Source organism: Hydra vulgaris, chromosome 13 (assembly GCF_038396675.1).
Source record: "Hydra vulgaris chromosome 13, alternate assembly HydraT2T_AEP".
In the NCBI taxonomy this organism is placed as follows: domain Eukaryota; kingdom Metazoa; phylum Cnidaria; class Hydrozoa; order Anthoathecata; family Hydridae; genus Hydra; species Hydra vulgaris.
This window is the reverse complement of record NC_088932.1, coordinates 12,497,425-12,610,000: the sequence shown is the minus strand read 5'-3', so window position 1 is coordinate 12,610,000 and position 112,576 is coordinate 12,497,425. Positions and strand designations below refer to the sequence as shown.

At 26.6% G+C, this 112,576-nt stretch overlaps 2 protein-coding genes across 2 annotated transcripts; both read left to right on the top strand.

Annotated features, from left to right (window-relative positions):
- Positions 1 to 18,852: 18,852 nt before the first annotated feature.
- Positions 18,853 to 86,774, top strand: LOC105844059 (galactose-3-O-sulfotransferase 4). Its single transcript, XM_065815224.1, has 3 exons — positions 18,853 to 19,266; positions 43,312 to 43,392; positions 85,685 to 86,774. Exons 1-3 carry the CDS (start codon positions 19,169 to 19,171, stop codon positions 86,685 to 86,687), a joined length of 1,182 nt encoding a protein of 393 aa, XP_065671296.1. The 5' UTR covers positions 18,853 to 19,168; the 3' UTR covers positions 86,688 to 86,774.
- Positions 86,775 to 92,305: 5,531 nt separating this feature from the next.
- On the top strand, positions 92,306 to 93,491 carry LOC136089655 (uncharacterized). The gene is made up of 3 exons (XM_065815707.1): positions 92,306 to 92,743; positions 92,792 to 93,009; positions 93,143 to 93,491. Exons 1-3 carry the CDS (start codon positions 92,306 to 92,308, stop codon positions 93,489 to 93,491), a joined length of 1,005 nt encoding a protein of 334 aa, XP_065671779.1.
- Positions 93,492 to 112,576: the final 19,085 nt, after the last annotated feature.

Sequence of the window (112,576 nt, the reverse complement as noted above, 5' to 3'; positions counted from 1 at the left end):
CGCAATATGTATAAAATATAGCAGCTAAACAGAAAGTGTCATTTGTACATGGTTAACCTATTTATTCATACCAGGTTTTAACCATTATATAAACATACTTTCTTTAAGTTTTAGCTCAAATTTGTTAGATGCCAAATCTAACACAGAAAAACACTCATTTATTTGCGTGAAACATGGAGATCTTTATAGATATGAGACTTTTGTCTCTCTTGTAATGTATATATTCGGGTCTTCAGATGACGAGTAGTTTCGCCCATATAACAATAATTTCACCCTACACTTACAAATTTTTACACCACAAACGATTTAAACTCTAGAGGAATAGGATCTTTAGAAGAAAAGAATTTTGAAATTTTCAGTAAAGTAATTACTAATTTAATATTTGTTGAGCAACAATATCTTTTAGCAATTGAATTAAGTCTTTTTTTAGTTGAATCAGATATTTTTCCCAAAAACTTGAATCAGATATTTTTCCCAAAGATTTTTTGATTTTTGGTTGTGTTGGAGGATTTGAATTAATCTTGTTTAAATAGGAGTTACATACTTTTGAAATGAGTCAAGATGGGTACATGTTTCTTTGAAATACTTTAAAAAGGTCGTTTATGTCAGAGTAAAACCTAAGTATAGTGCTATTAATGTTAAACGTTCTATTGATTAAGCATTTGATTAGACTAACTCTGAACGAAAATGGAGTGAAACTAAAAAATTAGAGTGAAGACCAGAATAGGTTTTTTTATGAAAAACGGTAGTGTTATCTGAAGAATTAGTTTTGCGTTGAGTTACGTCTAAAAAAGATATTTTTGAACTTACTTCTTGTTCCATAGTAAAAGAAATAAAATTGTGTGTATTTACATATCTAAGAAAAAGATGTGCGTCATTTTCTGACTGGAAAGCAGCGCAAATGTCATTAACGTATCTTTTATAGAAAACTGGTTTCACATTATTGAAATTTTTGATCCATTTACTTTCAAAATGACCCATAAACAAGTTCGCAAGAACAGATGATAATGGTGAACCCATTGCTACACCATTGATTTGATCATAAGTTTGTCCTTTAAAAAGAAAATGCGCTTGCGAAGTGGCGAATTGGAATAGTTCTTTTAAATCAGTTTTAGTATTTTTAATGTTTTTATTATGGAGCATTCTAATAAACTTGAGCTAAAACTTAAAGAAAGTATGTTTATATAATGGTTAAAACCTGGTATTAATAAAGAGGTTAATCATGTACAAATGACACTTTCTGCTATTTTTATATATGTTGCGTATTTTTTTAACTTATTCTTTTGTTATTTCCAATTTCTTTTGTATGACATGATTAACTTTTTAACTGATTTTGTTATATTTTTGTAATTATATTATTATTAGTTTGTACAAGAATAATTATATTTCTATTGTTTTTTTTAACACCTTTAAAAGTATTTTGACAAATTTTAAATATTTAATTTTAACTGAAGATGACTAGTGTTAGTCGAAAATTGCATTGTTTTTTTATCAAAAAAATGGTTTTAAAAAATAGAAAATTTGTCTTGTTTATGAAAATATTAACATTTTTGGTCCTTAAAAGAAACTTTGGTCGTATATATATATATATATATATGTATATATATATATATATATACATATATATATATATATATATATATATATATATATATATATATATATATATATATATATATATATATATATATATATATATATGTATATATATATATATATATGTATATATATATATATAAATATATATATATATACACATATGTATATATATACACATATGTATATATATATATATACATATATCTATATACATATATATATATATATATATATACATACATATATATATATAAATATACATATATATATATATATATATATATATATATATATATATATATATATATATATATATATATATATATATATATGTATTAGTAGTAAAAAATCACTTAACAAAAATTTTTTCCATTTAACACTGTGTTTCATCAACAAAGATTCAGCAGAAATCTTTGTTGATGAAACACAGTGTTTCATCAACAAAGATTCATCAGATTTCTGATGAATCTTTGTTGATGAAACACAGTGTTAAATGAAAAAAATTTTTGTTAAGTGATTTTCTACTACTAATATAATTGCTCTGTTCTTTTAAGAACATTGAGCACTCTATTGTGTAGAATACTTTTTAAAGTTGTTTAAATATTTATATATATATATATAGATATATATATGCATATATATATATATATATATATATATATGTATATATATATATATATATATATATATATATATATATATATATATATATATATATATATATATATATATATATATATATATATATATATATATATATATATGAAAAATAAAAAGAGAATATTATTTTTTTTTTTTTAGTTTTGTTTTTGTTATATTCAGAAATATTTTTTGTTTAAAACAGATAATTCTATCTATTTATTATAAGAAATAATAAGAATAAAACTTGATTTGTTTTTATTTCAAATTATTATTGTTTTTGCTTTTGATTATGCTTTTCATTATATATGGAATTCTTTCGTTTGGCCTCCAGAAACGCAAAATGTTAAAAAGAAAGATTTTATTATGGTAATAATGCTGACAATAATAAATTTGATATATTATTATAAAAATATGTCGTGTTGTACAAAATTATTTGTTTTTCCGGTCTGTGTAGTTTTCTTCTTGCATCACAAACATTCTAATTAGTTTAATGAATTCTTACTAATAAAATGGTTCGCTATGGCGCACATAATACCAAACAGTTGTATCGAATGTTTTTACATATTTTCATGTTTTTAATTCATGTTTTTTATAAATAATGTTAATATTATATAATATGTGATATTATTTTTTACGGTATGTCATTTTTTATCTTGGTTTATCTCCATTTAACTTGGTCTTGTCACTTTGTTTACTTTTTTTTACTCAGTCATTCATATTTTGAGATAAGTGCTGACGTATGTGCATAAGACTGCACATACGTCAAATAATTTAGTAAACTTTGACGCTACAAAGTGTACACACATCGATTTATCACAATTGATTCATTGCTAAATAAATTTCATACATTGACTTTGGATTTTATATTAAATTTGAGTTTATACACTTAAATTCATTAACACACTTTAATTTGGAAACTGTTAGACCTATAGAAGTAAAGAAAAATAATAAAAACTTTCCTAATAACTTTATCCCTTCATTACTTTGTTTAGAATAATGTCAAACCTCAAAATATTTTGCTAAGCAAAAATGTATTTTTTTTAATGGCATGTATTCGAACAAATCATCGCATTGTTTTTGCAATTTGCTGATTCAATTGTTATGAATCCTTAATAAATCTTTTTAATATATATCTTTCAATTGTATTCTTAATGAAAAAGATCTGTTATTAATAAATAATAGTTCAATAATACAGTTTAAAAATAACTATTAAAATAACTTATTAATGAGTCATAAGTATTAAGCCATCGCATTGAAAACAATAAACTCATTCCTAGTGTTAAGTATAGGTTTTTGGTGCCTTGGTGGAGGTTTTTGTTTGGGGCTCCCGTAGTCCTGTTACGTTTTTATGACACACTTTTTTTTTTTTTTTTTTTGTATATCACGTGGGGTTTCTGAACACCGTTTAACAGTTACAGTAAAAATGCAGCTTTTTTAAGAAAAATAAATATTAGAAAAGTATTTTTTTAAATTACTGTTTTTACTGTTTCTTCTTATACTTTTAATTAAAATTAAAGCGAAAAAAATGAAAGTGCTTAAACTTTTTTCAAGCGTACGGCGTTACGAATAAATTTTATTTCAATATAACTTTGAGTTTTAACTGCATAAAGTTTCATTCCAATCTAACAATGTCCGAATTTTTTGATTCGAACATTTAGCAGATAATAGACTAATAATAAGTAGTTTCTTATTATTTGTTTTAATATTATTTTTTTATTATTTTAATATTATTTTTTTATTATTTTAATATTATTTTTTTATTATTTTAATATTATTTTTTTATTATTTTAATATTATTTTTTTATTATTTTAATATTATTTTTTTATTATTTTAATATTATTTTTTTATTATTTTAATATTATTTTTTTATTATTTTAATATTATTTTTTTATTATTTTAATATTATTTTTTTATTATTTTAATATTATTTTTTTATTATTTTATTATTATTTTTTTATTATTTTATTATTATATTATTATTATTTTAATATTATTTTTTTATTATTTTAATATTATTTTTTTATTATTTTAATATTATTTTTTTATTATTTTAATATTATTTTTTTATTATTTTAATATTATTTTTTTATTATTTTAATATTATTTTTTTATTATTTTAATATTATTTTTTTATTATTTTAATATTATTTTTTTATTATTTTAATATTATTTTTTTATTATTTTAATATTATTTTTTTATTATTTTAATATTATTTTTTTATTATTTTATTATTATTTGTTTCATTATTTTATTATTATTTTTTTATTATTTTAATATTATTTTTTTATTATTTTAATATTATTTTTTAATTATTTTTAATATTATTTTTTTATTTTTAATATTATTTTTTTATTATTTTAATATTATTTTTTTATTATTTTAATATTATTTTTTTATTATTTTAATATTATTTTTTTATTATTTTAATATTATTTTTTTATTATTTTAATATTATTTTTTTATTATTTTAATATTATTTTTTTATTATTTTATTATTATTTTTTTATTATTTTAATATTATTTTTTTATTATTTTAATATTATTTTTTTATTATTTTAATATTATTTTTTTATTATTTTAATATTATTTTTTTATTATTTTTAATATTATTTTATTATTTTTAATATTATTTTTTTTTATTATTCTAATATTATTTTTTTATTATTTTAATATTATTTTTTTATTATTTTAATATTATTTTTTTGTTATTTTAATATTATTTTTTTGTTATTTTAATATTATTTTTTTATTATTTTAATATTATTTTTTTATTATTTTAATATTATTTTTTTATTATTTTATTATTATTTTTTTATTATTTTAATATTATTTTTTTATTATTTTAATATTATTTTTTTATTATTTTAATATTATTTTTTTATTATTTTAATATTATTTTTTTATTATTTTAATATTATTTTTTTATTATTTTATTATTATTTTTTTATTATTTTAATATTATTTTTTTATTATTTTAATATTATTTTTTTATTATTTTAATATTATTTTATTATTATTTTAATATTATTTTTTTTTTATTTTAATATTATTTTTTTATTATTTTATTATTATTTTTTTATTATTTTGATATTATTTTTTTTTTTATTATTTTAATATTATTTTATTATTATTTTAATATTATTTTTTTATTATTTTAATATTATTTTTTTATTATTTTAATATTATTTTTTTATTATTTTAATATTATTTTTTTATTATTTTAATATTATTTTTTTATTATTTTAATATTATTTTTTTATTATTTTAATATTATTTTTTTATTATTTTAATATTATTTTTTTATTATTTTAATATTATTTTTTTATTATTTTAATATTATTTTTTTATTATTTTATTATTATTTTTTTATTATTTTAATATTATTTTTTTATTATTTTAATATTATTTTTTTATTATTTTAATATTATTTTTTTATTATTTTAATATTATTTTTTTATTATTTTAATATTATTTTTTTATTATTTTAATATTATTTTTTTATTATTTTAATATTATTTTTTTATTATTTTAATATTATTTTTTTATTATTTTAATATTATTTTTTTATTATTTTAATATTATTTTTTTATTATTTTATTATTATTTTTTTATTATTTTAATATTATTTTTTTATTATTTTAATATTATTTTTTTATTATTTTAATATTATTTTTTTATTATTTTAATATTATTTTTTTATTATTTTAATATTATTTTTTTATTATTTTAATATTATTTTTTTATTATTTTAATATTATTTTTTTATTATTTTATTATTATTTTTTTATTATTTTAATATTATTTTTTTATTATTTTAATATTATTTTTTTATTATTTTAATATTATTTTATTATTATTTTAATATTATTTTTTTATTATTTTAATATTATTTTTTTATTATTTTATTATTATTTTTTTATTATTTTGATATTATTTTTTTTTTTATTATTTTAATATTATTTTATTATTATTTTAATATTATGAGTAATGGTTCTATTTTACTAATCTAATACCAAAAGTTTCTTAAGAGTTTTTGTTAAAAATAAGGCTTCTAGCACCAGTTTCTAATGCATTAACTTAAAAATTAATGGCATAGTTCCCAGATATGATTTTTTTTAACGGTGGGTAAAACGGCTACCTTATATCCTTATTTTTCATTAATATTCTTAGGAATGTCTAGGCATATTCAACAAAACGGAAAAATCCAATTACATAAGAGTTTTCAGTGCCAGGGTTATAGCAAATTAATAAAATGCTCAGGAAATTCTGCATTACAACAGAATCCATTACATTAACAGATGAGAGAGCAAGAAAGAAAAGACAAAAAGTTGTTTGCTACTTCTTTGCGCACAAGAAGCTTCAAAATATTATATTTGATATGGCTACAGATGTAATTTCAATTTGAGCCGTAGCCAGAAATAAATACATTCGCCAGTCAATAGCTCGAGATGGATTTAAACTCCCAGATAACGAAAGCGATGAAATGAAACTTCTTTACAAAGAAGACTTAGGTGGTATCTGTGATGATGGTAATAATAAAAATGATTCTTTTGACGAAGACACCAATTTTGAAGTTGTAAATAATGAGTGTAAAGATGATATTTACTAAAATGGTTTACTTAAGAACTCACGCTAGTTAATACATGAAACTGTCAAGTGCTCAAAATCAAATTTTTTAATAAAAAATCAAAGCTCTACTCGGAAAAGAAATTGAACTTCATCTTGATATAAAAACTCGCAGGAACACAATACCAATAATGTTTGAGCCATTGATAAAAACAGAGTTGATAACTTGAAATTTTATAAGAATTTACGGCAGATTGAAATTTAGCCAATAATGTACACTTCGATGCCTTAGAAGGTTTACTAGAGGCAATGAAACCTATTAAACTATGAAGAATCTTAAACTATAGAGAATTTTAAGCTATAGAGAATCTTAGAGAAGAGAAGATGCAACACTGTTGAGCGCTAACACGATGTTAGAATATATAATAGAGCCAACGATGGCGGGGGGTAGGAAGTTTTTTTCTAAAAGACCTTTTTTTTTAATTTTGAGAAAATTCTAGATATAGAAAACTTTTTCTAAAAGTTGACCATTGTGCCCCCTCCCCTCCCCTACTTCAAAACCTGTGTCGTCGGCTCTGTATGTTTGAGAAACTATCTTTAATTAACAGTGAAATTCGCAAAAAATTGATGGATAACTTGAGGATAAGAATCAATGACCTTCTAAATGCAGATGTCATGAATTTATTATGCTATCTAAAGAACTCTACAATTACCCCATTCAGGGATACTATAACATTTGCAGGCTTGTTTAGCATATTGACCTTTTGAAGGCCTGTTGGCGTGTCGGTCTCATGAGCATTTGGCCGCAATTCAGCATAATTTCAATATGATATAATTTGCTTATAAAAGTTTTTTACTATGATAAAAAATAAACGAACACCTTTTGACAAATCAAGATATACAATATATTTTAAAGGTCAACGATTTTGAAAGCTTGATTACACTGAAAGTGTTTATTCTTATAAAAGAATAAAAACTTACTTTACTTTTATCCTTATTAACATATACTCGCTGTCATGACCTGTAAAATACGGGTCTTGGGAATCCATTCCACACCGACCTTTTCTAAACTTAATCCTTACTTCAATATATTTTAGTTAGAGGTAGAAAAATCACTATATAAAAATATAAAAGCTATACTCATTTTTTTCATTTTGAAGCTATAAAAAAAAAATTTCTTTTATAAAAACTTTAAAAAACTTTAACCATTCCGGTATTTGTTGCTATTTATCAAAGGATTGAATATTAGTACCAGTCTAAATAGTATTTAGAACACCTGCTTGAATTTATTAATTACGATCGGTATAAAAAGTTTCAAAAAACATGAGATGACTTAAATATGTGTAACAACGGACTTACCATGACCCGTGAAAAACTGGTCATAATAATTCTATTCCACAGCGACCATTCTAATAACTTTGCTTTATTTCAAATATTTTTAAAAAAAGAGATATGTATATGTATATATAAATCTAATATTTATACTTTATACTTGTCAGCTTAACTTTTTAAAAATAGACATTTTAGCTTAGAATGTTCGGTTTCTGGCTTTTGCATTGTCAAAGTCTGTAGCGATCGAGTTTCTAACAACATCATTATAGCGCTCTATTTATTTCTCAAAATAATCAAGCCACTCAAATATTCCTGTGTCATTTAAAGTTGCAAGTTTACCTTAAGCTCTGAGGAGCTACGTTTATGTCTTTACCATGATCTCAGACACCACTGGAATCTTGGTATGGACATATATATTTATATTTTAACTATATATAAATGTAGATATATGGTGTAGATAAAGGTGATTACGAGAATCTAAGACTATAAATATATAGCATAAACTGGTCACTCGAACTCTGCGATTGTATTCAATTTTGTTACGAATCATTCTCATCGATATACAAAGAAGCTTGTCGGTTATATATTCCTATTAAAACACAAAACAAGCAAAGAATAAACAAACCAAATTGTTTGATTTACATACAAAACAAACTTGTTCAGGACAAATATCGTGCATGGTACAAATTTTAAATAGTATCTAAAATGTCAAACACAACAATAAACACCGTAATTGAAAAAAAGAATATCAAAAAATTATCCAGCAATATGAAAAATAAGAAATTGCGATTTAAATTGTCATTAACAAATAAAATAAAAACGAACCTAAAAACTTCTTTTAGTATGTTAAATTGAAACTAAAATTAAACTCGCGTGTCAATTCAATAAAAGAAAAAAACAGGAATTTAGTCTCCAACGACAATAACTAGTATATTTAACAAACACCTTCAATCCGTCTTCACAAGTAATGCAAATAATGACCCTCCTGAATTTGAGAACCAATCCTTAACTCAAGCAAACGATAACGCATATCTTCTTTTTTGTGAAACCACAATATTAAAGAAACAAGAAAAGTTAAATATTTACAAATCAATCGGAATTGATGGCGTATGTCGATAATTTCTAAAAAACTGCGTAACGTCATTTTGTATTCCACTAAAAATAATTTTCATTAAAAGTTTTAATTAAAGTTTATTACCGAAGCAATGTAGTCAGGTATATCCCACTAAACAAAAGCGGAAGTCAACTTGTCGGAAGTAATTAAAGGCCAATATCGCTCACATTAGTCATAAGCATATTAACTGAAAGTATAATTCGAGACTCTATGATGAAACATCTAATAACAAGTAATCTTATCAAGTCGCAACAACATAGTTTTGTGCAAAAAAGGAGCTGTTTTACAAACTTGCTAGAGTGTCAAGACTTTGTTAGTACAACTTTACATGTCAAACACCCAGACGACGTCCTATTTACTGATTTCGCGAAAGCATTTAACACTGTATTGCATAAATACATTATCCATAAAGTTAAATCGTACGGTTTTAATAATAAATTTGCTGCATGGATAAAATCTTTCTTAAGTAACACAAAATAACGAGTTGTACTTGGTGAAAACCAGTCTGACTGGAGTCCAATCAGAAGTGGTGTAATACAAGAATCAGTACTTGGACCGCTTTTATTCACAATATTCATAAATGACCTTCCTTGTAAACTTTTCCACGTATTAAAAATATACGCTGGCGATGGTAAAACTCTTGCTGAGCTGGACAAATTTGAAATACTTAGAATCGAATTACAAAATGATATAGATAAAATAGCTAAACGGTGTCAGGAATGGAAGATGAAACTTAATAAAAGTAAGTGTAAAAAAATGCATTTGGGTAAGTATAATCAAAAAAGAAATTATACTATCTTTGACTACGATTATAAAATACGAGTTCGAATTGAAGGTTCCGATTCAGAAAAAGATCTAGGCGTAACGATATCAAAATATGGAAAATACAGCCAACATATCAATTACTGTGCCAACAGAGCTAAGAGAATGCTAGGTTTAATTAAACACACATTTGAATTTTAAACCACCTCATTTGCTGAAATATCGTATAAAGCCTTTGTTCGACCACTTCTTAAATGTGCAGCTCAAATCTGAAATCTATCTAAGAAATACAATATAGCAGTTCTTGAAAAAGTTCAAAGAAGAGCGACTCAAACAAGAAGCCTTTCACATCTAAGTTATAAATCAAGATTAAAAAGGTTTAATATTACAACGCTAGAATCTCGAAGGTTAAGAGGAGATTTAATTGAGTGCTTCAAATTTGTCCACGGTTTTATATAAGTTAAGTGGTGTATATCTACGTCAAAAATAATTATAAAACCTGATGAGTTAATGGAACAATCTGCATACAGAAAAAATCCTATTCAATTCAAAAAAAAACTAAAAAACGAATGTTGTCCATTAAAGAAATTTTACTCCTAATAGAATAGCCGCAATATTAAACTGTCTTCCTCCGTCTATTGTGCTATCGCACATCTGTAAAAACATTTAAACAAATATATTGAAAGCGAATATAAAGTTACCGGCTGATATAGAGTGTTAAACGAGAGCGTGCTTATTACACGCTCTCGTTTAACACGCTCTCGTTTAACATTATGAACATTTGAATTACTTTAATTGCTATTTCGTTAAATTTTAGCAATAAATAGTTATTATTATTGGTAATATTATTAATATTGTTATTATTATTATTGCTATTATTATTATTGCTATTATTATTGCTACTATTATTACTATTGTTATTATTATTTTAATTATTATTATTACATCCCAGTGGGCACTGGGCGTAAAAAAGATGTTCTTTGAACGTTCAATTAGCGTCCGTCCGTCCTGTTTAAATTCTAAACGTCTTTTGAACGTCTTTTTTGCGTCCATTAAATTTTTCGTCCAAAAAAAAATCCAGATGCTTTATTAAATCAAAATTAAGTTAGTTAAACACGCAATTATCAAATCTAATTTATTTTTTTTAATTAAAAACGCATTTTTAAATCAAATGTAAAAGCAACTTTCAAATGTAAAAGGAATTTTTTATGGCATCTTGAATTAATAAATGAAAAGCGACTAATAGACAGGTTCTTGCTAATTTTTATATATATATATATATATATATATATATATATATATATATATATAAATATATATATATATATGTATATATATATATATATATATATATATATATATATATATATATATATATATTTTATATATATATATATATATATATATATATATATATATATATATATATATATATATATATATATATATTCAATTACTTAAGTATCGTGTTAATATTGATGCAGATATTGAAAGAAACAGTTCAAAACTGATTATATGATATACTATATATATATTTACTAATTATATACTTGGTTCTTCATATAGTATATCAGGTATAATACTTGATATACCATATCAAGAACCAAGTTCTGACTATTTAAAAGATTTAGACCGCAGAATCTCATGCAGAATCATATTTTTCAAAACGAAAACCAATTAATGATACAGAGAGTTTATCCTAATAATTCAATAGAATTCAATATCTTTAATTGACAACGTTTAGATTGTGCCATTCAAAATAATTCAAACCAGTACTTTAGTTAATAAACTTTTTGAAATATTACAAAATTAAGGTTTGGAACTTTGTGAAGATGCAAGAAAAGTTTTAAAAAACCCCTAGGGGTGTAACTAAGTTATACTTATAGGTGTTTTTAAAATTTTCCATGCATCTTCGAGAAAAAAAGTTGTTAACTGTTCCTTAAATTTGTGGTGGTAGTTACTCTTATTTTGAAATACAGACAAGTATTGAGAATATTTTTTTTTTGAATTTTATTATTGATGGTTTACCTTTATTTAAATTCACTAGTAAACAATTGTGGCCAATATTAGCTTTCTTTGATTATTTTAATATTTGTATTTTAGGCATTTATTTTAATTAAAAGAAGCCTTATTCAGTAACTAATTACTTACTTAATAAAAAAATATGCAACACAGCAAACATTTAAAGAGGAATTTCAGTGGACCTATATAGGCATTTTAGGTGTTGCAGTATTATTACAAACTTTAAATGACTTTTCATAAAGAGTTAATTTGTTTATATTTAAATATGAATTCAAGAGAAAATGTGTACTAATACTAGAATATAGTAATAATAAAATATAATAATAGAAAATAATAGGAAATAGCAGTGCACTGCTATTTTATCTTTCATCAATAGGGCAAATATTAATGTGGTAATAATTTAGATGAATGAATAATAAGATAAATAAAAATTTAATCAAGCAATATATTTAATAATAAAATAAAACAACGACCCAATATTGAATTAAGTTAGAAAGAGAGGGTGGTTTGTCCCTTAAATAAACCATCATCGAATGCAAAAAGTCTCTTCATCTCAACTAATTTTAACCTCGTTTACCAGGAAACAAACACAATTTGTTTTGAAAAAATTGCTTTTTTAAAACGCTAATAAGAATGAATAAATACGCACATAAGAATGAATAAACACGCATATAAAAATGAATAACCCTGTAATCTGTGTATTTACTTTTTTTCTTCTTTGTAATTTGAACTTCTGTGGGTAATGAACGATGGCGTAATATTTAGAATGAGTGCGCATGAAATTATCGGAACTCAGAAGAGGTGAATTGATAATTTTATTGATAACTTAATTAAAAATAATTTATTCCTTGCGATGGTTTTACAAATGAAGGAAAAAGGTACAATAAAAATAGAAAAAAGATTGAATAAAAAAAAAAAAAGAAAATAGAAGTACAGTTGTAAGAAAAAATGTTCTTAGATACGTATAAGAATTTCAAATAACAATGAAACAAAAACTTCAATCTTTAAAGCCAACAGCGTTAAGGAAATATAGTTGCACCTTTCTGTTCATTAAAAATCGTTTTTCTTTTCTGTTCATAAAAAATTTCTGTTCATTAAAAACGTTTTAAAAAGCGTTAATGTTAATTATTTCGAAAGGGTCGTCCTTAAAGTACGAACGCCAAAATTTAGAAGTTTGTACCCCCGCTTTGAAATCCGTTCTGCCTTTTTTTTGTTAATTAAAAAAGTTTAAACTAAACATACTTAAAATATATTTATAAAAAGTTGAAGCTTGAAGATATTGGTGTAAAATCTATTTATTATACATACATATATATATATATATATACAAATATATATATATACATATATATATATATATATATATATATATATATATATATATATATATATATATATATATATATATATATATATATATATATATATATACATATATATATATATACATATATGTATATACATATATATATATACATATATGTATATACATACATATATATATATATATATATATATATATATATATATATATATATATATATATATATATATATATATATATATATATATATATATATATATATGGTTCTTTTAAAGGAAGGAGGGGTAACGAAAAGTTTCGATTTTCATTTATAATGTATATTTAATGATAATCGAACTCCACATCTATGAAACAAATAAAAATGTAATTTGCTTCAAACATTGATTATCTCAACAAAAATGCTTACTGAAATTTCCGAAAATGTTTATTCTTGTTTGACATTTATTAATACTCATTTGCAATCTCGACCAAATCAATTTTTTCCACTGCTTTGACATGAGTATGAAGAACTAGCAAGTTGTTTACATGGGAATCTGTTGTTTTAGATCAAAGGTAGGTTTTAACTCTTTTTAAAGCGGAGAAAATCTTTCACTAAGAGTATTAGTAGCTGTCATGACAAGATCTAGCTTGGCAATCTTTACAACTTCCGTAAGTAAAGCACTTTTAGAGTGATCCAAACTCTAGAAAAACAAGATAATATCATTGATAGTGAATTTTTTGATGTTGTAATCTAATGATGCCGCAATTCTTGGGAAAAGAGTAACTTGTATTTACTAACTAAATACTGGGTAATGTCTTGACAGTAAAAATGACAAACTGATGGGAGAAGATTTCCCAACTTTCCCTATTTATTGACTTAAGAAGAACTTCCCAAAAATCAATACATATCTTTCGACCAGGTTGATCAAACCTCTGTTTTATAAAATTTATAACAAAATTGAAAGCTTCAAAATACAACTGGCGATAAAGTTCTTTTGGTGAATCACGGAAATGATAGGTTTTTTGCGGGTTTAGAGTTATTTTTAAAAAAACCGGCATTTTTTCTCGAAAGTTTAGGGTCAACGACACCAAACTGGGTTTTCCATTTCATAACACGTTCCCAAAACAGTTCGTAAATTTTGCTGCTTCGGGATTTTTCTAGAACATTAACGACTTGAGATGGTAAACTCTGTCCTTCCGTTGCCGAAATACTTTGACCTGGGAGTGCCTTACTTAGATGTCTGTTTGTTTTAGGAGGCATTCCCCTAAGAAGCAACAAAAGATAGAGTTAAATGTTGACATTATAAACTTTACTCCGCGAATTCTTGCTTTTATTTCAGTAATCTTCAACTCTTGAAATCTCCAAAGTTCCATAGCTCGCAATTCTAGAAATGATTCAAAAACATCGCTGCGTACTGTCAACCTAGTTGAATAAAATTTATGGATAGACATTGAATTGTTTTCTGTTAGTTCTCTTTTAGCATTAAGTTTGGAATTTGTTTTAAGTGATTTCAAGCGATAAGTTTACATTGTCGCCTTCAGTTTATGAAACAAATTAAAAATTAAAAGCTAAAAATTTACTGGTTAAAAATTATATAGTAAAATACAATATATTACAAATAGTAAGTTAAAATAGTAAATAACGTATATATAATTTCTTTTAGCTATTCATTTTTCATTTTTGTAAGAAGAAAATAAGAAACAAATCAAAATCAAAATAAGTGAGTAATGATGACTCCTTTCAGTTTAATTATTTTAGGTACTCATTTTATAAAAAATTTTCAAAGATCGAAGTTATTCTATAATAGAAATCGCTTAGATTCTCTTTTGAATTGTTGTGGGGAGAAATTTAAAAGAGTTTTATTTTTAATAAGATTTTTCAAAAAAATTTTCCATATAAATGGTCTACGGTATAGAATTTGAAATGAACTGAGTTTTAAATAAGGTCTTGAAACAACAAAATTATTAGTTGAAAACTTTGTGGAGTATTTATGAGTAATTTTGGTGAAGTAAGAGTGAAATATATTAGGAGATAAATCATGTTTTGACTCAAACATTAGATGCCTAACTTGGTATATGTTGAGTTTATAAACATTGAGTGCATTAAGTTCCATTAAAAAAGATTCGCCATTAACAGTTCTGTTGACACCAAAAATAAATCTACTATAAATCAACATTTACTTAAAATTTGTTATTTGTAATCCAGTCATTTATTTTTAATAATTCTTCGTTAGATATTCTAAACAAGTCTTTTATATTACTGTATGAATAAAAAAAATTCGAATCATCAGCAAAAAAAAAAACATTAAAAATTTTGGATACTAAATTTTGAAATTTGGAAAATAAACTTTATCTCAGTTGCTACTCCAGGTTTAGGACCAGAAATATCTTTTAATCTCAAAATCATCCTGAAGAGAATATCTTTGAGAACACGCACAATTTCTTCGATAGTTGTATTTGGTTACGGATGAATACCAATGAGCTCTTTGTGTGGTTGTAAATCATCATTGACCCATCGAAGATAAACAACCATTTTTGCATATATGAAAATATACATGTTAAAAATATTTTACATTTATGTTTTTCCCTAATAATTAAAATTTAAAAATTTTGGGGGGCCAGGAGGGTCTTAGACTCTGTATATATATGTAAAAATATTATATATATATATACATAGTCGTTACCTAGTGGTAACGACTCTTTTTATCTATATATATGTATACATGAAGTATCTCCTGATGAACTTCGGTTTGCTTTTGATATGTTAAAACCAAACAAAAGCTCAGGTCTTGATGACATTAGCCCTAGGGTGGTTAAAGAAGTTTTCGATATTATTGAAAACCCCTTACAAATTAATTTTAATCTTTCATTTAATAATGGTATTTTCCTGACCTCTTAAAACTAGCAAGAGTAGTTCCAATTTTTAAAGACGGTGATATTTCTAAATTATCTAATTATAGACCTATCTCAATACTTCCATGTTTTTCTAAAATTCTAGAGAGAATAATGCATAATAGGCTATACAACTATTTTATAAAACATAAATTGCTTAATAATAATCAGTACGGATTTATAAAAAGGCACTCGACAGAACATGCAGTAATTAAATTATTTAAATATTTGGCAGCATACGATATTTAAATCTAAACATGAATAAAAGAATACTTTAAAGAAATTTTAAACGAATTTGAAAACAACCAATAAACTCTTAGGGTTTTTATTGACCTCTCAAAGGCCTTCGATACTGTGGACCATACTATTCTTCTTTACAAACTTAGAAATTATGTTATCAAAAATAATAATTATGAATGGTTTTTTTCCTATCTTAATAATCGCAAACGATGTGTATCTTATGACAAAACCTGTACTAAACTAGAAAACATTTCTTGTGGAGTTCCACAGGGATCTATTCTAGGGCCTTTATTATTTATTATCTATATTAAACGATATTTACTTATCTTCTAGTGTATTAAATTTCAATCTTTTTGCTGACGACACTCAGGTTTTTTATACTTGCTCAAACATAGAGTCAATCTTTATCACTATGAATCGTGAGCTTGAATAGATTGAAATGGTTGAAAGCCAACAAACTATCTCTAAATAAAACTAAAAGCAAATATATTCGTTATTCTAAATCCTCCAAATCTAAAACTTTGCCCCTAAAACTCCCAAATATTTCAATAGAAAAAACTAATTTACAACGGACATTCTGCATTAAATTTTTAGGCGTTTTACTTGACGAACAAATAAGTTGGAAAGACCACATTAATTTAATAGAAAATAAAATTTCAAAGAGTATTGCAATTATGTACAAGACAAGACATATGTTGGATAAAAACTGCTTAAAATTTATCTACTTTTCGTTTATCCATAGCTATATCAGTTATTGTAATATTGCGTGGGCCAGCATTTATCCATCAAAATTAAAGCGTGTCTTAAATAAACAAAACAAGCAAGCCGCCTTATATTAAATGCTAATAAACACACCAGTGCCAATCCACTGCTTAGAAAGCTTGGAGTGCTTAATGTTTATTAATTAAATATTTATAGTATTCTTTTATTCATGTTTAGATTTAAATATCGTATGCTGCCAAATATTTTTGACGACCTTTTTGTTATTATTATAAATCATAAATATCAAACAAAGCATTCATTGCATAACTATCAGGTACCAAAAACCTTATTAAAACAGTCTAATTTCTCAATAACATACCAAGGGCCACATTTTTCGAACTCATTCCTTCCAATTGAAAGTAAAACTTTAATTTCACTTCAAACTTTCAAAGTTGTTTTAAAAAAACAGTTACTTGATTATGACATATCTCAAATTCTATTTTATTTTTAATATCTTCTTTTTAAATTCTTAACTTTTTTTTCGTTTGCTTAAAAGCAAAATATATATATTTTTTTCTTATTTATCTAAATTTGTATTTATTTCCTTTTTTTATACATATATATTTTTATGTATGTGAAAATATTTTTTTTTTATGTATAAAAAAAATGTAAAATGTTTATTTAAAAGTATTAATATTATTTTATTGATATTGTAAAAATATATGATAGATTTATGATATTGTAAACGATACAACGGGGCTAGATGATAAGACTTGTGTCTTCTGCCTGCTCCGGTCATATCTTAACTCAAAATATTTTGTAAATAACTTATTATGAAAATGACGAAATAAACTATAATATATATATATATATATATATATATATATATATATATATATATATATATATATATATATATATATATATATATATATATATATATATATATATATATATATATATATATATATATTTCATTATAATCTTTAGTTTAAAGTCCTAAAATTGCAGTGGTTTTAAATGCTTTTTTAAAAACGGAGTACAAATTTTTATTATTTTAACAAAACTTTCTGAAATTTAAGTTCAAAAAATTTGTAATTTTCATTTAAATGTTTCAGTAAATAAAGTTAAAAAATAACCAAACTAATTTTTTTTTTGCGTAAAACGAAATAGTATTATTTCAGTACAAAGTGGCTTAAAATTTGAGTTTTTAATAATGAGTTTTGTTAATAACAAATCGTTAGCATAAATTAGTTATAATTGTCAAGTTGGTACTTTTTTTCTTAATTAATTTTATTCTTTTGAGCTAATTTAAAGTGCTCATATTACCACGTCGTTTGGGTAATTTGAGCACGTTTGCTACTTTTTTAAAGTTTCTGTGTTTTGAAGAGTGTTTTTTGGGTGCCCAAAAGTCTTAGTGAATCATTAATAGTGATCTCTTAAAATTGTTTGTTCTCAAAATATTTGGATCCAGAGTAATTATTTTTGAAAATATTCCAATATTTGCCTAAGGCCTCATAATACCCTAATCTAATTTATCGATAAATAAAAAAACACATAAAATCTTTGTAAGTTTTATTTATTATAAAAAAGCAACATAAATCATACAAAAAGACACAGAGCTGCTTTTGAAGGATTATGACACAAAGCTATTTTTTGCAAATGAATCATTTATTAGCTATGCACAGACTTAACGTAACGTTAAGCATTTTATAAAATATTTGTCGAATTCCACGAGGAAAAAAAATTAATTTAATTTTTTTTAAACTTGATTAAAGGTTTTTTGATGAAAACCTTGATGGTTTCAACTTGCTGAAAATCTTGTTGGTTTTAGCAGTTGATCAGACTAGAAGAAAGTATAAGATAAAAGCATATATTTTTGATAAAAGAATAAAATTCAAAATCGAACTTTTACACACGTAAAAAATTGTTGGAGAAAAAAAAAGAGCAGTATAAAAGGAACTTTTACAAAAATTATTATAAAAGTAAAAAATGAAAAGTGACTATATCGAATTTGAAATCAACCTCCCATCATGTAAACGCAATTGTCGACAATGGACATGGCCATTTTCAAATCGTCGAAAATTTTGGTAATTTTTTTTTTTTTAACTACATTAACAAAAAATAATAATTTACTGTAATGGAATCTCTTAATATGATGGTATCCTGGTATTAAAATGAGAAATAAGAAAAATAAATAATAGTTTAAACTCGACACAAGGATGCTTGTATTACTCAAATCATAAATAAACATTAAATAAAAGGTTTAAAATTCGGCAGCTTAAACAATTTTTTTCTATTGTTTCATTGCATCTCACTTTCTTTACTATTTTCCTTTCTAAGTTTATTGTAAAAAAAAAAAATAACAGCGTACTTAATTTTGATTTATTCTAAAAATAAATACTGTTGACTTTTTTAACTAAACTGCTTTTTATTTTTTTAAAAGTGAAATGAAATTTTGCTAATGCCAGGTGCATACTGAAAAATTTATGGTCTTTTATCTTTCAGAGGGTAAGCTAAAGTGTATAACATAAGAAACAATATACAAATTTAAATTATGCATATAATAAAATTGTAAGATTCATCATAAAGGAGCTCTTAGAATCAAATTCAACATACTTTCAGGATTGTTATTATGTATTTTACCATAAAAAAAAATTTACAAAATTATTTATTATAAAATGCAAATATACGCCAGGGCAATAAGAAAACAGATTTAGTCTTATCGGCAAGTCTTTTTAAAATATAAACATAAATAAAAAATTACGTTACGTTGTTAACTTTCTCGTTACATTACAATGAAATATATGAAAAAAATACATATATAGATATAAATATAGAAAGACTTTTTTGTTATTGTTATTAGTTTTAATTTTTATTCCTTAAGATTTCAAATTTCAAATAAATAAAAAGGAAATAAAACATGAACATCAAAATAAGGGAAGTTTGGAGCTAGTATTATGAACATTATACAAATATTATAATGTATACTTCATACAAAACAAATTTTTGAGAAACTCTATCATACGAAACATATATATTATATTTATATTTTATAAAAATTAATTATAATATACAAGAAATATATTGGGACTCACTTATTTACCCATTTCACAACAGACATTTTATAAAATATAATATTGTTACAATTGTTTATATTTCAGATTTATAACAATACAGGTCAAGCTCAAGAATAAATATGATCAAAAATGTAGCAAAAAAAACAAGTAAAAAACAAGTGATTATTCCTATTTAAAAGTTTCAGAAGAAATCTAGTTTGTTGTTAATTATCAAAAGTTTCTGTTTAAGTTTATTTTGTAATTCATTACAAAATAAGCTTAAACAGAAACTTTTGATAATTAACAATCAATAATTGATCAATAGAAGAAAACGTTTTCAATTCATTGTTCATTAGTGGGACGCAGGAGAAATGGGAGAGCCTAAAATTTCTAATTAGGAGTGGCGCCTAAATACTGTTATTTAATATATATAAATAAATTTTTTCCCCTCTATTTAGCAGAAATTATCTCTCTGCGTGGGCTAGAAGCCCTCATTTTGAAATGTACCTTAAAAATGATCACATTGGGTTAAAGTAGGACAGAAAAAAGAAATATTTATGCCCCACTTCTTCCCGTCGCCATTCGATTATTTCTATTGGTGAAAGCTCTAGAACATTTTTGTGTTGATAAGGTGATATTATGGTTTTATCAGTTTCAATTTAATAGTTTGTGCTTAAATGTTGTTTTAAATTTATTTGTCCCACTTCTACTCATACTTGTCCCACTTTACCCCAATGGCGCGCTTTCTCTAAAAGCAAAAATTCATATACTTAGTTATAATTGGCTGGAAACCTAAGAGGATTGAATTAGCGCCTAAAAAGCAGGTTTATTCGTAAAAATTTATTTGGTTCAGTTTATACATCAAATAAGTAAAAATATGATGAGTCCCACTTCTCCCCACTCTCCCTTACCATAATTTAGGTCTTCTGATTGCGATCAAGAACTTTGTAGCAGAATAATTTCTTTTTGGTTGAATTATTTGCTATTCAAAATGTGTGTTGGGTATAAATGATTCATTTTCAAAGAAATGAGTTAAATAAGATGGGTGCCATTTTATTACCATTTTTGAATATAGATATAAATATTTGATAAAGATAAAGTTGAAATATGTTGAGTATTTTGAATTTATTAGAAAGAAATTTAGTGCGCGAGAAGCTATCCATATTTCTAATAATTCTTACAGCATGTTTTTGCTTAATTAGCAGCTTATTTTTAGATCTATTAGTGGTGCACCAAGCAACTTTAGTACTGCACCAAGCAACGTTAGAGTAATTTAGATAACAATGATTAAATAAAAAGTAAATGAATTCAAAACAAACTTGACTTAAAAATTGTTTGGCTTTGTATAGAAGACCTATATTTTTGGGGTTTTTTTTGGATTATATGTAAGTGCTCCTTAAACGTTAACTTTTCATCTAAAACTACACCTTTCTTGGTGTAGTTTTAGACAAAAAATGCTCTCTCTTGACATAAGAGTTATTTATAAGAGGATTAGGAAGTTTTAAAGGAATATTCTTTTGATGATGTCCTTTTGAAGATGTCATTAAAAATATGAACGTTGCAACTTAAATATTGTGGTATAACATTAAGAAAAAATAATTATGTTAAGAAATTATAATGCGTAAACGAGACTTTGTAGCTTAAAACTTGTGAATGCACAATATAGTCTGGTAAGTTATTAAATAACGACTTCTTAGACATAAACTTTAAAAAGTGAATAATATAAAATTTTACATCGATACCTCAGCAATAATATGAAACCTTGTAATATATTAATATAATATGACACAAAAGTCTGTCATTTTATTAAATCTACGTAATTAGTATATACTTAAATATATAAATTTATTTCACTAAATTTGTCCACTACACTCTGAAAATGAGTCTGTTAAAATCAGCGGAATTTTCAACAGAGTAATCTCTTGTTTTTTAGCTGAGTGAGTTGTCACTAAAATTTGCGGAATAAAAATAGAACAGAGAAAACACAGAGAAGGTCCTTTAAATTATTTTTACAAAACATTACGCAAAGTTTGCGTTAAAAATAATAAGGTTCAGTTTTCTCACGCTTTAATTTTACGCTAAAGTGAGGACTTTTTTGCTACTCATTTTTATTATGTTAGCAACGAAATAATTTTATGAAATAAATTACCATTAGAAAATGTTTCTAATGTTAGTTTTTATAGTTAGTTATAATAATGTAACCTTAATCTTTTAGAATACTTATTTCATTATATATAATCAAATAACTAAATGAATTTTGTATATAAATTCTTTGCAATGGCTAATGTTAGAACCAGTAAACAAACGTCAAATTTTTAATACAGTTATAATATAGTCAAATTTATAATATAGTTATAATGTCGTGTATTACTTTTTGAAAAAAAAAATGCAAGTATATAAAGTTTAAAAAAATACTTTTTATAACACACTCATATATATATTTATATACATATAGGTTTAGTTCTGTTAGCTTTACTTAAAAGACTTATCAGAAATATCATAAAAGATATCTCAAGGTTCACATATTTATAAGCGCTAATTAATTACTATAATCCATAGCACCAACCATAGTCTCTTTGTTGTTTTACTTGTGGTAAACAATTTTAAAATCTACTATACCTTTTAATGGCTCACCATGAAATTTAACAATGTGCTTTTTAATTGCCCCAAAGGATTGGAAAACTCTAGAGCAATTAAAGGTACAACGAACTTCACTTCCATTTGAAGCCGAACCGTGAGTATTTTGGAAACGAGCAAAAAGTTTTTGTACAGCCGCAAAGTCAGTTTTGCAAAGCATTTCATTTATAAATTCTAGAATCAAAATAAAATTTTTTTGTATACATTTGTTTTCAATATCATATAAACTATCAGAATCCTTGATAAGAATTGACGTTTTTTTCTCGAGTCTATAATTACTAGAAGAATCATCTATATTTCCTCGAGTCAAAGAATTTAAGACTTTTCCGAGACTTTTAGCTTCTTGCTTAGAGTAAATAAAACTGCTTCTTGTCAAGAGCGGTTTTTCAAGTTTAAATAAAAACATCTTTCTTAATTAGAGGTGAAAGCAATAATAGTTAAATAATATTTAATTTAAAGAATCAATGGACGTCCCCAATATTATTTTATTAAACGATAAAAAACGTTTTTAAATTTTAACTTTTTTTGTTAAAAAAGCAAGATATTAATTTCTTTACTTATAACCATTTTTGGACCTACCCTAAGTAGTACACCCTGAGTAAAATCTTAGTTAAAATCCTTTGTTTTGCGATAATCAGGAGGTGAAATATGTTTTAACAATTAGTACATAAAAAAATAAAACAATGGACGTACCTAATATTATTTTTTTCTATAACTGATCCTTCTATTTAGTTTAGTTTTCAATATTTAAATTTTAAGTTTTTGTTTTTATTTATAAAAATAAAACAGTCGGACGTATCGTAACGCTTACAACCTGAAATGTATCCGGTTTATTTAAAACATTTAAATTGTTATGATGTTAGAAGTGTAAGCCTAAAATGTCACTTAATGATAAAGTTGAAAACATCATGCTACAAAATGACAAACAAAATTATTCTCTTTGAAAGGTATATTACAGAAAAATATAATTTCTTGTAAAAATACGATTCTTGGCGACTCTTGAAAAGTATTTAGTTTTCTTAAAAAATCAAGCGTTTGCAACATTTCCTTGTTAAAGCTGGGGATAAAATTCTTCAAGGTCAACTTAGATATTATCAAAAAAAATGCTTCTTACATATCTTAGGGTTATTCTACGTTCTCTTTTTCAGTCGGAGAGTTTGCTAAACTACATGACAATCAGTTATAATAGAATTTAATCACAGCAGCAAGAGGCAAATTTTAAAAACTAAATGTAGTTAACAACCAGGAGCAAAAACGTGTTTTAGCGCGCGCTTCTTCGTAAAAAGAGGACATCTGGTAACCCTAACATATCTAAGACACATATTATCAGGTATAAAAGTGTATTGGAGGTGTTATTAATAACAAAATAATAAACCAAATTTAAAATTTTTTTTATATTTTTGCTGATGAAGCTTCTGACAATTAAAGTTAAGAACAGCTATTATTAATTATATGGTTTGTTAATTATTGATTAATTAATAAGCGAATTTATCAGCTTTTTAGATCGCACATATGGGTTACTAGTTAAGAATTATTTTATATTTTGTTAAAAAGTATTTCAGATTCTTCTTCATATATCAAGAATTGCAGAGGGCATTGATATGATAGTGCTGGAGCAATCGATGGTCACACTAAAGACTTATCCTTTTGTATTTTAAATCTGAACGAAAAAGCTGCATATGCTCATTGCAACAATCATAGACTTAATTTAGCTGTTTGTGCCTCAAACAAAATGTCAAGTATCTTTTGGCACACTTTAATGAGGTATTATACTTTTTAATCTTTTACCTACCAGGCAACAAATGTTAGAGGAGCATATTGAAAGTACTGTTCCGTTGGCTGTTAAAAAAGCAGTTAAAATGTTGTTGCAGAACATGTTGGGTGGAAAAAATTTACTTTTGTTTTGGATACTTTTCAAGAACTTTGTGCTAGTTCCGACAATAATGATTTCACAAGTTCAATTTTTTCCTTAGGCTAGAAGGGCTTTATATCTTTTAGCGAATTTTATGAAACAGATTTACTGAATTTCCATGTTTTAATCTTGACAGCTTTATTTATGCGAAGCCTTTTGGTTAAACTTAAATAAGGAGTATCCATTTTATTATTACTGAGTTGTTGAAAGTAATAAATTTTCTTGTTTGTGAAAGCATTAAAAGTTTACTTGCTACTTTTTCACTAACTTTATGTAAATGTGAGTGGATGAAATGAGTGGATGTATAATCCATTTTAACGCCTGAAAATTTGTATGTTAAATACCATCTCCGTTTTGTTGGTACAGTACCAACAAAACGGATATGGTGTTATCATTCCATATCTCACCATATCCGTTTTGTTGGTACAGTACCAACAAAACGGATATGGTGTAATCATTCCTTATACATAAAATGCTATATTGAAATTGTTATATTGGTAAACGCTTTTGTTTCTTCAATTTATTTTTTCAGATTTCTTGTATTTCTCAGCAAGATTTAATAAAATGAAGGTTTTAAAATTGGGCAAATTTTAAAACCAAAATGGGGCATTAAGAATGCGTCTCTATTTACCTCTTTATACAATTTAAAATTGCATATTATAAAATAAAAATACTTTATTACAATTTGTGTTATTTTATAATATATTTGTTACAATATAAATATAAAATTTTGCCATGTGTAATTTATTTTAATAATGGTAATGTGAAAATAAAATTTTTAATAATAGATGTGTAAATAATGTGTAAACATATAGTTTAACAATCTGAAAGTAAAGTTCCCCAGGAATAACCTTGCATATTTTTAAGTGAAATAACTCTCTAAATAGATTAACTAATATATATATATATATAGAGAGAAGCGTGCAAAAGTAATCGGATAAAAGCATAACTGGAATGAATTTTTACTAAATTTAAACTATCTAATCTTAAAAGTTCATTTAATTTAAATATGCGCGTGCAAAAGTATTCGGACAGAAAAAAAAAACTTGAATTAAACTTTTTTTTAAACATTTTTAAATTTGAAAATGCTTTATTTTAAAGTAAATTGCTTTAGTACCGCGTTGGGAAGTCCTTAGCATTGATTACTGCTTGAGAGTGACAAGGCATTGAGTCCACCAGCTTCAAAGTCACAATAATTTTGATTTTTTCCCATTCTTTTTTCAGAGTATTCAATAAATCACGTTTACTTGTTGGTTTTCGACCTGAAATTTATCGATCAATGAGCTTACATAGACATTCAATAGAATTAAGGTCAGGACTTTGCTAAGGCTATTCGATTAATCGAATTTCTTTGGTTTTGAAAACGTTTTTCACAAGGGTTGAAGTGTGCTTTAGGTCATTGTCCTGCTGAAATATCCATTCTTGAGCCCTGAAAAATGTTCCACGAAAAATGCTGTCTTGGTAAAGGAAAAAACTAAAGAACTTTATAATGTATAATCTTGTGTTGACACAATCAAACATCTTTTGAGGTCTGCAAATCTATTTGGAAGACATCCTACAAAGAAACTTTTTATTTATATAAAGCACGCTTAAGATTTGCTAATGAACATATGAATTGGGAAAGAAAAAAGTGAATGAAAGTACTATTTAGTAATGAGATTAAGTTTATGCTATTTGGATCTAATAATATTTGATAAGTCCGTCAACACAAAGGCCATAAAAACGATCCTAAATACCAGCTACCAACAGTAAAGCACAGAGGTCGAAACGTTATGAACTGGGCTAACTTGAATAGAGATTGTATCGGTCCTACCCATTTGATTGATGGCAAAATGGACAAAAATATGTACTTTGTACATATTTTTGTATACTTAAAAATGTTATGCTACCACAAGTTAAAAACAAAATTCATTTATAAACAAACCAACAAGAATTACTCAAACAACAACTTCCTTAATTGATAACATTATAACCAATGATATTTTTAATAATTCGCTTAAAAAAGGCATTATTAAAAGTGACATATCTGATCGTTTCCCTATTTTCTTTTCAATAGATATTTATGCGAAAATTTTATATAATGAAAAAAAATCATTTAAAAAACGACTTTTTCATAATAAAAACCTAGAATCTTTTAAATATCAACTTTCTTTTGTTAATTGGGACATTATTAACTTTTCTGACGACATTAATTTAATATACAAATCTTTTTTTAAATTTTTTATGAAATTTATGACATCAATTTTCCCAAAGTAGAAAATAATTACAAACATAAAAAAATTAAATTGCCATGGATTACTAAAGGTATTCTAAAATCATCTAAATTTAAACAAAAACTTTATATTAAATATTTAAAATTAAAAACAACTGAGAGTAAGACCAATTATAAAAATTACGTAAGACTATTTGAACGCCTTAGGAAAAGTTCAAAATTGATATACTACACTAATTTACTTGAAAAATACAAATTAAAATCTAAACGCACTTGGCAACTAATAAACGAAATTACGGGTAACACTAAAAAAACATCGCAATCTTTGCCCTCAGTTATTAACGTAGATGATAATTTTATTCTTGATCAAAAAACAATTTCTTCCGAATTTAATAAATATTTTGTATCTGTAGGACAAAACCTAGCCAAAATAATTCCAAACCCTAAAAAATCATTTAAGGCAACATATGACCCTCTAAACTCGTATCTAAATTTTTTTGATTTGTCTTTTGAAGAGTTTGAAAGTGCTTATAAATTGTTAAAGTCAAATAAAGCGGTTGGTCCAGATGATGTCAATGGGAATGTTATTATAAACTGTTTTGATGTTTTAAAAGATATACTTTTCCAAATTTTTAAAAGTTCTATTAATCAGGGAGTTTTTCCTGATCATTTAAAAATAGCAAAAATTATTCATATATTCAAAGAAGGAGAAAAAACTAATGTTAAACACTATCGTCCAATTTCTATCCTCTCTGTTTTTTCTAAAATTTTATAAAGAATTTTGCACAACAGAATATACAATCACCTTTTATCAAACAAATCATTATATGGATTTAAAAAAAAAAATTCAACAGAGTATGCAACTATTCAGCTTACAATAAGTATATCAGACTCATTTAATAATTCTAAATTCACATTGGGAGTATTTATTGATTTAGCGAAAGCGTTTGATACCATTAATCATAAAATTCTTGCTAAAAAATTAAAATGTTGTGGTATAACAGGCAATGTTTTAAAATTGTTAAAAAGTTATTTAACTAATCGCAAAACAATTTGTTTACGCCGATGAAACATTATCATCAAATTTGTTAAATATTACATGTGGAGTTCCTCAAGGATCCATATTATGACCTCTTCTTTTCCTTATTTATATCAATGACTTATACAAAGCCTCGGATTTAATAACAATTATGTTTGCTGATGACACCAATTTATTTATGTCACACAAAAGCATTACTACTTTATTTAGTTGCTTGAACATCGAGTTAATCAAAATATCTGACTGGTTTAAGACTAACAAATTATCTCTTAACATTGATAAAACTAAATGGGTTCTTTTCCATTCTCTTATCAAAAAACATAAACTGCCAATTAACATGCCTCATCTTATTATTGACAATATACAAATTAAACAAGTAACATTAACCAACTTTCTAGGTGTTTGGATAGATGAAAATCTTACATGGAAAAGTCACATTAAAAACTTATCAAGCAAAATTTCAAAAAGTATAGGAGTATTGTACAAAGCAAGTAATGTTTTAAATAAACGTACTTTAGTACAATTATATCACTCATTTATTCATTGTCACATAAACTATGCAAACATTGCTTGGGGTAGTGCAAAGAAAATTAAACTTAAACCTCTTTATTGTCAGCAGAAGCATGTAGCACGTCTCATATATTTTACAGACTGTTATACTCATGCCAAGCCTCTATTATTTGAAATAATATTTTATATTAAATATTAAATATTAAATTTTAAATATTAAATTTTTATATTAAATATTTTATATTAAATATTAAATAATATTTTAAATAGTTTTTAATATATATGAGCTTAACATTTTTAATATTCTTTGTTTTATGTTTAAATGTAAAACCAATTCATTCCCTATTTCTTTCCATGATTTGTATTCGTCGAAAAATAAAAATAAATACATTTTGCGGAATGATAATTTTATTAATTTTATTAAGCAGCCCATTTTTCAAACAAATCTTTTTAAATTTTGTATTGATTATCGCGGACCATTCTTATGGAATAAAATAATTTAAAAAAATTTTACTAAGGACTTTATTCATCAAAGTAACTACTTTTCTTTTAAACGAAAGCTTAAAGAACTCATTTTTACAATCGAAGGTGTAACAATATAGTTTTGATATTATTTTTTTTTTAGTGATCTTCCTTTTTACCCCCTATTTAACTATTGATTTATAAAAGTTATATATGCATCATTAACAACTGTAATATATAATAATGTATCTTGTATTTGAAACGGAAAATTTTAAGTTTCTTACTTCGTTAACTTATTTTTTATCTTGTAAATATCTTATAAATTTTAACACGATCATTTCTTAGCGGTACTCGACGACAAGACCGTATGGTCTTCTATGAGTTCCCGCGTTCTTTTATTATTTAATAACGATTATTTTATATATATATACATATATATATATACATATATATATATATATATATATATATATATATATATATATATATATATATATATATATATATATATATATATATATATATATATATATATATATATATATATGTTTTTATTATTATATGTTTGTTTTTTAAATATTGTAACGAAATGCTTATTTATAATGTAATAAAAAGAACAACAACAAAAAAAAAAAAAAATGAAGTAAGGATGTTTCTATTGAATGTCTATGTAAGCTCATTGATCGATAAATTTCAGGTTGAAAACCAACAAGTAAACGTGATTTATTGAATACTCTGAAAAAAGAATGGGGAAATATCAAAATTATTGTGACTATGAAGCTGGTGGACTCAATGCCTTGTCACTCTCAAGCAGTAATCAATGCTAAGGACTTCCCAACGCGGTACTAAAGCAACTTACTTTAAAATAAAGCATTTTCAAATTTAAAAATGTTTAAAAAAAGTCTAATTCAAGTTTTTTTTTCTGTCCGAATACTTTTGCACGCGCATATTTAAATTAAATGAACTTTTAAGATTAGATAGTTTAAATTTAGTAAAAATTCATTTGTTTTTAGATTTGTAATCAATTTTTTGACATTTTATTGAAAATTTGAAAGAAATTGAACTTTTCATTCAAAAGTTATCTCCAGTTAAGCTCTTGTCTTGTCAAAAGTTATCTCCAGATAAGCTCTGGTTACTTTTGCACGCTACTGTATATACATACATACATATATATATAGTTATTTATATAATTGGATAATAGACCTTGGATGTGCAAACCTTGTATTATGCTACATATTTTGTATATGTATATAGACGTGTTATTGATCATCACAATTTCCTTATAAAAAATATAACTGTGTCTTTTTTTTATGCTTAACTGTTCAGACTGTTTGTTAAATCATATAAAGTCTCTATTTTATTGTTTGTGCACAATTAGTAGCATATAAATCAATATAAAAGATATATAACCGATGTTTTCAAAAGTACTCGACGTATACTACTAGCATCTAGTAAAATACTTTGCCATTTTTTACCAGTCTGGAATGAACTTTGATTTTATTATGTAATAATTGTCATTTTTATTAACTGGCCGGATAGTTATGTTAATAATATCATTTTTAAAGCCCGGCCGGACTATATTATAAATAGGCTAATATTAAAGACTAAAAACATTATTAGACTTCTTACAAGATACTAGACTTCTTATAAGTAAGATATAAGTTTTATATTTTATAATTTTCTAATGTATGTATCAATTCTTTTGGCTACAAAATAATAAAGTACGTTGCCTACTTTTTAACGTAGGACAACCACATGTTCATTATATACGTAGACAATTTTAAGGTCTCTAATTACTCTACAGAAGTTCCTTTGCAGTCTCTACTTTAGCACATAGCACAGCGGCTGTGAGAATCTCAGGCAGAAGTGCTGATTTGCTGATGCAGAGTCATTTAAAATATGTAAAAAACTTACACTTAGATTAAAAAAAGAATTTGATGGTGCAACTTGTCAGTTTGTGTATTAGCAGGCAGGTACAGATAAGGCTGACAGGAATTTAGCAATAGAAGTATCTTTATTTAATAAATGTCTTGTTCTATTAGATATATACTTTAACCACAAACCTTCATTGCCTATTTATTACAGACCCGTTTGGTTTAAATATATGAAAGAAACAAAGAAAGTGGTCTTAGCAGAATTGGAGTCAATTAAAAATGACATCGACTCATTCCTAGTTTTTTAAAAGGGATTTCTGGACGGAAAGTAGATCTATATCATATTATAGATATCACTGTGATTAATTGGAAAGTCATCATTTCCTTCGCTGCAACTACCACTCAATGTTGCAGTGATTGTGGCATCTCACCAAAATTCATGAATGATCTATCAATAGTTTAAAAAAAAAGAAGTGAAAAATGAGAATAGCATTTCAACACTTCATGCTGGAATAGGTTGTTTGAGTGTTTACAACATATTGCATACAACATTCCAATTCAGATATGAAAAGCAAGAGGTTTGGATAATAAAGCTTTAGTTGCCACCAGAAAGAAGGAAATACAATTTGCATTCCGAAATGAGATGGGTTTTGTAGAAGACCAGCCACGCTTAGGGGGTGCTGGTACATCAAATGATGAGAACACTGCGCTTCCTGTATTTTAGCAAGCTGAAAGATTTTGAGATTGGAGAGTTGTATACACAGTTATATAAATGGTATCCTTTTTCACAGACTTTACATAAAGTTCTGATTTATGGACATCTAGTAAAAGAACTTTTTGGCTTGCCTTTTGACATGATGTACGAGGAAGCTCAAGAAGCCTTAAATAAGTACTTTTAGAAATACAGGAAGTGCTTTACTAATGTGACAAAAAAAAAACTAATTAAGACGTGTTTCATTGCCATTCAGATTCTTTTTCTTGTTCTATACCTTAAAGCAAGCAGTTCAAAAATAGCTATTCTGCCTGCAAATGCAAATGCTCTGTTGAAAGAGCCCAGCATCCTGGGCTTTTTGTGACTTTTTAGTGACATCATTGTAATAATTTTTTTTGCAAATTAGGGTATGTGTATAGCAATAAATGTTTAATGACCTATTACATTACATTATTTGTCCATACATATAAAAAAAAAAACTTTAAAATATATTTTAAACCTATAATTATAGTTTTTAATCATTTTTTTATTTTATTTTGATTTGTTATGAGGCTCTAGCTAGATATTGCCATACTAAAAAACTTTAAATAATATTCTTGCTGCTAATTTTATTGCTTTTCTTTCAATTTTCTTAAAATCATGCAATAAAAATCAAAGTTTTTTCAAACTAAAATTTTTTTTGTGCATGTTTTGTTGTTAATATAATATAATACAACAAACCTTTTTAAAAAAAAAAATTATGCTAAAATTTTTTGAGGGGTTTTGGCTAGGAATTAATTCTTTTGATCTATTGTGCTGTGGTCAAAATTAGGTTCTTCACTTAAATGGTCATAACTTTGTCTAATCTTATCAAAATGGAAATTTCTTGGTGTCAAAAGATAAGTGTAAGAGTGAGCTGTAAATATATGTTAAACTCTAACCACCGGGCGTATCGGATGGGCAGAGAGGGCACCAAACCACCACCATACTCGTATAAAACTGAACACTTTTTCAGAAAAAGTCTTTTTTAAGACATTAGCAATATAAATATACGATAAAGATGTTAAAAATTTATACAAAACCACCAAAATATATGAGGTGCATGTTAGCAATAGAGGTGGGTGTGGTGGTGATGGTTTGATAAACCCTAGTATCAAAAATGATTTGAATTTATAAATATTTATATTTTTACTGAAATGAGTATACAATATAAAATTATATTAACCAAGATTTTACATAAACAAGTGGTGTTTATATTACTGGAGAGCCGTATGTGTCTCCCCCATCCCCACCCCCTTCCTACCAAACTCAAAAAAAAGCAAAAAAGATATAACAATGCAATTAATGAAATAATTCAAAATTTAAATAATAAAATTTAAAAGAATTTATAAAATTGAAAAAAAGAAATTCGTACCAGAAATCCACCAAATATGGGAGATGAATGTAAAACCCATAGTAGATATGTTGATGATATATTACACAATAATATCAAAAGCACTATAATATCAAAAAATGTTTCAATCTTGAAATATCTTATTAATAATTTAAAGTACAACAACCAAGAAGTATTTATTTTATGCATTTTTTTTACTTGGTGTATAATATTACTTACACTAAGATTTATAATATTATACGACCCGGACTTCAAGAAGATCGTAATAACTTTATCACGGAGCCCTTAACAATACTCTATTTTCTTCTACAATAAAAACATCTATATACTATATAAAACTTTTTTTAAATTAAAAAAAATCAAGAATATTTTTTGTTGAAAAAATGATTTTTTTTAACAGATTGCTTGAAAAAGGAATAGGTCAATTTAGATGAAAAAGCAAAACTTGGCCGTACTATTTCATTCCAGAGAAAAGATCTTCGATAAGATATATAAAATTGGTTTTGCTTATTATTGCAAAATAATTTGCTTTTTATTGTTTTTCTAAAACGCTATTATTACGTAGGTTATATTTTTTTGGGGGTTTAATATTGTAAAGATTTACAAAAACATCGGGGGACAGAAGTTTTTTACATTTGTTCATAAAACCCAAAACAGTAAATACATTTAGTTAATAAACATTTAAGGCATACATTTTTTTAAAAAGCGGTTTAGAGTTTAAACAACAAGTTTTATAATTCATTATTCGAGCTGCGTGTTTCTGATGTAGTTTTATGTGAATTTCCCAATATATTTGCATAATTGATATAAAATGGTGAATAAACGAGTAATATAATTGTGTTAATTGCTTTTTGTTTAAAATATCTCTAGATTTGTATAGAATTCCAATGTTTTTTGCAACTTGATTAGAGATATTATTGATGTGTGATTTCCAAGACAAATTTTTTTCAATAAAAACTCGTAAAAATGTTGTCACTTTTTCCCTTTTTAGGATGACATTGTCTATAAAAGATCAGGCTTATTTACAGGCTGTATCTGTTTTTTACAGTTTAGATGGAAAAGTATCCATTTTGTTTTTTCAATATTTAAAGATAGCCTATTTTTTTTGAACCAAAATGAAATTTTTTTAAGTTCTCTGTTCATATTATAAAAAGTATGTTTATATTTTCATGTGACTGAAACAAGTTTGTGTCGTCTGCAAAAATTAAAGTCTTTAAATTGGATGCTTTGTTAACATCATATATATATATATATATATATATATATATATATATATATATATATATATATATATATATATATATATATATATATATATATATATATATATATATATATATATATATATATATATATATATATATATATATATAATGAAAAGAAGTGGTCTAAGTATTGATCCTTGTGCGACACCATATAATATGTTCATTATACATAACATTCAAGTTTTTATGCAAAATATTATAATCGACCGTGTCAAAAGCTTTTGACAAGTCAATGAAAACACCAAGTGTAAACTTTTGGTTTTTAAAAGATTCGTTAATACAACGTGTAAATTGAAGAATAGCATGTTAGGTTGACTTGTTTTTTTAAAAACTGAACTGATTTTCATAAAGGAGTTTATCGGAAATAAGGTATGTGCACACTCTGTTATACATTATTCTTTCTCATATTTTTGAAAAAACTGGAAGAACAGAAATAGGTGTGTAATTTGTCATATTGGTTAAGTCTCGTGTTTAAAAAAAAAGAATTACTTTTGCAATTTTCAGAGAGTCTGGGAAAAAACCTTGTTTAATTAATGATATAAAGATTTTGTAAAGAATATCTCTCATGACGTCATAAGAGTCTATCACAATATTTACATTTATACCGTCAGGTCCTACTGATTTATTTCTTTTTAACGATTTAAAAGCTATGTCAAAATCTTCAAGCATTAGATTTGTAAAATGTAAGGAGTTTGACGTTTGAAGTTCATCTGTTAATTTATAATTTATCAATTTGATTTTGTTTGATAAATTTGCTCGTATAGTGGGAAAAAATTGTTAGATTCAGTCGCAATTTCATTAGTATCTTTAGTTATTTTATTTCCAACTTTTTTGCAAGTGGAAGAGAGATTGAAATACTTTTTGCTTTCCTGTCATTTCTTTAATTAATTCCCAGACAAGTTTTAAGTTATGTTTGTGCTGAACAAGCAATTTAAAATAATAACTTTTTTTAGCATTTTTGCGGAGATTTTCAGACAGATTTTTGTAGTTTTCGTAATTTTGTTTATGTTTTTCGGATTTTGTTTTTAAGTATTTATTATACAACTTTTGTTTTAGTTTTGACTTTATATTTTGTTTTACTTTTTTTTTTCTCTTGACTAGTTTTTTCTATTAGATAGTATTTCAAAAATTTTCCAAGATTTTCTGCTTGTCCAGTTGGAGGCCTATACCAACAGCTGATTAAAATGTTTTAAGAATTTTTGTTTATTAGTTCAATTATTAAGATTTCTTGATCCGTATCAGAATCACTCATATCGCTTTTAACTTTAAAGAAAATATTTTCTTTCTAATAAAAAGTACTCATCCTTCGCGATTATTATTTTTTCATTCTAAAAAAATTTCTTTAAAACCTGGGAGAAGGAATTATTAGAATTTGATTCAAAACCTATTTAGAACACTAAGTTTTGGTTACACAAATTATGTTAAAACGGGTCCATGTCAATTTAGTACGCGGGCAATTCAGTACGCGGGCAATTCAATACACGGACATTTCAGTAAGTGGGCAATTCAGTACATGGACATTTCAGGACATCCTTTTTTGTAATAGATTTTTCAATTAACAAAAAATTTTAGAGAAACCTATCATTTTTTATGTTGGGATAATTGCTAAAACCCATAAAAGTAGCAGACACATCTAGTGATATAAAAGTAGCAAGAACAAAATGTTTACAGTTATTAGATATCACCAAATTTTCCTAAATTTTTTATTTGCTGACATTGTAAGTCTCCAGATATCTGGTAACTGAAATATAACCTTGATGTCCTACCCATACATTCTGTTACACAGGCGCTCCAACATTTTCTTCCAGGGAGAAATTAGTGTGGGAAATAAAAGAAACTCCTCTCCCACACTTTTTTCCTCCGGAATAAAAGGTTGCCTTCCTTTACTGCGGAATAAAAGGTTGCCTTCCTTTACTGCTGCTCAGACAGAATTAAGCGGGGGAAATAAAAGAAATTTTTATCTCATACTCTTTTCTGTCTGAACAGAAGGATGTCTTCCTTTACTCCTGCTCAGTCAAAATTAAGCGTCGGAAAAGAAAGCATTTCCTCTCCCACACTCTTTTCTGCCTGAATAGCAGTAAGGGAAGGGGGTAAAAAATTTTTCTCCCTCACTACACCCCTCCCAGTTTTACAGGTAAGTGATTTTTTTCGCACATATCTTTCTTCTATACTCTTCCTTTTAGTACAGTGGGGAGATGACTTTGGTGAAACAGCCCACCTTCTGTTATAAAAGGAGGATTAAAATTTTAATCAGTCTCATTCTTCATAGATATTTTGACCTGTCAAGTCTATCTAATTAAGATCCACAGTTTAGAATTTAAATAAAAATGGCATTTTCATTTTCGAATTGAGAGAAGAACAAGGATGTTTTACAGCTTAATGGTCATGACTTCCTGTTCCACAGGTCACATACCACTGGTGACATTAAGGTATGGCGCTGTCAAAAGTACAAAACTTGTCCTTCAAGAATGTCCACATCTGGAAATCAGATTGTAAAGCCTCCAACTGAACACACTCATCCTGGTGACCCAATACAGTCAAAGGCTAGAGCTTTCATAGCAAACCTGAGACAGGAAGCTTCAACATCCCAGTCATCTACAAGGAATATGGTGGGGCAACATCTTCAGGGGCAGTCTAAGGATGTCCTTGCCAGACTACCGAAACGAACAGATATCGAGAGAAACGTTAGGCGGATCAGACAATATGCAAAAACCATTTTGCCTTCTCCAAAATCAATGAACTTTGATATTCTCCCAGAATTTAATGACATTGTTTCATATGATTTTGGAAGGGCAGATCCACAGCGAATTCTTGCTATTGGTAGCAATGATTTGCTTCACTTTCTTGAAGGTGACACTTGGTTTGGGGATGACACTTTTAAAGTGGTTCCAGAACTGTGGAACTTTTATTATCAGTCAGTGGTGGTAAAAAAAAATCAAACAAGGTTTTTACCAACCTTAATAAGTCGTTCAATCTTTCATATAGTGCTTGATAGAAGTTTGGTTTCAAAAGCTGTTTTAAACAAAAAAACGAATAAAATGTTATTAACAAAAAATAATGTTTGATTATTTTACTATTTTATTTTATATAGTTTTGTCTTGGCTTCTATTAAATGATAAATTCCAATAATAAAAATATTTAATTATCATTTTTAACAATAGACACCACGTGAAGGTAAGCCAGAGCCGTCTATCAAAAAGTCACAGCACTTGCAGTGAGTTTTTCCAAGTCACAGCACTTACGATGAGTTTTTGAAATTTTTGGGGAGTCAAATTAACAAAATTGAAACTCTCCAGAAACGTCATCTGCAGCAAATTGCATCTTTTATACAATAGTCAGCAGCCTTAATATCAGTTTCATCATCTTTAAATTAATTCATTTTTTTGTTTATTTACAAAGCAATGTAAACATTTTTATATACAATGTATACTGCTCTCTAATAAAAACTATATAACTATTGTGGTATTGAAGAGATAAAATATCTAACTGATGTTGTTGGCTGTCTCAACCATTGGAATACTTTGTTAGTAGTGGGCTTTAACTACAATTCTATATATTATCACTGAAAGTAAAGTGTGTTGGACATGTGCAGTTTTTTTCTAATTTGATTGAATTCAACGATGAATGTAAATAACTGAAACTTAATAATGGATCTCAACAATGACTTAATTACACAACCTTTTGTTAATATTATAAACTAACATGATTCTGAACATTTTAAGTTATCTAAATTTTTGAGAAATCAATTTTTAAATACACATGTTTCAAAAATATGCTTAAACTGACAAAAAAATGCTTGACTAGCACGTTTAAAATAATAAATGTTACAACTTTTTTCAGAATTGAGTACTATATAAAGTACAGCTTCTATAATTCGAATTTTATAGGTGAAAATAAAAGTTTCAGTAGAAGGATTTTTTAATTATAGAAAGTTGGTTTATTTATTTTTACATATTTTAAATGAGATTGTCTTGAAATGTGTGTAAAAATATTGTTTTTTTTTATAGAAACTATAAATTGTTTTATCCTTATCAGTAAAACTATGCCAAGCATATGTTTTGTCAACGGTTGCTCAAGTCTACTTGAGACCGTGAGGGTGATAAGATGTCTTTCCATAGCTTTCCCGCTATTATTAAGCATTAGGGTAGTAAAACGATTAAGTTGCCATCTAGACGCTGCAATTGGATTGCAGCAGTTAATAGGCAAAAAGATCCAACCAAATCCTCGAAAGTATGCTCTGCTTACTTTAATTCTAATGATGTCATACCTGAACAATGAATGATATATATATATATATATATATATATATATATATATATATATATATATATATATATATATATATATATATATATATATATATATATATATATATATATAATTTTAAACTAATGTAGCAGGACTTTTAAGTACTTTTGGACAGCAACTTTTTTGTACCTTTTTTTTTAGTTCAGTTTATATGGAACATAAGGAACAAAATAAATATCTTTGTGATATTGATATTCCTAATTAATTTTCTTGTATGCTTCAACAATACATATATTTAGGCTCATCCATAAATAAATTATTTGTAGGCATACAATATACAAATAAATTATTTGTAGGCATATAAAATGAAAGCAAAAAAAAAAGTCACAAAAACTCAAATTCTTTTTCGAATGGAAGAATCATCTTCTTCAGCTGACTTTAATCAGCTAACCCTTTCTTGACTGCTTTTAGGATTTTCCGTCATTTTGAGCTTTGAGTAAAAACTTTGCTTGAGCTGTTTTCGTTTACATCAAAAATAGTTTAAGATGCATCACTGGATTCAATGAAATAAGACAAAACTGCACAAGCTCTAACTTCAATATTTTAAATTAATCCATGTAGTAAAATGAAAAACACGGGTAAACATACTGAATTGTTAACATACATGTAAAGTAAACTTTGCTTACTAATCCATGAAGAAAAACAAATTTTTTTAAGTGATAATCAATATTTTTATCTGCATTCCACAATTTTACTCAATTCGCAGTTTTCTGACACCTGAATACTAATTTATTACTGTTTTACAACTCTATTCAAAGATGAATGATGAATGAATGATGAATGGCTTTTTTTTCGAATTTTTTCAATTCTTTAAGCAGCACAAGCCATAAATAATATTGTAACAACTTCATATGCTTTATAGAAGTGTTTATTTGGTGGCATGAGATACATACAACATACCTGTACTAATAACACATAAAAGTCCTTTAAATTTTACAGTTTATTTTGTAAACTTTTCGATTTGGTTCGTATCTTTTACTTCTTACATTTCTTAAAGCCAATAAAGACCTTCATATCAAACTTTCATGAATTGCGTATACTTTTCTTGATCGCAGGGTTCAATGTAAAGAGAAGCTACTTTGAGCATGAGTAAATTTGTTTTTGTTGTATACTAGTCTTGAAGCGTGTTTTTGACGTAAGTAAAGTGGTTGTAATTTAGATTTGCGGGTACTGCCCCATGCTATATTGGCATACATGAGATAGCTATGTATGAATGAGAAGTAGATAAATTTGAGACTTTTTTGTGACAAAAATGGTCTTGCCTTGTAAAGTAAACCTATGTTTTTTGATATTTTTATGTTATGTAGTTTATGTGTGTGGTTTCCAGCAGATGTGTTGATCAATTAGAACTCCTAAAAACTTTGTATTCAGAGCTCTTTTGATGGATATATTTTCTATATTAATTGTTGGTAGGTTCAGGGGTATTTTTTTAATTTATTGATTAGAGTGAAATGGCATATACTTAGTTTTTTCTATATTGAGTGACAGTTTATTTGATTTAATATGTTAACTTTTTTTAGTTTAGCATTTGTTTTTTCATAGAGGTCTTCGATTGTCTTTGACGAGTAAAATAAGTTTGTATCGTCGGCAAACATTATAGTTTTAAAGGTATTAGAAGCGTTTGGAAGATCGCTTATATAAATAAGAAACAAAAGAGGAACAAGAATGGAATCTTGGGGTACACCATATTTTGTTTTAGTAAATTTGAGTTGCTTTTTCTATCTATAATAACACACTGTTGTCTGTTATCAAGGTAGTTTTTAAACCAATTTAAAGCTTGATTTTTTATACCATAACTTTTCATTTTTGTTAGTAAAATCTCATGGTTGACTGTGTCAAATGCCTTTGACAAATCAATAAAGATCCCTAATGTGAATTTTTTTTTTTTAAATGATCTACTTATCCTATTTGAGAGGTCAAGGATTGCATGCTCATTTGAGTGTAGCTTTTGAAAACCATATTGACCTTTATTAATAATTTTGTTGGTTTTTAAATATTCATTTAATTTATTGTAGATTATTCCTTCTAGGAGTTTTGAGAATACCGAAAGGATAGAGATTGGTCTATAATTGTTTAAAGAATTGGTTTCTCCTGATTTATAGATTTGTATAATTTTAGAGATTTTTAGTTTATCAGGTACAATACCTGTTGAAATTGATGAATTAAATATTTGGTAAATTGGATTACGTATCTCCACAAAAACATCTGAGACTACTTTTCAAGAGATCTCATCAATTCCTGGGGACTTAATTTAAAGTGATTTAATAGCTATTTCAAGTTTGTCTTGATTTATTTCATTGAAATTTAAAGAACAGTGTGAGCCTGTTAAGTAATTTTTAAATGTATTATTTGGGCATTGAATTTTCGATGCAAGATCAGCACCAATGTTGGCAAAGTATTTATTAAATTCATTGGAAATGTCTCGCTTGTTGTTTGATTCACTTTCATTAACTATTACTTTAGAAGGCATTTTGTTAACATTAAATTTACTGTTACCAATAATTTCCTTCATAATGTCCCATGTCTTTTTTAGGTCACTATTAAATTTTTTGATTTGATTAGAATAGTATAAAATTTTGTGTTTATTTTTTATTTTTTTAAATAGGTTTTTTTATTGCTTGTAAAGGGAAAGGTTTGCTTCGCTTCTATTTTTTAAGTATTTTAGGTATAGCTTTTGCTTTTGTTTTGAGGATTTTCTTATTTCTTTTGTTATCCATGAACAATTTAAATATTTTGATTTTATTTCTTTTTGTTGAATTGGAAACTTTTATTATATTGTAGGGTAAATAAATTTATAAAGTTAATATACGCAGAGTTTGTGTTCCTTTGATCACATTCTTGGTAGACAGTTTGCCAATTTGTTGCCGATAGCAAGTCCTTAAATTTTTGAGTAGACATTTCGTCGATAATTCTTTTATAAAATAAGATTTTTGAACAATCATATTTTGTGAAGTTTTGTGACAGAGAGAAGTATATTGGAAAGTGATCTGAATTATTTGTTCTAATTTTTGAAATAAAAAAAGTTGTTCGATACAATCTTTAAGGGCTACTGAGCTGAAATAACTCTTTTGTCCTCTTTTATATTATTACCCCGTCTAGTTGGAAGTTCAAATTCCATTTTGAAACTTTCAAAAGGCAAAAATTCTGCAGGTATAGTTTTAATTATACATATTTATCTTAAAATCTTTCAGTTTACTGTTACTAATCCAAAATCTGAATCGCAGGGAATGTAACTGTGACATATAATAGAAAAATTTATTATTAATTCTATCTAGGCCACAAAAAAGCGCGCGTGGCTTTTGTTCTAACCCATAGTTATTACCAAAAACGTTAAATTTTTTCGCTCTTGGATTAACAAAAATCTGTAAATAATCATATATAAAACTGCAAACCTCATTCGGGCTTTTATGCCCATCAAACTTTAAACGGTCTTATTACAGAGCGGTGTTCTGTTATAAGACCGTTAGGACTTCATGGGGCACTTAAAATATAATTAAAAAAAATATAATTAAAAAAAAAAAGAGTCGATAGATATGCCAGCATTTGAATTATCTGTAGAGCAAATCTTTATAACCATTTAAAGAGAGTTATAAAATTTTTTTGCTCGACGTTTGTGCAAAAGTAATTCGGCTAGAGCTGCTCTTTTAGCATTTTAAGAGCTTAGTAAGAGAACTGCTTTTCATTTTTGAAGTAAGTTCTTTACAGTGACCACAGCAGTCTTTTGTTCACAACAGTTCACAATATTTTCACCTGGAGAATTAATTTGTTTAAATATGAGCGAGAAATTTCTTTTTTGGTCTCAGCATGCGCTTTTAAATGAAAATTTTCATTTAAAAAAAAAGTATGACATGTCCCTTTTTTCAAGTTAGCGGTTTATATCGATAACTACATTTTGTAGCTTTGACGTTAGCTACTTCATAACGGCAGTTCTACTGCTACTATAGCCACTTATTGCTATAGCAGTTTGTAATCACATATCGAGAGTTTTTAGTTAGTAATTTCAAGCAATATTTTGTTTGATACATATCGAGGCTTCGTTGCTTATTAAAACACAACTAGCCAGCAAACATTCTATTGCGCAAATTCGGTAAACCTATATTAGCATTTTAGGCAGTGCAGTTTTAGTTCCTGTTTATTTTAGCTCATTAGTTACTTAGTGGACCATTTATAGCAGCAGCCAAAAGTGGCTAGCTGATGACTAGCTACTATATCGCATGTTGGAAAATTATCATTTGACCACTTATGGCGGATGCTACTATTAGTCTGCTAAGTAACTGATATTTAAAACTCTAATGATCCGCTCAAAATCCCGAAACTGGTCCACCGCAAATCCACTTCAAAAATGTTTGCTGGGTATGAATTTATAGGTGTTGATGTTTCTAGCTAAAAAGCTGTGGTGTGTATACACTACAGCTTTTTAGCTATCGCTATTATTGTTATACTATTGTAGCTTCCATATAATAAAGAAAAGTCTGTATTTATTCGATTGCTGCGTACAGAGGCAATTTTAGGGGAAGAGGATTGTGTGTGTGGGAAGGGTTTTCCACCCCTAAAGAAGGTAATTTTCAAGTTTTTTTTTTCTTTCTCTTTTTAAGAAGGAGTGAGTAGGTACCTTTTATGAAATAGGCGCCGCCCCCCTCCTCCGCCTGATTTTATTTGTAGAATTGCCTCTTGATACGTATCGCAACTTTATACCTATCAATTTGGCTACTTATTATTTTATATTTATTTTTTGTTTCTTATATTTGTTATATTTATTTCTTATACTTGTAGGATTTTAGTTTTGATTGTTGTAGTTTTGAGAACTCTCGAAGTTACTATTGATTTTGATACACTTTTCAGTTCAAACCCAAGGTAATTTTTCCTATTTATCTTACTAAATTAGGATTAATTAAAAAGTTTTTAATTTTCCGTCGTTTTTATGGGTTATGTCTCTTTTTTTTTTTTTTTTTTTTTTCGTTCTTTATTACAATATTTAAAAAAATATTTACAAATATATCAATAAGAAAAATTGACATGCAAAGAAATCGTTAAAAAAAAAAAAAAAGAATAAAGATAAAGAACGCGGATACTCAAAGAAGACCATACAGGTCTTGTCACCGAAAACCGCTGTAGAAGAACTTTGAACTTAATTTAGATTTTAGAAAAAACAAAAATAAATAAATACAAATTTTAAACATTTCTTTAGTTATGGTCTTTATGGCTTGAATTAAAATACTAATTCTTCTAAACCGCATGACTCAAGCGAAAACAGTAATATCATAATATTCTTGATAAACAAATACGTCTCGCATCTTACTCGCATCTATACGATCACTGATTCTTGTTACTCAAATGTATCTTACAATTACACTAATCTTAATTGTTAATTAATTAATAAATAAACAAAAATAATAAGAATATGATTGCACTAGGTACATCCAAATGCACTTTAAGGTTGTCCAAAAGATTGTGTAGAAGAATTTATTAAATATTGGTGCGTTTACGTTGATTCTTCTACCGACAAAAATGCTAAACCACTGTCAAAGGATGGTACTTCCAAAAGTATCATACATACAATATTTGCAGATTCATCCATTCACATACATTAATTTATTTTTTTTTTCAATCTTTTGTTTTCTTTGTTTTTATCTTTTTATATATTTTTCTTATTACAAAATTAAGTTCAATATTAAAAGTATATACCGTTTGTAATACAAATTATTTACAAATGTTACGAATTAAAATTAAAAGTAAACAAGTAAATGATAAATGACTACTGTACAAATAATGTCAGTGCAACTTTTAACAAAATTCAAATAATGGTGTTTTAATATAGTTACTCACAAACTTTAAATCAATATTGTATAAAAGTAAAATATAAATGAGTGATGACAAAACTGAGTATAATTAAAAGTATATAAATATATTTTCAATTGACAAAATTACTTTTTTTAGTTTTCTTTTGAACATATAATAATTCCATTCATGAGAAAAATCAAAATTTTTTAAAATTATTTGGTTCCATAAAAAACCTCCACGAAAAGAAATGCAAAACTTACCAAAGTTTGAAATTTTGGTTGTTTAATAAAATTATCATTTCTTAAAGAGTATTTATTTTTTTTCTTTTAAAGAATATAAATCAAAAACGGAAGCTGGAGATGAGTTGGTTTTACATTTAAACATAAAACAAAGAACATTATAAACATTTACTTGATATATATTAAAAACATTCATGTTAAATAAGAGTGGCCTTGAGTGAGTAAACAATTTTTAAAATTTATAAGACGTGCAATATGCTTCTGCTGACAATAAAGTGGCTTTAATTTACTTTTATGGGTACTACCCCATGCAATATTAGCATAATTAATATGACAGTGTATAAAAGAGTAATATAGTTGAGTTAATGAATGTTTGTTTAAAACGCTTCTTGCTTTATATAAAACTCCAATGCTTTTTGCAATTTTGTTGCATAAATGTCCAATGTGATTCTTCCATGATAGATTTTCATTTACAATGATACCTAGAAAATTTGTGAAAATTACTATTTTTATTTGAATATTATCAATATGAAGAAGAGGCTTATTACTTGGAAGTAAATGTTTTTTAAATCGTGGGTGAAAGAAAATCCATTTAGTTTTATCAATGTTGAGTGAAAGTTTATTTGACTTAAACCAGTCAGATATTTTTGTTAGTTCAATGTTCATATCATAAAAAAGTTTATTGATGTTATTATTAGATAGGAATAGGTTTGTATCGTCACCAAACATTATAGTTGTTAATTTTGAGACTTCATGGAGATTGTTAACATAAATTAGAAATAATAAGGGCCCTAGTATAGATCCCTGTGGAACTCCACAGGTTATATTTAGATAATCTATATTTAGATATTCTTGTGAAGAAGATCCGTCAACATAGACAAATTGTTTGCGATGTTTTAAATAGCTTTTTAGTAGTTTTAAAGCATTACCGGTGATACCATAATGTTCAAGTTTTTTAAACAGTATTTCATGGTCAATAGTGTTGAAAGCCTTAGATAGGTCTATAAAGACGCCTAAAGTAAACTCTTACTTTTCGAATGAATCAGTTATACTACGAGTAAGATGAATTATTCCATGTTCAGTAGAGTTATTTCTTTTAAAACCTTATTGATTTATGTAAAGTATATTATTAACAGCAAGATGATTAGATATATGGCTGAACAAAATTCTTTCTAAAATTTTTGAAAAACAGAGAGGATAGATATTTGTCGATAATTACTGATATTTGATGGTTCACCTCCTTTAAATATAGACGTTATTTTAGCTATTTTCAATTGATCGGGGAAAATTCCTTGATTTATAGAACATTTAAAAACTTTAAAAAGAATATGTTTTATGGTATCGTTTGAATCTATGACTATATTACAATTTATATCATCAGAACCAACTGCTTTATTAGTTTTAAGCATTTTTACAGCACTTTCAAATTCTGAAGAAGATATTTTAAATTTATCTAAACTTGAGATTAATGGAAACACGTAATCATTTATTGGATTAATCATATTTGGAATATTTTTAGCTAAATTAGGGCCAACAGACATTAAATATTTATTTAATTCTCTTTCTATTTGTTTGGGTTCATATAAAAACACGCCATCAAGTTTTATAGTGTTAGGCACAGAGCATAATTTTAATTTACTATTTCCAGTAATTTGACTTATAATTTGCCATGTGCATTTTGAATTATGCTTATATTTTTCTAGTAAATCATAGTAATATCTTTTTTTAAATTTTTATCTTTGACTTTCAAACATTTTAGCATAATTTTTATAAATAATTTTATTTTCTGGTGTTGGTTTCTTTAAGTACTTTATATACAGATTTTGCTTTATTTTTGAGGATTTCCTAAGATCTTTATTGACCCATGGTGACTTTAAACTTTTATTGGTTATAATAAATTCACGTTTTGGAAAATTTACATCATATATTTCATAGAAAGTTTGAAAGAATGTATTGTATACTTCATTAGCTTCAAATAAACTGTTTATATGATTCCAATTTATTAAAGATAATTGATCCTTAAACGATGCTAGATTTGCATCGGAGAAAAGCCGTTTGATAATGACTTTTTTAATGTTGTTGTATTAATTTGTTGCCAATAATAATAGAGAAAAAAATGGGGAAGAGGTCGAAAACGTCACTTTTTATTATACCTTTTTTAAGAGTTTCATTAAAGATATCGGTTGTTATAATGTTGTCAATTAAGGTAGCTGAAGTTGAGGTTACTCTAGTAAGTTTGTTAATTAGTGGAACTGCTCCATGTTCGAATAAGTCATCGTAAAACTTTTTAATGCCGTTATTAACGTGATATTCAAAACAATTTAAATTTACGTCACCAATTATATAATTTAGTTTCTTTTCCTTAAAACTATTTTTTTTTAAATATCATTACACAAAAATGCATTAAAACTTTCAATATGGCTAGATGGTGGGCGATAACAGCAGCTTTTAAGTATGTTTTTAGAACTATTGGTTAAAAGTTCAAATGTTAAAATTTCTTTATTGTCATCAGAAATACTCATCTCAGGCCTAATAAAAAACCTCAAATTTTCCGTTATATAAAAAAATACACCACCTCCGCGTTTATTTGTTTTACGCGCTAGTGGGATCAGAGTTGTTACGACATAATATGTCTGGCAGATCTGTCGACATATTTTCAGACATATTTTCTGCCGACATAAAATATGTCCCACATATTTTCGAATTTTATGTCTGAATTATTTTCTGCTGACATAAAATATGTCAGACATATTTTCCATTGACATATTTTGACATATTTTTATGTCTGAATTATTTTCTGCTGACATAAAATATGTCAGACATATTTTCTATTGACATATTTTGACATAATGTTATGTCTGAATTATTTTCTGGTGACATAAATTATGTAAGACATATTTTCTGTCGACATATTTTGACATAATTTAATGTCTGAATTATTCTCTGCTGACATAAAATATGTAAGATATATTTTATACGGACATATTTTGACATAATTTTATATCTGAATTACTTGCTGTTTGATATTCTTGAAGAAAAAATCAATATATCAAATTTATTGCGCATTTCAACTTAGTTAACAGAGTTAAGTAAAAATAGTTTAACAAATTTGTTGCTTTTTTGCAATCAATTATAATTGAAGGTCAACAAAAAAAATTTAACATTTTAATTTCAAATATGCAACTCATTTTTTACCATCACGTCAAGTTGTAAAGATATTTGGGTTCAGATCTTTAATATTTGGGGAAAGTCCCTAATATTGTCAAAAAAAAAGTTGTTCAAAAGTATGTACCCCAAATTCTAAAGATTTGAACCCAAATATCTTTATAACTTGACGTGATGGTAAAAAATGAGTTGCATATTTGAAATCAAAATAAGAAATCCTACATAAAAAACAAATTGTTTTCTTGGCACCAGAAAAAAATTTTGTTTTTGTTGACCTGTGTTATGCTTCATAAAACTTTTATTTTAAATCCTATAAGCAAATATCTTTTGTTTCATAAAGGTCTTTTTCTGCCCTTTTTAGCGATGGATCATTTGATAGTATTGATAAAGTATTTTTAGCGATGTATCATTTGAGAGTATCGACTAGTATTGATGCATCGTTTGATAGTATTTGATAGTATTTGATAGTATTTGATAGTATTTGATAGTATTGATTAGTATTGGCGCTTTCCCTTATTAGAATGTAAAAACCAATCCAAGCTGAGTTTTTATTACTGAAAATGGTTTTTATTAATATGACTAAAAATTAAAATTATTATCTTGATTAAAATAATATTTAAAAAAAAAACATTTTTAGTTATTTTTAACTAATACATTATTACAACTAATTCATTCAACAAATTATTCTCCATTTTTGACTTTAAATCGTAAGGAAAACGAAAAAAATAATTATTCCACTAAATATTTCTCTCAAAACATTTTATGCAAGTTTATGGCAGTTAATTATGCTGTTATAATGCAATTGTCAATTATTTTATTGCTAAATAAATCATAACTATTATAACTAAAAGTATATTATTCGTAATTAGTTATAAATTATTACCGGTTAGTCTTCTTAATATGAATTTAATGAGCTGAATATAACTTTTGTGAAATATTTCAAATTCTTCAGCTTAAATGAATTTATTTTGGCACGAATTTTTGGAAATTCTGTGAACCGTTTTTTTCATAGAATCTTTTGAATTCAATTTTTCATAATGAAATCTTTTTCAGGATCAACTAATAATTAAAAATAACTGAAAAAAAAATTTTTTTTATTATTATTTTAATCAAAGAAATAATTTTAAGTTTAGTCATACTAATAAAAACCACTTTCAGTAATAAAAACTCAGCTTGAGATGGTTTTTACATTCTAATAAGGGAAAGCGCCAATACTAATCAATACTATCAAATACTATCAAATGATGCCTCAATACTGGTCAATATTAGTCAATACTATCAAATGTCAATATTAGTCAATACTATCAATGTCAATATTAGTCATAATCAATAAATAAGTCATAATCAATACATAAGTCAATAAATGCCAATATTAGTCAATACTATCAAATGATACATCGCTAAATAGGGCAGAAAAAGACCTTTATGAAACAACTGATGTTTGCTTATAGGGTTTAAAGTAAAAGTTTTATGAAGCATAATTAATTGCAAAAAAGCAACAAATTTGTTAAACTATTTTCACTTAACTCTGTAAATTAAGTTAAAATACGCAATAAATTTGTTAGATTGATTTTTTCTTCAAGGATATCAAACAGCAAATAATTCAGATATAAAATTATGTCAAAATATGTCCATAGAAAATATATCTTGTATATTTTATGTCAGCAGAAAATAATTCAGACATAAAAATATGTCAAAATATGTCGATAGAAAATATGTCTGACATATTTTATGTCAGCAGAAAATAATTCAGACATAAAGACGCAAAGCTCCTACATCACTAAAATAGTTTAGATCCGGATCTGAATTAGTGTCAAGTACCAAGTCGTTAGATCGACAAAAGTTAAATGATAGCAATTCAAAATTGTTTTGATAATTAGAATCCATTTTTAAAATTTAAATAACTAGAAATAAAAGAATTCATTTAAAAATTGCGCGTAATAAGTTTGTTGTAAATAACTTTAGCAAATTTACCTTTGGCTCTTACTTCCTTTGCTTCTTTAAATAACTTTTTCCTAATTTCCAAAGTTTTAGTTTGATAAATTTTTCAAAAACTGCGTTTCTTTCTTTGTAATTAAGAAAATTTACTATTATAGTTCTGTTCTTTTTAACTCCTTTTTCATTTCTTCCTGTTCGATACGCCCTTTCAATCTCTAAATCATAAACCAAACTTAGATATTAAGACTTCTTGAATTTTTCTCTCGCTGTCTTCCCATGATTCGTTCTCATTTCTTCAACTCCATTAAACCTAAGATTATTCCTACAGTTTCGATCTTCAAGTTCGGCAAGCTTGTCTTTCACATCATTGTTTTTGTCATAAAATTTTATGTTATCTGTTAGTTCGACATTTGGAATTGCGTTTTTTTTCAGTCAGTTTTTTTTTCATGTCTGATTTTTTAATAAGACAAGTTTGTGCTCTACCACTTTATCTCATCATTTAGTTGAAAATACTTAAGTGCGTTTGGTGAATGTTTAGACCAACTCGGTGTAGTTAAGGCGATATACAAATCATTCGAATTCTTTTATTTGAAATATGCATGATTTTATAAGTATGTTATGTCCAAACAAAATCTTAAGACGTTATAATTTTTTTTTTCTTCAGGTTTTTTTAATATTTGAAGAAATTTTTATTTTTTTTATATAATTTTCAAAACCTTTTACTACCCCTAAAAATGAATCTAAAGAACACCATTTTGGAGTCTCTAGACCAATTCCGCTCATCGGCGTTAACATGGATTTAGTTAAAATCTTTTGAAGAGGTTCCCGATTTTAATATTGATTCTAGTTCTAATCGGTTCTGACGTATATTAACTATTATAGTTGACGTATATTAACTATATATAGTATATTTTTTGTGAAAATTGATTTCTATCAATTTTCACAAAAAATACTAGAATTCCGACCAAGAAAGAGCTAAAAATTGAGAAAACGCGCTAATAAACGATCAGAACAGATCATATTATTAAACTATGATGTTCATTTTACTTGAAAAACGTATTTATATAAAATCTTATTCAAATTTGGACAAGCAATTGGGACTTTAAGAAGATTTTTTTTAAAAAAAAGAATCTTCGGTCTGGGTTTTTTTGCTATTGCATTGGTATTTTATGATACCGCAAAATTTATCATTTAAATTTTTTTTCGTCTTTTCATAATTCACAAACTTGATCATTTAAAGGAAATATGTCATAGTTAACAAAATATCATACAGACACTATAATATTATAAAACCGCCATAACTTCACCGAGTATTTGCATTGCTGACTAAAGTACTTTTTCGAATAAACTTCTTTTAACAAATTTTATTGCTTTTTTTAGAAAATGTTGGGATTTGTTCGTAGTAGCAATGAAATTGTTATTTTGAATTATAAGTGGTAAGTTACAACGCGAGGAAATTCGTAGCGCAGTAGTTCTGTAGTTTAAACTTCCTGCTCCCTTAAATACTTCAGGCTTCTTTGTAGAAATGATTTCCAGATATTGTCATATTTCTTAAAAATTTTAGCAATTGTAAGCTTTTTAGAAATACTTTCGGTTTTAAATATTTTTCCATGCTTTATATAATGTTACTTTCTATATATATATGTTTGTGTGCCACAAAATTTGAAATCAATTTTTGAAAGCTTTTTTCTCAACCAATTTTGCTCAAATTTTGCACACTTAATCATTTTTGATGACAATACAAGGAAATGGAAAAATTTGACTAAAAGAAGTTAATTAAGTTAACAAAAATTTAATTTGTATTTCCCCATAAGAACACTGAATTAATAAAAAAAAAATTTAAAAACGTAACAGTAATTTTTCCTTCTACAAAAGATAACAAAAAAAGAATTTCTAGGCCCAATAGAATTCTGATTGCATAAAGCATGGATTTGAAAAAAGAATTTTTTTTTGATTTACTAGTTAACTTGCTAAAAAGGTCTTCTTCTTTCTTTAGCTGCTAATTTTTGATAAGCATGTATGTATTGTAAATAATTTATAAAGGTAACATTAACTAAAAGATGAGCTGGGAATTAGTAAAATAATAAATAAATTTTTGATGAAACTTAAGGTTACTCCTTTTAATTACAATTGAATTATTCAGTTTTTTTTTTTTTTTAATTGGAGGGTTTTGAAAACATCCACTCAAGAAATATATAAATTACGTAAATATTTCCTAAAACTCTAACAATTAGGGATGGCTCTTTTACTCACTTTTTTTTTACTTACACGAGTTAATTTTTATCAAAAAGTAAATTATATAAGTAATTTTAAACGTTTTATGTAAGTTTGCATTTCCGTACAAATAATTAATTTTTTTGAAACGCCTTTTACTTTTAAATAATAGGTTTTTTACTTTCAAAAGTAAGTTATGTAAAAGAAGATTACATTAAAAAGTAATTTACTTTTACATGTAAAAGTCACATAAAAAAGCTGTTTACTTTTACATTTAAAAGTTAATTTTGAAAATTTAATTTTAAAAGTTAATTTAAAAAATTTGAAAATTTAATTTTAAAAGTTTGAAAATTTAATTTTAAAAGTTAATTTTGAAAATTACATTACATAATATAAAAGTTCATCAAACTGTAATTTACATTTACCTATAAAAGCAACTAATTAAAAAAAAAATTATATTAAAAAATAACTTGCATATGAAAGTAAATTACATAAAAGCAATATGCTACCAAATGTAAACTAAATTTACAAATAAAATAATATTTTTTAAGTAGGAATTTTTTATTTTAAAAGTAATAACAAATCTTTATTGAAAAAAAATTATAAAAAATAAAATTTAAATTACTTAAGCTTACATTTTATATAATTTGTAAAGTAAATTAAAAGTAATTTATATAAAGTAAGTAAATAAATTTATATAAATTAATTTATATTTTACAAAAACTTTGACAGGATCTTGTACAAAAGTTATTCAAAAAAGTAAAACTTCAAGTCACTAACATTTAGTTTGCCGCAACATTTGATCTGCGCTGTTTTAGGTATTTCTTCTCTGTAAAGTTTGAAAATATCAATAATAGGTTTATGCCAATGATTAAAACTGTCTCTAGTTCCGGTCCATGATAGTTTTAGCTATAATAACCATTCTCTCAATCAAACCGTCTCAAAAATATTCACTCTCAGGTCAACCATTCGAAAGGTCTGGAATTTTGACAAAGCTGAAACAAGGCAGTCAGCAGAAGGCGCATATACCCATGGGAGGCTCAGAAAGGGTAGTTTATTTGAAAGAAAAATAATTCGCATAATTGTTAGTTCTTTTTTACAAGTTTTTTGCGTAAATGTACTTATTATTTAAAAACTGAGGAGAGAAAGTTTAAACCTGTCCAGAATTATGGGGGCAATAACACCATGCCCTAAAGATTAAGGAGCCCCAAACTTTATAAGAGGTCGCTTTATTTTTGTAAAGATTTTTTGCCACTTTAACACGAAAAAAATCCATCTGCTCAAGAATATCCTTTGATTCTAAAAGTCTTGGTTTAAACAACTACGGTACTTTTATATGGGCATAAAAAATGTAGAACTTTTTACGTAAATATCTTTATCTGCGTGTAGTATTAGTGGCCTACTTGCCTCAAGGCCAGTATAAGCAAAACTTATGGTCCCACAAGCAACTGAACCTAGAACCGCAAGGTTTAGGAGCCCTAAGATATATTTAAAGAGTTTTTTTCCCAAGAAACAGAAATTGGGCACCTTGGCCACGTATGTCTACAGACCAAAAATACTTTGCTACGTCACTGTGTAATATACGTATAACCCAAGCTGTAGTGTACTATACGTGTGTAATATACGTATAACCCAAGCAATGATTTATACGTAGATTATCAAATAAAACTTGTGGTGATTGGAGCCTGGAAAAAAAAATACCTCAAAATATTACCATTCCTACCCCACATGTGAGGGCAGCAAATTAGTAACTTTGATTTTCGATTTTCTTACACTAAATTTAAGTCAATAGGTTTTAAAATTCAAAACTCAAAGATTATGATTATGCAAAGTTTACACCCAAACCGAATAAGGTGGTTGTTTCAACATTTTTCTAAATATTCTAATATGATATAAACAAGAACATACTTAAGTTTGGCACTTAAGTATGTGTTATTTACCAAAAGAATATTTAATTAATCAAAATCATTGGTTTTTCATAATTATATTAATAATAGGCCGGGTATATAAAAAAAAAGCAACTGCTTTTACACTACGCGACATAATTAGAAACATTTCGTCATAACATTTATTTCGTCATAACATTTATTTCGTCATAACATTTATTTCGTCATAACATTTATTTCGTCATAACATTTATTTCGGCATAACATTTATTTCGTCATAACATTTATTTCGTCATAACATTTATTTCGTCATAACATTTATTTCGTCATAACATTTATTTCGTCATAACATTTATTTCGTCATAACATTTATTTCCTCATTTATAAACATTTTACAACGATCTTGTTGTACAATTTTTATCAATAAATATTAAATAAATAAATAAATAATAACGACAGGAGCAAGTAGAAGACAGAAGTCTTGTCATCAAGCCCCTATAGAAAGCGTAAAATATTTTTTACAAAGTTCTCATTATATAAATTTACAAATATGAAAAAACAGACGAGGCCCTCTACATGAAATTGAGTAATCAGATGTTTTAAGAGATGACTTAAGTAAATTAAAATTATGGATAGAGCACCTCGTTAAGTATTTTTGATTTATTTTTAAAAATCGATTATTAAAGAATTTTGGAAGCATGTCATTTTGATATTTAAACATGAATAACAAGTTTTGGAACACGTTTAACTCATAGATATTAAGAGCTTTTATTTCCCGGAGTAACGGCTTGGAGTGGGCATATTTACAGACATTACATATAATTCTACTGGCTTGTTTTTGCCTAATATATATTTTTTTAAATGCTGAACGGCAAGTACTTGCCCAAATAATATTAAAATAGCTTATGTAGCTATGGATAAAAGAGTAATATAAATCTATCAAACATTTTTTACTTAGTAGGTGTTTTGTTTTATGCACAATGCCTATTGTTTTAGAAATTTTGTTTTCAATTAGCGTAATAAGATTTTTCTAATTGAGATGTTCATCAAAAATTATTCCTAAAATTTTAAGTGATGAAACTCTGTTTACTATATTGTTATTCATTATTAGCTGAGGACGTTGCAGAGGCAAGTTGTCGTATTTAGATTGATGATGAAATTAAATGTACTTAGTTTTACTGATATTCAAAGAGAGTTTGTTTGATTTAAACCAGTCATTTAGGTTTTCCAGCTCGCAATTTACTGTAAAGAAAATTGTTTTTATATTGGAATGGGTATAAAAAAAATTAGTGTCATCAGTAAAAAGAACAAAGTTAAGCATGTTTGAAGATAGGTAAATATCATTTACGTAAACCAGAAATAGAAAGGGTCCAAGAATAGAGCCATGAGGAACTCCGCAGCTTATTGTTTCTAACTTTGTACACGTTGAATCATAAGATATTCCTTGTTTTCTATTTTTAAGGTAACTTTGCAGCCATTTTAAGTTGCTATTTATTACTCCACATGTTTCTAGTTTGTACAAGAGAATTTTATGATCAACAGTGTCAAAGGCTTTTGACAAGTCAATGAACAACCCGAGAGTATAACTCTTTTTAGCAAACCCATCCAGAATTTGACTGGCTAAATCAGTTACTGCATGGTGTGTTGAATGCCCTTTTCGAAAACCAAACTGTTTGCTGTATATGATATTATGTTTTTCAAGATAACTATACAGCCTGTTATACATAATACACTTAAGCTGCTTTGAAAAACAAGGAAGGATAGATATAGGTTTGTAGTTAGATGGTATAGAATCGTCGCCATTTTTGTTTACAGGGACTAGTCTTGCTATTTTTAATTGACAAGGAAAAATACCAGTTGTTATTGAAAGATTGAAAATAAATAAAAGAGGTAATTTATTAACATCAAAAACAGCTTTTAGAACATTAACATTAATATCATCAAAACTGGCACTTTTATTTTAAGTGCATTAAAGGATGCCTGAAGTTCATTTAGAGACAGTTCCAACTCATCCATTACATAGTGTATTATTTTTAAATAGGATTGGAATGTTTTATTTCCAGGAGTTGTACCTGCTGCTAATTTTTTTCCTATGTTTATAAAAAGTTTGTTGAAGTTTTCAGCTATTTCTTTCTTATCAAATATTTGTTTGTTCAAGGTTAGCTTTAATCTATTTGGAATAGTGGTGTTTTTTTGTAATTGTTTTTTCCCTGTAACTTCTTTAATTACTTACCATGTCCTTTTACTATTTCCAATTGAATGTTCTAAGAGGTTAAAATAATAATTTTTTTTAAATTTGCTTTTTTATTCTTTCAAAACAATTTTTATACTTTTTGTATTTAATTTCATTGTTATAAGTTTTATTTTTTTAAAAGTTTTCATGCAACCTTTGTTTTTTTCTGGATGATTTTTTAAGACCATTTTTCATCCTCGGATTGTTAAAGTTTTTGGAATTAATTGTTTTTTTAATTTTTGGAAAGGATCTTTCGTATTGTTTAAAAAACAACCGTAAAAATACGTTGTATGCATCATTGTACTCAGTTAAAAGATTCTAAACAATTGCTATTAATAATTCTCAAAATTTTATAATACATTGGTTGTTTATTTGTCTTAGATATGTTGCGAATAAATTTTTAGATTCAGGAATTAAAGAGTAATTTATAAGAAAATTTGGAAAATGATCTCGCATTTTATTAAAAAAATAACCGTTTTTTTAGTGCGACAAAAAGACATTTTTGGAAAAAATTCATATAAATTGTCATTTATATAAAAAGACATCTCAATTTTAAACAGTCAATATTGGATACTTTTACCAATTTTTTGAATCACTTCAATCATTCTAGAAGGTAAAGAATCATGCAACTTTTTTATGTACAAAATTTCAATTGCGTCCCATGAAGATGTGATGGATGATTTCAGCTAGTGAACTATGCTGTTTACCACCTTAAAACACTATATGTGATAGCTGTGCCCAAACATTCTCAAAAATGTTCAGGTTTGGAGATCTATCTGGCCACTTTAATGTTTCAATTTTACTGCTGTTGAAATATTCCTTTAGTAACTTTGCTGTATAAACGCTAGCATTATCTTGCTGAAAAACAAAATTTTCACCATCTATTACAGATGCTTCTCACGTTTTAGAAATTCTTGAACAATTAAAAGATAACGACCTCAAATTTTCTTATTTATAAAAAGAATTTTTGATTAACCATGATACCCAATCATACACCAAATCGTCGTTGACGTCGTTACTGGTTCTTTTCGCAAATTGTGAAAATAATAATTCCATCTATCCGGCCCATCAAGACAAATTGGTTTTTCATCAGCAAATACAACTTTTTGTCACTCTTCTTTCCATGTTATGTGGTCCTTTGCAAAAGTTATTCGATTGTTTATGTGATTTCTTGTCAAAAGTGGTTTTCGCTGAAGTTTTTTGCGCAAAAGGTGAAAAGCATTAAGAATAACTCGCTGAACTGTACGTAAATTAGCAATTTGACGTGCAGTTAATGAAGAATTTAAATCTTGTCTCAAAAACCTTCGCCTATCACGGTCACTTATTATTGATGGATGTCCGGGAATTTTTTTTATTCCATACATATGAGGACTATTAACGTAACTAACAGAGTGACCCATTTTCGATAAGTTAGAGAGCACTTTTTTCCTATCTGGACACAACAGTACCGCACGACCCATTATTAATTAATTTGCTATTTTATACTTAATAAAAAAAACCTAAACTAAATTTTTGACAGTTCACAAAAGTTTACAGTTAAATAATCGTCTTTGGTATTTATATCAAATAAATATTCTTAATTGCCCACAATTGCGGTTTGCAAATAAAACGATTTTTGTAAATTTGTCTTATATTTTTGTTGCACTGAAAAAACATTGTTTTTTTTAATAAATTGCGAATTAAGTTAAAAATAAATTTGTTAAAATGCTGTTTGGTGTTGTAAACCCTTTCATTTACAATGAAAATTAGTTTTTAAATATAAATGTATAGTAGAGTTTTATAAATCTTTTTAGGGTTTCTTATCATTATGTTGCGCAGTGTACTCAGTAATTACTCAGCTTTACGTAAATAATAACTTAAGCAAAATTGCTGAAATTTGTATTCACGTAAAGCTGACTAATAACTGAGCAAAAGCAATTGCTTTGTCTTTATTCACCCAGCCTATTATTCTTAAAATTTACGCAAGTAGACATCATTATATTATTGGTTACCATTAAGTCTTTAAATGAGTTTAATATGGTTTTTAACAACACATTAAAAGACCTCATTTTTACGTAACTATTAGTAATACTATTACTTAAAAATGCTGTTGATTAAGTAATTCTAATCGGTTTGGTGATAAAAGGAATCGCCGCATTTTCAAATTATGAAACCTTTTTACATAGCTTTTGACGAGTTATAGTACCACGCAATGCTTGTATTTAAATCAATTTAAAATTAAATCTTGTATTTTGTTTAATTTATATTTTCATGGATAAAATTTTTTTAAACCATTTTATTTATATGTGAAAGAAATAAAATTGAACAATTTCTGTTAGTTATGCAATATTTCTTCTGCTTTAGTATGTTTTTTTAGAAAAAGATTTCTCTTTCTTTTTTAAACATCATACTAAAACAAGAGAATTTGTTATTTCAGCTACATATATATTAATTTTTTAGATATATTCCCAAAAAATACAAAAGTATAATTGTCAACTAAAATAAACTTGTTAAACTCAAACTTCAGAAAAACACATGATCATCAATTTTTAATGACAAGTTTTTAATGACTTTATTATACACGGATACTTGCCAATAAGACTATTTTTGTCTTCTTCTTCCCCCGTCATTCGCATATTTTACAAAAGAAAAGTAATAATTTGTAACGGCAAATTTAGAAAAATATAAAATTATAAAAATTAAAAATCAACCACTGCATTAAAGAATGTCTTTATTTAATAAAAAAAAAATCAATGCCCAAATTAAAATAAAAAAACATAATTTGATAATTATCAAATTAATAATAATAAAAATAAGAATAATTTGAACAATATTATAATGTTGTTTGAAAAATACAAATGATCTTGTAGACTAGAGAGTAATTCCACATCAAAACAACCAATTTTTTTTTAAAATGCAACCCTATGTCCTGGGATTTTTTTTATATTTTTACCATAGTTAGTACATTATAAAATAAGATAAATCCAAAAATTTCAGGGTCTAGCTCCCAACGGTTCGTGACTAATGGTTGTTTTAATTTTGGTTACTATTATTGTTTTGGTGATTTTCCGCCATTTTTAAATTTACATTTCTCCTTATAAAACCAAGTCTATAAACATGTGAGTTCTAAAAATAAGTTAATTTCTAGGTGAGAAATTTGAATATATAAATAAAAAACTCATTTTATAACTAAAAAGTACCTAAATATCAATTATAAATGTTAAAATAATGGACACCTGCCCCAGTAAAATTTTTAGGTGAGCAATAAATATTTTAAGCTTAAAATTTCAAATTAGATCATTGTATGTTTGAAGGATATTGTGTGGAAAAATCATTTCTGCCAAATACATAGTTTAAAAATTAAATGAAAAATATTACAAAAAAAGCAAATATAGCATATTTCACTTATCGTAGTATTCAAATAAAATTAAAATGATGCACACTTGAATTGATATACAATTTTAATAATGATATATCCATTAAAAATTGTTGATTTACGAATATATACTTATTAATTTTGTTAAATTTTTTTTTGAAAGTTTATATTTATCTGATATTATTGTTGGTGCACTTATTAATGTTTATTAATATTATTTTATTATGTATTTATCTTATTATTTATTTTGTTACATTGGTATCCAACAATAATCATCCCTTTTCGGCCAGAAAAACTGTTCAGATGGACCGTGTGGATGCATAAACTTTATTTTTATATCATTATATTCTTTATCTTTTTCTTCAGCTACTGCAATTCACCGAAACGAGTCATATGTACATGCACAATATTTGTATTTCTGCATTAGCTCAAAATTTATTTAAGTTTTGGTAACTTTTGGTTTAAATTTTGGTAACTTGATTTTTTAGTTATATTAATAGATTTTGGATTTATATCGTTACTATTTTTTTTAAATAACATAGATGTTTTCGAAACTGGTATGCAATGGTGAAATCCTCGACTTCTTGGTATTGTTTTTCCCTTCTCAAATCGTTTATTTTATGTAGCTCTAACATTAACCATAGTTCCTTTATCAATTTTAAAGAACTTTATTGTGAACATTTTTTGAGTGCAAAATTCAAACATTGCATTGATTCTTAGTATTTTTTTTTTTTGGACGTTCTCTTGCTGTTGTTTGTTTTACTGTACCACCTATTGAATCACAAGAAGATTTGTCATAACTGGTTGCAAAAAATGTCCATTCAGCTTCCAATAATAAATCTTCTGAGTGATGGCATAGATTAAGAAAATTTTTATAATTTTTACACTGTCCTCCACATCCATCAGAAAAGTAGAACAATTTGAAAATTAAAGAAGGATTTCTTTGATGTAGTTACATAAAATATATTTGAAATTAAATTAGCTTTTATTTATTTTTTTTATGCACTTTATAAACATTACAAAAATTGCCATTTTTCTTTTCAAATCTTTTCCAAAGTAGTGAAAACAAATGCTGAATTGTTCTTCATAAGCACGCAACTTAGATCTCCATAAAATGTTTTAACGAATATCAGAGTCTAGGTCATGTGGTAAAAAATCTCCTATTTCTAGAATATGTGGTTTTGTGGCATTCTGACTTCAAAACTTTACCAATGTCACATGAAATCATTTTAATGAATTTAAAAAATGTTATACTTGCAAATTTAAAAATGCACAAGTATTAATTACATTATTTATGTAGAATTAATTGCAATTAGATGAATATGTCTGAATTCAGCAATTAAACTTTGATAATTGGAAAAGACAAGGAAACAAAAAGGAAATAAAAGAATACACGATTTTTCGGTGTTTGAGTAAAATAACTTCCAGGTAAGTTCTATACTTCGAACCTTTGAATGTTCATACTTATGTCATTTAAAGATGTTTTGCAAAAAATTGCGCTGCAAAGAACCTGGGAACAATAATACCCTAATATTTAAAAATCTAAAACGTAGGGGGAATTAATTTTTTGAAATATGAATTCTAATATCCTAAACTAGGTAGAAATTTCTTTAAGGTAATATAATTTCATTGAAAAATAATGATTTGTTTAGAAATTATACCTAATTGAACAAGGGGGTTGTAAACTTTACATGGTTATACCTTTTGAATGCCAAATGATTTTTTGACAAAATTTTAAAAATATGTACAATTTTTAGTCTTATTAAAGCAAGTAATTTTTCTGTTTGGAAAAATCAATTCCCCCACTATTGGGTGGATGATTTCTACTTTTTAGGGTATTTTTGTTCCCATGCTCTTTGCAGCGCATTTTTTCGCAAAACATCCTTAAATGACATATGTATGAACATTCAAAGGTTTGGAGTATAGAACTTACCTGGAAGTTATTTAACTCAAACTCCAAAAAATCGTGGTCCGCCCCTGCAATTATATATATACATTCTTAGTACAAAAGTAAAATATTTACAAAACTATGTATTTGGCATAAATGATTTTTTCACACAATGTTCTTCAAATATACAATGATCTAATTTGAAATGTTAAGCATAAAAAATTTACCGCACACCTAAAAATTTTACAGTGGCAGGTGTCCATTATTTTAACATTTATAAATGATATTTTGGTACTTTTTAATTATAAATGAGTTTTTTATTTATATATTTAAATTCCTCACCTAGAAATTAACTAAGTCACTTATTTTTAGAATTCACACGTTTAAAAACTTGGTTTTATAAGGAGAAATGTAAATTTAAAAATGGCGGAAAATGACTAAATCAATAATAGTAGCTAAAACTAAAACAACCATTACTCACAAACCGTTGGGAGTTAGACCTTGACATTTTTGGATTTATCTTATTTTATAATGTACTAACTATGGTAAAAATATAAAGAAAATTCAAGGACATAGGGTTGCATGGCCTGGTTGTTTTGACATGGAATTACTATAGAGGCACTTATAAAAACTTAATTTTCTTCGTTATTCTTTGACAAATTTTAAGTCCGCGTCGTTTGATTAAATTAACTTTCTCACCGAACTTTTGAAAGAGGAACAGAATTTGATTGTCTGACGAACTTTTAACTTAATAAAAGATAATGTTTTAAATCCCCTTAATAATTGGGAAGGTTACTCAAATGTTAAATGGTCATAATTTCTGAACACTAAGAGGTTATTACGTGACAATGGAGAGTTGTTAATGAACTTAAATTTAGTATAAAATGTTAAAAAACATGTATATATAAATGTTATAAACTCATCGCTCTCACGCTAATGGCATGAAAGGGAAGTAATCATTTTAGGGGTTTATTGTTAACAGGCTCCGATTATCGCAATACTTTTGAAAAGCTAAAGCATAAACCTAAATATATAAATGTTCGGAGTTTACTTTATGTTGTTACATTAAGTTAAATTCTCAAAAAAAAATAAAAAGCTTGCCACGAGCTTGGTTTTAAGCATGTGATTGGAATCTGGTTGATTAAATATTGTGATTTGCATGATTTTTACTTTTAATTTTTGAAAATTTAAAGTAAAAAAAGTAACGAAAATTTACTGAAAAAAAAAAACTTGATGTTATTTCATCTGATTGATAAATAACATCAAGATACTTTTCTTCACAATCGACCATATAATTTTAGAATTGAAAGTGCGCTTTTTTGAACCATCTTACTAAATACGCTATATTAAATAAATTAAAATAAGCGGTTGTTGTGATTATGAAAAGTTATAATTTTTTTTTTGTTAATTACTTTAATTTTTTTTTTTTTTTTTTATTAATGAATTTTAATAATTAATTTTATTAACTAATCTTGATGCTATTTACATCAGTTATTTAAAAGTTTTTTTTTAAGACTGTCTGGTTTATTGTTCTTTGGAAATGACTTTGCATTTTGCAATCTTATTCTAAGTTTTGCATTTTGGCATCTTTTATTCAGCGTGGTTGTTAAAAACCAATCTAACCAAAATGAAAGTTTTTTCTGGAAATGACTTACTAGAATAATTGTTAGATAATAGAATAATAAAGGAATAATTGTTGTCTGGAATAGACTAATTGAAATGAGTTCATTCCAGACAACAGTTTTATGAATAGCTAATAATAAATAAACAAATAAAAAAAAAATTAATTTTCATTTTTGTTAGAGTGTTGTGACGACCCCAAGCTGTTATATATGCATTTGAGTAAATTGAGCCCATTTGTACATTTAGCATTTCAGTTGGTTTTGAAGTATAGTTGGTAAATGTCAAATATCGAGGACCTTTTTTTTATGAGTGTGTGTCTCTAATTGGCAAAAAACATATACGACCCTTCTCCCTACCCTCCCTCATCAATGAGAGACCTCTTCGGGACGACCCTGACAACAACCACGCTTAATAAGTGAAGCGAAAGCTAAAATATGCCCGGCTCCTTTACAGTAAATTTTTATCAGGGCCGCTAACCTATTTCGTCCCAACAAAAAAATTAATACTCTAACAAATAAATCACAAAAATGCTTTTTCAAAGCTTTTTAGCAAAAAATGTTTTTTCCTAAAATGTTATAGACCCCAACTTAAAAAAAAAACAAAATATTAGAGAAAAAAATAAGAGTGCGACCTCCCTTGCCCAGGAAACAAGTTTAACATGTAGGTTCATCAGGACTTCACAAATGCTGTCAAGATAAAGTAAAATCAAAGTAAAGCCTAAAAGATAAAGTTAAATCAAAAAAAAAAAAAAAAAAATTCAAAAAAGCTCCAGTTAGCTCTGAAAACAATTTTAAGATGTACTTTTATTAAATTTCAGGGACAACTGATAGCCGATAAACATCTTGTGAAGTCAAACTAACGTTTGAAAAAAAAATTACAAGATTATTCTAAAGCACTATTTTGATTAAATAAGATTTTATTTTTCTAATCATCCTTGTGTAAGTTGGATACCAACGTAATAAATAGAGGTTATTAGGGTGCCTACAACTTATAATAGAAGATTGAACAGCTTTCCTTACCAATTTTTTTCAAATAAATTATATATGATAAAACGTAATAAAAAACTATATCTGGCAAAAATTAGAAGATTTCTTTCAAAACTAAATAAAAAACAGCGTTTTTCTAAAGAGGAATACGAAAAAATATATCCAAGTGATCCTATCCCACCTCGAATGTATGGAGTAATAAAAGCTCATAAACCGGAAAAATCGTACCCTATGAGAATAATTATCTCTACCATTGGCACACCAAACCACGGAATATCAGAATTCTTAGTTAAGATAATACAACCAGTCTTAAATGAAAATCCGACACGATTAAAAAACTCTTTTGACTTTATAAAAAAAGCTGAAAATTGGAATGTCGCCAACAATGATATTCAAGTATCTTATGATGTTGTAAATTTGTACCCGTCAATTCCGTTAAAAGAAGCCACCGTTATACTTTTAGAACAATTAAGTAACAATTTATCATATAAAAACTTAACAAAACTAAGTATACCTGAAATAAAGCAACTCATAGAACTTTGCTTATATCAATGTTATTTTCATTGGAACAATGAGATTCACGTAATGGAAAACTCAGGACCAATCGGACTTTCTTTCATGGTTGTTCTCGCGGAATCTTTTCTACAATTCCATGAAAATAATGCAATTAAAATGGCTTTGACACAAAATCCGGCACTTAATCTAAAATCATTTTTAAGATACGTTGACGATAGTCATGCAAGATTTCCTAACATCAAACAAGCAAAACAGTTCCAAGATATTTTAAATCAACAACATCCTGCAATACAATACACAATTGAAGTTGAAAACGAAACAAAAACGCTTAACTTTCTTGACATAACCATTACAAATAACACACTAGGAAAATATGAGTACAAAGTATATCGAAAAGAGGCAATCACTAACATTCAAATTAAACCGCATTCAAATCACGATCCAAATATTTTAACAGCTATATTTAAAGGTTTTCTCCACAGAGCTTACTCCATCTGTAGTAAACATCATTTGCAAAACGAAATAAATTTTTTAATTGACATGTTTATTGAAAATGGGTACGATGAAAAGCTATTGAGGAATATTACACACCAATTCCATCAAAAAAGACAAAATAAAAACAAAATTCCATCAGAATGCAACAATCTTCCTGTAGTGTCTTTACCTTGGGTACCAGGCCTTTCACCAAAACTTCGAAAAATATTCCGAAAAGCAGGGTACAGAGCAGTATTTAAATCAAACCCAAATTTAAGATCTTTATTAACATCAAAAAACAAAACAAAACTACCAAGTAACAGCCAACCTGGAACGTATATAATAAAATGCAACTGCTCCAAAGTCTACATAGGTGAAACAAAAATGCAGGTAAGTACGCGGATGCATCAACATCAGAAGAGCATTAATGAAAACAAGCCTAATCAATCTGCATTAGCATATCATAAAACCTTTTGCAAAGAAAATATTATTTGGGAAAAAACAAGAACGTTAAAAGTAGAAAATAAAAAGTTTGAAAGAAAAATTAGAGAGGCGTTAGAAATACAAAACAACATGTGCTCTGCGCGAAACGGCGGAATTAACCTTGATGAAGGCCAATATGTAAAAACTATGTTTTGGACGCCATTTTTAAAATTTAAAAATCAAAAGAAGCCATTCAACCGCTGACGTCAATAGTAACAATTTTATATAAACTATAACGATTAAAAATTATTGTAACATTTTACAAGCTGATGATGCTGGTATCTATAACCCAGCGAAAATTTCTTATAAAATAATATTATTTGTATTGAGAGAAACTGTATTTCTTGATGTTTTAAAATAATATATAATATACTCTCATACAAGATGTCATCTTTCAAAAAACTATATCTGATAAACACTCCTTTAATCATATAAATAATATAAGATAGTTTAAAGACTTATAAATTTTTGAATACTGTTGTAGCAGTCGATGTTCATCTGGATACCAAAAATGTTATATTGCGTCGTATTACCATAATAAAATACTTGATTGAAAAGGCAAAGACAAAGAAAAAAAACTGGAGAAAAAGCGCGCTTTAATGAACAATGATTCAAGGTTTACCCATACCTTAGAAATTATGCCCCTTAACCCCCCCCCCCTCCCACTTTGTCAAAGTTTCATTATGGCCACTAACCTATTTCTGCTCAACAAAAAAAAAGAAATAAAAAATCAATGATTATTTAGCAGTCCCTATTAGCACTCATGCAGCAGGGAGCCCGTCTCTACACTACTGGTATACCCGCATGTTGACTATATTTGCCCATAATTATAATAGAACTACCCTTTAAGATATACGTGGAAAAAAGATCCTTTCCCGATGCCCCATTACAAACACTGCCCACATACATCTAAGTATTACCTGAAGTATTACCCAGAAGTGCCCTCAAACAGGCGATAGATTTGAATACGCTACCTGTCTCAAAATTTATGTTAAATCAATATGAAATGACTGTTCTTTGAGAAAGTAAATAACATAACTTACATATTACTTACTTACAAAGTAAAGTATAAAATATCAAAGAAAAATTTATTTTTATTTGTAAAAGTAAATAACAATTTTTTTCAAATTACTTTTATGTAAGCTGTTAATGTTTATTAGTTACTTTTACACCGAAAAAGAATTGGTTGTTATGATGTAGTTTTATTTTACTTCGTAAAGTAATTGATATGTTTGTTATATGAAAGTACGTGTTATGTTTTTTGGTATTATAATTACTTAAGTTTACCTCATAAATAACTTTTTTTACATATAAAAAGTAAATTACATTTCGATGTAAATTTTTTACATAAATATAACCAAAATTACTTTTCAAAGTATATTAATTTACATGGCTTACCCTTAAAAGAAAGTTACATTTACATGTAAAAGTAAAAATGCAAATAAATTTTACTTGTTAAAGTAAACTACTTTTTCAAAAAACAGTTACTCATAGAAAAAACTTAACTTCAGTGATTAAGTTTTACACGTTATTTAATTAATGTAAAAAAAAAAATTACTTTTAAATGTAAGTAAATTATATGTTTTTATATGAGTTATTTAAGGTAATTTATGCGTAAAAGTAATTCGCGTTTTTACATCAATATAAGTAAAAGTACCATCCCAACTTATAATAAATTTAACTGATCATACTATTCTTAAACTTGTTCATGATATTTTTCGAACCTTTGATAAAAAAGAGTATACATTAGGCATTTTTATAGACCTAAGCAAAGCCTTCGACACAGTTGACCACCATATCTTAGTAAAAAAACTATTAAATTACGGAGTTAAGAATGCAAATGTAGTTTGGTTTAAAAGCTACTTGTCTAATAGAAAGCAGTATGTTTCTTATGATGGTGGTAAAACTGATAATAGGACAATCACTTGTGGAGTTCCTCAAGGATCCATTTTAGGACCGCTTTTGTTTTTAATTTACATTAACGACTTAAGCAGAGCTTCGAATATTTTAGACTCTGTTTTGTTTGCTGACGATACCAATTTATTTTATTCCCATAGTAATATAAAAACTCTATTTAAAAAAGTCAACCAAGAACTGTTAAAAGTAACTGAATGGTTTAATACAAATAAATTGTCATTAAACTTAACCAAAACTAAGTATATTTTTTTTCATCGCTTTTATCAAAGAGACGAAATTCCTCTAAAGCTCCCAAATATTCGCATCGGAAATCAATTTATAAAAAGAGAACACTCAATGAAGTTTCTAGGTGTTCTTCTTGACGAAAATATAACATGGATAAACCACTTAAAATTAATCGAAAATAAAATTTCTAAAAATATTGGCATACTTTATAAGGTAAAATCTTATCTGAATCAAACTTGCTTAAAATACATCTACTTCTCTTTTATTCATTGTTATCTCAATTATACTAACATTGCTTAATGCAGCACCAATAAAAAAAAACTGAACAAACTATTTAACAAACAAAAACATGCCATAAGAATAAAATCCAATTTATTAATCTAAAAATCTTAAATGTTTACCAAATAAATATATATCATCATTTAATTTTTATGTATAAAATCATATTTTTAAAACGCTATTTAAAAAAATACAGCACAAATACCTTACTAGACAAGCAAACAATAATTATGTTCAAGCTAAAAATCACTTTGAAGCCACTAAGTTTTCTATCACACCTAGAGGCCCACAACTATGGAGTAAAGTAATTAGAAATGACATCAAAACGCTTGCAAACATAAATATTTTTAAATCAAAACTAAAAGATATAATTTTAACTAATTAAAACATGAAGGACTTCTTCTAGAGCTATATTTATTGTTGGCCTTAAAAATATTATATAGTATATTTTTATTTTATTTGCAAAGGTTTAAAAACTTAGTTCACTAAAAAACTTATTTTTTATTTTTTATTTTCTCTTTATGAAAAACTTAAGGTTTAGCTAAAGTTTAAATTCTTTTCATTATATTTCCTAATTAAGAATTCTTAATCGCAATAATTAAAAACATTTATATATAGTTTCGAATATCTTTATTGTTTATTTGTTTCTTTTTTATTTTTGCTTTGTGTTCAATTATATTTGAAAATAAGTTTTAGAATTTATTATCTTTATTTTTTTGTCCTTTTTTTTGTTTGTTTGTTTGTTTGTTTTTGTTTTTTTTTTTGTTTTTTTTTTAATTTTCTTTCTTTTTTTTCTCTTTATATTTGATAACGTTTTTAATGATTTGATAGCTATATTATTTACGGATTATTGGGAGCTTGGCGATAAGACTATTTTGTCTTCTTCTTATCCCCGCCATGTGTATATTTTACCAATACGAGAGTTGTGATTATTTTAAACGGCAAACTAAAAACAAACAAACAAACAAACAAACAAAAAAAAAATATATATATATATATATATATATATATATATATATATATATATATATATATATATATATATATATATATATATATATATATATATATATATATATATATATATATTCTTATAGCAGGGACAAGAAGAAGACTTAAAATGTCTTATTGCCAAGTCCATTGATAAATTCCGTAAATATAATAATAAGAAATAAAACAAACAAAAAAGTCAAACATACAAAGTTTAGAATGTGAGGTTAAAATAAAGAAATGTTTTCAATTCATGATTGAAAACTGATAATATTACTTATTAAAGGAGGTTTTAAGCAAGAAAAAAATCAAACAAAATAAAGCAAATCAAAAAAAAACAAATATGAAAAACAAGAACAAAGCAAAAAAAACAAAGATAAATGTTGCAATAAAGTAACTAATAACTTTAACCTTTTCTTATAAAACAAAAAATTCACTGAAATGTTTTTAATATATAATGTATATACTAAAATATATGAAATATGAATATATTGAATAATATTAAGGTTATTTAATACCTCAAAAATACCTTTTCAGTGCATCGTTCATTGGTAATTGGTTCATAATAAACTATAATAGTAATATCGTCAATATCTTAACAATTTTACTGGTTACCATTTTTGCTAGCCAAAATGAAACAACAAAATAAAATAAATTAACAAAAATTGAAATAAATTAAATAAATTTAAAAAATGTTAAAATAAGAGAACTGAAAAGAAATTTAACATAAATGTACTCATAAACGCTTTTGCAACTCAAAGGTTCAAATTAAATTATTGCTCATACGAAAGAGAAATATAAGCATAGCTTTGAAGAATTCCTTGAAGAAAACCAAATTCTGTCAAAAGAATATTGGAAATCACAAATTAATTTACTTTTTAAAATTCTTAAACTACTTCTAAAACTTAGACTTCCGCAATATGTTTTTTTTTAAAAAAAAAGCTCATTAGCTGATTAAGGATCGTTTGCATGGAAAGTACGCTTTTTTTCGACCCTCCAGCTCCTCCTTCGCATTTTGGTATACGCTTTTTTGAGTACTCTTCATCTCCATAAAAGTTCGTATGATTTTAACCTACCTAACATTTTATGATATTTTTTTGATTTAGTGTCCATTTACTTTTGTAATTCACCCTCCATCCCCCACCGCCATCTCATAAACACTATTTCCAAACTCTTCTCCCCCATCCGAGCGTTTGTATCTAATGGATGATCCCTTACGAAAGTAACGCTTTTAAAGTTGTTGCGAAACGAGCAAATTTGTTAAACTACGTGTTACAGTCTATAAAGAGAGTTTGTTAAGCACAGGCAAGTTATATTTTTTATTGAATACATTAATTATCATTAAATCTTTGTTTCTAATGCAAGTTTTCAATAAAGTTAATCACATAAAAATTACAGTTTTTTTGTTATAGTGTTCACTCGCCTCATAATTAAAGAAGAAAACGATTTAGATTAAAGAAAAAATCATTACAACAGCCTTACTCATGAAATAAAAAATAAAATATGTGATCACATTTCTTTTTTTAGAGGTCGAGAGCCCAACTGTTCTCAAAAAAAAGTAAGGCGACTTTATTTTCCTGAAGAACTAAATTTTGCTAAGATGTTCCACCTGTTTAAAACCAAGTATGGAAACGATAAATTGTTGTATGAATCTTATCGAAACATATTTAACATTAATTTTAACATTTCTTTTGAATACCATAAGACGGACACCAGTTCTACATGTGATGAGTTTAAAATGAAAATCGAAGCTATTTTAATTGAACTATTTTTTTATTCAGAATGTAAGACTCTTAAACAACAACTAGATGATTTAGAATAGCGAAAAGTACAACACAACAAAGATGCAGAAACATTTTTATGTTAGAAAACGAAATGCACGGTTCAGACCTCAAAGGAAACTAAAATTTCAGTCAATTGTTTTTGATTTCCAAAAAAACCCTAATTTACCAAATCAATCTATTAATGACATTTACAACAAAAGAAAACTAACATTTTATTCATTTAATATTCATTTGGTTTCATGTAAATAAGTTTTGTTGTATTGCTATGATGAAACTATAGATTTTGTTGTATTGCTATGATGAAACTATAGATTTTGTTGTATTGCTATGATTAAAGTATAGATAAAAAAAGGAGCTGATGTGGTAACTTCAATGCTTTATGATTTTTTATGAAACATTTAATCAAAGATATTCAATCCGTAGAGAAACTTTGCAATTCATGTGCTGACCAAAATAAAAACTATACATTAGTTCGTTTTATGGATTATCTTATTCATGAAAAAAAAGGTTTGACCTCATTAAAATTACATTTCCAGAACGCGGACTTTTTTAAATGAAGTTTGATAAACTTTCTTAAATGAAATGTGATATAGATATCGGGTTAAATAGTTGCAAAACACCTGCATGTGTTCCATCAGACTCGGTTAAAACATTCAGAAGTGATCCTTAAGGACCCTCTCCATTTCATGTTGTAGATTTGACACAAGATATGGTAAAAAGTATAACTAATTTTATAATACTGTTTTTTAAGAACAAATGTCCGAATCCAACTTGTCCCTCTTTGTGAAATTTGATTTAGAGGAGATTCAAGTGGAATTATATTTCACCGTCTTTAATGGAATGGATTATAATTAACAACAAACTAAAAAAAGTAATCGGAAGAATGTTATAAAAAGTGACATCTATATTCTATAAAATTCAAAACTTTGCACCTCCATGGCGAAGTACGGAGACCAATAAGTATTAAAATATTTTACATCCAATACTGAAATTTATGATTCTTTGCCTTAAAGTCAAAGGTTTGCTGACACATTTCATGAAGGTATTGATTTTGAAGATGAAGAATAAATATACGACCTTTTTTATTTAAAGTTTGTCTTTCTTGTTTTTTAAGTTTTTCATTTTTTTTATAAATGTCCTCTAAAATCCACTATCATCCTCTGAAAAGTTAAAAATTTGATCAACTCTCCTTTTAACTCCTCTTTTTTATTTTTTTCAATTCTTCATGGTTGTATAATGTTAAAAAATCTTGTTCTACAAAACTGGTTAACGTCTATTAAGGTATTGGGTTGTAAAAAGTTGCTTTAACACATCCATATCATTTAGCATAAATATGGCATTTTTATTTGATTTTATTTAATATTGAACCCTGTTCAAACCCCACTAGTGTGGAAACATGGGCATTAACTAAGCATGCGCAAACCCCACTAGTGTGGAAACATGGGCATTAAATCTATAAAAAAATTCCTCTAAAGTCCTCTAAAAATGAAAATATATTTTGCCATTTTGAGAAAAATGTTCTCTAGATTAGGTGCAAAATCTCTTCTAAATTCTTCTAATATCCTTCTTTTTTTTTTATGATTATTTTATGTGGTCCCCCTATATAAGAAAAAACTCCTGGCAAGGAGGCTGCTCTGTAGAAGGAGAGAAACAGAATGATTTTCCCTAATTATTGCATGCAATTTTGAAATATAAATTTAATTGCAAAAAATAAGGTTATTTATGCAAAATACGTTTAAAACTTTTTTTTTTCTTTAAAAGGTTACATAAAACTAAAAGTTTAATATTATGTTTTTTCAAAATAATAAAATGTGACACTGCAGTTTCTTCCCGGGGAATCTTAAGTTGTTTTTTTTCATGTAATTTTACAACTACATAGTTTTATCAATATATACTTTTATTACAAATACAATCAAATTGCTTCAAAAATAACTGCAATAATATCAAGGTATATTTGATGTAACAAAATAAAGTAAAATAGTTTTACAGTTTATACTTCGAAAAGAAAAAAGTCTTATAATAGGAAAAATAAAACTTTAGGAAAAATAACCTGTATTCAAAGAAAGCTCGCAGAAAACTGTGTGAAGTCTTGACGTCGAGAATCCTTTTTTTTTAAATAGTTTCATGAGATACTTACAAGTATTTTATTCATTACTTATTATGTTCTTCAACATAATTTGTCGTGTTAATAGGAACAACTACATGTTGGCCCATAAGTCACTTTACATTTTAGAAATTAAATAACTTTTTCTTATATGACTTTGCTTGATTAATTCTTTTTTTATTACAAAGTTTAGAGTCTGTACGTTAGTTCTGACTTTTTTTCTGAGTTACTAAAGAAGATATCTCTTAAATAGCCTCCATTCTCAACTTCACAAAGTTGAGCTGTTTCTAAGCTTTTCTCCATGACCTTTCTTAACATCTGAGGTTGTAGAGAAAGAGTTTCCTGTTATATGTTTGCCTTAAGTTCTTGAATAGTTTGGAGTTTATTTGCATACACTTTGTCTTTAAGATATCTCTATAGCCAAAAATCTGATGCTGTCAAATCAGGAGATCGTGTAGGTCATTCAAAATCGGAATTAAGAGATATTATCTAATCCTGAAACATTGCAGTTAGCAACTGCATTGTGGCTCTAGCGGTATGTGCAGTTGTTCCATCTTGCTGCCACCAATACCTTGCGATGTTTGCTAACTGAGGTTGAACAAAATTCGATAGCATGTCTCGATATCTTTCAGCAGTTAGAGTCGCAGCATTTTCATTTGCATCTTTAAAGAAGAAGGGCCCAATAACCATATCTGATGTTACTTAACACCATGCTGTAACTTAAACCGGGTGCAATAAACTCGCGTGAACTTGGCGTGGATTTTCTGTGCCCCAAAATCTGGTATTCTGCTTATTTACAGGTAAATATCTCTAAGATTAATGCACAAAGGTTTTAATTTAACCTGAAAATCTATTAATCCGAAGCTAATTTTAAAACAGAAAACAACTAGAAAAACTTAAAAATTAATCTTTTCTTTTTTTACATTAAATTACAATGTTTGTTTCTTTTTTATTTTACTTATAAAATTGTTACTTTTTAAATGACCTTTGATGCTTACTGCATTACCGTAAACCTCTTAAAAGTTTTTGTCTTTTTAACATTTTTATATTTATATATATATATATATATATATATATATATATATATATATATTTATATATATATATATATATATATATATATATATATATATATATATATATATATATATATATATATATATATATATATATATATATATATATATATATATATATATATATATATATAGGGGAGAGCGGGGTGGGTTGTCACACATTTTACATTTTAGGCTGCTCAGCTTTTAATTTTCATCCAATCAATGCCAAACTTTGCACAAAGCTAGTTTAACTATTTCCAGTAACTATTACAATATTTTTATGACATTGAGTGAAATATTTATTGCTGTAAAATCATTTTTCAAAGACCACTTCTGTGTGACAACTAGCCCCGCTCACGGGGTAGGTTGTCACATGGTGCGGGGTTGATTGTCACATTTGGATTTTGACAAGTTTAGATAAGAATTTAATGTAAAACGAGTACAAATTAATTTCGTTTATGTTTTACTAAGAAAAACAAAAATAAAATACTATAAACTGAAATATATATATTTTAAATATAACACATTTAACAAATTTAGTTTATCACTATAAATGTTTTTAAATTTGGTTTTTTAAAAATTATTGGATAAAGAACACAATTCACAAATAAACTGTTGTAAGCCTGGTGTGCATTCTTCATGAGCCCATTTTTGGCAAACCTGACATTGAATCCACTGTTCTCTTGATCTGCTGTTAGAAAATGATTCAAAACAATAGATGCATAGATACTCTTCATCTTCAGATGAATTTAAGACTATAGAAGGTTTTTTCGTAGCAAGATTTGCTTTTATTAATTCTTTTTTACTTCCATTCGTAAATGATTTACAATTCCTAATAAAAAATTTTTTATTAGTTTTCTTCTTTTTATAATTAGCAAGCCATGCTTTGACAGACGTGTTAGTAAGAATCATAGTTGACCGCTTTTTCCTACCTCTTTTTGATGCTAACCTCGGGCCTGCTTTAGGCAGAGGCCTAATACTCTCAGGTGGTATGATTGAATTGTTAAAACCTAATGTAGTGATTGGGTTCTGATTAGATGTTTTATTTGATACAACTGGATCTTCTACTGTCATGTCTACCTGATTATCTGGTATCTGAATAGATTCTTTAAATCTTTTATTTGCTGGTTCTGGTTGCATTGAATAAGATTCACAGTCTTTTTTATTTGAATCAGCCTGTGAACAAGGTGGGTCAGGGCGATCAGTTACATAGTTAGGACAGTAATCAATATCAGTAAAAATATCAGGATTTAACGGGTAAATACCTGTTGCAGCAAAACCAATTAAAATATTGTGGGGAGATACAGCCTTTGGAAATGCAATGTTTACTATTTTTGGAATATCATATATTGTAACAGTTTTTCCAGGATTCATTACTAACCATGATGTCATAGCAGTATTTATATAGTTTTTGAGAGGACCATAAACTGCCTTATCCAAGGGCTGCAACTTATGTGTGCAATGTGGTGGGAAGGTAAGCATTACTATTCCATTATTTTTTGCCAAATCTAATCCTTCAATACTAAGATGGGTTTCGTGATTGTCAAGCAACAATAAACAAGGCTTTTCTTTAGTACATTTTGTATTGCCTACAAAATGTTTTAGATATTTTACAAAGTTTTCTTTATTCATCCAACCACTTGGATTTGCATCTCCTGCACTTCCTGTTGGTGCACTGATTAGGAAATGATCTTTAAAGTTTTTACGAGGAAAAATAACAAAAGGTGGAATGCTATTTCCAATAGCATTTATTGTGCATGCTAATGTTACAAGAGTTCCTCTTTCAGCTGACGTGATGGCTCCTACTTGTTTTAATCCTTTTTTCGCAATAACCTTTTTAGGTTGCTGTACAGCAGTTACAGCAGTTTCGTCCATGTTCCAAATGTCATTTGGTGAGAACGAGTATTTTTGCATACAGTACTGATGATGAAGAAGAATAAAATAATTGTTTTAAGACAGAAGACAAAAGATTTCCGCTATCACAAAGTTCCGAAATTTCTTTTTAAGTTTCCGCTATCAGTGCTGCAAATTGCTAAAAAATGATGCAACATTCTGCTTATTGAAACTTGTCGCTCAACTTAAACTAGTAGCTTCAGGTTGCCTAATGGAAATATTTGAATGGCGCTTTATAAATCCTGTAAACCAATCCTTACCAGCTTGTTCCTTTACAACCCAAGAATTGGGAACCTTCATATTATTTTTAATTGCTAGCTGGAATGCAAGTTTTTTTACTTCGGTAGGAGTTAAACCAAAATATATATCTGCTGCTCGCAACAGGTAGGTGACCAGTTCTTTTTCTACTTTTTCTGGCAATATCAATCGACTTTTGTATCCTATAACATTCAGGGAGGTAGGGTTTTCATTTTTGTCAATTAGATCTGCTATAGAACCATGTGATGGGTTAGTAATAATAATTTTTTTACAATAACGTGCTAATGTTCTGTAATTAATGCCATGGTTTTTTGCTGCTGATCTAATAGAAATGTTATTAATCTTTACATCTTTAACAGCACACATTATGACATCTCCAGAAGTATAACCTCTATTAGTTTTTCTTTTAAAATTTCGTACCATGTTTATTACTAAGCAAAGAAAAATATTTGCAAATAATGTAAACAAAACATTAAAATATATATATATATATATATATATATATATATATATATATATATATATATATATATATATATATATATATATATATATATATATATAAACCCACTAAATATAAACAATGCACAAACAAAACAACAGACAGTTTTACAAACTAAACAACAGCTAGCTGTTTAGTTTGTAAACAAAACAATAAACAGTTGAACTTCTGTAATCCTTTTTCTATAATTATACTAAACATTTGATCGCAATCTAAAGTTATGCACGTTGAAATAAAAATAATTTAGATTACAGATATTTAGTTAAACAAATATAACACTTTGACTTTAGATTTTTAAATAATATCTTAAACATTAAAATAATGCGGACAAATAAATAAAGCCACTAAATAATCTGCAAGCGGCGTTTAATTTGCAGCGCATGGAGTCGAGGCAATTGTGACAACCATCCCCATATATTTTGTGACAAGCAACCCCTTCTGAGTAAGTTGCTGGACACCTGTACATTAACCTAAAAGCGTGAGAATTTCATGATAATTTTTTATGGATTAAGTTACTCAAATGAATAAAGTACTTTATAAATCTACATTCAAAACACAATAAAATAATTTTCGTTTGGTAAAAGAAAATTTCTGACTAGGCGAAATTTAACTTTTTCATATCAAAAACCTATAAAAACGAATAACTTTTCTTCTACACGCTAAAAAAAGATGAAAATTACTGTAAAAATGTTTTTTTTATATAACATTTCCATTGTATGATTTGAAATTTCTATATCTTATTTACATTTCCTGTAATAAACTTTGTGACAACCAACCCGCGTGACAACCTACCCCGCTCTCCCCTATAAATATATATATATATTTATATATATGTATAGTATATATGTTACAGTTACCCGCAGTACCAGGAATTAGCTAAATGCTAATGTTTATAATATAATTTTATATCGCAACTCTGAGTTTCATGTATTATCACAATCATCAGGCAAGTTGTATTGTATTTTATTACGCCATCTGGCTATTTGCCTTACTGATGCCGTCATAAGTTTACAAGGTAACTTAAAATATAAAACGTAAAATATGAAAAGTAAAAGAAAAAGGAAACGTAAATTATAAAAAGTAAAAGAAAAACAAAAAATAAAACTCTATCGGAACTATTTAAGATAGTTCTGCGTGTTAGCGATTGTTTTAAAATTTATTGTCAATAATTATTTTTAATTTCATGGCTCATACTCGTTTGATTATAAAAGTTTCAAAAGGTTTTTTTGTTTAAAAAGTAAATAAACAAGACCTGTTTTACAAAGAAATCTTTTTGACTTATATATAGTAAATAAAATTATATTAGTAAGAAAAATCACTGAGAGAAAATCAAATTAAAAACGATAATAAATAATAAAAATTAATATTTTTAAAATATTAAAATACTGCTAAAATACATTCAACAGAAAAAGTGACACTCAGTTAAAAAAGAAGAAACAGTTGAAAAAAATAAGTTTAGGAAGCATTAGTAGAATATATTATAAAGGACTTGTTAAGATAGATTGTATTGTTATTGGGAGCATGTAGAAGACTGAATAAGTCTTATCATCGAGAACCTTGGAGTATTTCGCAAGATTCACATTAACGTTTTGCACAAATATTCTAAATATTATCGTGAAAAAAGTTTGTTTTGTTTTTCTAGTTGTATTATGATTTGTGTGTGCGTGTATTTTAATTTTGTTTATTTATTTATTTATTTTCGTTTTTTAGATATATATATATATATAAATCCGACTTTTCTCACGTTTGAGATTGTTTTTGTTCAAGTTTTGATTTATCATGTGAACTAGAACAATTTTATGTCATTATCTATATTAAGATTATAACAAGATTTTTAAGTTTTGACTTTAAAGAAAATATATTGTCAGTAAGAACAGTTACTGTTTATACAGTATTACTTTGTTATATAAATAGGGGCCGCTAAAAAAGATAGAGAATTAAAAGTTTTTTTGTTTTTTTTCGGGGTACGATAAAGTTACCAGTTGCTCTAGCGTTAAAGTTATTGGTAATTGAATGAAAGAAGTCTTCTGTGAATCGTGAAGATAAAAATCTCATTTTATATTATTTGCATAAAGAGTATATTAGCATAGATATTGATTTGAAAAATGTTCAACGCTTTCATTTCATTTAATAGCGGCTAAAAATGCGTATGTTAGTTTTTATAATATATAATTCAAGAAGCATGTTTCTGCCGTCGATAATGTAACATTAATTTTGTCTTGTGTGTGCTTTCCCAAACAATGTTAGCGTATGTAAGATGACTATGTATAAACATAAAGTAAAGAAATTTTAAGTTTTTTTGAGAACAAAAATGATCCAGCTTTGAAAAGTAAATCAAGATTTTTAGACATTTGAGTGTTGACGGCCTTTATTTAGGCTGTCCATGAAACATTTTTGTCTATAACCACTCCAAAAAGTTTAATTGTTTGGGTTCTTTCAATGTTGTTGAAATCGATATTAAGAGAGGAAAGAATTGATGGAATTGCCTTTTTTTTATTACTTTGAATGAAATAAAATATGTTTCGTTATTTTACGTTTATAGATAACTTATTAGCACTGAACCATGTTTTAAGTTGTAAAAGCTAAAGGTTGACTTGGTCAAAAAAGTCATCGATAGAAGAAGATGAACAAAACAGATTTGCATCATCTGCGAATATTTTGCAATCAAGATTTGTAGAGGCTTTAGGAAGAGCATTAATGTATATAAGGAACACCAAGGGGTCAAGAATTGATCCCTGAGGAACTCCGCATTTTAGTTTTGATAGCGTCGAAATAGAAGTATCGTCGATTATGACACAATGTTGTCTTTTTTTTTAAATGACTGGTGAACCACTTAAGAGTTTTGTTTTTTACACCATATTTTTTCATTTTTTTCAATCAAAATTTTATGGTTGACTGTTTTGAAAGCTTTTGTAAGGACAATAAAGACTACCAATACAAGCTGTCCTTTATCAAAAGATGAACTGATGTTGTTCTTGACGCCCATGACTGCATGCTCCGTTGAATGATTCTTTAGAAAACCGTATTGACATTCACCTAAAATTTTGTTTACTGTTAGATATTTATAGAGTCTATTGTAGATTATTCGTTCAACAAGCTTGGAGAATACTGGAAGAAATGAGATAGGTCTGTAATTGGTGAGTGATGCCGTGTCTCCAGTTTTTAATATTCGTAAAAATTTGCTTATCTTTAATTTTTCTGGGTCAACTCCTGTTTGAATTGATGAGTTAAGAATATTAAAAAGAGGATCTTTTATAAAGGGAAAGATATCTATTACTACATTGCGAGAAATATCATCAATGTCTGGAGCTTTGTTTTTTTTATAGTGATTTTTTTTGGTTCTTTAAACTCCTCTAACTTCAAATCATTTTTAGAATGTAAGCTAGTATGGTCAGTAAAATAGTTATTAAAAGATTTGTTTGAAATATTGATTTGTGATGCTTGATTTGGGCCAACATTTACAAAAAAGTTATTAAATTTTTAGGAACTTTTTCTATATCTGTAGACTCAAATCAATTTTCTTCGATTTTGGAGGGTAAAGTTTATGCTTTTATTTTAATTTTACCAATAGTTTTGTTCATAATATCCCAGGTTATTTTAGGACTACCACTATGTTTTTGACTTAAAACAGTTCCCATTTTATGTTTGAACATAAACAAAAAACTTTGATATATCGTGAAATTGTTATACTTTCTTAACTTTTTCAAATTAAAACTAAAAATTTGTTCAACTTATTTGATTAATAGATCAAAATATCAAAATTTTTAATTTTAATGCTTAGAATACACATTATTTATTAATTATTAAGTAATATAATATGGTATGAGACAAAATAGCATATCTGTAGGTGAGATTAATAAGGTTCTATCTCCGAATTTTCTTGGAAAAAAACTTCGATTTTCTGTTTTTAAATATATTATTATTTTTGTGTTCAAAGTAATTTAGTTTTAATATATTGATTTTGTTATTATCATTTATATTTACAAATTGTTAGTTTTTCTTTTTATATTGTCAATTTCAACCTTATTTAATAAAGTTGGAATTAACAAATAATTTGTAGTCAAGCAATTTAAAAAATAATGAAGTTAATAATTTAAGACTAAGTATAAAACATAAAATACATAAAAAACATGTATTTTATCAATATAAACAAAAACAACTGTAAAACATTTAAATAATTAAAGATCAAAAGTTAAATTCTCATAACGTTAACAAATGGAGAAAGAATCCTATTATTCTAAATTCATGATATGATAATTTGGTAAATGTTCAAAGCATTCATTTGTTTCAGAAATGGGTTTGCATGAGTTTGCTTGTCTTTATAAATTATAATTCTTGAAGCGACTTTCTGCCGTCTATTGACAGAACTTAATTTACTTTTTTGGGTACTTGCCAATGCCATGTTGGCGTATGATAGATGGCTTTTTTTTTAGTTAGAGTGAAACACGATGTATTTAGATTTGTTTAAGTTTAATGAAAATCTGTTTTCTCTGAACCATGTGTTAAGTTTAATAAGCTTTAAGTTTATGGTTATAAAAAGGTGATTGAGCTTGAAGAATAAAACAGATTGGTATCGTCTGCAAAAGTTATGTAATCTAACTTTGATGGGAATTTAGGAAAATTGTTGACATAAATTAAAAACAGAAGAGGAGCCAGAATAGATCCTTGAGCAACCCCAAGTTTGATTTTTAGTTGTTTCGAGTTGTTATAATGATCTATTGTAACATATTATTGTCTGTTGCCTAGATAGTTAGCAAACCATTATATAGTTTGATCTTTTATGCTATATTTCTCCATTTTATTTAGTTGTATTGCCTGGTCTACTGTGTCAACCGCCTTTGTAAGATCAATAAAGACTTCTAATAAAAACTTCTCATCATTAAAGGAAGTGCTAATGTTATTAATAAGATCTAGGATAGCATGTTCTGTTGAATGTTGCGTATTAATTTTCACTTAGATTTCTGTGTTCTATTATATATATATATATATATATATATATATATATATATATATATATATATATATATATATATATATATATATATATATATATATATATATATATATATATATAAACATTAATAAAATTAATTTTTCAGCTGGTTATTTAATAAAGTGTTCCATAATTTAGGACCTCTGATTGTAATAGAAAATTTAGCAACCAAATAGTGCATTTTAGGTTGCTCATAATTGTAATTTGAAAATCTTGTAGGGTGCTCGTGGTTAAATTTATTGAAAAGTGTATTAAATATTATAGGAGATACTTTATTATGAAATTTTTACATAAAGATTAGAATTTGATAAAGGTTCAACTGAAAAACATTAAGTATGTGATGATTTTTAAATAGTTCTTTAGAATGTGTAAAACGATCTACACCTGAAATAATTCTGACAATGTGTTTTTGTCTACTGAGCATTTTTTTAACTTTACTTACATATTTGCATAGTTTATATAACAATGTATGAGAGAGAAATATAAAATTTTGAAAATATTTGGTTTAATAATTGCTTAGCTTTGTATAGAATACCAATTTTTTTTGAAATTTTATCTTCTCACGTTTTTATGTGTTGTCTCCATGTCAAGTTTTCGTCAAGAATCACTCCTAAAAACATTAATGATGACTCTCTAGTTATTTTAGAGTTACCAATATAAAGATCCAAAAGATTATATGAAGTATTTTCTTTATTGAAAATCTATGAAAAAAAATATACTTAGTTTTGTTTAAAGTTAATGACAATTTGTTTGCCTTAAACCATTCCACTAGATTTAAAAATTCCTTGTTTGCTATTTTAAATGAAAGGTTCACATCTCCATTAGAATAAAATAAATGTCGTGTCATTTGCAAATAAAACTGAATTTAAAATGTTTGAAAACTTATAGAAGTCGTTTACATAAATAGGGAATAACAGTGGACCCAGAATTGAACCTTGGGAAACACCGCGAGTTATAGTCAAGTAATCCGTTTTTCCTTCTTCGTGTGCTATGTATTGTTTTCTATTGCTTAGATAACTTTTGAGCCATTCTAAATATGTGCTTTTAATTCCATAACTTTCAAGTTTTTTTATAAGAATGTTATGGTCTAATGTATCAAAGGTTTTGCTAAGATCTTTAAAAACTCCGAGGGTAAACTTACTTTCGTCAAATGCTTTGAATGTATCGTAAATAATATTAATAATAGCATGGTTAGTTGAATACCCTGGCTGAAATCCAAACTGTTTATTATATGGACTATTATTTATATTTAGAAAAGGTAAAATTCGGTTATACATAGTTCGTTCTAAGATTTTCGAGAAGCAAGGAAGAATTAAAATTGGTCTGTAATTTTCAGGATTAGAAATGTCTCCTGATTTGAAAATAGGCATGACCCTCGCAATTTAAAGTTTCTCCGAAGAAATACCTAGTTTTAAAGATAGATTAAAAATATGTAAAAGAGGGATTGTTAAGTATTTTATCAATTTTCTGATTACATTACTACTAATATTATCATACCCCACACTTTTGTTTAGTTTTAAAAGATATACTGCATCTAAGAGTTCCTTTTCAGTAATTTCATAATTATCCATCTTAGAGGTCTTATTAGGAGTAAAATATGACTCAAAGTTTACTTCAGTAGTTTCTATTTTTGACGCTAAAGTGGAATCTACACTGACAAAACATTGATTAAGTGTTTCAGCAATTAAAGATTTATTTGTAATAGTTTTATTTTCAATGTTTAGATTTATAGAAAGACTATTTCCGTAAGTTTGTTCGGAAATAGTCTTCCTATAAATCTAAACATTGAAAATAAAACTATTACAAATAAATCTTTAATTGCTGAAACACTTAATCAATATTTTGTCAAATAAATCTTTTATTAAATGTTCGGTACAGTAATATTTCTTTGATTTTTTAATAACCATCTCAAAAACACGTTTGTAATTTTTGTAATTAGTTTCATTCTTAAAAGTTTTTTTTTTAAAAACATTATATAATCGTTGCTTTTTTTTGACAACTTTATAATTCCAGGCGTTATCCACGGATTTAATGTGTTTTTTTTCACACATTTTGTAACTACAGGAAAAGCCTTATTGTAAAGTTGTTGTAATTTATCAATAAACTTATCGTATGCCTTATCTGCGTGTTCAATATCAAGGAGGTCATCCCAATTTAAATCTGATAAAAGAGTATTAAAATTTTTCATGGATTTTTCATTTATATTTCGCGTATTTTTTTTAACTTTTTGTGCATAAATGTTATCACATTTTTGTGAGATAAGAAATAAAGGGAAGGGATCTGAAATGTCGCACGTAAATATTCCTGATTTGATTTTTTATTTGAATTCATTGGTGATTATTTGATCTATAACTGTTGCGCTTTCTCTAGTTATTCTTGTGGGTTTAATAATTAGACATAGCGGAATATAGCCTTTCTGATTTATGACGTTAAAGAAATTATTTATATTTGTATTTAAATGACTCATGTTCAGGTCAAGGTTAAAATTACCTAAAAAATAAATGCTTTGATTTTGGCCTAAATTTTATTGCCTAATTATAATAATTATATTCTAAAATATAATTAAAAATCATATTAAAAATATAATTTTTAATTATATTTTTTTAATATGATTTTTGAAATGTTTTATTGAGTCGGAAGGTGGTCTGTATAAAACGTGGATGATAATGTTTTTTTGTGGTTTTATTTATTATTTTCACACATAGTGATTCACTATCATTATTGGTTGAGCACAAATCTTTTTTTAGCTTGTATGATAAAGAATTACTTATATATACACACAAACCCTCTCCTTTTTTCCCAGATCCTCTAAATTGATGAATCACTTTATATTTTGGTAGCTGAAAATTTGTATTTGTCTCGATATATTCATCAGTACACCATGTCTCGCTGAGACTAATAATTTTAAAATCAAATTTAAAATAAAAATTAAATAATTCAATATTTTTTTAAAACATCCTAATATTTATATGCAAAATTGAAAATGAGTTTGCATCTAGTCCTTGCATTATGTTTTCAGTTTTAGGGTCATAATATAAAGTATTATTATTTTGAAATACTTTGTTATCAGTAAAAAAAATTAATATCCGGGTCAAAATGCATATCTAGAAGTATCCTATTTTTATTTTGTAATGAACTAAATTCTGAGTTAAGTGTAACATTATCTTCATTCATATGTAGGGTATTTTTTATAAACTGTTAAATTATTATTTTTCCGGAAAAAAAAAAAAATAATAATAATAATGATAAAAAAATAATGATAAGAAAAAAAAAAAAAAAATCGAAATATAAGTGATAAAGTAATTAAGCACTCGTTTTATTTTTCCTAAATTCTCTAACAATAAGTTTATTATATTTTATAGAAGAATATTTACCATTTTTTTTTTCTATGTATCTTCATTTCTTCTACGAGTTTTTTCCTTATGACCATTGTTTCAAAAGAGAAGTTTTCGTTGATGTATATTCCTGATCCTTCAAGCCGATTAGATGAATATAGCACTTTTATTTTGTCTTTGTAATGTAGAATTTTAACAACAATTGTTCTAGTTTTATTTTCTTCTTTTTTTCAAACTCTGTGAGCCATCTCAATATCAACGTTCTTAATATTTAGTTCGTTTTCAAATAAAATTATTATTATTTTTTTCAGTTTAATCCCAGGTTTCTTGATCGTTTTCGGGAAGCCCGTCGATGCCAAGATTATTCCTTCTGAGTCTATCTTCTAGCTGTCGTAATATATTCTTTTCCTCTTTACCTATACTGTTTTTGTTTTTAATTTTCTTTTCTAATTCGCATACCTTTTTTTCTTGGATGTCTTGAGTAGCTGTTAGGCTTTCTTCGATATCTTTATTTGTCTTTTCTAGGATTCTTACTCTCTCGGTAATTTCTTTAAGTTTAGTGTTTACCTTTTAGTTTTCTTTTTTTAAAGAGTCGCAAATTTGTTTTGATTTATATATTTTATTAAGTAGCTCATTTATTTTATCGTCAGTTATTTTTAGGTTACGCCTTTATACAGGGTACGCCCATCAACTAACTTGAATAGGAATAGATGCAGTGGAGGCTCGTTCTAGCTAAATTAACGACATTAGTAAGCATTTGAAAGAGACTCTTGTTTAAATGCTATTTTGTGTTTCTGTGTAACATGATTGTTAAATAAATGGAGATTACCACAACTTCACTTGTTAAAACAATTCCTTATTTTGTAAAAACTTTGTAAAAATTATATAGCAACTTACTAAAAAAGTTATTTTTTATCATACCCTTTATTTGTAATAAAATGTTTTTACTTTATTTTATTGTTGAAGGAAAAAAAACAATAGTTCGTATAACTTTTTAAAACAGTTTATGTTTATTTTTTTATTATAGTGAGAGACCTCTGTGTACACCAGTGAATAACGTAATTTTTCTTAAAACACATAAAACGGGTTCAACAACAGTTGCAAATATAATGTATAGATATTCAAAATCAAATAATTTAAAAGTGGTTTTACCAGACTGCGAACACAGATTTTGTTGGCCAATCAAGTTTAACCAAAGCGCTATTTACAATCATAAAAAAAACAACACTTATAACATGATGTTTCATCACGCTGTTTTTCACAAACAAAACGTTTTAGAAATTATAGACAGTGGGCAATTAAAATTCGTAACAATTTTGCGGGAACCATTTTCGCAGTTAGAATCAGCAGCGCAAGCATTTAAGTTTAAGGATTGCTACAAACTTAATGGAACGTCACCTATTCTTGATCAACTTTTCAACTTTTCGGACGATGATTTAAAAAAAATAATAAAATCTCAGACAAAGGACCCATACGGTGCTTTTAATTTAACAAAAAACCCAAACGCTTTCGACCTGGGATTTGACCCTTGGAGCGACACTACCGAATATATTGAAACAGTTATTAAATCAATTGAAACAGACTTTAATTTAGTAATGATAACAGAATATATGGAGGAGTCGTTGGTTTTGTTAAAAAATGAACTATGTTGGGATTTGAAAGATGTTGCATTTTTTATTCAAAACGCAAGATTGACGAAAGAGGTTAGTTCAAACAATTTAGAAAAATCAAAAACGCGAGCTTTAAATTGGAATAAAATGGACGTTGCAATTTATGATTATTTTAATAAAACATTTTGGAAAAAAATAAAAAATAGTGGAATTAGTTTTCAACAAGATGTTGAAAAACTTAAAGAAATGAACTTTTTCTTAGAATATGAATGTTCAACTCAACCGAAAAATAAAAAAAAATTAGCTGCATCCACGTTAAAAAATAAGTTTAATGTAGTAGAAAATATAACAGAGTTATGTTTAAACTTACAAATTCAAGAGTTAAACTATACAAGCATTTTAAAACAATCAAAAAATTAATTATATTGTTATATCATTATATAATGTTTTAAAGTGGTGTTATGCAAGTAATAATTAATTATGTAATGAAACATATGTTGCATATAACAAGTTATACAATGTTATTTTTTTCTTTATATGACAAATAATCTTGTGTAAAAACATAAAACATATATATATATATATATATACATATATATATATATATATATATATATATATATATATATATATATATATATATATATATATATATATATATATATATATATATATATATATATATATATATATATATATGTATGTATATATATGTTTTATATATATATATATATATATATATATGTATATAAATATATATATATATATATGTATATATATATATATATATATATATATATATATATATATATATATATATATATATATATATATATATATATATATATATATATATATATATATATAAAAGTGAAAGGTGAAAAAACGGCAAAAATTATATAACTATCATATATAATTATGTGATACATCGATATTATCGTATTTTGGGTCAAAAAATTTAAATTTTCCATTAGAAATAATTTTTACGCGTACCTATGACGCGTAAGGCGCGCGCATACGCGTGTAACTGTCTTTTACACGCGTAAAATATAACCTAAATAAAAAAATCGAACTCCTTGATCCAAAATACCATATAAAATAATACCACATATTTTTTAATCTAAATATTTCTTGTGCTAAAGGCTCGTATTACTTACGCGTATACGCATTAGAGACTTTTACGCGCACAATGACTGACTTAATTTAAAAAAATTAAATTCCTCAAACCAAAACATTTATTAATTAAAAAGAAAAACTGGTTCGAAAAATATTTTTATATTATATAATATTAAAATATATTAAAAACAAAATAAATATTTATCTTATCTAATTTTTCTTTCAAGAAAACAAAAAAAGAAAACCTAATACAAATAAAAAGGTTTTATTTCATTATTAAAGCATTAACAAAGATAAAACTTCAGGGGTAAGTGTTTTTCCATTTTCAACCTTGTATTTTTTAAAACAAGTGTTTGATATTACAGGATCACTTCTAATCAACAAGTATTGGTACTGGCTTTTCATAACATTCTTTCTAGATATCTTGGCTGTATGGTTTAATCTAGCTTTGCGAATTTCTTTATCTAGAGCCTCTTGTGACTCTTCAGAGAAGTAACCAATTGGCAGTTCTAATGCCTCAGATATCTGCACACCGTGTTCCAAGAGTTTATGAACAGTTAAGTGAATCACATACCAGCAATAGTTTTTGAGTATAAGAGCTGTAGTTTTATAGCAATACTGGCCGAAACTTTCAGAGTTCAACTCATAACAGGAGCATACTGCTATTAGGATTGTCTTCAATCTAATAACTACATCTACTGCCACTCCCGTTATATCAGCGTAAGTTTCAGCATTTTCAAATGCTCTTCTGGCAGTGTTTTCATCGTTAGTGTTGCCAAAACTCTGTTTTGGCATATCAACTATAAGACTTAGCTCTTCTCTAAACCTCAGTTGAATGTTCGTTTTTTTACTTTTTACTAATGCTTTTTCAGCAGGGGATTTGGCAAAGTATTTTTTAATGTCTAATTTATATCCTAAATGTAAAATATATTCAAAACATCTGAGCCAGCAATGCAGAGTAGAAAGACCCAAAGATAAAGCTTTTTCATTGATTGGTTTAGATCTGATCAATGCTGGGTTATTAAGTTCACTGGGCTTAGCTCCGCAAACATTACATGATTGCGAGGACAGAGTGTTAGTGAGGGCATTAACCACTTTACCATCAAACATGGTTAAATCTAGTTTGAACTTAAATATGATAGTCGTATCCGGTTTGCCTTCCTCTACTTCTAACTTTACTTCAAACTTGACTAGTCTATTTATTTCTGCTTTTAAAAGTTCATATTCATTTCTTATCAATTCTTCCGTTTCTTTTTGATATTGGAGATGGAGGGGTCTACAGTAATGTGTACTAGAGGGCTTTTTATTTAACCATACATTTTTGTTCATGATGGTTAATTTAAGTGGATCAACAGCTATCAGGAAAAGACTTTGTTCATTAACTTCGGCTTCACCAATATTTGTATCAGTGTATTTTTGTTTATAGACACTTTGACTGGAGGCACCATCAAAACCACCTTTAAAATGAAGTAGATCTTTAAACCTCCCCCCAATTTCAGCAAACATTCTCATAGAGTCTTGGCATTCCGTAAAAGTTAATATCCTTGTCAGAGTATGATTAAACATACCCTGTAGAGAAGTTGAAGCAGATGTTTCTGTCACAATTAAACCCTCAGGATAACATTTGTGTCTGTCATTCTTAATTTCTTGAAATGAAGGATAAATATCTGCATTATGTATTATCGATGAATTTCTAATAATTTGATACTGTTCATCAGAAAGGTCACACTGAATTTTTAAGCTCAAGGCACATTCGGTTTTCATTTTTTTCGGAAAATTTGTCTTTTTGTATTTATCTTTTTCAGAGTTCAAATCTTCCCAGTTCTTGCACTTTCTACCTGAACCTGATGCAACATTTTTTTTGTTAACAGTAATATCTTTGTTCAACCAAGTTCGCTCGTGTTCTAAAAGTCTAGAGAAGGTTCTTGCATACTTCCGCAACTTTGATCGGAATTTACATTTAAATATTATTAGAGTTTTCTTTAGATTTATCATTTCAGGTTTTTCAATACTTTCATAGTATAGACCCTCCAGTCAACAAAACTCACGTAGAAGAGCCTTGAGAAAGTTATCATGATTAATTCCTAACTCTTGAATTATAGGAACTAAATGTTTTCTTTTCATGTTGAATGTAAGCAATGAACTCTTTTGAGTTATTTTATACACAAGTTTTAATTTTAAAACGTGCACTATGCCATCAAACGTTGCATATATTGGTTTTTGAGGTTTGATAATTAGCACCATCTGCATGAGCATGAGTTTTTTTACTAATAGGAACTAAATGTATAATTTATGTAATGAATGAAAGCAATGAACTTATATTCGCTACTTTATACGGCAAGTTTTAATTAAAAACGAAAATAAAAATACGAAAAAACCGAAGTATTTGAAAGGTCTTATTTTAATTGGGGCAAGTTTAGGCAAATGATTTTTATTTTTTCTGCTTTCATATATACCTATTAATGGGAAAATATTAAAACTACCATGGAATCTAGTGGAATCGTTTAGTTTTTAAACTAAGCTCATAATTAAACTAATTTTAAAAAAATCAATTTATGACACATTTTTGAGATCTCAGTAATGAAAAACTAAAAACAAAATTTATTGTCAAAAATGTTATTAGTAATTGCCAAACATCTTAAACATATGACTTCAAATTAAATTTTGAACTGTTTTTACCCATGTCAATCTTAAAAGAGTGACACAAAAGCTAGATTTTTTTGAACGAGTTTTCCGATATATAAAATAAAATAAATAAGTCTCGGAAAAAGGCGTATAAATTGGTGAAATCTTGAAAATTGTTCACAAAAAAGTTTATTATTGACTTTTAGTGGTATTTAGTAACATTATAATTAAATTAATTAATTTCCAGCAATACTTTTTTTATGGGGGGTCTTTTGCCGGTTTTTTATGGATTTTGACTCACTGTGCGCCGGCAGGTAAGGGTAAGAGGGGGCAGTTTCCTCCTCCTCCCCCCCCCCCCTTCCTTATCCTCACCCCTCCTCCCCCCACAGGAAAAGCAAAATAACAAGTTTTAATATTCACAAAATTTCTTTTAACTTTTAAAAGATTTTATTTCAATATCTCATCAATATAACTCATTTATGGTTTACTCACCGTAATGTAAATGACTATAGTTTAAATGAAATTTTGCTATCAAATGCAATGACTTCCACGATGGCTTTTTTATAAAAGCATATTTTATACTTTGAAAAAAAGACGTTTGAATAAAAGTTTAAAAAAAAAAATGATAGAAATAGATCATAGAAAAATAAAAAATAAAGAAGAGAGGAAGAAAAAAAAGGAAAATAAAGGAAATAATAATAATAAAAAAACAAGAAATCGATTTACTATAACAAAGTTCTTACGCAAACAAATAAACTTCGAACTAAAGAAGAAAGAATTGGATACAGTGATCAAATTTTTTAAATTATTTTTTCATGTGAAAGTTTCATTTACTTTTTTATGCTGTTATTTTTTGTTTGTCGGCAAAATGTTTTTTGTTTGTATTGTATTTCTGTTTATTTTTTTCCAATTTATTGTGTTATATTCATTTTAATAATACTATTATCTTGTGTTTTTTTTTGCTAGCTAAATGTTGATTATTATAATTATATATATTTAATTCGATTAACTTGCATTAAAATGCTTTATTATCTTTTTTGGAATATGTCTAATTTGTATTTAATAAATCATTTAATGTTTTTTAACTTATCATTATATTATTGTATAATTTAGCATTATTAGCATTATTATGTTTACTTCACATTAGTTTTTTAACTAATTTTAAACAACCATGAATGTAAAATCTTTTTTCAGAAATATATGTAATTGATATAATAAAAAAGTTTTTGAAAAAAATTTTCTTCAATTAATTTAGTTTTGTGGACTGTTCTAAATTTAAGTTTTTATGATATTTTTCTTTAGAATACTGAAAAAAATGTCTAAAAAACGACAAAGTAGTAATATTTTGGATTACTTCAATTTTAAACGGGTTGCAACTACAGATAATTCCGAAAAATCACAGGGACACATTACTCTTCCTCAACCGGTAGTGGCAACAAGTGAAAGCCATTGTGATGCAAGTCAGCAACAAGATGTTGATGCATGCAACGGAAACATGCAGAAAACGCCAGAAGTTATGATTGCAGATAAATCATCAGAATGTAAAAATGATAACAATAACTCAGTTTCCGGTGTTGGACTTTATATCAGATTCTTTAGTTGCAAGTCGCGTCGTAGGAAGCCATGGGTTCGGAATAGAGTTGTAAAATTAGGGAGATAATTGATTGTGATAATTGGCATTTTGTTCATGGTAAAATAAATCCAGCTGACATCTCAACTCTTCCTGGTGATTTGTCTCATTGTCATAGCAGTAGATGTATGGAAGGTCCAAGGTTTCTTATGGAAGAGAATGTTTCCGATGTTTGAGTTTGATAAGAATCGTTTAGTTGAGGAGGCTAATAAGGAATGTAGTAAACATGGTAAATCAGGTGATTCAGAGGTAGTTAGCAATTTGTCTTCATGTACATTGTTTTGTGGGGAAGTGGTTCTCAAAAATATTATTGATATAAACAGGTATAGCTCTCTACAAAACTTAGTTAGAGTCACCTCTTATGTTTTACGTTTTGCAAAGATATTGTTGAAGAATGTAAGAAATATTAATGACAATAATTTAACGAATGATATACTGACAGTTTATGAGTACAATTATAGTTTACATTTATGGGTTAAAGAACATTAAAAGGAGATTCGTAATGATAAAAAGTTTAACAAAGTTAAAACAATATTTAATTTATTTGAGGACCATTATGGTTTATTACAACTAAAAGGACGTCATAGTAATAGTGAAGTTTTGAGTTTTGAACAAAAGCATCCTATAATTTTGCTGAGAAGCTGTTATTTATGTGTTCTTATAATTCATGAGTCCCACAAAAAAGTATTCCATCAAGAAGTTGAAAGCACTCTTAATGAAGTACGAAAAATATTTTGGATTTCCCAAGGAAGGAAAGCAGTTAAATCAGTGTTACAAAAAATGTGTAATTTGTAAATTCTTCCAAGAACAAGCACTTTCTAAAAAAGATGAAACTGATCTTCCTGAATTTCGAATACAGTCAACTAGAAGCTTTAAATATACTGGACTTGATTATGCTGGTCCATTGATTATAAAAGAAGATAACGACGGAGCTAATGTATTAAAAGTGTATGTGTTATTATTGACCTGTGCAACGATTAGAGCGATTCGTTTAGAGTTAACAAATGATCTTCAGGCACCTTCATTTTTAAGAGCTTTGCGAAGATTCATATTAAGACGAGGAAGTCCTGAAATTTTAATAAGTGATAATGCAAAGACTTTCAAAGCAAAACCTGTTCATGAATTTATATTAAATATGGGCATTTAACAATAGTTTATTCTTCCTGCTTCACCCTGGTGGGGAGGCTTTTATGAGCGATTAGTGCGTTCTGTAAAACTTTGTCTCAAGAAGACCTTGCATAAACAAATAGTTACATACGATAAGTTGGCATCAGTTTTATGTGAAGTTGAATATGCAATTAACCAGCGTCCGTTAGTTTACAATAGTGATTATGACTTATGTGAATCATTATGTGTTTCATTTGATGTTTGGTGCTGACATTTCTTGACGAGAATGTACAGTATCAGAAAATGTTTTAATTTGCTTATATCCACAAGACTGATCCAATCGAAAAAAATATATTGGAAAACTTTTTGAAAGTATTTGGAACAGATTTTACAACAGTTATCTGAATGAACTAAGACAGTATAATTTGTACAGAAAAGATTACTATGCCTCAAACAATCGTCAATTAGTCAAAGGTGACATAGTATTAATTGAAGATGAAAACAAAACTCCACGTGGACAATGGAGGATAGGAAAAATTGAAAAGTTAATCGCTGGTCGAGATGGTGATGTACGAGAAGCAAAGTTAGCAGTTATTTCTAAGGAGAAAAGACGTACAAAAACTGTTAGGCCTCTACAGAAATTAAATCCTTTAGAAGTTAGTAGTACAGCAAAAAATGTCAACGTTATAACAGAAGAAAATAATATTAACAATTCCGAACATTTCGGAGCTATTCGTTCAAAGTGAAGAGCAGCAGTTGTTGGAGAAGAAACAAAAAGAATCTTGGAACGAATTTACTAAAATAACTTTTGCTTATTTGTTTTGTCAGTTATATATAGTATTGTTGACTGCAATTGTTGTTTTTTTTACCCAAATCAGTTTGGCTTTCAAAAAATCTTTCAACTGGGCATGCAATTATTAAAATAGTAAATCAAGTAACTAATGTTTTTAAAATAATATGTTTACTTTAGGAGTATTTCTTGATTTATCTAAAGCATTTAATACTGTGGATCACTGCATTCTCTTAGATAAGTTAAGACATTACGGAATAAATAATAAAACCTATTATTGGATTAAAAGCTATCTTACCAACAGAAAAAAATATGTACATAATGCCTTATCAGGAGTATTAAATGTCTTATGTGGAGTCCTGCAACGATCGATTCTTTGTCCACTCCTTTTTCTAACATGTATAAATGATTTCTGTAATGCGTCCTTAAAACTGAATTCAGTCATGTTTGCAGATAACACGAATCTATTTCTCACCAACAATGATATCAAAAAATTATATGCGGATATGAATATAGAACTAGATAAAGCAAACAACTGGTTTAAGGCAAACAAACTCTCGCTTAATGCTGAGAAAACAAAGTATATACTATTTCATAAAAAAACACAAGAGGAAAATCTTCCTCTCAAGTTGCCTAACCTATTCCTAAATGATAAACTAATTAAAAAGCAATCCAATATAAGATTCTTAGGAATTATTGTTGATGAAAAGTTATCCTGGCTTCCTAGTTATCCTAATATACATCCAGTCAAAAATCACCAAAATCAAAGGTTTGATGTATCGAGTTCGCTCTTATGTCGATACACAAAGTCTTAAATAATTCTACTTTGGGCAAATTCATAGCTTCATCAATTATGCAAACATTTTATGGGCAAGTACTCAAACATCAAAGCTTAAAAAACCGTATAGTTTACAAAAACATGCTTGCAGAATCTTTTATTATAAGGATAGGCGTGAACACGCCATTAATGAAAGATATGAAAATGATGAATGTGTTTGAAATGTCTATCAGTATTTAATTTTCATGTATTGTTGCAATTACAATATCTCTCCTATAAGCTTTAATAACAAGTTTAAATTAAATAAAAATTAAAATTACAATCTTAGAGCAAATATGTTAAACACATAAAAACTGCCTCGGATAATAAATAAATATTCAGAATATAGTGAATTAGCATTTTATTACGGTATTTATTACGATATTTAATTGAAATTTTATTACGTATATTTTTTACGAAATTTTAATACGTATTATATATAAATTTTATTACGTATTATATTACGATATTTTATTGAAATTTTGTTAAAGGGGCTCTATGAAAAGATTGCGATGACGATTTGTCATCTTCATCTTCTTTGAGCCCCTATCTGTTTTATTTTAGTAAGGAAGTTACTAACCTGTAGTTGTATTAAGTTTTGAGAAACATTTTAATACTTTATCACAAATTATACAAATGTAAATATAATTGAATAGCTGAAGTGTTCCGAAATGATTGATTGAAGGTACGTATGGTATTACAATTTAAATTATGGTTTGCCAGTTTGGAGTAGGTTTTTCATTTGTCACATCTTTAAAAAATATAACATGCTAAGTGAACAAAACTATAAGTATACTACACCATGCGTTTCGATCTGTTTAGGCTGCCTATGTGTTGCAATACTTTTGTTTTACCAATAAATAAAATTTATTGAAGAAAGGCACAATGATGATGACTAAGCTTTAGTCAAAGGTGTATAATAAAATAATGATTATAACTTTCAGACTTGTTTATATAAAATGCTTTTGAAATTTACTTAAAGTATGACTTACACTATTAGAATGAATAATACTACCCGACAAGCACATAAAAGTTGAGATGACGTTGAAAAAACGTAGAAATTTCAGGTTGAAAAATCGTAGATATTTGATTAAAATGAAAACCCAAATCTACTTTAAAACTAAAAGTTTGATCAACGTTGAAAAAAAATTAAAAATCAACGTTAGATTAACGTTGAGTTAGCGTTGATTCAACAAACTTATATGCGAGTTTATTAACCTTAAAAATACACTTTTTTGCGCCGCGACTCTTTTAACTCGCAAAACATTAATTTTTATACAATATAGAGTTGTTTTGAGTAAAATATTACTAAGAAACAATAACTGTCATAAACTTATGATAGCTGTCATAGTACAATATCTTATCTTATTCTACTATAACTCCATATCTGATTCTCAGTTGTTACAGCTTCCATTTATTATTATTATTATTATCGTTATTATTATTGTTATTATTGTTATTATTATTATTTACTAATGCTTTATCTTATTTTGTTTTATTTTCTCTTCCGTCTTTTTGTATTAGTTTTCTATGTTCTATTCTTTTTTTATAATTTTTTATATGTACTAATTACTACTTTGTTTTTTTTAGGTGTCACTCCTCTGACTAGTTTTTAACTAAATGAGTGACACTTAACCATGTTTTTTTGTTAAAACTAACTATATTGATAAATGTATTTTCTTGTTGCTTCAGCATTTTTTCTGTCTTTATCTTTAATTTCATAAAAATTTCTGTTATTAAATTTTAAACTTCAATAAAAAAATATTTTATCAGCTTATTGTCCTTCACGTTTAGTATATGTGTGTGTGAAGGAAGAAGGGGGGGGGGGAGAGAAGGGGTTGTGATGAAGTTAAAGTGCTTTTTCGTTCCCAGCCTCCAATCATCGCAATTTTTTGCAAAGCATTATTATTTGGCATAAGTATAAACATAAAGATGTTTGGAGTTTACTCCATGTCTGAAAGTCAGCTTTCTCAAACACCAAAAAATCCTGGATCCGTCACTGTTTGACATATCTAAAATGAATTGTATGAAGTTATTTACGTGGCATTACAAAAAGCCAATAACAAAATTATTGACGGCAAATCATCAATAAACGTTTAATGGTAATCTATTTTTATCCAAACAATTTTTTACAATATTTTGTTAGTTATTTTTGATGAAAAGTCCTTATTCTGCATAGATGTTTAAATTTGAATCATGTATCAATTTGTCTCTGGAGTTAATACTGGTTTGCCACTATCTTTTTACGTCTTTTCTCACAACACGTCTAGATCATACTGACTTGTTAATTTCCTACTATCCTTTTGCCACTCTAAAGCTTTTCTTGCTATTCCATATGTCTTTGACTGCAATTTTTTTAGCCTTTCCTCGTAGATTTGATTTATAATTTCTTTGCATTTTGATATGTAATGTTGAAAAATATGTAGAAAAAAATCTTCTATTAAATACTTTAATTTTTTTACTTACTTAGAAATAATAACTACGATAAATACTAGTTGTATTTAGTGTTGTTACGACTATTAAATAATTCTACTGTCGACTAAATCGACTAATGTATTTTCTAAAGTTAACAAAAATCGACTAATACATTTTAAAAATCGACTAAGTCAACTAAAAGTCGATTCAGTTGAAATATGGAAATAATTTATTTTTTGAGACAAATTATCATAAAAATAAAGTAAATTATTTTCGCTTTTTATTTTTTAACATCATATCATCTAAAAGTTAATGGAGCAAAACAATATGAGAGAACGGCTTCCCCGAAACAGTTTAAAGCGGTCTTGTATGAAGTATTTATGAAAATCAAAAGCATCGAGTAAACAGAAGAAAAAAAAATTAATGAAATACATAACCGATTGTTTAAATAGGTAGAATTGTTTTCCTTTTTTTATATAGATATTAAGGTGCTCCCAGAAGTCCTTACGGTCTAATTACAGAGCATCGGTAAGAGCCATTTACTTATGTATACTGCCACCGGCAAATAATAAAATATTTTTTAGCAAGTTCTGTTAGGATAATATTTTACGTATGCTGACCAACATTTGTAAGGGTTTGCTGTCCAACTTAAGCGAGCAGTTTCTTGTAAAAACTAATATCATTTGCAATTGGAATTATTCTTTCTCACATCTTCATAGTGCGCATTTTTTTGTAGAGATTAGTTTGATCGTTTTTATTTACATTTCTTTTCAAAAAACAATGTGAGCTGCTACACAGCCAAGTCATAAATTAACAAAAACACAGCGTAGAATTTTTTGCCAAAATACCCACAACATTGTAGGAATTTTGGCAAAAAAAAGTTAATTCAAAAATCCTTCTTAAAGGAAATCAATCATTTAAATTTTTTTTCGTTTTGAAACTTTTATAATCTTATTAAGTTGCATTTGGTGTTGACATTTAAATATAGAATTACATTTAACGTTAACTCATAAAACGGGTGTTTTATTTAGGCTTAAAGCTTTTAAATTAAAAAAAATAAAAGCTATGAATATTTCTTTAAATATAAATTTAAATTAAATTTAAATTTAAGATTACCACCCTCATAGACAATATTTTAACAACAGATGTATATGACAATGACATGCAAAAAGACATTATAAAATCAGATATACCAGACCATTTTCCTATTTTTCTAACAACTAACATAATTTCAACTTCTAACACTAATAAAAGTCTAAAAAAATTAGTGTTAGAAGTTGAAATTATGTTAATTGTTAGAAAAATGGTAAAATGGTCTGATATATCTGATTTTATAATGCCTTTTTGCATGTCATCCAATTTAACAATGATAATTATCATTGTTAAATTGGAAGCATATAAATGTTAATGAAGGCATAAATGTAATCTATAATAAGTTTTTAATGCATTCTTCTCGGTGTACGATGCAAATTTTCCCGTCTCCGAAATAACCCTAAAACCAAAAACCTCAATTAGTTCTCGAATTACCAGAGGTCTTAAAAAATCTTCAAAAATTAATCAAAAATTGTATATAAAATATCCAAAAACAAAATCTTACGCCAATTTACACATATATAAAAGCTGCAAAACTCTATTTAAAAAAATTCGTAGAAACCTGAAAAAAATTATTACTCTAAAATCATTACTAAATATAAAAATGACTCAAAACAAATATGGAAAATATTGAAAGAAATAACGGGGAAACAGAAAACCCGGCCAAATTTCCTTCCGAATAAGATAAAAAAAAACAATGCGTGTGTATGTAAACCAAATGAAATGCGAAAGAATTTAATAAATACTCTACTGAGATCGGAAGTAGGCAGGCTGATAGGATTTCTTCACAATTATTTACTTTAATGATTTTTTGACAACTTCAAAAAATTTACTTTCTTCCCATGACTTTTTCCTAGATTTATCAGTTGAAGAGTTTGAAAGAGCCTTTAAATCTTTAAAAAGAAACTAAGCAATCAGTGCGGATAGAATAAACGGAAACATAATTATAGATTGCTATGAAAGCTTGAAAGATATTCTATTTGAAGTTTTCAAAGCATATATACAACAAGGGGTTTCCCTGATCTATTGAAAATTGCCAAAGTTATCCCGATTTATAAAGACGGAGAAAAGTCAAACGTCAATAATTATCGCCCTTTTTCTATTCTTCCTACGTTTTCAAAAATAATAGAAAAAATCATCTTTGAAAAGACATACAACTACCTGATTTTAAATAATTTACTATATAAAAATCAATTTGGATTTAAAAAAATTAGTTCTACTAAACAAGCCATTATTTAGTTTACACGCGAAGTCTCGAATTCTTTTGCTCAATCACAATATACACTTGGTGTTTTTTCGATTTATCAAAGGCTTTTGATACAGTCAATCATGAAATCTTACTTAAAAAACTTGAGTTCTACGGAATAACTGGTAAATTGATCAAATGCTTTAAAAGCTACTTGTCAAATAGAAAGCAATTCGTCTACTACGGAGGAAAACTGCTTTTCGATTAATGATAACGTCTTATCATTAATTGTACAGCGCGTTCGAATTTTAAATGTTTTATCATGAAATAACACTATTTTATGATATAACATTATTTAATCGTTGCTTCAAAGTATATATATATATATATATATATATATATATATATATATATATATATATATATATATATATATATATATATATATATATATATATATATATATATATATATATATATATATATATATATATATATATATATATCTTGAACGCCGTAGTAGCATAAAATAAGTAATTATTTTTAAAAACAACATATAGCATAAAATAAGTAATAATTTATTTACATTTTCCAAAGATTATTTTATAATAAAAAAAACTCTGAAATTAGTCTTTACAGAGAAATATTAACGGATAAAAATTATACATAATAAACTAATATATTTATGACAAAATAACTCGGTGAATAACCAATCAAAATAACCAAATGTCAAAAAAATAATAATAAACTGATAGTAAAATTAAATAGATAAGTTTATAGCATAATGTGAAGTTTGTTTATTAATAACCAACTGGAAAACAATGATTCAAAACCTCAACTTAAAACTGAACTTTCCCATTTCGCTAACAATTACGTATACAAATACACTCCATCTGAAAATTGTCTGAGAAAACAAAAAATATTAAAATGACTTTTGAATAATGACAACATTGTTATTACAAAACCAGACAAAGTAAATGGTAAAGTTCCTCCTAATAAAGTTGATTATATAAATTCATTACATAATATTATAAGTAATAAGACTAAGTTTAAAGAATTAAAAGAGGATATAACTATAAAAAGAGAAATATCTTTATAAGGGTATCTTAGAAAACTTTATAAGCTTAAATGTTTTGAAAAAGATATTTACACGAAAATCTATCCTGTAGATCATTACCTGCAAGAATTTACGTGTTACCAAAGATGTACAAAGTTAGTTAAGATTTCTTCCAACATTTTTTTTTTTTTAATATCTTCGCTTCTAATAAAGCTGCAAGCAATCTCTAATTAGAGTTGGGAGTTACTGGAAGAGAAAAGACGAAGATTGTAGAGCAAGTTAACAATTGACAGACGACTTAAATGATTGCAAATTATATGAACTAAAAAAGCAAGATGAAGAAAGTGACACCCAAAGAACTGATGTTCGAGGAAAAAAACTAGACGATTAAGAGTTTTTGCAGCACTTAGGAACAGTCACAGTAAAAGGATGAGACTTAATTGAAAAAAATTTTCAAATAATAACTACATTGTCCCTTAATATAATTCAAAACAAATTACATATTCAATTCAATATCGTGGACCCTATTTGTGGAAAAAGTTTCCTAATATTGCAAATACGGAAAAAGTTAGTATACATCAGTTTAAAAAAGAATCGAAACAGGTGTTATTATTTATGGATTTTAATATATCCGATTTTAAATGCTTCTTTTAAACTAAAATTCAATTATATAAAATATGTATCTGAATTTATCAATTTATCAATTTTTGTTAGTTTTTTCATTATTTGAGTTATGGTGTTTCCTCAATCTTAAAAGTTATTGGTGAAATCTTAGTTTTTCAACATTTTACTTAACTATTAATGAGTTGTTATTTATTTTACTTTTAATTAAATTGGTTAAAAATATACATACATAAAACGGTTTTTTTAAATCAAGTACTCTTTTATTTTGAATTTTTTGTTCTTTATTTAAGTATTACTTTATTACAAATTGTTATAAATTTTATTTTCATATTCTTCAACAAATACTTTGTATAATATACGTATATAGTGTGGCTCTTGAAAATACGTGCTCTTTAATTAATTAATTTATTTTTTGATTTTTTTTTTTACTTTTCTTTCAGTTTTTCTTGTTTACTTGATTATTACCCTTAACATGAATATTGTTCTTGAAGTATTTCTTAAACTAATTGTTATTTATTTTTACATTTATAATTTTTAATAAATAGTTTGTAAAGAATAAATATATTATCCGGCTATTGTAAATACGTACGATTGGGGCTCGGTGATAAGACAAAATAATGTCTTCTACTTGCCCCGCCAGTTTTTTTTTTATTTATAAACCTTGTAAATTGAAAAAGTTATTAAACGGCGAAATAAATAAATAAATAAAAAATAAATAAAAATATATTTGTGCCATCTACTAAAATTCATAAAAATGAATTTTAGTGGATGGCACAAGAGACGCTAGCTCTTCAGAGCAGTGCCCATTATAGTATTTGTAGAAAAGAGAAAGATAAGCAATATTACAACGATGTAATAATGGTTGGAGGTTGGCTGCAAGAGCAGGTTCAACTATGTTTACAATACGTTTTTGCACCTTGTCTAAAAGAGAAAGGGCATCATTAGAAGATCCACCCCAGATATAGCAACAGAATCCCATACAAGGTTGGAATTGAGATTTATAGAGATAGAGAATAGAATCGGGAGTAAAAAAGTGTTGAGCTCGATACAGAGATGCAACTTTAGCGGATGCTAATTTTGCAACAGATTTGATATATGGTTTCCAAGAAAGATAAGAAGTAAGAGTTAATCCTAGAAGATGAAGGGTAAATGACTCATTAAGTACATTACCGTTCATAAATAAAGGAAAATCTAAATTATTGCGATAACGATTGGCTGAAAAAAATCGAGTTTTATCTGAATTAAAGTTCACCAGCCACTGAGAGCCCCATGCTTTAGCAAAAATGAGATCCTTTTCAAGCTCAAATGCCCCTTCCAAGCAATCAGAGAGTGTTGGCTTCTTATTATGACACGAATAAATAGTAGTATCATCAGCGAACAATGCCACCTTAGATGTGAGAATATCTGGAAGATCGTTAATTTAAATTAAAAAAAAGTATAGGGCCAAGGGTAGAACCTTGAGGAACCCCTAAAGTTACAGAATAAGAAGAAGAGTGCTGTTCATTGATGACAATTTTTATACAATAGTTGGAAAGGAAGGATTCAATAATCTTAAAGATTTTACCAGATATACCATAAGAATAAAGTTTATGGAGAAGACCAGCATGCCAAACTGTCTCAAAAGCTTTAGAAATGTCAAGAGCAATTAGATCGCTCTCCAGAGTTTTTGAAAATAGAGATAACAGATGCCGCTTTCCAGCAGGCTGGAAAACAAGACTCTGATAAGCACTTGTTGAATAGTTTTGAAAGTATAGACGACAGCTTCGAAGAACACTTCTGCAAGACTATAACAGGTATGTTGTCCGGGCCACAAGTTGCAGAAGAGTCTAGGCAGGAAATCACTTTAGATACAGAAGCTGGAGTGATAAGAATGTCAAGCAATGGATCAACCTGTTTGACGGCTATATCAAGTAGAACGCAATTAGTGGGATCAAGAGATAATATTGAATAAAAGTTCTTAGCAAACAATTCAGCTTTGTCTTTAGCAAAGGTGACAAAGTCCGAACCATACAAGAGAGGTGGAATTACAAATTTTCTCTTATTATTGATACTAATAAAGATTCTCCAGAAGTTAATATTTCTCGGTAAAGACTTCTATTTTTTAATATTTATTTCAGAGTTTTTTTATTATAAAATAATCTTTTGAAAATGTAGATTATATATATATATATATATATATATATATATATATATATATATATATATATATATATATATATATATATATATATATTTATATATATATATATATATATATATATATATATATATATATATACATATATATATATATATATATATATATATATATATATATATATATATATATATATATATATATATATATATATATATATATTATATATATATACATATATATATATATATATATATATATATATATATATATATATATATATATATATATATATATATATATTTATGTATATATATAATATGTATGTATTTATATAATATATGTATATATTTATATAAAAATCTAAAATCAAATCTTACACTTGTGATTTTTTTTTTACAAAACTTGTACTTATAGTTTTGTTTTTGTACTTATATTTAGTGATTATTTTGGAAAGTTAAAAAGTATTATTCAAGCATATTGTTTATATTTATATAGTTATATTTTTGTTTTATAAAACAGTAATAAGAAGTTTTATAATTAAAACAAAATAATCACAAAAAAACAATCACAAATCAAAATAATCACATTGTTATTATTTTTGTTACAGTTTTGGTTCACGATTAAGTTGATAGAATCTTTTTTATATCCTTTTGCTCCTAATCCTTTGTTATTAGTTAGAGTATTCTTTATAATCATATGGTGACTTTGAATTAATATTGACTATATTAGTTCAATGTCACCATATGGTTTACTATATAAAATAACAAGAAAATTTTTTTGATCTTCTTAGAAATCTTTAATAGGCTAAGGGGTGGAGTGGAACAATAATATCCTAGGTCTAACTAGCAGGCTGGGAAGGCTATTGAAGGCCTGAAATCAAAGCTGTATACTTATGTCTCGAATAGCTTTTTTCTTTTTGCTGACTACACATCTCCCATTTCCTCCTCTGGATAATCTATATCCAGAAATAAGATACCCTGAATCAGATCGAATATCCTAGCATATTTGATACCAGCTCTGACCATATGTGCATCATTGCAATCATTTTTTAAATTGTTGTTTTTTAGTTATTTAGGTCCTTTCAGAAGTTCTAGCAATCTTACACCAGAGCACTAAGGAACAAAAATTAACCAGGTAGTTCAAACCTCATTTCTTACCAATGGATTGGAAGGTCATGAGGCATGAACCTTCTTGTTAAATTCTATGCAAATTATCTTAAATTCAATCCAAATGTAGGTTTTTACGTAATGGTAGAAAAGACTTTAATCCTAATACACTAAATAGTTTACAGTCATTTATTTGTATGGAGAACTTAAATCATTATTATTACTCATTTTATTTTTTTTTACAACTTATTAGAAAAAATATCAAATGATAAGAAAAATATATATTTTGGTTCTCTCATGTCTACTATCCTAGTCAGAGAAGCATTTTTTCCTACCTAGTAGAAGGTAAAAAAAGTTCGCTAAAATTCGCGAACTTTTTATACTTTGCTAATTTTTTTTTTTTTTTTTACTCATTTAGATAATTTTTTTATTTTTTTTTATCATAAAGCTTTATTTAGGCATTCTTTCATCTTTTTCAAAAGTAAAAAGCTTATAATATTGAATATAGCCTTTGCCAAACTAGTAGTTAAAATATTAGGTGAAAATATAAATTTTCCGATAAATAATGTTTTTGAAAATAATATATCTCAAAAGTTCTGCAGAGTTCTACCCTGAAATGACTTTTTTATCCTAGAGGATGTTATCATGGATAACTAAAAAAAAACATCAATTGCCCCAAATTGCCCGAAATGGATTTATGGGCATAAGTATAAAAGATAAAAATCTGTGTCAAATATTTTTCCCCCCCCCCCACAATGAGGGGGTTGTAAATTGTACGTGGTCATTACTTCTGAACGCCAAAAAATTATTTTATGAAATTTGAATTCTATTGATAAAATTAAATTTTATTTTAAGTTTTAAAAAAAATTATGTTTAAAATACTGTCCCCCCTCTCAAAGGGTTGGAGGGGGCCGTTATTTGGGTTCTTCGTGTTCCCAAGAAGTTGGAATTAATAATCCCAACTTGTGCTCTGTGGTTGAGAAAGAAGTGAAGATTAATATGAGTGTTCATAACTTTAAAGATTTAAAAGGGAAGATTAAAACATTTCTTGCAAAGCTCAATATCAAATATGAAAAGCACGAAAGAACCTTTTCTCGACTTAAAGGTACGCGAGAAAGAATGGCTGGCGTTTGAACTGTACCCAAGACCAGGAAGACTAGCTACACCATGGAGTGATAGTTCGGAGAGAATTAAAAGGAGAAAGGTATCCAGGTATATTAAAATCTATATGCTACGTTTTTGATTGCTAATTCTATTTAGATGAGTACATTTTTCTAGAAATATAAAATATTTTTTTAGTTTGGTGAGCATTGTACCAAAGAACTTGCCTGTGCTGCAGCGTTGAGGGCTAAATCAAGTCCAAGAAAGACCGACTTTTCAAAAGTTATTAAACATTCTGTTAAAAATCCAGCTATAGCCAGGAAAATTATTGAAAATACAAAAACGAATCTAATAATGATGAAAGCAGAAGAGGCTCTTGCATTAAAGATAGTTTGCGATCTCAGTGATTCACAATGTTAAGTTATTGGAAACTCTTCACTGAAACAGAATGCAGAGATATACCTTTCAGTCAAAGTAATATTTGATGCAAAATCCAAATGTTATCTAGAATGTTTGGAAATTTTAGAAACATTTGCCAAATGTTATGTTCAGTCAATGGTGAACCACACTTTATCAAGGATTATAAAGATACCTAATACAGAGTGTCTAGATGAATCGGAAACAACTGGAAAATTCTATATGAAGGCTGGAATGGATGAAGCCTCATCTCAAAGTGTATACAATCAAAGGTTTGATGACACAGATCTTTCAACACGAGTTGAAAACAAAAAATCCTTGTTCCAAACTGCAATTGTTCCGTTGAAACTGGAAATAGGGGCCATCACTGTATGGTCAAACCCAATGCCTTCAAGCCCCCACTTTTGCAGACCTCTTCACCTGCAATACCAAAAAGAAACAAAAGAGTCAACAAGAGCTGAAGAATTAGATGTTAGGAAGCAAATAGAAAATCTTCAAGATTTTGAACTTGAAATCCCTTTCTCTAACAAGAAAGCAAAAATAAAAATAAAAATTGAGATGACCATGTTGGAAGGCAAGACAGTGAATGCTATAACAGATACAAACTCAAATGAATCTTGCAATGTTTGTTATGCCAAGCTTATTGAAATGAACAAGCTGGATATAATTAGAGAAAAAGTTTGCAATAAGCAAGCTATAGCTTTAGGATTATCCCCACTGCACTGTTAGATACGAATATTTGAATTCATTCTACACTTGGGATATAAAATGGATATTAAAATATACCAGTCCCGATCTCTAGAAGATAAATTATCTATGAAATCTCAAAAAAAAGAAATCAAAAGAAAGTTTAGAGAGGTGTTAAGTTTAGTGGTTGATACTCCTAAGCAAGGATTTAGAAATACTAATACAGGAAACACTGCAAGGAGGGCATTTCTAACAGCAGAATATTTCTCTGAAATAACAGGAGTTAGTTTGGACATCAATTTTTAGACTAAGAAACATATTGAATGCCGTTTGCAGTGGATTCCACCTGAACTTGGATGCTTTTAAAGCATACTGTTATAAAACTTTAGAGCTGATAATGGAAACCTATCCTTGGTAGATTATGCCACCTACACTTCATAAGGTTCTGGAACATGGATTTTTAATTGCTGAGCCTTTGGATCTTCCCATTGGAGCGTATTCGGAGGAGGCTAAGGAAGCACAAAATTAAGCCATACGAAATGCAAGACTCAATCTCACATGCAAAATATCTAGAATTAATGTGATGCAAAACCAATTTCATTATTTACTAATAAGAAGCGAACCTGTCATCTCTTCGATTGCTTTCCGGAACCTCAAGATATTTTCTGGTTCTAACCTTGATCCTGACGTACAGGACCTCCTAAGAGGAGATAAATAGTTATTTTTTTTCTTAATAAATGTTATCTTTTAAAATTTAATCTTTTTCATGTAAAAATTCACTTATTAGTATATATAATCAGGGATTAAATATTAATGCTTAATAAATAAGATAAATATTTTTTTCACTTAGAAAATATTTTTAGAATAATTTCTAGAATCTAAAAATTAAAAAAAATTGTATTTAAATTCCAAGGAAGGAGGGGGAGGGAAAATGCGGAAGGGGAGAGGTCTACAACTTGAAAAGTTTTTAATTACCCATTTTTTAAGTTTGTTTTTAAATTGGAACAATAGTTTAATAAAAACGTTTATTACTTAACAAATTTTTTTTTGTAAAGTAATAAAAGTTTTGGCCGCTTTTTGACCATTTCGCTTCACTGTGCGGTGATAATCTGCTTGTTTACTCGAATTTTTTTGATCTGTTCTTGCGTACCGTAACTTTGGGTAACTTTGCGCAAAAAGTTGAAATTTTTTGCTTTGTGTTTCTAAAAATTGGCTTAAAACATCTCTAATATTTATAAAAACTTGCCAAAAATTTTCTTTGGACTATTCAAAAACTGTTATTATTAGAATTTATTTTTTTAACCATTTAAGAAGGATTTTTTATGGGTGTCTAAATTATGTTTTAAGTTAACCGGGGTTTTGGATAACTTTGCACAGCCTTGTAAAATTTGAAAAAAACTTTACCGTTTATATGAATTTTGCTATTTAAACTCTTTTTATTATACTGTTTAAAGAAAACTTTAACAAGAGTTTAATGACGAATAAAAATAAAAATAAAAAAAAATCAGATTTACCATTGTTTTGGTTAATAAAAAGTTTAACATGATAAAAGAAACATTGCCACATTAAAAACTAAAAACACAATATTTCTTTTAATGTAGGCAATTGTATATCTTTAAAATAAAAAATAAAAGCTAAATAAACAAACTTCAACAGAAATGAAAGTCTAATAGAGGTAAAGTTCTCTGGTTTAGGTTATTTTTTGAGGCTTCTTAATGTGAAACAAGTATTGTCCCATTCATAAAAAATTTTCTTGTGTGTCAAACAAGCATTTAATATTATTACCATTGGCTTCACATAAGCACTGTTTTCCTTGGCATTTGTAATTTGTCAAGGAAAAAGTTCACATGTTTCAAATTTTCTGAGCTTGATTTCTCATTCTTATCATATCTGTTGACAAGTTTATTTTCAATGCTACTCAATGATTTGAGCTAGAATTGTGATCATGGCACTCTTTCGGATCTTCTTCAGATTGAACTTTTGACTTTATGCTCTTCGTGTTTTTATTCAGTTTTTTTTTCTTTGCAAGCTTTGAGCCAATATCAAAACTGTTACTAAACTTTTCTAAATCTTCTGTGCCAACACTTTTTCCTGCAGGAACAGAAAGCTTTTTTTTCGTTGTTTGGTTTCTGAAGACTGCAAGGTTTTATATTTTTCTTGTAAAAAAATCTTAAAGCTGTCTTCTAAAACTTCTTTATCGTACGATTCTCTCTCTCTAAATTGTGTGAGAAGTTGATTGACATTTACTGGATAAATACCACACTTTCTAAAACCTGATTTTAAGTTGTTAACCTGATTTGGTTCTATAGCAATCAATAACTTGTTTAAAAGTTCTGGAAAATGTTGTTTTTCAAGAGATGTTTTTGTGCAGCCAGCAGGAGAATCTTTGTACTCTGTAATAATTCTACGCCAAGCTGTTTTTAAAGGTTTAAAGAAAGCCACATCTAGAGGTTGAGTTATATGCGTGCTATTAGGTGGCAAGCAAACAAATAGAATTTCATTTTTTTCACAGGCATTAATTACTTTTGGAGAGATATGAGAGGATAAGTTATCGCCTAACAAAACTTTAACTCCTGATTTTTTTTTTTTAAGAAGGTAAAACTATAGAAAAAAACCACTCTTCAAAAGCTGCTCCGTCAAACCAACCACTTTTAGTGTTAAAGTATCTGACTCCTTTAGGACCTCCTTCACACCAAGTTGACCACAGATTTACAGCTTTATAAACTACAAACGGTGGTAGAACTTCACCTGCAGCATTACCTGATATCATAATAGAAATACTTGTCTTAGAAGTGTTTCTTATATTTGCTGGGTATTTATTACCTCTCTTTATCAAGCATTTTTTTGAACCTGGATCATCACTCAAATTTGTTTCATCGTAATTATATATGTTGCTTGGAGGTACATTTTGTACAGTTTTTGATAATTGCTGAATATAATCCTTTAAAATTTCTTCATTAACCATTGCTCGAGATTTTTTTAAGTTTGGCACAAATTTACTTGTAAGTTGTGGATGTCTTTGTAAAAATGAGTTAACTAAATCAGGTCCAGGAAAGATTTTAAACTCTTTTACTTTTTTTCCTGAACTAATTAGATAATTATTCATAATATGACGTAAATCTTCTTTACCAATTGGAAATCCAAAATCACTCAATTGAATAGTACACTTCACAAAAGCAGCCTCCTCGAATTTGGAAAAGAAGTATGGCTTACCAGGTTTTAAGTTGTGTTTTCCTTTTAATTTATAACAAATAGTTCTTCGACTGATGCCTTATTTAGCAGCAGCTTGCTTTTGCGTCAGCTTTTTACATTTTACCTCTTCAAGACATTTGGATAGGTCATTATTTGTATAGTCTTTATATTTTCTGGCTTTGTAACAACTTGACATCTGGAAAAAACATGAGTGTTATTTAGGAATAAGCAAAAAATGTTAATAAAAACAATAAAAATATATGTAATAATTATGCTTATATATAAAATTTACTTCAAGTTTTAAAAAGTATTTTTTTTAGATAATTAAAGACAGTTGTGGTAATTTTGCACATTGTGCAAAGTTATCCCAGTTTAGTCCGAAATAGTAATTTATTTACAAAATTTAGTAATTTTTCTTCACCTATACTGACAATCGCATTAAAACATAAAATAATTCAAATTAATATTATGATGAGCATGTTATGCTGTTTACTTACCTTAGGGTCTAATTATGATCGCCTTAACAGATAAAAGTTGCAAGAAATTATTTGTGTGACTTTTTTCTATGTTTAAGTAAAATTACTTGCGTAGAAAGAAAACTCGTTGAAATGACTTTTTTACACTATTTGTGTAATAAAACTAGAATGAACAGCTGACTTCAAAAGTGCTTTGCAGTTATAGTTAAAATTTTTAACTGCTAGAGAATAAAATATCTTTGACTTTAGTTGTGCAATGTGGTTAGCGATTTTTAGCATGCACCAAAAGTAGGTTGTGAAAATTGTTTAAACTGCGGACCTGGAAAGTTATTTATGCTTACGCGCAAACGGAAAACAATTCAAAAACAACAAAAACCTACTTTTGGTGCATGCTAAAAAATTTTTACCAACTGTTTATGTTATTATTATGTAATTGTAAAAAGTTAATGGTTAAATCAGCGTTATTATTTTATTAAATTAGTTTTTTAAAAACAATTTTTTAGTATTGATTATTAAAAAGATGATTTTATTGTTACTTTTATATATATATATATATATATATATATATATATATATATATAATATATATATATATATATATATATATATATATATATATATATATATATATATAATATATATTATATATATATGTATATATATATATATATGTATATATATATATATATACATATATATATATATATATATATATATATATATATATATATATACATATATATATATATATATATATATATATATATATATATATATATATATGTATATATATATATATATGTATATATATATACATATATATATATATTTATATATATATATATATATATATATATATATATATATATATATATATATATATATATATATATATATATATATATATATATATATATATATATACATATATATTATGTCAGTGCATTCTACAAATAGAGTGCTCATAGAATGTTCTTAGAGAACACAGCAATAATAATTTAGTGAAAAAACTTATCTAACTTTTATCTTCTAGAAGATAAAAGTTAGATAATTGATTTTACTAATTTATATATATATATATATACAATTTATATATATATATATATACAAATAAATAAATAAATTAGTAGTAAATCACTAAACAAAATTTTTTTTGTTTAGTGATTTTCTCAAAATTGAAAAACTCATCAATAAAAACTTTAAAAAAATTATAGGAAGTCGCAATTGTCTAACTACTGTAAATTTTCACACATTTGTGGAATTTGGTAATAGTGATATTCCAAGAAGATGTAAATAATTGGACTCAGCGAGAGGGTTGCTATTTATTTATGATGACATCGATATGTAGATAAGAAACAAAACAGGATAGAACCTTAAGATTTCTTAGATTAATTAGATTATAGTTGGTCATGTTCTCCAGAATTTTTAAAAACTGGAACCACTGATGCGATTTTTAAATTTTTAAAGACAATTGAAGAAAGTTCTAAAGAATGCCCTTGTAAAGATGTTGAAACAGATATTGATGTTGAATCAAGATAAAGGTTTTACTTGAACAGGCTTCTGTATTTTTTTAAATAGTGATTTTTGTGATTAAAAGAACTTAAAGTAATTTTAAACAATTTTACAAAAAGCGAAAATACTGTAAATTATTTTTCTAGATTGCACAAAATGTTTTATCTTTCTTGCCTTAGTTTCATATTTTATTCTTTATTTTATACCTTAAACTTGAAGGAATTTTAATAATAACAAAAAAGTGTTTTTATGATTTATATTATTAGAAAAGTGTTAATTTAGGTGTAATTTTATGAAATCTCTATTTAGACTAAATAAATTTTTCATAAGCCTAAATAAATCTAAATAAGTCTAAATTTTTCACAAAATTACATTCTTACCATTTCACATGAGTTTTTAATAAAGAACTATAAAAAAAATTTTCTAACAGTTTTGAAAATAGCTACAAATTAGGTAAATTTAACTCTCCGTAGCTTTTGAGCTTTTTTGAACATTACTTATATTATTAGTATATTATATCATTACTTATAAGTTGTATATGTTCTTCCATATTTTCATTGTATTGTGGTCTATACATATATTTTTTATGTGTTATATATGTTCTTATGTGTTTTTTAAATTACAACATACAAATATTAACTTGATAAATTTTTTTGTATATTTAAATTTCTCTTAAATAAATTAGCATATATTAAAATTAGTATGTATTTTTTGATTTTAGAGTCTATGGACCTCTTGTCGCTTGTTCTTAGAAATGATATTGATAGTTAAACTCTGAAACCTAGTGTTTAACTTTTGAATCATAAACTAAGAGACACAGCAAATTTGGAACTACAAAGAATTTTTTTAATTGGAAGGAAAAACATTTAATAACAAACAAAAAGCTTGTACTTAGAGGTAAGTTGCAATTTTTTTTATTATACTAATTCACTTCCAAGAAAGCTTAAGGCAGAAATTAATTTAATAAAAATTTACTTAGAAAATGAGGAAAAGGGTTAACAGGCAACTTATAAAACTTATTTCCAGAGCTGCAAAACATGCCTTATAGAAATAACAAAATCAAAATTTCATGACTTAATAGGACTATTTTTCTATTTTTCAAGGATATTTGATTTTAAAATTCCAGGATATTACCCTCCAGAAAAAAAAAATTCATGACTTTCCCAAATTTTACCTAAAAATTTTTTAGGATTTTTTTTAATAGTCAGAGCATTTTTTT

Excerpts from the sequence above, each read along its gene's own strand:
- LOC136089655 (XM_065815707.1), top strand. The coding sequence starts at position 92,306 with ATGAGTCCCACAAAAAAGTATTCCATCAAGAAGTTGAAAGCACTCTTA. Across the intron at positions 92,744-92,791 it reads ATAATGCAAAGACTTTCAAA|TTTATTCTTCCTGCTTCACC; the intron begins GCAAAACCTGTT and ends ATTTAACAATAG. Across the intron at positions 93,010-93,142 it reads TGTGTTTCATTTGATGTTTG|TTATCTGAATGAACTAAGAC; the intron begins GTGCTGACATTT and ends ATTTTACAACAG.
- LOC105844059 (XM_065815224.1), top strand. The coding sequence starts at position 19,169 with ATGAAAAGTGACTATATCGAATTTGAAATCAACCTCCCATCATGTAAA. Across the intron at positions 19,267-43,311 it reads TCAAATCGTCGAAAATTTTG|GATTTTAGTTTTGATTGTTG; the intron begins GTAATTTTTTTT and ends TTATACTTGTAG. Across the intron at positions 43,393-85,684 it reads CTTTTCAGTTCAAACCCAAG|TGAGAGACCTCTGTGTACAC; the intron begins GTAATTTTTCCT and ends TTTTTATTATAG.